At 40.0% G+C, this 117,836-nt stretch overlaps 1 protein-coding gene across 3 annotated transcripts; it reads left to right on the forward strand.

Moving 5' to 3' along the window:
* The first annotated feature begins 464 nt into the window (after positions 1-464).
* On the forward strand, positions 465-95,293 carry MTCL2 (microtubule crosslinking factor 2). 3 transcript variants are annotated; one of them, XM_060772372.2, is made up of 15 exons: positions 466-1,220; positions 32,538-32,762; positions 44,874-45,032; positions 55,824-55,886; positions 62,356-63,585; positions 65,953-66,126; positions 67,906-68,031; positions 69,180-69,410; positions 71,001-71,108; positions 71,941-72,108; positions 81,375-81,626; positions 83,058-83,123; positions 84,497-84,567; positions 86,117-87,557; positions 89,037-95,293. In XM_060772372.2, exons 1-15 carry the CDS (start codon positions 570-572, stop codon positions 89,184-89,186), a joined length of 5,115 nt encoding a protein of 1,704 aa, XP_060628355.2. In that variant the 5' UTR covers positions 466-569; the 3' UTR covers positions 89,187-95,293. The 3 variants fall into 3 exon arrangements, with proteins under 3 accessions (XP_067324243.1, XP_060628355.2, XP_067324242.1); XM_067468141.1 differs by having other exon boundaries at positions 65,956-66,126; XM_067468142.1 differs by lacking the exon at positions 65,953-66,126 and having other exon boundaries at positions 465-1,220.
* Positions 95,294-117,836: the final 22,543 nt, after the last annotated feature.

The raw sequence follows: 117,836 nt of genomic DNA on the forward strand, positions 1-117,836 counted from the left end.
AGGGGCCGACCAAGAGCAAGATGGATGGATGGCATCCTTGAAGTGACTGGACTGACCTTGAGGGAGCTGGGGGTGGTAACGGCCGACAGGGAGCTCTGGCGTAGGCTGGTCCATGAGGTCACGAAGAGTCGGAGACGACTGAACGAATGAACAACAACAAATGATGATGATCCTTGATGGTTGTTCTCCTGGGTGTCCCAAGAGCGCGCTCTGGGATGGGCGGGGGGGGGGAAGGAGCTGCAGGGGTGGCGCGCGCTCCCGCGCCTGCCCGCTCCTTTCTGGCGGGAGGGGGTCGCTGTTGCCTTGGGGATGATAGCCCGCGGACGCGCGCACGCGCGCGCCCACCCCTGCTGGCCCTTCTCTTCTCAATTCTCTCCGCCTTTTGTTTGCAGGGCGGGCGCGTCATTGGCGGGGCGGGGAGAGGGGCCGCGAGGAGGGCGGAGCCAGGGAGCGAGATAGAGAGAGAGGTCCTTCTCCTCCTCCTTCTTCTTCGTCGTCGCCTTGTTCGCGAGAGGAGCATCCTCGCCTTGCTCCTTCCTCTCCTCGGCGGCGGGCATGCAGTGAGAGCCATGGCCGCGGCGTCGCCTCCATCCGAGGCGGACCCCCCTCCTTCTCCCCCTCCCCCTCCGCCGGAGAAGAAGCGGCTGCAGCGGGCGCCCTCTCCGGCCCGGCCCAAGGAAATCCCCGGCTGGTCGCTGGCCAAGACCCGACGCGGCTCCCCGGCCGCCTTCTCCGCCAGGCTGGGCTCCGCGAGGAGGGCGTCGGGCTCCAAAGAAGGCCGCGGGGACAAGAAGGGCAGGGCGGTGGGAGCCGGGGCCGGGGCGTCTCCCTCGGGGGCGGCGCGGGGCGGCGGGAAGGCCAGGGCCAAAGGGAGGAGCCGCCTGGCCGCCGAGGGCGCCTCTCCCGTCGGGAAGGGGCCTCGCCCGCCTCCGCCGCCGCCCAGCCTCTCCGACAGCAGCAGCAGCAGCTCCGAAGGCTCGGAATGCAGCGGCTGCGAGGAGGCCAAGCTGCGCTCGCTGCTCAAAAGAGGAGGAGGAGGGAGCCCCGAGGCCCCTCCGCCCAGCGCCTCCCCGCCGCCCGAGGACTGCTCTTCCTCGCTGGCCAGCAGCCGGCTGCCCCTCAGCGCCTCGCTCGCCTTCTCCGACCTCACCGAGGAGATGCTCGACGCCGGCGCCGCCCGGGAGATGGAGGAGCTGCGCGCAGAGAACGACTACCTCAAGGTGGGATAGGGAGAGGGGTGTGTGTGTGTAGACCTTGGACTTCAACTCCCATCATTCCTAGCAGCCTCAGGCCCCTTCCTTTCCTTTTCCCCCTCAGCCACTTCAGCGTGTTAGAATGTTGAGGCTGGCCAATCAGAAACCATATGCAAATTAACAGGTCGAGATACCTCATGCATGGGCCAACTTGGGCCTTCTCTCCAGGTGTTTTGGACTTCAACTCCCACCATTCCTAACAGCCTCAGGCCCCTTCCTTTTCCCCCTCAGCCGCTTAAGCGGCTGAGGGGGAAAAGGAAGGGGCCTGAGGCTGTTAGGAATGGTGGGAGTTGAAGTCCAAAACACCAGGAGGTTTGAATTTGGCCCTTGCCTGCTGCAATTGACAAAATAGCACTTCAGCACCCCACTCCATCCTGTGGGTTTGACCAGCCAACCAATCTGTTTTGGAAGGTTTTCATGGCCAGAATCACTGGATTGCTGTGCATTTTCCAGGCTGTATGGCCCATCTTGGAGCCCCCCTGGTGGCACCGGGTTAAATCGCTGAGCTGCTGAACTTGCTTACCGAAAGATCACAGGTTTGAATCCAGGGAGCGTCGTGAGCTCGTGCTGTTAGGTCTAGCTTCTGCCAACCTAGTTAGGCCCAGCTTCTGCCAACCTAGTGCAAATATGAGTAGATCAATAGGTACCACTCTGGCGGGAAGGTAACGCCACTCCATGCTGTCATGCTGGCCACATGACTTTGGAGGTGCCGTCTCTTTGACTTAGAAATGGAGATGAGCACCAAACCCCAGAGTCTGACACGACTGTGCTTAATAATAATAATAATAATAGTAATAAAATTTATTTATACCCCACCATCTCCCTAATGGGGACTCGGGGTGGCTAATATGAGGCCGAGCCCAAAAATAATACAACGAAATAAGATACAAAACAAAAGAAAATGAAACATATTAAAATCCATAATGTAACAAAATAAAATAGATAGTGCAAAATTATAGATAGTGCAAAAATAGATAGTGCAAAAATAATAAAATCAATCACAAAGGGTGGGCCAAATGTGCAAGATAATGTTAAAAATGTTAAAACACTGGGTGAGATAGGAAATAGAAAAGTATCAGGGAAAAACTTTTACTATGGCCATCTTCCAGAAGCATTATCTCCTGGCATTTCGCCCACATCTGTGGCAAGCATCCTCAGAGGTTGATGGCTCTGTTGGAAACTAGGCAAATGAGGTTTATATATATATGTGTAATAATGTCCAGGGTGGGAAAAAGAACTCTTGCCTGTTAGAGGCAGGTGTGAATGTTGCAGTTGGCCACCTTGATTAGCATTCAATGGCCTTACAGCTTCTCAGCCTGTCTGGTTGCTGCCTGGGAGGATTCTTTGCTGGGAGGTGTGGACAAGTCTACATAGGGCCCACAAAACACAGCATTGCCCAAACACGAATCAAGGAACATGAAAGGCACTGCAGACTACTTCAACCAGAGAAGTCAGCCATAGCAGGACACCTGATGAACCAACCTGGACACAGCATATTATTAGAGAACACAGAAATGCTGGACCACTTTCACAACCACCATGCCAGACTACACAGAGAAGCCATTGAAATCCACAAGCATGTGGACAATTTCATCAGAAAGGAAGAAACTATGAAAATGAACAAAGTCTGGATACCAGTATTAAAAAAACCTCTAAAATCAGGACAGTAAATAAAGAGGAACACTCAAACAACAGGGGATTTACAGACAGGAAACAATCAGGGCCAGCTAATCACTTCCTAATAAAGGATTCCCCCGGGCAGCAATGAGCCGGGCTTTGAAGCTGCAAGGCCATTAAATGGCCAACTGCAACATTCACATTTGCCTCCAGCAGGCAAGAGTTCTTTCGCCCACCCTACTTCAGGACATTCCACAAGTATATACACCTCACTTGCCTAGTTTTCAACAGACCCTTCAACCTCTGAGGATGCCTGACACAGATGTGGGTGAAACGTCTGGAGAGAATGCTCCTGGAACATGGCCATACATCCTGGAAAGCTCACAGCAACCCAATCTGCCCGCTTCTTAACTAGCTTCTTTTTGAGAATGTCTCTGGGAATCTTGTCAAAGATCCAGTTAACCAGCCAAACCCAAAGGGTGCTTCCTGATGGAGCGGAGGAGCTGGAGGGCTCTCTCCTTGACCCAGTGCTATTCAATATCTTAATCAGTGATGTCGATAATGGAATAAAAGGCATGCTCATCATCATATCTGGAGATGACACCAAGTTAGGAGGGATCAGTTGTGTTGTTCCAAAGACTAGGCCACAGTGTGCAAGGAGGGAGATTCCACAGATGACAGGATCAGAATCCAAAATGACTTTATAGAACTGAACCAAAATTAGAACCACGAATTGGAACAGAAGAAATGAAATGCACAGATATAGGGTGGGAGAAACCTGGCTGGAAAACTGTACACATGAAAGGGGTTTAGGAGTCTTGGTAGACCACAAGCGGAACATGATTCAACCGTGTGATGTGGCAGCTAAAAAAACCCAATTTAATTCAGTAGTGTCCAGTTCTGGGCACCACAATTCAAGAGGGATATAGACAGGTTGTAATGGGTCCAATGAAGGGTGACCAAAATGATCAAACATTTGGAAGCCAAGCCTTGTGAGAAGTGTCTGAGGGAGCTGGGTATGTTTCATTTTGGGGAAGAGAAGGTTATGAAGGGACATGATAGTCATGTTTTAATATTTGAATAGATGTCATATTGAGGAGGGGACAAGCTTGTGTTGTTCCAAAGACAAGGCCACAGTGGACTCAAGAAAAGAGATTCTACCTAAATATTAGGAAGAACTTCCTGACAGTAAGAGCTGTTTGGCAGTGGAATATGTTGCCCAGGAGTGTGGTGGAGTCTCCTTCTCTGGAGGGTTTTAAACAGAGGCTAGGTAGCTATGTGACGGGTGCTTTGATTGTATATTCCTGCATGGTAGGAGGTTGGACTGGATAGCACTTGGGGTCTCTTCCAACTCTATGATTCTTTGAATCTGGGATGGAGACCTTTGTGGCAGCAAGTGGGGCGTTGATGCATTTCCACCAAAAAATAGTACTGCCTTCCGTCTGGTTTTTTGCAGCTCCAAGCAACAGGTTCTCTCTTGCCAACTCCCATTCTCTCTAGATTAAGCTCCAGGCTTCTTAGAATAATGGCTCTGGCACCTGGCTTGGGTGTGAACTCCCTCCAAAACAAGTCCCACGGGGTGAATTTTGAGTGCTTTATCCCCTTCTCCCATGTTGGCAAACAGATGTCTTTCAATCACCTAAAACATTGAGCTCAATTCTGTAGTAAATACAGCATTGTTAGCACTTGCCCTTCAGGAACACGTTACTCTGCATACAAAATTATCTTATTTCAGTTCTGCCCCAAGATATTTTGCTTCCTGAAGAAGAGCAAAATATTAATATTAAGACTAATAATTTGCTGTACCATTTGAATGTCAATCCCTGCTTCTGGCCATTTTGCTTGAGCACACTGTAAGGTTGGCACTGCCTCCCCTTTTCAAGAAATGCCCACAAAATCACATGGGTCAAATAAGTTGCATTCCTTACCAAGGACCTGTTGGCACTGAGAATTTTTGAGTGTTTTCTTGCAATAGATTCTACTGTTGTAACCAATGATATCTCCTTCATAACATCTTCAGGATTTTGGTCAGTTAACTCAGGGACTGCCTGTACACAGTTTATTTTTGATGACGACTGACCACTGTAATTATATGATTGTATTTTGCTGTTTTAATGTTTTAGTGTGATTTAGAATATGATGTTTTAATGACTGTTTGTAATATTGATGTTGGAAACCGGCCTGAGTCCCTCGAACGGAGGTGAGAAGACCAATATACAAAACTGATAAATAAATAAATAAATAAATAAATGAAACAATGTAAAAAAACCTCCCCACTTATAAGCCAGATACAGGTCTTAAATGGTAACAAGCCCAGTCCTCAGTGGTTGTTCAATTCCTAGAAACCTACATCAATAAAAACACATTTTATCATAAAATGCCAGTAATTCACATTCATTTGCTTTGTGGGAAACACAGGTGTCTTTAAGGAAGATTTCCTCCCTCGACCAGAATTGTGTCCTAGGAACAGATGCTCTGTAATATAGATTTCTTCTCTGTCCTAGGAACAAATGGGAAAGATCATATGTAAGGAGGTCTCGCATCACTAGAATACGCTCCTTGCATCACAGAGGCCAAGCATATAGAATCAGATACCACATAGTGACACAAGACCCTCTTTCTTTAGTATAGAAAACTGCCAGGGCATCGATGCTTCACATTCCCCAAGAAGATATCTGGTAACATTATAAATCCCCATGGAATACAGATCCCTCAGTGCCATCAGACAGATACATCGCAGCCAGAGATGGTATCTTCTTCTGTGAAATTGGAACCAATTCCTCTTCATCTCTGCATATATTCCAAATTCCTAGATACCAGAATAAAATTCTCAGGTGTTACCATCATGTTAAAGAACCTCAGGATTTTCCTATGTAATAAACAGTTCTATCTCCCAAGTCATCCAAGCATTTCAAGAAAGGGAGACACTAACCTTAATACCTTAATAAGCAAAACCTCTAGGGATGTTATAGACCCGCTCTTGGCAGGTTGCACATTGTTTTATCGCCTTAGGAGTCTGCTCCCCTGTGGTGTCTGTTATATTATTTAATGCCCTTCCTGATTGTACAAAGATTTTCTATAGTGTTGCTGCGTGAACACCTGGCACTAGCATGAAAAATCTGTGCAAAATATGGGGAGTTTGTAAAATAAATTGCTAGTTATGGCAAATGGAGGATGAAGCTGTACTGAAGTGGGGTGAAGGTGTAGTGCAATTTATATAGCAAGATTATCTGAGACTGAAATGCACATAATAGTGGTATATTTGTCCCAGATCTTTGATTTGTAAGATACTACAATTGACATGTGTGTATGAGTATTAATATTCTATGCCTAGGTCCCCAGATTTTTTCCTACTTCCCTTCAACCTGACTTTCTTTTGGTTTTAGAGTCCCAACTGGGCAAAACCTTTTTTGAAAAAGTGAGGAAGAGTGGACATTTGCAAGGGAAAGAAATTATTTATTTATTTATTTATTTACCATATTTATATACCGCCTTTCTCAACCTGAGGGTGACTCAGGGCAGTTTATAAATGGCACAATTCAATGCCCCCAATAACATAAAAGCAATTAAAATATTTAGCATAAATAACATCAGATAAAACAGTACAAACCAATAAAAACATAAACCCTCAGTGTCTGATTAATGCTTGGGGCATTGAAAGGGGGGTATTTTTAAGAGATAATTTATGGATGTCTTCTACAAGCACCCACTTTTTAACATGCTGAATCTTCCAGTTGCCCCTACCCTTGTTGCACTGTTTTCAATATACTGTGGCTGCAAAAACCATATTTCGACTACGGTATATATTCTTAAATAGTTTTACTTCTTGGACACTTCCCAGTTCTATATTAACATTTCCAACCTGGCAATCACTAAGACAATCTAGCACAGAGTTGCCTTTATCCTTGGCTATGAGAATTTTCAGTTTTTGGAGGTAATAAGCTTTTTTTGCAAGGTTTGATCTGGTCTCAGAAAGTTCCAGACATTTGAACTATGTATACTTTTGAGAGGGTTGGATATGTTTTACCTGTTTATCTGAACTCTTCCATAGATTAATGTGTTGTTCCTGGAACTGTACCAATCACTCTGATGTTCCTGGGTGTCCATAGGTAACTGAGACAGCGTAGTTAGATATCAACAGCAGCCACCCAATCTACATAACTACAGTATTCCTTGCCTAAAAAAACTATAGAATTCATGGAGTCATCATAAGTTGACAGGTGGCTTGAAGGTGTATGTAGACACAGTGTACATTTATTTATTTGATTTATCTCCCTCATTTCTCCTAAAACCGACACAGTATGACTCAAACAGAAGTAACTTGGAAAAAAAGGAACAGACAACAACACAGAGTATTGGGTGTTAAACACAAGTGCCTTGCTTTAAAAAAATCTATGAAATTAATCAGTTGACAGGTGACTTGAAGGTATACCACATATACACATATCATAATATTAAAACACAGTGGAATAAATTCGCATCAATAAAGGACAGTTAATCTCCTCAAAGATCCACCAGTGAAAGGACAACAGGGAAAGGGTGAAGGCTGTGAAACTACCTTGGGAGATAATTTCATAGCCAGCCTTTTCATTTTGAAAGTGCATGAAAACGTACCTATGTTCTTGAGGAAATCTTTCTATTGCGTATTTTCATTTTCTGAAATTCCTATATGGGTAGCCTTGCTGATTTAAACTCCTAAAGAGTGGTCTGAAGGAACCATTAGAGTACTGTTCTGGTGATGCAATAATATTCTTTGACAGGTATTCCTTTGGTTTCTGGAATAGGCTTGATTGGGATTCTGCTAGATTCAGTTGCTGCTTTGCTTCTTTTGCTAGTATGACTGAGTTGTGATTATGCTTTTATTTTAGAGGACAGTGTTGGCATGGCAACAGCAGTAGGTGTTTATTGAATGGCTGCTAACTCAGATGATGGATTAGGTTCCTAGCTGAAGCAGAGGTGCTTAGTGCCTCTGAGACATTTTTTTGCAGGATTGAAAACAGAGTATGTATGTATATTGCAGAAAGAAAGTCACTATAATAATCTAATGCATAAACTAGAATGTAGATGAGGATCTACTGGTGCATCTCTGCAGGATATCTGGAAATCTTTCTTGATTTCCAGTTGTTTAACAATAACAACCAGTAATAGTTTATTTTCAATCTGTTAAATTAGTATTTTGAAATTAAGAAAGTGGGAGCAGGGAAAGGGATTTTTGGATGAAACAACTGAGCTCAGTTGTGACACATTGGAAAAATTCTCTCAGCAAAGAAGATGCACTTCCATGTATTTTCAAAATGAAAAATTGGCTGTGGAGCTTCCTTTCAAGTGTGAGAAGTTCTTGGCCTGAGCGACATCCTGCTGTTCATTCTACTTGGTGTATAGCTGACTCCCCCAGCCACTGTTTTGTATTGACTGTAGAAGACGATCTAGTAAAAAAGCTCAAAGTAAATCCCAGAATTCCAAAGTCTATATGCTGTGTTTGTATTGTTCGTACTAGTTCTGTATACCAGGTCTTGGTCCCTATTCTGCCTGTAGGCATTCTGTACATTTAGAGAAATGTTGACTCCATAAAGATCAAACTTGCCCATTTTGCAGTGCAAACAATTTTTTTTCATGGCTTGAAACATGGAACACCCAGCTTTACTTTCTTCATTTTTAACATACTCCCTGTCCTAACTATTGTAAATATTTCAGTGCAAGGAGGAAAAAGAGTCAGGTCTCCCACAGAATGAGGCAACTTCATAGGGTGGCATGTTTGAAGGGTTGTGAGCCATGGCAGAAATCGAGGCTTTGATCTACCCCCTGCAGAGATGACACAATCCATGGACATCCTCACCTTGCCTTGAGGCTGGCCCTCTAACCTTTGTCCTCAATGGATTATCCTGGAGTTCAGGATTTTGAATAATATAATTCTGGTCATACTGAAATTACAGGTTTTGAGGGTGAACCCCTTACAATAATACTAGTTAGATCTGATTAGCTAGATGGGTGAACGTTTAGACTAAAGACTTCAACTGCTTATGCAGAGTTGGTTCATGCAACTCCAAATAATGTAGTTGGTTATTCCTCCCTCTCCTTTCCTTCTCATCGCTTACTAAAGGAAAATTGGCAAGAAATCAAGACTTTATTTAGACCGGCCCTTCTCAGTATTCTGATAGAAAACGGCTGCAGCAATTCAAAATTGCCATGGCAACATATCAACATTTTACACTAATCAGAAATATACAAGGACAGCTTTATTAAAAAATGAGCCATGATCCTGCCAGAGGTGAATGTGTTTATTGGTGCAATCCTTTATATTTCTACCAGGAGGTAAATTTCAAGGTACTTGGTAATAACTACCTTCTAATAACATTGTAGTCCTGTGGAATGGTGGTTGGAAACCTCCCCCGACCCATATATTTCTTTTGTTAGTATCTTAGCTCAGCCATTAACAATAAGAGGCTAGGTGAGGCCTAGGAAGCTACCCCATGGAATTCAATTTTGGTTTGCAGCCCAGGAAGCTGTTGATGGCAAACTTAGCTTGTATTTGGACTGTCATGCAAAAAGTCAAGCTATTTGTTGGCTTGTATTTGGACTGTCATGCAAAAAGTCAAACTGCGTTTGGAAAGTAAAATATTTATTTTTAAGAATTATATCCAGCATATTTTTGTTTGTTGCTGCTATTACTATAGCTAAGAATGTACTTCCTGAAATCCTTCCAGCATTGTTTCCCTCTCCATCGTTGCTACTCAAAAGTAAGGTTCATTTTGTTTAGTGGAGTATATTTCTCTGTGAGTATGGAATTATAATGCAAGTATCCTTGATGTAGCTGAAGAGATTTAAACATGTTCCTAATCTTCTCACCAACATTTTTTGGTTTTATTTATACTTCTGTCTTTCAAACTTGCCAGTTCCACATTTCTGATGTTTGTATCTTATGACAAAGGCAAATTTATCTTCCTGCTACTAATGTGTCTTCTTACTACTGTTTCTTCTTATTTATGGCCTTGGCTCTGGTCAATTTAAGTGAAATAGGGTCCCTCCTTGCAAAAAAAATCTAGTAATATCCTTGCTATCTAGGATGAGTAAGACACACTTTGCAAGAATTAATCTGTGGCATCGAAGCAGAAATATACAGCTTCTGCATACAGTAATGACATGATCACAATAGCTATACAAATATATTAGATTATAGAAGTGGAGTAATATAAATCCTTCATGTTAGGATTTAAATACGACAATACAAAATGTCATAATAATACTTTTGCTTTTTATGTTATCTCAAGAGATCAGGATGAACAAGCCATTGGATTTACTTTGAGCATGGGTCAGGAAGGCATGGATTTCTAAGTCAAGTAAGCTTGAACAGTCAACCATGGCACTGGAAGCTGACCTTATATTTGCTTCTTATTTTTGGCCTTACTTTTGTGCCTCTTTTGTACAAGATGAATCTAAGGCTCTCGTTTGTTACAGTTCTATATACAAATACTGTACAACCATGAACATTGGAAGAATGAAGCATAGCAAGTATTAACCTTTGTTTAGTTAATATCAAAAAAGCAGTCAGAAATGACTTGAAGGCACATATCAATCAAATACCTTACTTGTGTTAAGTGACTTGTTGTCCTTGTTTAGGGGAATAGATTTTCTAAGTCATTTAGGTAATTTTCCTTGCCTATGCTTTCTTGCATATACATAAACATATTGCTCCCTTAGAATTGTTCTGAACAGACTTTGAGAAAATATGGCAGATTATTTGATGAGTCTTGGATTGAAGGCAGAACTCTTGATTTGTAGGAGTGGTCCTGGATAGATCAGAACAAAAGTGGAGGCAGAGTCTGATATCCTCCAACAGGGTGAAAATCATGTAGGAAAATCTGTAAATGTTAATACACACTTGCTTTTTTATATAGTGACTTGTCTATTTTATTAGGCATCTGTGTATAAGAAATCGTGTATAAGAATAGCTTGAACCTAACAAATAAAAATTTCTGCAGACTCTAGTAGGAGGATAAATATGAATCAGCCAGTGTTGTTCTGTTGCCTGAGAAAATAATATTAAATATTTTATAGATATTGAAATATTTTATAGGCATGTCGAAAACGCATCTTCCCTTGTAAGAAATACATTCTCTCATCTTAATCTGTTGTCAGTTTGGGGGAGAGCAGTGGCATGAAAAGGAGTGTTGCTACTTTCTCATCCGGCATGTGTTCTTTGGGCACATCTCTATACTCTAAAGCAATGGTTCCCAACTTTTTGTTCTCCGGGTGTTTTGGACTTCAGCTCCCACCATTCCTTACAGCCCGCCCGTAAACAGGCTGGGATTTCTGGGAGTTAAAATCCAAAACATCTGGGGTACCAAAGATTGAGAACCACTTTTCTAAAGGTTCCAGATCCTGCCTGATCTTGGAAGCTAACCAGATTCAGCTCTGGTTAGTACTTGGATGGGAAACCACCAGTGAGTGCAAGATGTTGTAGACTAGCTTTCAGAGGAAGGAACTGCCCAAATCACTTTGGAGTATTATTTACTTACAAAAACCCTATGAAAGCCATGACATCCCAAGTCTGTAGGCAACTTGAAGATACATATATACACACAATGCACACACACACACACACAAAATCAGTATATCCTAGGAGTCAGTGTGGTTGTAGCCGCTCTTGTTTCACTGATTATGGGAAGAACCTACATTTTGTCAAAACTAGTACATTGTTCATGGTTAAACAAGGTTTACATCAAAAATTCAGATGATAACTGTGTGGACTGGATACATTGAAAGATTTTATAATGAAGGCTATGCTCAGCAGTGGACTCTCCTCTTGTTGTTTTGTTGTTTGCTCCTAGCCATGTATAGGCCAGCATGTTTGAGTCCATGTTAGTGAAATAGCATTGTGGTACTAAACAAAGGAAAGCCTGCTAGTAGAATTTTGCATTTCTTTTTAATTTATTTGCCAAGGCTAGTCTTGGTGTTGCTGCTTGACTTAATTAAGAAGGGTAAGTAACCTACCCCACAGTATGTGCTTTTTGTCCTCAATTTTGTGTTTTGGAAAAGCCCATGTTTTGTTATTGTAGGTGTAGCTAACGTTTCAAAACTCAAGGCATTCATTCCTTTGCCAGCTGGTAAGACTCTCCAGGTGGACAGAAATGCATTACTGTGCATCAGAAAGGAAAGTAAACAGAGTGAGGAATTTACTCATCTTTTTTTTTTAAAAAGGAAGAAAGCTCCAAGGAACCATTTGGTAAATTTATCTTTAAAATGGGGAAGGATCTGGAGACATTTTTAAACTTTCTTTTGAAGATTAACCTTCTCCTCCTGGCCCCCTTGCTTTTGATAAATCACCCTGTCACAGCTGACATATTATCTTGGGCTTATGAAATATTTCCAGAGGCCAAGTGCTTTACTTTTGCACTTGTTTTTACTAAGTGGAGAAATGTGAATGTAATCCTTGTAATTAAAAAAGAAAAGAAAAAGAACCTCTTATTTCAGACAGATCAGTAAAAGCCATTTGTCTTCACATTTTAGCACAGCTGCTCTCATTGAAAATTGTGTTTATCTGAAATAGCATTTTTCTTTCTGAGGAAGTATGTAGCACTTACAAGTTACAATAGCTTCTGATTGGAAGATGACTATAAATGTAATTTCCTCCTTGTTCTGCCTACTTTCTGGGAGTCTCCTAAGCTAAACATGCAAGTAACATCTTTACTGGATCCCTTGCTCTATAGTGCAAAATCCCACCACCTATGGCGAATAGGAGCTTTTCTGTGTTGTTCAGAAGGTGAACTGAACTTTCTTCTCCTCCTTATGTTGTATCAGCAAGTACCTTAAATCCAGATGTTTAACATTCTAAAAAATGTGAGCTCTTAGCATTTTGTGATGTATTTTTTCAATACCATGTTGCTAGTGAGTCTTCCTTTCTGGGCCTAAGAGGATTGAAGCATGCTCTCCAACTTTTCATAAATTAAAAAAAAAAAAACATGTGTGGCAAAGCAACATCAGGGTGTGTTCAGAGGTTAGTAACAGATGGTTCTGCGTTTTAAATTGTGTTATTTTATGTGTTGATAATGGTTGTTTTATAATTTTTGTGTGATACTGTTTTATACTCATGTATTGTTATGTTATATACTGCACTGCATTGTCTTGTAAGCTACTCCGATTCCTTTTTGGGAGATGTTGGAGGGATATAAATAAAGGTTGTTGTTGTTGCTGTTGTTAGTAGTAGTAGTAGTAATAGTAGTAGTAGCGGAAAGGAGAAAGAACACATCAGCTAGCAGCAGTTGCTTTTGTCTGAGTTACTGGGAAGGGAAAGATATTTTACATCTCTTCTTTACCCCCTGCTGGGTAAACTGAGTGCAAGTTATTTTTGCACATAGTACTCAATTTGCAGCAGTGGAAGTAAGCTAAGGATAAAGGGAGAAAGTGGAAGAAAGAGGGGAAAAAACTGATATTTAAAAAGCGACTGAAAAAATGGGACCAGCAGTGGATTATGGTAGGCCAGGGGTCCTCAAATGTTTTAAGCAGAGGGTTGGTTCATGCACCCTGAGAGTGTTGGGGGGCCGGACCATAGCTTGAAAAAAACAAACGAATTCCTATGCATACTGCACATATTTTATTTGTACTGCCAAAAAAAAAAAAAAAGAAGAAGAAGAAGAAAGAATACAGTATTTAAAATGAAGAACAATTTATGTATTGCCTTTTTGGGGGTGCCTTCAGCAGGAAGGGAAACCAATCAAAAGCAAACCACTCAAATACCCTACCTGCATGTCATAACCCCTGTTGTAGCAGCTCAACTGGCTCCCAGTCTATTACCGGGCAGTGCACAAGTGCTGATGATGACTTCTAAAACCCTAGAAAGTTCAGGTTATTTGGCCAACCGCATCCCCTTGTACAAACCTGCCCGGGCCCTGAGATCTTCAGGAGAGGCCCTTCTCTCGGTCCCATCTCCACCTCAGGCTCAATTGGTGGGAACGAGAGAAAGAGAGGGCTTTCTTGGTGGCTGCCCCTTAACTCTGGAAATCTTTTAATTTCCGAGGCAGTTGCTTGAATTTTGGTTCCCTCTGGGAAGAATGCCCGAAGTTGTCAGAAATGCCTGTCTTATGTGCCTGCTTTTGTATAATTGATTTCAGAACACAGTGCAGTGTTTGAAAGTAATGTGGAGGCTGTGCAGCTTATTGTCTCTGAACAGCTGTACTCATGAGGAAGAACAAGTTGCTTCATTTGGCTGTTGTGGTCAATATCCATGCTGGTGTTGATGAGTGTCTGATTTGTCCTTTCCTTTCTGGTCTCTCCTCAATTGGACGACCTGTTAGCCTTGCTGAATGCTAAGTTTCTATGCTTGGGAGCTTCTCTGCATTTAAGACCAGAGCAGCGTGCCTTGTCATCTCAGTGTGTGGGGAACAAGAGCTCTGAGTCCCTGTTCAGCAGAATGGAAAATGTGAGATGTGATATGGCAGCAGCTGCAGAGGGAGGTAAAGACAAAGAGTGAGTACTAGAGATTCCATTTGCTATAGAGGAGGAGAAATCTTCATGCCAATCAGATTTCAGAATAACACATATGCCATTGGTAATTGACAGATGGGATTTGGACTGGCCTTAGCCCAGGGGTTCCAACTGACCGTCTGCTCATCTTCCGATTCTGTCTTTTTCCGCCTACTGTGTCTCTTCCCGTACTCTTGCATTAATGTTGATCATCTCGTGGCTCACATCTTTTCCCCCATCCTCTGCTTGCTAAAAAGCAAAACTTGGCTACAGATGGTCTTTGCTTTTTTTCTTTTTCCTGAGTGTGTTACAAAAAAGCAATAGCAAATACTTGTCTGCAAATAGCCAATATTGTTTTTTTAATGGCAGTACTTATGCTTTTGCCCTCAAGAATATTATGACTTCTGAGCTTACAATTCACACTAGCTGTTATGTTTTTGCCATTTATTTTAATGAACATGACCAATCAGAGCCTGATAGATATGATAGGTGTAATAAAAGGTGTGGCCCTCTGCTCAAAAAGTGTGCCTATGATTTTTGTGGGAAAATGCATGCTGGAATTTACTGCAAGTTTGTACTATATGTCATCATGCAGATATCTGGACTTTAGTGATGCAGGTAATATACAGTATCTATTTGGTGTAAAATTTGCTGTGTGGATTATGCATGCTCCTAATGTAGCATGAAATGAAGGAAAAAAACATTTTTGAGATGCAGTATATCTGCATTAGTATTGCTTGAAAGCTCCTGATAGTTGAGCTGCAAATTTATATAGGAAAGTGTAAACCTGTGACTTTATTTCCTCCATTTCCTCTCTGCTGCTCTTAGTAACTTCTGAGCCATCTGCTGTTTCATTGGCAAGAAAAGGACAGGGCCAGTGTTTTGCATTGCAGGGCTTAGTGGTTTTCATTTTGCTTTATATTTTACAAGGTGGAAGATAGTATTTCTTTCACTCATTCTGGAAAGTATTGTTTGCAGCAATAATAGTTTACAATAAAAAATCTTGGTTTAAGCTTTCAATTATGGCAAGCCATATTTTCTGATTCTTTGTCTGCTTTCATTTCCTGTAACTGAAAGCTCCATATTTTAGGGGATTTTCACCTTGGAGGTGCAGAGGCTGTTGTAAGCATGGTTTGCCAACTCTGACATCACACTAAACCAGTGGTTCTCAACCTGTGGGTCCCCAGATGTTTTGGCCTTCAACTCGCAGAAATCCTAACAGCTGGTAAAATTGCTGGGATTTCTGGGAGTTGTAGGCCAGAACACCTGGGGATCCACAGGTTGGGAACCACTGCACTAAACCATAGCTGTGCTTCCTTAATTATGGCTTGGTATGTATGAATTGAATCTATGACCTAATTTATACGTATCTGAGTATAGTAAGCCAATATGAGCATACAACCTGCATTATCCACATGCTATCATGTCGCTTCTTGCTTCTTAGTAAGCCATAGCCCAACACTTCCTGAACCATACTTTCCATGAAATTTGAATTGAATCATAATTGCAAAAACAAGATCTTAAATTAACTATAAACCATAATGTAAGTTTCTGGCTTGTTTCAAGCATGATAATGTGTGAGTGCATGGTCATTATGTGTTACACCTGCTGATGGCAGAATGAGACACTTGCACGATTGGTAAGAAAGTTGCTTGTTATTCAGGTGCACCTTTCTGGTATCACAGACTCACCAGCAGTGGCCAGGCACTTGCATGGAGCTCCATGGTTGGCGAGCCAAGAGCCTCGGTGACAGCCTAGCATGGTCAATGTGGTTCTGGCTTTTCTGGGCAACAGTCCAGATTCAGCATGCATGTACTGGATCTGGGCCTGTCTGGGCTAGATTTACACTGGAGTAACCTGAGTAATATACACATAGCCTAAGAAAGCTAGTAGTAAAATTTCTGAGGTGGTAATAATCTATAGAAGTCCGGAATGAATTAATTATGAGAAAGGGACCTTTTTCTATTTACTGGAGACAGTTCATATTTTCTCTGCCCTATCCTTGATAATTCAGAGATTAAATATCCCAATTTTGGCCAACGAGAGATTTTTGCTGTTGATTTGATTTACATGCATTACCACTCTTCAGGGTTCTGTGCCAGGTTTTCTGAAAATTGAGGGCACATTAGTAATGCTCATAAATGCATACAAAGTTGAGGGCATTTTAGTAATGCTCATAAATGCATATAACTTTAATGTAAAAACTTGAAATGCAGTTGCATTAACATCAGAGCATTCTGTAATGGACTGTCTACTTCATCACATGCTTCACTTGTCATGATATATTTTGAATTATAGACACAAATAAAGTAAATCTGTTGAATTAGTGGGATTTACATAAGTGCTGACTTCAGTAGTTGATTTAGAGGATCTAATTGTTTGGGCTTCACAGCTGGGTTTAGGAACACTAGGTTCTAGAGCATCCATAACTAACAGGACCTCATGGCCCATTGTCATTTATAGTAATTCAATGTATACTAAGTCCCCTTCCGCACTGCCCAATAGCCCCTGATCTGATCCCAGATTATCTGTTTTAAACTGGATTATATGAGTCTCCACTACCACATAATCTGGGATAAGAAGATAATCTGAGATCAGAACCTGGGATATAGGAGCAATGTGGAAGAGGCCTAAGAAACCATCAATAGTGACCATTTAATGCAGTTTCAAACCAGCATTGAAGAAAGTGGTTTCACTGTGCCGATGAATAAATAGGAAATCCTGGAACTAGTTTAAACCCCGAATAGTGATAATTCTCAGAGGACTGATGCATATTAAGGGCTTTCTTTTGTGCAGTTTCTTAGGAGTTCCTTGCTTAGCTGCACCAGTTTTGAACTGCATTAACTGGTCACTGTAGATGGGGCCTAAGACAATCATAATTCTGAATCTGCATTTAATAATGCTTAGATTTGCCTCAATGAAATTAGTCAGACACACAGGTTGGTAATAACAATCTGAAGTAAGCATGACTAACTCTTTCAGTTAACTAAATGTAGAAATCAAGAGAAGATTTTTCACCAGTGAATAATGGGTGGAAGTGAGGTCTGATGAAATTAGAAAAGAATAATAGAGTTGGACGAGACCACAGAGTCCATCTAGTCCAACCCCTTGCCATGCAGGAAAAACATAATCAGAGTACCCCTGACAGATGGCCCTGTTTCTTGGGAGGGGGTTGTACTGGGCTCTTCCAACGCTGTAATTCTGTGATTTTACTCTATGATTCTGTGGCCATCCAGCCTCTGTTTAAAAGCATCCAAAGAAGTAGCTTCCACCACACTCCGAGGCGGAGAGTGCTGAATACCTCTTACAGTCAGGTGGAATCTCCTTTCTTATAACTTGAACCCATTGTTCAGAGTCCTAGTTTCCAGGGCAGCAGAAAACAAGCCTGCTCCCTCTTTCTTATGGCATCCTTTTACATATTTATACATGGCTTTCACCCTCCCCTGTTCCAATTCGTATCGCCCCCCCCCCCCCCAAATATTTGAGGGTAGACAATCCAAACTGACCCCCCTTCTCTTTCTCTCCATCTTGGATAACTTCCATTTTGGAAATTAAATATTGTTACCATAGCTTGATGTCCAATTGATTGTAAAAATTATATAAATAAAAATACAAGAAGCCAAAATACATTGTATATATTGAAATCTTTCTCCCTCCCCCCCCCCCCTCTCTCTGTGTGTATATGAAATTTACACTTGGAGGTGAACAGAGATTTTTTGCAAGAGAAGTAATGACTATTTAAATATATATAATGATTTGGATATTAGCAGAGAAGGCCACATGATTCGTGCTCCTTAGAAACCAAGCAAGCGGCCTTATTTTGAGTTGCATCATTGATCTCTCTCGCTAAGTGTTATCCATACTATCTTTCCTTAATTTGGTAATTTTCAGATGTGTTGTACTATATCTCTCATCTTGTGCTAATATGACTAAGAGCCAGTTCCATTTGTCATGTGGGCTAAGGATGATGGAAGATATAGTCTGGCATATCTGAAGGAAAAGATGGGAAAAGTCAGGTTGGCCTACACTGATTAGAAGTTCCTCATCACAGTTTCAGGTAAGGATAGAATTGGGGCTGTTTGAATGAAAAAGTATGTGCTTTGATACTATATTTACTCCTCCTGTTGATTTATTAGTCATAAAGTTGCATTCCAGCAGCTTCTGTTTTGGAAGGTGTCTGTTTTTGTTTGTTTGTTTGTTTTGGATGGGGAGGTTACATTAACTGACCTAGCCTGGAGATCCTGAAATTACTGTACCCATCAGGAGCCCCATTTAGGACTTCCCTGTGGAAATCTTTTCTTATTTTGTCCTGGTAAATTATAGCAGTGTTCCTTCTGTCAGTGTGTGGCTTGGAGTTAATTGAAAGCTGCTACTTTTGTTCCTTTTAATCTCAAAGGAAATGTTTTGCTGTTGTTCCCTGTTGCAGATTTTCATATTACTGTAAGAGATCATAAGGATACCAGTTAAGCTCTTGCTGTTTTCGGGTCAGATCAATGCAGCCTTTCAAATTTTATGCTTTTTAAAATGTGGCTTCTTTGAAATATCACCCATATAAAGAACAACTCTTATAAAACTCACAACAAAGAAATGCTTTTCAGATGTCTTACTAGTCGTATTAATGATGTATAATTTTCACTGACATTATGAAATAAAAATAGCCAACTTCTGTATGAATCCAGTTTGTTTTCATATTTTGGTGAAAAATAGCATCCACTTCGAACAGAGGGTAGAAGGTAACTCGTATCACTTTTACAGTATTTGTGATCTGTTGTGACCTTGAGTGGGAGACCATGGGGCACATAAGGGCTTCTGAGGGTGAAGATGCGAGCTACCAAGTGCAAAGTCAGTCCACTGGACCTCAGGTGGCTAAAGCAGTATTTTCCAAACTAGCCTTCAGCTCTCTGATCATTTTCAAATGTAGCTGCAGCTTCTGGGGATTGAAGTCCAAAATACTTGGAGGAATCACTGTAGGATGTTTAACCTTTATGTACTTACTCGCTTAGCCTCACTTGCTACCTCAGTCTCTATTCATGTCTTAAAGTGGGACAACTATAGTGTGAACAGGGCCTAGTGTTCTCTCTTTGGGACCCTCCAGGCTGTAGACACTGATAAAAATGCCAAATATACCCAAAAGCAACACCACTGAAATTGTGCAGATGTTTTCTGTTGGTTTTGAAGAAGCCAGCTTTTTAATGCTAAGTGGCCTCGAGTGGCATCAAAATCGCATTGGGGGTTGCATTTTGGCCATTCTTGCCTGGGAATCTGGACTGAAACATTTCACTCCCTCATTTCTCCATTAACTTATATCTGATGGGTACTTTCAGTGAGTGTAAAATTACTAATGTAGAGAGTAGAACTTGGAAAAGTTACTTTTTGGATTGTAATGCCCCAAATCCTCCAGCCACTAGTCATACTTGCTGGGAGATTCTGCAAGCCATTGTCAAACAAAGCAAAACAACAAAACACTTTCCCAAGTACTGTACTGGTAGGGAGATTTGGAAGAATCTGATCCAAAGAGAGCTGCCTGTTGCATTTAGATCTTACTGATGGCTCTCAAATAGGATCCCATTATCAGAACAGAGAATGCTGAGCTATATGTGCTCCGGTCACACCTAGCATGACAGTTTTTTTTTTAAAACCAAAGTTCTGGTGTGCATACTGAGCAACTGGTTATTCCAGTTCTATGAATAACTGTACAATTTGCCATGACCTAATTCATCTCCATCATCCCCTCTTTAGTATCTTGTGCAAATGTCATTTATTATGGCCCACTTATTTGTGAAAAAGCAAATGGCCTCTAGAGATCTACTGAGGGGAATTATAGAGAGCTGGGGTTGTAGACAGGTTGATGGATTTATTTTTGACATTTTGGAACACACTCTGATCCCCAGTCAATTTAATGCTGCTAGGAGGTTAATTCCTCCCAATGTGTCCTTCTAATGACCCCTTGGGAGCACATGCTGGGGCAAAGCTAACCTTGCGTAGAACGAATTAGAATTTTGGGTGGCTCTTCTGTGTACAGTACAGCTATTTCAGAATTGTAAGAAGCACACTAACATTGCCTATGGCAGTAGGATATAATGTGTTAAATACCTCTAGGGTGTGCATATGTACATAGATTATAACATGTGCAAAACCAATATGCCAGCTTCTGCCTAAGCCCTCATTCAAAGAAGGAAGACTTGCTATAAATATTTCTCAAATGACTAGCCAGCAGCGGTTAATAGCACTAAGGTTCTTGAATAACTTTGCTGCTCTGCGGGAGTCAGGGTGGGGAGTATTCCATAATCCCATTTAAGTATTAAATATTAGATACTAAAAATAAAACAGGGCCAATATTCAGTTATTCCAGAAATTTGGGGAGACATTCTTTGTGGCCAGGAGTCCCAGCATTAGGGCACAAACTTTCCAAATAAAAAAGCCTGAAGTATAGTCAGGTTTTTGCGTTTCCAGATTAAAGGACCTTAACTGTTAGAGTTGAGAAATTCTAAAATCCATATTAGGATGGTACCTTTTTAAGGGCATCTCAAAGATTAAATTATCTAATTTTGTTTCTGTTGACATTAAAACTCTATCTTGCTTTGTCAGTATAAAAAACTGTATTATATTTGTTTTTTATCTACTGAATAACTTGTATTTTTTGCCTGGGGAAAATAGTTTTAAGAAGCACCTGGATATCGTATTTTTCAAAATGTGTCTCTTCATCCCGGCAGTTACAGGGATAGTTCCAGGTGCAACTTAAAATGGTTACAACACCTGGTAGAACCCAAATTAGATGTCTTCAATCTTCTCCCTCACATACTCTATCTTAACTATGAAGATTTCAGAATAATATTACCCTTCCCCTCCTTTGCCTCACATTCCTTTTCAGTATTTTTTAATATCTAACCTGATAACATAATTGTTTGATCTTACTACAATATGATATCTGTATCTGTTCCAAGACCCCTTGTGCATACCTGAAACTGTGGATAGGAATGAACTATATTTAACTATACTTGAGCCAGAACTATACTATAGAATTGCACAGGTGGAGCTAGAGTGGCCCACAAACACTTTCGGGGGGCGGGGATATCTCCAGGGGATTTTTTTTGGAGCGTGAATAAGTGAAATTATGGATATTGAATCCCTGAATGAGAGGTAGGGGTTACAGTATCTTATAGACTATTTTCCCCATTTGCATTTTATTCTTGCAGAAATATTGCTCCTGTAATTTTTGGATTATTTTTGTGAGAGAAGGTTGGGAGAGATACCTGACAAAAATCCTTCAGGATCATGGCCAATCAAAATAGTCATATATTCACTGAGTTATACCTTTTGACTAGAAATGGCAATCAAAGCAAGTAACAATATCAAAATCCAAGTTAAAAAATAAACCAACTTGTAACATAAAATGGATCAATTAGAACACAACAAAAGAAGTAAACTCAACCAATCTATCCCTTTCAACAACAGAATATCTTACAAGAAAGGACCTGCTTGAATAAAAAGATATTTGACTGCTATCAGAAGAATAAAAGAGAGGAAGAGAGACTCACTTTCCTTACAAAGAGTTCTAGAGCCTGGGAATAGTAATTTCACTTCTCCACCAAAGATGCTTCCAACTGTGGTGGATTAAGGGGGCAGCTCTGAAATTCTTAATTCCTTGGACTAGTTTAGCATCTATAACAAACCTGGATATACAAATAAATGAGAGTTACATATTAAACTTCTAAAACCTGTGACCTACATTGCTTCTTCTTACAGTATGCCAAGACAAGTAATTAGAATACTGTATACATTTATAAATGAAATGAAAATGTGATTCAGTTTTTTTTTAATATTGGTAAAGTGCACTATGATTCCATAAAAGAAAAGAAAAAAGAGAGTTACAGAAATCAGTGCCAGGAAATTGATGCACCTATATGCTTGTAAATGTTTGCCCCTAGAAAAATATGTTTTAATGCTTTTTCAGTTTTAGACTTTGGAAGGCGAGAGTTCCTTAATTGGAATAACTTCTAGATTTTTAAATAGCTGAAGTTGCAGTCTTCTATCTATATTGGCATGATTAAATCCTATTGAGTGAGACTTAAGTCTGAGTATACATGTATAGGATTGCATTATGTCTATACTAGTGGTTCCCAACCTGTGGGTCTCCAGGTGTTTTGGCCTACAACTCCCAGAAATCCTAGCCAGTTTACCAGTTGTCAGGATTTCTGGGACTGGACAGCCAAACTATCTGGGGACCCACAGGTTGAGAACCACTGGTCTATACAGTATATTTGAAAGCGATTTTCCTGCTGCTTGGCAGGAGGTTGGACTGGATGGCCCACAAGGTCTCTTCCAACTCTATGATTCTATGAATGGTAATATGGTAATTAAAAACAGTCTAACTACCCATAAGTCCATGTTCCTCATCTGTATAGGTTTTTATATTTGAGATAGCCAGAACCCGAAGTGGGTCTAACCTTCTGACATATTTATTGGGAGTAAAACCTTACCATTAGGAATTGTGAATTGAAATTTGAGTTAAGTAGGAGGTATGGTTAGTTTTCTCCGTCCTAATACATTAGCAAAGAACATTAATATGTAGGCAATTAGTTATCGGCAGTAGTCACTCTATACAGATCATTTTGACATTGCTATGGCGTGTGATCATTGGCTTTTTATGCACATGCATCCTTCATGAGTAGCCAGATGATACTCTTCAAACCATGTCTTGTGCTACTTCCCATAATAGAAGCATAAGTCCATCATATGACATGGTTATTGATATCTTACTGCTGAAGTGACTATTATGTAAATACACAAACTCAAGTCTTTGTGGTGGATAGTCATTATTTGAATATATTACATATTTATGACTCATAGTGTATAATATTTGAATTATGACTACTCCCACTTTTTAATATGTCTTTATCCTTGAGATTGTAAGCTATGGTCGCTAGTCCGTCTGCCAGCCAAAGGACACTTATTAATAGAATCATTCTTGTTCGTCTGTATACCACCCTTAGTACTACAGGGGATTGAGGGACCCTTTAGAGTGGTTTAGGAAGGTGCAAGGAGGAGGAGAAGAAAAAGTCCCACTGCACAACGCTGAAGTCTGCTAGTGTGACAGTTAATGAAGCCAGTTCATTTTCAACGTTTTAGAGCTTAGAAAGTTTTTTTTATTATGATTCCCAGACTCATGGAGTTTCTTAATTGAGATAAAATCAGAATGTTTAGCTATCTTAGGCAACAATCTTATATCTGCTTAGATGAGAATAAACCCAATGAGATTTGCTTCTGGGGCAACATATATAGAATTGTATTGTGGTTGTGTTTAAAAAAAGATGAAACGGTAACTTTTCTAACCCCTGCAAATGGGCTATTTGCCCTCTTTATTGCTTTTCTACTAATTTTAACAACATTAACACCTACCTTGTGCAATCTTACTTACATCAACACATTGATGTGTGGAATTTGAGTTTATTAGCTGACTTTCCATTAGCTGATGGCTATCTTCATATCCAAATCCCAGTTTACAGGATGTGAAGGCATATAACCTCTACGTGAGCCAGGTTAATAACCTGTGTTCACACACATGTGGGGTGCATGGCCTGAGCAGACTTCCGGGTGACTTGGTCACATTCTCATTTCTTAATGGTGAGATGCTACTTTTTCAACAATAGTAATTATGTTTTAGTAATTGAAATGGCTCCGGATTATGGTTTTGAACTGTGGGGTTTTTAAACGTTGCTGCTAAGATGTTTTTAACTCCACATTTTTAATGTAATTTCTTATTTTAACTGACTGTTGTTTTATATGACATTGAATTGTTGCCTATCTGTGAGGCGGCCTTGAGTCCCCTTCAGGGTGAGAAGGGCGGGATATAAATGTGGTAAATAAATATATAAATAAATTTTGAAGGAGACAGTGTGGTATAGTGATTAGAGCATTGGGACTATGACTCTGAAGACAATGCTTCAAAGCCCCACTGAACCACAAAACCCACTGGATGACCTTGGGCAAGTCACACATTTTGAGCCTCAGAGGAAGCAAAGGCTGATGTATTCTTGCCAATAAAACTTTCTGACAGATTCGCTTTAGGGTTGACATAGGTAGGAAATAACTTGAAGGACACAACAACAACCATTTTGAAATAAACATTGTCCACACATATGCATTTTAAAGTTTCTTTTATTGGCAAACTTGTGTAATTGTTATTTAGCATTAAAATATTTGCTGATTTTCTTTTGTGAGGGAAGGACACAAGTAGCTATGTTGTACTTGTCTGAACTGGTCTAGCTTTTGACGCTAAGTTTTTCTGCCCAGGTTGAACTCTTGTAATAGTATTTGCTTCCTTTTTGTTGTTGTTGTTGCAGCTGTTAGAGTTGGGTTGTTCCACTCTTACCCCAGCTTCCTTTATAGAAATAAGCACCTGAGTGCAGTGCTTTGATGCTGACACTGTTAGGGTAATGGATTGACTTGCTCTGGTTCTTCCTTTTCTTTTCCTTTTTAATGGTTTCAGAATCTGCTTTGATATATGTATCCCCATAATGGTTCCTTTCAGAAGAGGATAAGCATCATTATTATAGGGGCTTTAATGATAGCCGCCAATTGAAACTTGATCAGTATGGCATTTTTGCTGAGATAGCCGTAGAACAGTAATACCAGCAGTCCCCAAGTTATGAACAAGATAGGTTCTGTAGGTTTCTTCTTAAATTGAATTTGTTTGTAAGTCAGAACAGGTACATTTTTATTATGTAACTTCATACACACACACACACACACACACTTATGCACTTTGGATAGCACAGAGAAGGGTTAACACCCCTGTGGTATTTGCTTTGCTGCCTGTGCCTCTGTTGAGAAGATTTCACCTCACTTTCAGTCCCTGTAAGAACTTGATTTTGAAAATGTTGGCTTGTTGTGGAAACAAGGACTGGTGATAAAGCTTCAGTGGAGACACCTTTTCCACATGATTAATCTTCCAGGAGTGAATTACCTTTCTGACAGGCAGATTTCTCTCAGTTCCTGTAGCCTTACTATGAGTAGTTTGAAGTTTGTGACTCACCTGTAATGGGCTCTGTACAACATATATATATATGCATTATATATGGATCTTTAAAAGTAGTAGTTGTTTCTCATGTCTTTTCTGACAATTAGCACATCTTAAGCTGTACTTCGACTTCTATCCTGGAATGCATTTTGGAAGAGGCTTTCAGTGAAACTCTAGACGGTTATCTAATTCAAGTCAAAAATGGGCTATCTGTCTCTCCCTATCACTTACTTCTGGTAAAGCTAGACTTGTATTTGAACTGCAGATGCAAAATTCAGATTTTCTTTTAACAGTTCCACATTCCTACACAGTGTGATCCAGCACATTCTGAAATTGTTGGGATATAACATGCGGAAAATGTTTTCCATGATATAGTGAGACAATACTATAATCCAGTTCTGCAGCTGATGTGCTTGCAGTATGGTTTCAGTGCGTGTGAGCCAATTTGTTAAAAAAGGATTAATTTCTTTTGCATGAGCTCACTCCATAAATTAAACGCATTGCTGCTACTAGGGAATTCCCAAGAGATTTTGCTATTTTTTGTAATTTAATTCGGATCAGAAGAGAGCAACATGAAGAAGCTGGCCCTGTGGCCTCAGTTCGCTGGGATGTAACAGAGAACTCCGAATCCTCTGGTGCCCTTGGAAATGATGCCTCATTTCATCATCGGATTTGACATGTTGACTGGGAGGCAGGCTTGCAAAGCCATTGTTTCTGTACTCTCTTTGCTCAATGGAAAGGCTTCCTAATGGATGCCATTCAGTGATTGGCTTTCCGCTGTGGATTGTAAGTAGATAAACCACTGATCCGTAAAAGACTAGAGGGAATCTACCTGCTCTCCCCTTCCAAATTCAAACGGACAAAAGCTTCCCAGAGGGAGCAGAGTATGTGACCAGCCAGCAGAGGAAGTGATTGAGGAAGCTTTGCTTTCTTGTAGGAGAGCCTCTGCCAGTGAAACAGAGAGCAACAGATGGCTAAACACTGGGATACTTGCAGCATTCCCTGTATTACTAGCAGTAGGCAAACTGACTGGAGATATCACAAATGGGGGCTTTTAAATCTTCCCTTGGGCTCCACTTCAGCTTCCTGAAAGTTCCATCTGGTGTTATTTTGTGACACCAGTATGTGGAAGTTATTCTGAATTTTCATTTCCTTTTGTTTACATGAGCCATCATCTTTGTTGCTCTGCCAACCAGCAAGTAGGTACTGTAGCTCCAGGTGACCTGATTGCATCAGTACTGCCAGGTACTGGTGAAGTCTGAAATAGAACAAGATATAGTGAACTCGGCCAAAGTTGATATATAGATATACTTACTGATAGAGAACATGTTTTCTCATGCACAGATATCAGTAAAATTAGAGAATTAACATCAACTGGTTTATACCTGTCTTCCAGCTCAACAACATAGTTGAATATACCCCCATCAGCAGTGGAATATAGTAACATCAGTAAGTCTACTACATTGTTGAGCTGGAAGACAGATATAATCATAGTTGGTAGTATTACCGATATTAGTGCATGATAAAACCATGTTCTCTATGAGTAGGTGTATTCATCAACTTTGGCTGCTTTTTGAAAGTGCTTCTCCTAAACTTTATTGTTCCATAGATAGTAGCTCCCATATAAAGCAAAACACTTATTTCTTGTTTTTAAATCGAAGTACTTCAGAAGATGCTTAGTTTGCCAATAAAGTACATGCTATTCAGTTTGAATTTAATCTATCTTAAAAATGGGCATAACTCTTTTGTGGTTTGACTTTCAAATTGTGTTCTGTGCATTCTTTTTGATTACTGTCTTTCTGCATGAAGTGCTTCTTTTTCTTCATAACCTAGTTATATATCCACTAGGAAGGAGATTCTCTACTGTGCCTACTCTAATCTTTTGCTTTCACTGTTTCTGCCATCACAGTGAGGAGAATCCTATCTCCACCCACAGTTTCCTCTTTATCTCCCAGTAAAATATTTATAGAAGAATATCTGTCTCAAACCACCCTCGCTCCAGGCTCTTTGTGCTCTGTGAGTTTCCTTCTGATATTAGTGTTATTCTTCCCGACTATCAAGCTTGTTTATGTTTCATTGACTGAGCCTAGTGAAGAAAAATGGTGTGTTGGTTTTTTAACTGGTTAAAAGATTCAGGCCTTTATTTAGGGTGTTGTTTTTTTTTGTAAATGGGATACAAATATTCGACTTACAAATTAGTCATAATTAAGAATGGGGGTGAGGCAACAGGAGGTGAGAGAAATGTTCCCCTAGGAAGGGAAATTCACTCCTGAAAGGGTTTTCATGAGGAAAAAGTGTCTCCACTGAAGCTTTATCTCCAATCCTTGTTTCCACCACAAGCCAGAATTTTCAAAATCCAATTATCACAGGACAGAAAGTGAGGTGAAATCTTCTAACAGGGGCAAAGACAGCAGAACAAATACCACAGAGGTGTTAACCCTTCCCTGTGCTCTCCAATGCTTCTGTGTGTGTTTGTGTATATGTGTGTGTGGAGTTACACTTAAAAATGTACCTGTTACCACTTACATACAAATTCAATTTAAGAACAAATCTAAAGAACGTTTCTTGTTTTTAACCTGGAGATTACCTGTACTGTGCTGGAATGACTGAAGGAAAGTAGTTTTTGAAGCTTAGTGGCATTTCATATTTTGGGGGCTAGCTTTAGTAGTTCTGACCATAGTCCAGTCTTATGGCCATTTCCTGAGGTTGAATGTGATGGCAAATTATGGGTGGCATTACAGAAAGATAAACCTCAGTGATGGGAATAATCCATGAGGATGGTTCTCCATATGCCTCACTGAAATGAATAGCAGTGGAAATTCTTGTGCTCTTACTCAGAACTTCCTGGTGGAATGTGATTTGTGTTAATTAGCAGGAAACTGGATATCATTGTGGCTTTCCGCCTTAGATCTCCCCACTTCTTAGTGCCAAACAAGTTTTAATCATTTGCTATACCATATTATATAGAGAAGAGCTCATGTCTTCAAGGGTGCTAACAGCATTGGATAGTACTGAATATAGAATTCTGGGTAGCAGAATTCCATTTAGGACAGGTGTGAAGGCTATGAAGGCCAAACTATACAACGTGGCATCTACAATAGAAGAGTAGAAAGCAATTGAGATTAGTCTGGTTTGAATGATGTGGCCTCTAGTCCATTCCTGAAGCAGGTTTTCCTAGTTCTATCTAGAGCAGGGTTTCATAAACCTTTTCAAGTTGCAAACCCATTTTATCTGTGAAATTTATATGTGTAAAATATGTATACAAATCAAACATTTACTGATAATAAATCATAAATTTATCTTAAATCAACTTGGTATTTTTAAAAAGCAATCTCTCTCCTCTTCCACACAAAGAATTCAAAGGAGAAAAGCCAGTGCCCTCACAGGCAGATATGTCAGTTAAGCTGTTGAGGAAGGGAGAAGTATGAAGCATAAATGGGACACCCGAGTCAGGAGGCAAACTGGATGAAAGAGGAGAGGAAGAATCTAGTCTACATACCACATCTCTCTCACTGTGACAAAGACCCAAAAGGATGGAGAGAAGAGGGAAAGAGAGACCTCACCAGACGCCCAAGATGGGAAGGAAATACCACCAGATTCCCAGATCTGTAGAAAAGCCTCATCTGTAGAAAAGCCTCATAAGATAGGGAGAGAGAAGACTTAAAAGATGGAAAGGAAGATATAGATACACAGACAGGAGGGATGCTCCTTCTGTCACACAGACCTCAAGGCTGGGGTCCCCAATAAAGCCCTCCTTCTCTCCTTTTTCCCTTCCCTTTTCTTTCTCCAAGGCAATCAGAGGCAACAAGATTCCAGGGCCAAAAAAAAGGATGCCTCTTCTCTCCCTCCCTCATCTCTTCTTTTGGCCCTGCCCTGCCAGAATTCTGTCACAACCCCAACATAAAGCTATGGCAACTCCATTTAGGGTCAGGACCCACAATTTAAGAAGCATCGATTTAGAGAAGCAGTGTGGCATAAAGAGCCAGTGTAGTATCGTGGGTTGAGTGTTGGATTAGAACTCTGTGTGGTAAGGATTCAGATCCCTTCTCAGCCATGGAAACTCAATGAGTAACGTTGGACAAGTCACACGCTTTTAATCTCAGAGGAGGGCAATCGCCGATCCCCTCTGAACAAATGCCAAGAAAACCCAGAATTGATTTGCTTTAAGGTCACCATAAGTTGGAAATGACTTGAAAGTGATCAAAAGTGTCACTGTACATGAAGATGTGAAGACCATGTTAGTTATGTTTATTTTAATAGAAATGGTTGGTTGCATTAATAATTGGAAATTAAGGTGATGAAACACAGGATAGTATCCTTTAACCCCTTCTGATATAGATGGAAAGAAGTAGCTCACAGATATGGTAGTGTGAACAGAGCCCATGAAAATATAGGCAAAAATCCAAGACTGGTTTAAGAAGATGCTTACTGAAGATGCTTGATTGCCACAAAGTTGTATTTCTTCAGTCATGGAAACCCAGTGAGATCTGCCCAGTGAATTATATAAACAAATTCAGTGAAACAAAAGAAAATGGCCATGTGCCAAGATATCAAGAGAGTCTCTCAAAGTATCCTGGAATGGGAGAGTGAACAGGGAAATCCTGTTTGTTCTTTAATCAGGGTTGTCTGGTGGCTTCCATGTAGAGCAGGGGGGTTTAATTCTCTTTTTCAAAATCTGAACTTTAAAGTTACTATACAAAGTGCTGGACTATGTCTCCCAAATAAATTGATCTTGGATAGCTCCTTAAAGCTACAGCCTAAAATCTAGAGAGGATTCACTGGCCCTTTGACATGGAAGTCATCAAGTACTATTAGCTTTTAATCTTTAAGCTGGTCTTTGGCAGAGAATTCTAAATGTTCCTCACTAAACAATGAAACTATGGGAAGTAAATTGTTATTTTAGTGGAGCATGAAAGAGTCTTAAACTTGCATTTTCTTTCCAGTTCACTGAAGGTTTGGTTCATTGGGACACAGAGCACTTACGAACTCCTCTGATTTGAGGAAGTCAGAATCCCAGAAAGAATATATGACCCATTTTGACATTGCTGCATTTATAACGACAGTTTCTGTTATAGCTCAGGGCGATAAAGCCCTTGCGGCTGGTGCTGTGTGGCTTTTATCTTTATATGCTGTGTTTTAACCTAGTTCTATACAATGGACTCGGTTAACCAGAACTTAAACAACCAGAACTCTCAAACAGCTGGCAAAAATAAAATAGAAGAAATAACATTTTAAATTTTAAAAACCCTGTTTTTATAATACACAAAAAAAGTAAAACTATGTTACACTCTGTTAAGTTTGACTGTACTTATTTTTAATTGTTGTATTTCAATATGAATATTAATTCAATACTGAGCTTATGGTATGGTATAGGTTGGGGTATAGTATTAGGCCTATTTTAATAGTAATTCTCAAGCAACCAGAAATTACATTTATTCACCATCTACCAATACCCACGAGTGCTGGTCAACCGACGGTTGACCAGTTGGTGTATTTGCTTCTGTCTACTAGGGCTAATGGACTGGCACTGGCAAACTAGTCTTATGTGATTTCAGAGTCTTACATAAAGGCTTTTCCACCCCATATTTTTCTCTGTACAACAGGAATGACCATACTTTTCAGCCCTGGAGGATGTATTAGAAGTGAACTGTGGAGGTTAGATGCTAGGACCCATGCTTTCCTGACATAGACTTGTAGCGGATAAGGTTCCATCACCTTTTGGAGACCCATGTAAAATGGGTAGCTGCTACATGAAGTTGTGCACCACTGTTGTGAATGAAGATTCTGTTTGCCAGAAGCTGTGTTCAGTTGTTATTTCTTGAATTCTTCAATGCTTGAGCTGAATAATGCTTTGCTTTTCCTCCTCCGTCATTTTTTTTTTTTTTAATATGAAAAGGAATGTGTCTGCAGAGGAGGGTATTATATATCTGAGCATAAATTCCAATATTTTGGGAGTTTTGCTTGTTTTTAGGCTTACCATGCAAATAGGAACATCTCCTTTTCAGATGCAATGCTTTCCATGTATGGAAAGTGATGGTGTGAGTGAAGGTGGTCAGAACCGAAGACCCTTCCCCACTTGCATGTTAAAGCAGACAAGATAAAAAATGAATGAATATACCACAAATACGGTTCTGAATATGTATTGCCATGTAGTAAGAGAGTTGCATTTGAAACCTTATAGGAATAGTGACAGTTGATTTTATTACAATGGTAATTATCAGTGTCTATAGAGGGTAATAGCTTTTTACCAGAAAACTAGATAATTTGTGGAATTATTTTGTCTTTAGCATGAATTACCCAGAGACAGAGGAAGAAATACATATGCGAAAATTTTGAAATCCTAATTCATTAATGTATGTATATATTGCCAGCTTTGTTGCTGAGAATGCATACAAACAGAAAAAAATACTGTAATAGTAAATATGTATTTATTTATACATATAGCAATATAGGTATGTCAGTTTGTTTTAAAACTATTAATAAATACAGAATCATGAATAAGAAATAATGGTATATCATTGTCACTTGTATGTTTAACACATAGGTAGAATGGATAGCCTCCTTTCCAGGTGGGCCTGGAAAGCTCAGGACCCCATGGTTTTTATTGTTCAAAAACGTTACATTTGCATATATATGAAATATATTAAATATTAGCTGGAATTAATTAAAATAAAATTCATTAAATATTATTAATTTTAATTAAATTATTATTCATCATTCATTAAATTCTTCCTCACTTAATATCAACAGCCCACTCATATTTACACTTAAAGAGATAAAGACACATGCAACTAAAAGGAACTCATTGAACTGATATTGACTATTCCATTGACCAGTACATCCAACATTTAGTAATTTGCAGCCAGATTTCAGCAGTTCATTAAAAGAAATTCTGAGGATAGCCAAAAAGAGTTGAATGTGTTTGTCGCATACAGCTTATGATTTGCTATTTGCCCCACCATGCTTGTAGGAATGTGTCCAAGAATATATTCTGGCCACATTGTATGGGAAAAAGAACTACATTTCTTTCAAACAATTTTGAACTTATTGAATGTTTAATAAACACATACACATACAAGCACTGGCCCCTTTCCTTCTAGATTTCATGTCATTTTTGACAGAGAGACAATATTCCTCACATGACAGTTATCCTGGCCATCTATTGAGAACTTTGTTGTCTTCCCCAGGATGAGATTGAAGAACTACGTGCTGAGATGCTGGAGATGAGAGACGTCTATATGGAGGAAGATGTCTACCAACTACAGGAACTCCGGCAGCAATTGGATCAGGCCAGTAAGACCTGCCGTATCTTGCAGTACCGTCTCCGCAAGGCAGAGCGACGCAGTCTCCGTGTGGCACAGACCGGCCAGGTGGACGGAGAGCTCATCCACAGTCTTGAACAAGATGTCAAGGTAAGCATGGGGTTACAAGGTCTTTTCCCTCTGTCGTATCATTCATATTCTAACGGGTATTTTAGACAATTTTGCCATGTTTTGCTTATTCCTGAGCTGTTCTAGACTTTCGAAGTGGCCCAGATGTCCACCATGGCCATCTAACACTGCTGTTTTATCTACAGCAATTGCTGTATTTTATTGTTTTTACCAAGGAGTATTGTGAATTTATGATGTTGTGTTAACTGTTTATTGTATATCTTTTGTTTTGTACTTGTAGTATTTTGCGTGCCACTCCTTGAGTATTCTGTGAGCCATCCTGAGTCCCTCTGGGAGATGGTTGTGGGATAGAAATAAAAGTTATTTTTATTATTATGATTATTATCATCATTTTTATTATTATTTGGAGGGGGTCAGTAGATCCTGGGACCTTCTATATAAATATTACTAACAACAACAACAACTTTATTTTTGTACTCTGCCTCCATCTCCCAGAAGGGACTCGGGGAGGCTTACATATGGCACAATGTGCCTAAAACAATGCATAAAATAAGCACACAATACAATAAAAGATAAAGTCAATGGTATATAAAATTGGTGGTCAGCAACCCACAGGTTAAGAAGCACTGGTACACAGGAACAAGGGAATAAGATAGTGCAAGTTGTCGCTCATAAACTAGGGCATGGGATGAAAGTGCACTGCTGTGTCATTAATTGTGGCCTATTGAGGCTAGACATTCTCAAAGGCTTGTCCAAACATCCAAGTCTTCAAAAAAGCATATGTGTTAAGAATTCAGGTTAATTTGTTTCCAGAAAGCACCACAAGACTTGGAATTTTTGCACAACAAATAATATATCTCTTCCCAGTCAAAAGCTGCAGCCGAACATCATCTGAGAATCATATATTCTATATCCTCATGCTAAGTGAAATCTTGGAAAATAAATAAATGGGAAGGGAAGGGTTTCTGTGTCTGACAAAGTACTTTGTCACTCAGATGAAGAGAAGCTGATTTTTAAAATTAAAAAGATAATAGCAAAAACTATTGAGTTGCATTCTGAGATTGATATTATTTGGTGTAGAAATTTTAAATTGATTTTTCTTGTTTGAAAGCATGGGTAACATACTAAGGATTTTTTTTTAGTTCAAACTTCTGTGTGAATGACCAGCAAGCAAGCAACTAGCTGTATTTTAAATGTGCTAGAAGAGTACATCTCCTGCAGCTCTTCATTCCTGCTTGTTTACTCTGGGATTTTGAACTGGCCAATCCTGTAGTTGCTAGGGGAAAGTTGTGTTTAAGTGGTGTCACATTGCATTTTCTTTTGCTGAGCTTTAGAGCAGTGCCTGCCCCTTCTCTTTGGAGAAGAGATCAAACATGATGGTTTCCATAGAATCATGTTACCATCATCAACACCATTGTGAGGTGTGGTTAGTTTGAAAAACAAGACCACCCAGAAGGTTTCATAGCTTCAGGTGAATTTGAATGTGGGTTTTTTTCCCCCAAACAAAATAGCATACTTTCAGTTTACAGCTTCTCTGCACAGGTGTTCCCACCCTGCTTCTGATTCTATTTTGTTCCTTATTCCAGCCAGCAGCCTTTTTCCATTGTATAGTTTTCAGGCTCCTGAAAGATGTACAGGGACAAGAAAAGATTTAGCTATAAGAATATGCTTTCTTGTCAGCTCAGTTTACAGTCATGACAACTAAGCAGCTGACCAAAGAGGCTGAGCCCCACCCTTGAGCTGCCTGCAGGCCTTAGCTAGTTCAGGATGATTGTAGAGGCCAGCTGGATGGCATATACTGCTCTAGTATGGCACTTTCTTGGCATTGCATACCAACAGAGCCTCATGGAGAACCCTGTCTCTTCTTGGATGCTTGTAAGGCTTGCTCTGTTGCCGTGGTCTCTTGGCTACAGCATCTTGAGCTAATGGTATAGATATTCAATAGGAGATGGAAACACAAGCTACTGGGGTATAAAAGGATACGGTAATACCGTAATGTGTTTGGCATGTCTGATGTGGCTGGCATGAGAGAAGAAAGTAGCAGGCCAATTAGAACTCTGTTGAGAAGTAGATTTGGCTTTTAACACCACGGTGATCTTTGGGGACTCCATTTCACATTATTACAAGCACAGGACAATTTTAATTTTAGCTGCTTGAACATTCTGCAAGGGTGGCTTTGATAAACATCCTGCATAAATAGTACCCTTGCTAGCCTTGATAATCTCTGCATGGTTTTGAATAGTCACTTTCTAATAAATCATGAGTTTGTAATTTCACCAAGAAGTTGCCATGTCTGTTGAGGTTTTGCATGAATCACCTAGTTGTGCATATATTAGATCTACTTGAGAGAAGATGGAAGTGAGCTGCCTTAACATGTCTTATTCTGGCCTTTTGTGTTCTGGATTCACAGTAAGAAAATGAAGATGGTTTCTTTGGAAGTGTGCGGTGTAAGAATTTGTTTATATCATAGCTCTACTAGGCTGACAACAAGAGACATACCACTCATTTTGTCAGCCCATGTGAATAAATGAACCAGTTTCTGTGGATAGCCCCTACCTGCAGCAGTTTAGTTAACCGAGAGAGAGAGAGAGAGAGAAAGCAAAATGCTACAAAATGTAGATCAGAGTTGGGGGGGAGTATGCCCTCTGGATATTTTAATCCAACAACTTCAACCAAACCTAGTCAGCATGACCATAAAGGATGCATGATAGCAATTATATTTCAACATTGTTTAGAGGGCTACATGTTTTCCATCCATGACATGGAGGTAGACTTCTATAGAAAGTCAGTGCAAGTGAAATGTGCAATTTCTGGTATAAAATCAACCATTAAACCATTATTTTCAAATACAGCAAGAGCCTCTTATCCATGAGGGATACATTCCTAGTTGGAACCCAATCCCCCCTTCCAAAATTTCATCCAGGCCCTCTCCAGCATGGGTAAATGAAACTGTGGATATGGGTTCCATGGTTATGGGGTTTTTCCAATACATACATGCATTGCCCACTACTGCTGATTGTTCCCTTTACTTGTAAATCCACGTATGACCAGACAGTGTACTTGAATTGGTCTCATCTCACTGATGGCCTCTTCGGGTACATTGCCATGCCACTCTTCTTTAGCTATAAATTGCTTTTGCTTTACTGCAGTGGAACGCTTAGCAAAACTTAAAGTTAAGCCAAGAGAAGCCATTGCACAAAGGGCTGACTCTTCTGCCAAGTGCCCCAGGCACCAAAAAATCAACTGATCCTGGAAATGAAGCAAGCCACAAGTGACTGAAGACAATTCCACCCAAGCTTCCAGCACTCTCTGCCTCTGTAATTAAGATGATGTGCTTGTGTGGTTGCTTAAGAGTAAATATAGTTGCTATTCACACCTGCTAGGATCCTGTAAAATGTGTTTTTTATTGTAACATTAAGTGGTATTGAGTCATAGAAACCTGTCTTCTTGTGCTTTTTTTGTTTGTTTGTTTGTGCAAAGTAGCACCACAATACCACTAAACCCCCACTGTTAATTTAGAAGTGTTGGCTTGTGAAAACTATCAGATCCATGTCTTATAGAGAAGGAGAACATGGGGAGTGGGAAAATCTTAATTAGGTCTATTTTTCCATAGGAGTGTGTAGAGTGGTTGTTCTCAGTCTGTGGGTCCCCATGTGTTTTGGCCTACAACTCCCAGAAATCTCACCCAGTTTACTAGTTATTAGGATTTCTGGGAGTTGAAGACCAAAACATCTGGGGACACACAGGTTGAGAACCACAAGTGTAGAGAAATATGGGAAGTTACCTTAAACTGATTCAGACCATTGTTCCATCTAGCTAGCCCAATACTGTTGACATTAGCATTGCTGGATTTCATGCAGAAGTTTTTTTTTTTTGGTTCTATCTAGAGATGTTTCCAATGGATGAGAGGTGTTTGCTATTCCAAACAAAGCAGAGTCTTATGGGGAGACTACCCACCCATACATGGTTTACAAATGGTACTACCTGGCCATTGTAAAGGCTTCAGTATCAGGCTGAAAGTTTTGGGTCCTCATTTCTAAAAGAAGCCCCAAAATGTGTTTCAGCAACCCCTGGGTATGTTTCTTGGCCATGTCTTTCAGGATTGGAGAAAAAAATAACAAAGTATCTTTTTTGCTTTATACAGTGTTTAATAGGAATGATGAAACATGTGTTTTCTTTTTCTTCTAGATTTGCTTGAAACTATGCGGAACTATACCTGGGAGCTATGTTAATTATCCTTTTGTTTTCATGTATATCATTTTTCAGGCTTCCTTTTATTAGTCCCTAATGGCTTGCCTTTCTGATGCTGTTATCATTATTATCGCCATCCCACCTATTTTTGTCATTTGGGACTCATTGTGGTTTACAACAGTAAAAATAAACATAGCTCAAGCGTCACCTCATAAATGTTAACCATGTAATTAAACAATCAAAATCAAAACCAATTAAACAATTAAAATCAAAACCAATTAAAAATATAGCAATAAAAAAGGGGAAAAGTCAATAGACAATATAGCACATTATGCAGGATTTCCTCTTCTGTAGTTAGTTTTCCTTATAATTCAAGTCTCTGTGTTGCAGCTTCACTGTTAAGAACTAAGAAGCTGGGCCCCCAGTGGCGCAGTGGGTTAAATCCTTGTGCCAGCAAGACTGAAGACCCGAAAGGTCGGAGGTTCGAATCCAGGGAGAGTGCAGATGAGCTCCCTGTCAGCTCCAGCTCCCCATGTGGGGACATGAGAGAAGCCTCCCACAAGGATGGTAAAACAGCAAAACATGCTGGGCAATGTTCTTGCAGATGGCCAATTCTCTCACACCAGAAGCGACTTTCAGTTTCTCAAGTCGCTCCTGACACACACACACACAAAACTAAGATGCTTGTCTGTAGGGAATTTTTCTATCCAGATGTACTAGATTACAGTTCCCATGTTTCAAGGATATACTCCCAGACCACAGTGGTTGGGAATGATAAGGTTTGTGTCCCAATACACCTGGAGGGCAAGCACTATTTTGGGGGAGCTGTTGTGGAGTCCAGTTGTACCCAAGCTGTAGACATCCTGAACTATAGTATATGCACAGCACTGGATTTACTTTTTAATTGGCAAATAATAAAAAGTTTCTAAAAAGTGGCATAAAAATAAAGGTTTCCACTTGATATTAAATCTAGTTGTGTCAGACTCTGGGAGATGGAGCTCATCTCCATTTCTAAGCCGAAGAGCCGGCATTGTCTATAGATGTATCCTAGGTCGTGTGGCCAGCATGACTGCATGGACTGGCGTTACCTTCCCGCCAAAGCGGTACCTATTTATCTACTCACATTTGCATATTTTTGAACTGGCAGGAGCTGGGCTAACAGCCAGGAGCTCATCCCGCTCCCTGGATTTGAACCACTGACTTTTTGGTCAGCAAGTTCAACAGCTCCATGGTTTAACCCATTGCACCACTAGGGAGCTTTAAAAAAGTAACATAAAAGACTATAAAATATAAACCATAACATTGGAAATTTTATTAATTCCAAAAGACATTACAAATATTAGAATTCTTGCAAAACGTATTACCACCCCAGCTACGCTACATCAAACTGAGATCATTAGATTCATTACAAATGTTACCGGTTTTGTTAGCCAGCATTAGTAGTATGCAGTGTGATATTATAGTAGGAATATGGGAGCAGGCTTTGATTAGAAGCAAGATTGGGGATATAAAATATGGTGCTTACTGTGTTCCCTCAACATCTTTGGAATTGCCCATATGGGCCATCACATGGATTATCTGTCTTCTGAGCTGGATGTGGTGTGATAGTTTCCATATGTTTGTCAGGCTGCATTTTTCTTCTCATACCCTAAAGCCACCAACAGCTGCCTCCTGATTGCTTTAGCATTCGCCAGGATAAAGTGATTCACTTGCTGGAACTGGGAAATAACTAGGGCTCCCCCCCCCCCCCCAATGGTGTTGGTAGAGCTTCAAGCACAGCTGATTCCATAATATCCGCTGTGGTGTTGTGCTAGCTAATTTACAGGTTCTTAAAATATTTTTATTAAGTAAATAATAACACAATCTGTGAATAGGTAATAGACAGCTATTGTATATATACATTGCAAATAATGAAACATTTCTATATTATCTGTCATCTCTTTTATGAAGTTATTTTTCTTTTCACTTCCCCCTCTTTCCCCTCTCTCCATCCTCCACCCCATATTGCTACCACATTTTCCTTTTCTTTCTTTATTTTTAACAATGAAGATGATTTTCTTAATCTTTGCACAATATCTATATTGGCTTCACTACTTTCTATCCATTCCATGTAGGTCACCCGTTTCTCTTTAATTTCTTTTGTTTTATCTTCCTTCATATCCTTATGAACTATACATGCTATAATGTGTGATTGGACTTGATCAAACAGGTAATTCTTCCAATTTTCCATATTTGATTTTTTTATTTCTTCACCATCATGCTATTACCGCCTTTCCTGCTAAAATCATTGCTCTGAATAAATCTTGGTTGCTAGCTAATTTACAGTTCACATAGTGAGGATGCAGCTGGGATTTGTATCAATAATTGCAAAAGATAAAGCATCGGCAACCTCTTCTCATGCGTCAATGTGTGTATATCTTCCATACTTTACAATAGCATCTTTACTTATTCAACCTGTTCTGTCAATCATAATTGCTTTGGTAACATGCTGGGTCCCTGCCCTTTGACCTTCACATCTGCTGTGGTGCAAAACCATTGCCAATGTATTGTCCCAAATACAACATACCACTACTACTACTACTATTACTAGTCATTATTGCTGTTATATTTATCTAAACCCCACTTTCCTCATAAATGAGACTAAAAGTAGAATTGAACACAGAATGGTTAAAAACAAATAATCAACATCACATAAACCACTGAAAACTGTTAAATTACAAAGCACCCTCTGGCTGAGTCTTAAAAATGTTCTTTAAAGGTCTGCCTGAATAAAAAGGTTTTAGCCTTCTGCTGGAAGACCAATGGAGGTTTGGACAAATTATTATGATCTCATTCTGTAAGTAAAAGTTCAGTGGTGCTCCTCTATCTTAGTAAATGTAGTAATATGACAAGGTAAGAAAAAGAGAGAGAAAGAAAAAGTCTATTTTCCTTCAATTTGCTAGGAAGCAGAACCATACCTTTAAAGTTGTTCCTCTGCCATATTTGTATTGTAGTAGAAAAAGTCATTTCTGAATAAATATAACAACAACAATGATAAATATATTTCTGACCTGCCAAGGAATGTACTATAATATCTTATTTATCACTTCTGCAATAGTCATAGTAATCCTTAAAATAAATTTAAAGATAAATGAGAATTATAATATCAATGCTAACAAGAATACCATCTCAAATATTATAATTTTGATTATTGGCTTGGGTATTTTACCCTTATTGCCTGCTTCTTCAGACTTCTATCATATTTGGACATTTGCTTATAAGTGCTCTTCAGTAGAATTTTCTTCCATTCATGACTCATGCCAAAGCATGCTACTATTAACAAATGTATCACAGAATGTCTACATTATAGGTCTAGTTTTGTTTGGATTCTGTAACAAAATGTGACTCCGGGGAACTAAAATATTGCATTCTGGTGCATCAGGGTTAAATCTGTATTATAATGTGGCTCAAATTTTGTTTGCATGAATTACTGGAACACAATATTTAAGACATGGTATAATACACTAATAACTCATGCTTGGTCATTTATACATCCTGATGTTAAAACCTTTTTAACTATTTCTGCAATAAACAGTTTATTAAACCATTAAACCCCAGTTGATTTAGAATGGTTGGGTTGTGAAATCTCCTAGATCTAGCTGTATTTATTAAACAATTGTTAATAGTTTGGCAATCAGTGATTTTTTTAATTCCTGTTCCTTGGGAAAAACTCTTGATGTATTTTGGTCATAAATGGACCCCTCCCCCCAGATTGAGCTTAGAGGAAGCCTGGTTTACGCTCAAAGGGATCAGGTACCAACTCTTAACTCAGAACAAAAATGTATTTGTTCTGTGTCATTATAGATACTTGTGCATTGTTTGTTTGTTTACCAACTCTTAACTCACCAACTTGAAGTAGTTAATCAGATGGAGAAGAAAGCTCTGTAAAAAGAAATAAAACAGCAAAAATATTTAATATGAAAAACTTGTAAGGTATGTACAATAAGAGAAATGGCATATTACATAGGGGAATAAAGCAAAAGAAACAGTAACAGTCAATTATAGGCTGTATTTGTGAGGCTAAGAAGGGTAAGGCCTGGTTAGTACTTGGATGGGAGAGCACCAATAAATAACAGGTAGTATAGTCTACATTTCAGGGGGGAAACCTGACATAACCACCTCTGAGCAATTACTATTTATTTATTTTATTTATTTACACTATTTCTATCCCGCCCATATCAGCCCGAAGGCAATTCAGGGCGGCATACAAAGTCGGCACAATTCGATGCCATATATGGCTAAAATTTTCCTGTTTGTTCCCTCCCTTCTCCCCCCCCCCCCCCCCCAATATGATAAAATGAAATGTCCTGGCTTTTTTTAGAGAGAGAGAAAGGGGGAATTATGGTAATTACATTTTTTCAATCTCTATTTTTTTTCCATAGGATGTGATAAAATAATACCCATGACTCCAGTTATCAAACAGAGCCATATTGTGAGCACATTATTACTAAAAAGGTCAAGCGCTGACTGCCCCCGGAGGCTAGAATTCATTCCTCTGATTTTGCTAAATGATGTTTTTGAGTTAATCAGCATTGTGGCATTACTTGCAGCTTCCTGTGTTTACATATGTTTTTGGAGATATCTGTGCTGTTAAAGGAAGGGACTTCCTCCAGGGTTCCAGACTTCACAGAACAAATTTTAAAATTGTACCATGCCTCAATTCTGACATTTTTATCTAGTCCTCTTAGTCCAAGTAAGATCCAGATGCCTGGAAGTTCAGTTCAAACTGCTCAGCATTCATTTAATTTCCTCCCATATAATTTGTGTGTTTTTATTGATTTTTTTTTTGCCAGTTGCCTTGGGTCTCATTCTGGGAGAAAGGCAGCATAAAAGTGAAATAAAGAAATGAATATTTAACAGTTGTCACATTAGCCTACTCTTTTTGTAGTAATTGGCTTCCAGATATACTGGACCACTGATGGTAAACCTTTTAGAGATGGAGTGCTCCAAACCGGGGTGGGGAGGTGGGGAGTGAGTGGAGAGTGAACAAGGGACAAATGGGTGAGTCAGCAGGGGCAGGTGGGTGAGTAGGGGGCAGGCAATGGTGCATGTACCAGGGGGAGGGCGCTGCATGCCACCAGAACTACATCATCTCCAGTCTAAATGACTGTTCATATTAGATTATCATGAGTCCATACAAGTCAAGGTTCTCAAAGGGAATTGCCGTAGAAGGTGACTTGAGTAGGTTTTCTGGCTATGCTTCAATTACACACTCCATATTGTGTTACAACTGAGCAGTGGTGAGAACCATTGTTTACTACTGAGAGTCCTCAGTCACACTAGAAAGTGCTTCTATTTACATGCCTGACTTGCCAAGTGACATTGCTTTTGGCCACCTTTCTCAGCTGGAAAACAGCTCAAAAATGCCTGATTGCATATTGGACAGGTTTAGATTGGTGATACAAGAACAAGACACTATATTTGCATGGGAACTAGTGTTTGAGAGACTGCAAAGGCCTTCACAAGCACTCCTTTGCCTCCCCTGTTCTATACCCTGTTACCAAGTTTTGTTAGAATTTTCTTTTCCTTTCACAACAAGGTGTGTTTTGTTATGCACCCAGTCATTGCTGTCAGAGCAGTGGCTATTGACACTAAAATCCGCTTTTGGGGCTGCTGATGTTAGCATCTGTGAACAGCATTTTGTCTAGGCTATTTTGTCTAGTACAATGATTCTGGAGACCAGAGTTTGAATCCCTGTTTGGGCACAGAAACCAACTGGGTTAACGTTGGACAATCGCATTTTTTGAGCCTCAGAAGAAGGTGATGGCAACCTCCCTTTGAACAACCCCCTTTAACCTTTGGTCCATATTCTTCCCTTTAATCAGAGGGTAATGTGGCACTGCCAGCTTTCATTCCCTTGCTTCTTTGCTTGTGGATTCTGAAAGAAATTATGGGAGGTGACCTTGACACAGCTTGATGCATTGATGAGAGAGATTTACATTTATATTTCCCATAATTCATGGTCAGAGTTCTTTTCTGAAGCATGCTGACACGCATATTTGAAAACTTCTGGTGCCACAGTAAGCATATCATGTATATGACACTTATTTTATCTCCCACAACCAGAACTGCTGATGTTTATAGCACTGTTGTAGACAGAGGATCTGTTCTGGAAAGGCTCTCATTTTCTTCTTAGGCTGTGCAGCAAAGCATAAAAGAATAATTCAGCAGAATACTGATGGGCACTTCGGTACTGCAGGGATGAGAGAACCAAGTGGAAGTACAAGTGATTTTTTCTCTCCATACTTTGGTTTATTGTGCAAATTTGGCAAGATACAAATATTAAGTGTAGGCACTGCTCATTTGTTCCCCTGTTGGTGATTTCCATGACCTTTTTCAGTATTATCTAGAAGCATGAGTTAAGAGTCAGCATGGTATTGTAGTTTGAATATTGGACCATGACTTTGGAGATCAAAGTTTGAATCCTCATTTGGGCACAGAAACCAACTGGGTTAACCTTGCGCAAGTCACATTATTTCAGTCTCAGAAGGTGATGGCAACCCCTCTCTGAACAAACCTCGCAAAGAAAACACTATATAGTTTCACCTTAATGCCACCATAAATTGGAAATGACTTGAAGACACGCAACAACAACAACATATGAACCACTTCTCCTACTCCATTCAGCATTTGCTTCTTATTAAAATGTGTAAGGCACTGTATATTCACAAGATTTTTCAGCCCTTCATAAAGAGAGAAAAACAGTTCTGTAATCATGGTAGAAGCGGGTTGGTAATGGTGGATAGAAAAGCTTCCATGGAACCTGTAGAATTTCTGTCTAGGTGCCTTTTCATATTTTAATCTTAAACCTGTCTGTATTAATTCAATGTCATTAATCCAGATATATTTTAGCCTTCCTTCTCTTGACCTCTGTGCTTTGTAAATTGTTAGGCCAGTGTTTCTCAACCTGTGGGTCCCCAGGTGTTTTGGCCTACAACTCCCAGAAATCCCAGCCAGTTTACCAGCTGTTAGGATTTCTGGGAGTTGAAGGCCAAAACATCTGGGGACCCACAGGTTGAGAACCCCTGTGTTAGGCTATGGGCAGAGGCAGTTTGTCTTCTTTAAAAATGGTTCTATTCTAACAATGGGGTGTAAATTAATTAAAGACTTGGGTTTAAAATCATACAAATGGAGTAAAGTTTGGTTAGTTACTGCACTGCATGCTCTAAAACAGCAGTGGGCACATGTTAGTATGTTTAACATGCTTTAAATTGACCTGTATATGTAAGAACCAACAACTATAGTGTTATGCTTTTGTATGAAGATTCACTGGGGAGATGTGTGCTTCGTGGAATAAGGGTGAAGGGTACTTCTGGGTACAAGGTCACCCAGGATTTTTTTTTTTTACTATCACAGCTAAGCTCTCGGGGTACTTTTTATATAAAACCCCCAACTTTTATTTGTTTCAGTAATCTAGTTTTGAGAAAGCTTGAAAGGGCTTTGGGGTTGCTCCTTTTCAGAGGTTCAAAGATAGGAACCCATGTTAATCTGTCACAGACAGCCATCAGTAGTAGATTATTGTGAAGCATTTGTTCACTTCTGTTTAAGATGTAAGTGTGTCCTATAAGTGCATATTGTGGAAGAAAATCTTTATAAATTAATACAGAGAATGCACAGCTCTTCAGATGATCTTTGACTGCAGTTCCCATGTGTTCTAGCCAGCAGAACTAGTGGTGATGGAAGAGAGGAGTTGCAGTCCAACAGTCTTTAAAGGCCACAAATTAGGAAAACTATCATTGTCCTAGTGCAAGTACTCAAGAAGTAGAGATATACCCTGGATCAAAACAATGAACCTAAAGGTGGTTGACTCTATATACTGCTGTTGTATCATGGTAATGAACTTGGCCATTATGCTTTTGGTTTGAGGGTGGATCTCCATGATATCCTTTGTTGTGTTTGCAGGTAGCAAAAGATGTCTCTGTACGACTCCATAATGAACTTGAGGCAGTGGAGAAAAAGCGAATTAAGCTGGAGGAGGAGAATGAGGACTTGCGCCAGCGACTCATTGAGAGCGAGTTGGCTAAGCAAGTTCTTCAGAATGAAATGGACAAGCTGAGGGAGGTAAGTGCCATGTTTTGGGGGTATTATTGTATTATTTTTTTGTTCTACTTCCTTTCACTATGTGTCTGTCTAGCAGTCCATCTGTTGAACTCATGTCCTGACTTCGTGTGAAAAAATAGCACCTAAAAGCAGTAAACAAATACAAGTAAAACATAAAAGCATGTTGAATCTCAGTTAAAAACATTTACAGATGTAACATACTTGGAGTCAGCACTTTTCCTGCAACACTCTGGAGTAATGGAATCAGATTAGTCTCATAAAAAGCATAGAGAAGGAGTAACATTTTCAATTTGTCTTAGGGAGCTTCATAATTGAAAGGTGGTGGCAACTTACGTGTTGCACATCTCGGTGTCAGCCACATAGACTACTCCCTCTGATATCCCAACAATCTGTTGTTTTGCCTAAATTCCTCAGACATGCCATCTCCATAGCTTCAAAGTTCAGTGAATACAAAAGATCACTTCATAAAGGATACATTTGGGAAACCATAACAGATGGTTATAAATTGAAAAACCAGAACATGATTTACATAGTTTAATGTGGATTATAGTTACTCATACAAATTTTGTTGATAAAGTAAGGTCTTGGATGGGTGGTGGAACTTTTTTTCATTTTTCCTGAAACTCATAACATTGCCACCCATCAGTCTTGACAGTGTGGCTTACCACTTTGCTTGATGTTGTTACTGAAGTTCTGAAAGTATATCAGAGGAACAGAAGATCTTGGGTACATGCCAAAAGAACTAAAGAAGAAACAAAGATGCAAGGCTTTCTACACTGTGCCACCAGATTGGCATCCGGATGCTGGCACAGAATAAAGACATGCATCTTTGGTTATTATATGGATTTTCCCTTCTTTTTGGACTTAATTCAGAATGCATACAAACAGGGAAATATAATAATCAATATAGCCCTTTTCTTGCTACATTTGTTCTGAAGCTATATTGTACCCTCTCTTTACATCTCATTATATGGAGCTTCTATGGAAAGAGCTTATGGCATGGATAGGCAAACAGTGGCTCAGTGCTTGCATGCAACCTGTGCCCTCCTCTCGTCAATTGTGCCCATTCATAAAACACAATCATAATGCAAACCTTTTATCTCACTCTCATTATCACACACAGACACATGTGTGCACACACTTCACTTGAGCATTCAGTTCCAACATGAGTCCTTTTGTCAAGCCTCATTACTTTGTGTGACTTTGAAGGTTATAGTGAGTGAGGTGGGGAAACTTAAACTTTCCTTCCCTGGCCTGTTCACTCTTGGCATGTGTTAGTTGGCAGGTGGACTGCAAGGGAATGAAGTTCTTGAGGTGAAAAAGAACTTGTGCCCATAATCTATGAGGAATGTTTTGTTCTTAAAATAAATATACGAGAGTTTCAGAATGATACTTATTAAATGTAAAACAATAGCAGTAAAACACAGTAAAACACAGTAATAGAGCTAATAAAATAGAGACTTGAAAGAAACAGCAAAAACAATTAAGCAAACCATGAGAGTCAGGAGAAGAGTAATTTAAACAACCTGTTAAATGGAATTTTTCTTCACTGCCAGTTGGAGTTTCCAAGGGCAGATATTCTATAATCTTGAAGTCACTACTGCAAAGGTCTTATTGCCTGTCTTAGGCAGCCAAACCTCTGAAGACAGGGGCTGTGGGCAAGAATTGAGATTGTGTGGGTACATTGATAGAGAAGTGGATCTTCTTTCAATATCCTGATCGTAGAGAGCAATATCTCTAGGAATGTATTCATTGGGTATTTGGAATTTCCTGAAAGCCGTTCCATTGTTTCTGGGGAAGCAATTGTAAACAGCTTCAAGAAAACAGAGCTATATGAGGTTGGCTAATTCTCCAAAATGAAAGAAGAAAGGGACATGTTAGTGTTGTGATCTAAGGCGGAGGGGCAATTGAGAGCTTCATCTCCATAGTATTGTTTTCACTCTGTTCTCTTTTGGCTTTTGCGCTTAAACGGTGAGAGGAATCTCCTTCGAAATACAATATAGATAACTTAGGAATATCCCAAATTCCTTTTGATAAATATCTTGCCATGGAAGTGGAGAAGATCTTATATAAAAATACTAAGAATTTTTTTATGTGTCATGTTCTCTAACTAATCTAAAGGTATAACATTCTTCTTGTGCTGTGATACCATCCAGGTCTATCACTTTAAAATATGTATAAACTAAAGGTACTAAAGAAGAATGGCAGAGGCCTGCTGAAGAAATGATGTTTATAAAGCATGCATGTTTGGCAGACCCCAAGCCTAGAGCAGGATATTCTAGGTGTTTCCAGCTACAGTGCACATAATCCCTTTGCTAGTGGCTATGATAGCTGGGCCTTCTGGAATGGAAATCCAGAAGTTTGGAATGTCTGAAGTCCCTATACTGGAGTTAGTAGATTTTTAAGGGAGAGAAGCATACTGGATTGCCAAAAAATGAGGCTACATGAATCGGTATCCAGTTGCAGACACAGCAAGAGTTTAGTGTCTGCAGCATGGAATTACCCTAGTTGGGACAGGGCCAGGCAGCCTTCGTTACCATTTTGATTGTTTCTGCATTTTAAAAAAAATCATGGACAGCTTTCCTAATCCAAGGCCTCTCCTATGAAATTAAACTGTTGCAGAGCAATGCTTCATTGCTATTTGGAACATGATTTCTGCACTGAATTTATTCTCGTAGCAGATAAAATGAATAGCTAAGAAAACTTTGCCTTGCCTTGCTGGTGAGCATGTTGGCCATGCCTTCTAGGTGATGCAAATTATTAGCTTCATTACTTTGGTATAGGGTTTTTTAGTGGCTAAAGTACAGTATTTATCTGGGACTTGGGAGAACCAAGTTTCAATCCTCAAAAAGAATGCAGATTCAGGTTCCACTCATAGAGGTCAATTTAAGCCAGGCCATATTACTCAGGATTTTTGTAGGCATAAGATAGAGATGAGTTGGGACATGAAATCATAGAGTTGGAAGAGACCACAAGGGCTCTACTTTGTGCTTGTTGCAGGAAAGGTGATGCATAACTATAAAAAAGAAACAAAATGCTGTGCAGGATACATGAGTTCTTTCTAAGAGCTTCCCTTTTCTCATTACAGATGGGTAGGAATTTTGCTGTTATTGATTTGAGTGCCCAGGAATTTCAGCAGACCTATGTTGCTAAATTCCTTCATATTTTCAAATCCACATCCATATTCCCAGTTGCGGCAAGTGAAAAGATTCAGTCATGCTGATGAATTGGGAGCTGGAACACCTTATAGAGTTCTGATTTCCCACCACGGAATTGCATATCCACTTGTGCAGTTTTATGGAAAAGTGTTCCTAATGTAAAATGAGTGTATATTCCAGCTGTGGTGTCAAATTAGAAAGCAAATTCTTGGGCACACAGCTTAGGATATTCAGCTTTCCCTGGCTGTGTTGGAAACAACTTGGAGCTTTCTCATTCATTATTGTACTCCAGGCATTGAGTCCTGCTTAGCCACACAACAAGCAGGACTAATGTGCATGAGATTGGTTTCTGAGAAGCCTCAGCACATGATCTGAATAGTTAATGAAAAGAAGTGCAGTGGCTGTCAGTGAATGATTGGGGTTGAAGGCAAAGAAGGATCCATTCTGTGGCTTACATGCCAAGCAGGCTTCACGTGATGTGTGTATACTGGGCTCTGAGCAATGAGTTTGCATATAGATGACTTGGATTCAGTATTTACAATTTACTTTTAATTTTTGTGTAGTGTTTTCAGCATGGATTGCCAGATCTACCTTCCTTCCTTTCCTTCCTCATTCCCCTTTCTTTCTTATCTGCTCCTATAAATACTGCATATTGTGAAAAATGAGAACAAAAATCTAAACAAAGATCTAGCTATTCTGTATCAAATTGCATAGCACCAATGTGCTATGAAAGCTTTCAAGTATTTCATAGCAATGCATGGCCAATCTCCCATCTTCCCACATTAGTTGCAATGCTCCCAGAATTATGCCAGGAAGAAATAAACTGCTCTGAGTCCCCTTCGGGGTGAGAGAGGGCAAGGTATAAAAATAGTAAGTAAGTAAGCAAGCAAGCAAGCAAGCAAATAAATAAATAAATAAATAAATAAAACTATTGATGAAAGGCAGAACAATCAAGGGAGAATCCCTGGGTCAAACAAACTGCTAAATTTCTTGTACTTCCTTAGAATTATACAAAGAAAAGAGAACTGTGAAGTAGATATCTTGCAGTATTTGAGTTAAATATTCTGTACCACATAGGCTGGGATGGTAAAGCTACAGAGGCTGTCAGCCAGAAGCTATGCTGCCATCTCTACCGACTATCCCTTTGCTTTCCAAAATACTTGGAGAAAATCCAGAACTTGGAAAAGTTATTTGTTTGGACAACCGCTTACCAAATTCCTCAGCTACTATTCCTGCTTTGAAAATATTTAAAAATAAAATTCCAGAATGCAAATCTTGATTTTGCCATTTTATTTAAGTGACATAATTTTACTATGCTATCATGCATAATGGGGCTTCAGCATACATGGATTTTGGAATCTACGGGGGTCCTGAAACCAAACCCCGGTGGATACCAAGCGCCACACACACACATGCGTGTGTGGAGGGGGAACCACGCTATAGACTCAATCCAGGACACTAACTAAATTTACAAGTTGAAGCAATTTCCTAAAGTTTTATGAAGCTGTTAAGTGCCTGGATGGAAGATGGTGAGATCTGATCTGTGTCATCTAAGACTCTTATCATATCAATGTAATAAATAATGTTGAGGGCATGCTCTGTGACATGTTTCTTGATACTCAGATATTCATCTGGTCTTGTGTTCATAACAAGGTTACAGTTAGGATTAGGGTGTGAGAAAACGAATACAAGTAGGCATGTTGTAGTGTGTATAGAGGTACTTGCAGAATGTTGGCATCGTTTAAGCAAATTATGCTACATGCATGGGACATAAAAAAATTATTCCACAGTCCCCAGAACTTCTAGTTAAAAGGATGATGGAAAGGCCTTCTCCTGTAACCTTGGAGAGTCACTGATTGTCAGGATAAATAGTATAGTGTTAGGTTCAATGACCTGACAGGCTACAAAATAGACAGAAGATTTGATCATCCAGACGTTGATGAATGGCTACTACCATCATGCCAATGTACTGGCCAAAATGTCTACAACAGATGAGATTTGCAGTTTAGCAACATTTTGCGAGGTATACGTTTCTCAGCACTGACACAGGAGTTTTATGTTCATACTAGCCATCCCCTGCCACGCGTTGCTGTGGCCCACATGGGGGTTCTGTATGGGAGGTTTGGCCGAATTCTATCATTAGTGGGGTTCAGAATGCTCTGTGATTGTAGGTGAACTATAAATCCCAGCAACTACAACTCCCAAATGTCAAGATTCTATTTTCCCCAAACTCCACCAGTGTTCACATTTGGGCATGTTGGGTATTCGTGTAGAGTTTGGTCCAGATCCATCATTGTTTCAGTCCACAGCGATCTCTGGATGTAGGTGAACTACAACTCCAAAACCAAAGGACACTGCCCACCAAATCCTTCCAGTATTTTCTGTTGGTCATGGGAGAACTGTGTGCCAAGTTTGGTTCAATTCCATCGTTGGTGGGGTTCAGAATGCTCTTTGATTGTAGGTGAACTATAAATCCCAGCAACTACAACTCCCAAATTACAAAATCAATTTTTGTTGAGTGAAGGACATACATTGGGTTGTTAGGTGTCTTGTGGCTAAATTTGGTGTCAATTCCTCCAGTGGTTCTTGAGTTATTTTAAACGAACATTACATTTTATTTATATAGATAATGTAGGGTAATGATTTTTGCTAGTTCTAATAGATGATTATCCATTTAAACTCAATTTCTTTCAACTGCAACATTAGTTTTTGTTCTATGAGAGAAAGATAGTTCCCAGGCTTGTTGGAAAATGATTATAATTTCTACGCAAAAACAGCCATAGAATTCAAGAAGTCTGTATTCAATAACATAACAGTTTATGTTTCTTTTAAAAAGTTAAGTAGTACCAATATTTGGGGATAACAGCCCATTAAACTCAGTTGGCAGCCCCTGGAAATTTCTCACCTTTCAGCAAACTTATTTATACCCTCTTCATTGGCAGGGATCCCAATTGTGGCAATGCCCTAGACTGCTCTAAAGAAGCAGTTAACTGCTGCATTTATGCAGTGTCTGGTGTGAAGTCGAGAGGAGCTGCATTTCTGTGAGATAGAGCCCCAAGAGGCCTTTCTAGTCTATTTTGCCTGTAGTGCAGCTTCAGGTATTTTTTACTTGTCCAATTAGTGCCTCTCAATAAGTAGATCCGTTGGCCTTTCCTGTTGCCTCTTAAAAGGCACACACCCACTCATGAGGCGGCCAAACAGTGGGAGGGCTCACGGTGATGGGGGGGGGGGCAGTTGCTCCTAAGGGGATTATGTGCTGATTATTCTCCAGCTGGAGAGGGCATCTCCCATAATTGGATAAGTATAGGAAAGGCCAATTAATTGTCACGCTCATGCCTGTTTGCACCTGTGACTTGGTTTGTCCTGCAGGGAGATGATTCGGAAGGACTTGTTTATGCTTGAGCTAGGAAGTGGGCCTGAAAATGATCTTATATTTGTATCTGGTGCTATCAACATGGTGGCAGTCAAATCTAATCACATTTGTTAGCATTCGCTATCAAATAAGAACAAATCAGAGCATTAAAACATATTAGAAACAGCAGGGCAGCAGAGCAGTAATAACCAACTCTGCTCCAGTTTATCTGATGCTGCTGGCAACCAATCAAGCAGCATACAGTAATCCTAATCATGGTACTAGCTGAAAGGATCGTGACCATAACCATTATATTGCCCTCTCCTCCATTTGATTGTATTGCCTTCCTTGTACCATCTTTCCCAATTAAAAGAGCTGGATATTTTTGAAAGCCACACATCATTTTGTGGCTCCTCCTTTGGATTAATAACATCTTTGTCAGAAAATGGATTTGGAGTTTATCTTGTGATCAGCACAAGCTATCTCTGTGTAAAGTATGTTGCCTGACATCAGTGTTGATGCATGTTGCTGGATGGAACGTCTCATTTATTTCCCCTTCTGACACCCCCAGACAAGTTTGAAAAGCCCTTTTTTTGTCTACACATTGCCTTCACTAAGTTCTTCTCAGTTTATGGATGCTAAGAACAAAGACGTATTATCTGTGATAACAAATAGTTTTTTAAAAATCCAAGCCATTGTGGAAGGAAAGCATCAGTTCTACAACCTGTTTTGTCGTCTTTGTACTTGCATGTCATATGATCACTGATTTCCATAGTTCAGAGAGCTATGGGTGGATGACATCTGAGATTTAGAGAACATCAAAGATGTGATTCTAACAATTAGAAATGGGTGTGCTCGTGTAAGTAAAACTTTATTTCTATGCTGCCCTATCTACCAGTGGGGACTTAGGGCTGTTCATAACATAAAAGGCAAATATTCTTGTCTTTTCTAATATTTCATCATGCCTGACCCACACATTCTACGTCTTTAGAGTAAATTTGAGGGGAATTTGTTGCTATTTAGGTTTTATTATAATTTAGTTGTTAGCACCCTTCACCATTAGCTCTGTCAGCTGGGACTGTTAGGATTTGCAGTCCATCAACATTTAGGATCACGCTTTCCCTTGCCCATCTGTTAGGGTGACAGATTTGGGATTCTTAGGTTTCTAGAATCTATGCCTCCATGATATAATTTCAGCCTCATCCTGCAATGATAAAATATAAAACTAGAGACATTTCTCGTGATGTTCAAAAAATGATTAATTTTATTAGCAACTGTTTAGTAATGTTTAGACTATAGGCCATTTGCATAAAAATGAATAAATGCAATCTAACAGTGCAACAATATAAAATGAAATTGTTTTGTTACTTTTTAAAAGATCATATCAATTTCAAGCTGCTAAGGCCTTCTTCAGGGGCTATTTAGAATTCAATAGTCCCTGCATCACAAAATCTTACACCATTTAGTGGACAAGTAAAAACGATCATCCAGTAAATGACTGGAGATTTCCTTGTTCAAAATGCTTGTACTTTGAGTCTTAACAGCCCCTGAAGAAAACCAAAAAATTTAAAAGGTATACTATACACAGAACAAAATGTGTTAGGCTTTTTTTGAGCATCTTGTTTTGATCATATTGAAGCATGTATGCTATTTCTTCAGTGGATTCCTTTGGATGCTCCTTAGTTTTTGCTTCTTTTGCAATAACAGAATATCCATAGCCCTGACGAGACTGCTAGAAAGAGTTGCAATACTTTGTTAGCTGGAAGTGCTAAAACACTATATATCACATTCTGTGCTGTTGAAGAAAGCTTCCTCATCTCCCCCCTAATACATTCAGCACACTAAGCTTCCACCAGATTTATACAACGGCACCACTTCAGGGCTACTTGATGTGTGTAGTGTTTCTGATGTTCTTTTTTTGGCTTTAGTGGTGAAGAGAGATGAAATGACTGGCCAACCCTACCATACCAGGGATCATTTACAGCTGCAGTGCAAACGTGTAGGATTTCTGCTGGAGCTGGGAACAAGCAGCCCATTTATGTTCCATATCATAACCCTCTGTCAGAATATAGCCTGCTTGCTTGCTGCCTGGGGTGTGCCAAGTTGCTACGAGAAGCTGTGGCTTTTGAAGAATAAGGTTTGTCCTTAATAGGAGTGGCCTGGATCTCTCTGAGCCTTGGCACAGGCGCCAGGCTCACATTTCACAGCTGCATTTCTTGGCTATGATGCTCTAGCACCAGCTTGTGAATGTTTTTGGCTTAGTTTATATGGAAAGAACAACATCCAAGGGGCATTGGTCTGACCCGTGTTACGAGTTATTGATGTGTATCTCTCTGCTTGGTTTACTAACCACTTTGTGGGAGTGTTGGTGGGGAAGACAGACTCCCTTTTCAGTGCTTCATTATAGGGAGCTCTTTAATAGCAGCTGGCTGTTTTCCAAATCTCATGCAGCAGAGAGGTGGAGGAAGGGGGGGGGCATAAATTGGGGGAGGAGAAACAAAGCTTTCACAAGCGTCAGAAATGAAGCCTAGTAAAGGCTTTTGCTTTACCCTGTCATAGAATCATCTGAGTTCATCAGATGAATTGAACTAGTCAGGATTACAACACACTTAGGGACTTGTTGTCTTAGACATGCTGGTTAGGAATGAGACTTGGAGAGAGCAATGTACTTATTTCTGCTCAGTGATTCCCCATGCTTTCAAGACTAATGTGGCATTCTTTGAACTGGAATATATGGCAGTGTGGACTCAGAGAACCCAGTATGAAGCAGAGATTGTGGGATTTTTTGTCTTGATATTCTGGGTTATGTGGCTGAATGGAAGGGCCCTTAGTTATTAAAGCAGCATTTTACTACAATTTTCATGGGCTAATTTATTTATTGCTGCAACTTGCAGAGAATCTTCAAAGGGTCTCTGCATTTACTTAGCTTCTTCCTTCTCTTCTCAGTTTCCATAGAGTCAGAGCTCACTCTACTTTACATCTTCTTGCTAGAGATGAAAATGCCTTATGCTCTCTTCCTTCATAAGTGAGAAGAAATAATCCCCTTGTTTCATGTTGCTCTCGGAATATTTTTAAATGTATTTGTTTTAGCGATTAGCTGTTTATGTCTTTCATTTTGATATTTAATTTTTATTTGATTAGCTCAATGTCATTATTATTTAGCATTATGCTTTATTGATTTAATGTTTTTGTATTTGTTGGGCATTGAATGTTTTCCTTTTTGTGTATAAACTGCCCTGAGTCCCCCTGGGGAGACAGGGCGGTCTATAAATAAAGTTTTATTATTATTTATTATAATATTATTAGCTGGAGTGGTCCCTCCTAGGGCTTGACAGCTGTGTAGGAAGAGGTTTTAGATAAGAGAACATAGCTGCCTTCCCCTCCAAGCAACTAACAAGATTCTGCTACAAGAGTCAAGATATTCTTTCAAACCATCATTTTAATGCACAAATCGTTGGGGAAGAAGAGACCCTAATCGTTATGGGGAACCCAGTGACTTGGAAAGATGAGGGTGTGATTGTCTGCTTGCATGAAATAATGCTCTGCCTTTGTCTGCCTTACAAAGATGGGTCATCTGTAAAGCTGCAGCTGAAGTGATTAAGATGTAATCTCTTTTTGGGTCCTTGCACTGAGTTATGTTTTTCTCTAGGATGAGAGCTCATCCTTTAGATGTGAACCTTTAGGCTGTGCCTGTATGACTAAGGAGTCATAAAGCAATCTGACTTGCTACAAAGAAATTGTAGCCTCTATTATGTGGCATCATATTTCTCCCCCAACTTCCATTATCTCTGTCTCTTTGTATATAAGGGTGCTGGAGTTCTTTTACTCCATGAATGTTAAGACAGTCTTCCTTATCTGTAGATCTGTGTTGGTTCCTATGCTAAATGGATCTGTTTGTTTGACTTCAAGATTTTATTTACTTGGAAATATTCCTTTTTTATTCACACAATATAGCTTATGTCCTTATTACACAAATTTTGCTTTTCCTACATCCTTGGCACTTGAGTGTGTGCAGTAATAATACACTTGTTTACCCTGAATGCTGGCCCATCCTCAAACTAGATTTGAATTAAGATCCATTATGATGTAGTACATGGTGGGTGATCATTTTGAGACAGCATTGTTCTGTTTTGCTCTTTCTGATAATATTTTTGCTGTTTTCCTACATTCTTTGCTTTCCTTCTCAATTCTTTTGAAACAGATGTTAATAATATTAATGATAGTAGTGATGGTGGCCATTGGCAGTCATTTTGCATTAATCCGTTTTCTCTTTGGTTTCAGAATTCTTTGAAGAAAAGAGGATCACGTTCCCTTGGAAAGGCAGACAAAAAGCCATCCACCCAGGTACCTGTACATTGAACTTGGCACACCTTGTCTGCACTTACGCTATTTCATTACATTTTGAGTGCGTGCTTGCACCTCTCTCTAGCCTCATGCCCTTCCAAACTTGAGTCTCTTTTATTTGCTTGATGTGTATGAGGCATGAGGTTGGAAAGAAGTTAGGAATCTATAAAATGACAGGAAGCCAACACTTTTTGGCAGTTGTCCACTTCCTACCTTTGAGAGAACAATTGCAGAACTCCTTATTCAGTTTCACGGATCCTCGGTCTCTGTTTTGGCCACTAGCTGTTCACTTCTACTTTTGATGCGGCAGCTGTGGTGCTCCAGCTCATTCAGTCCCACAGATCTTCAAATTTCTCTCTAACTTCACACACAACTCAAGTATCGAATGAATGAGATGCAAGGCTGGAGATAGACTGAGGTGGAAGTAGGCAGCTGGTCGCAGAGAGGGGGGGGGGGACTGAGGATATGAGAGACAATCAAGTAAGAGTGCTACCATTATGGCCTCAAAGGGGATGGTTCCATTTTTGGAGGTTTTCAGATTTCTGGAAAAGGGAGAATCACCTTGTATAGATTTGCCATCACTGATACCTTGTGCAGAGCACCGGCAATATGTGTTTAGCTTACAGACTGCCCTGCTGGTTTGAAAATCAAGTTGCTTAACCATGGATTTTGGGGCAGCGTTCAGAGTCTTAAGCTCAAGAATGTAGGCCTTGCAGGTCAATGAGACAGAAACATAACTTACAGGTTCAACCCTTAGTATCTATGGAATTATTTATTTATCGTGTCATCAGCAACCATTGTATTACAATTCTAACAGAGCAAAACAAACACAGAGATTAAAATGAAAAAGAAAAAAATGGAATTAAGACTCAGAAGTTTGTAATCTGAATCAGGAAGAATGAATACTAGTCAGAGGAGGCTTCATTGACCTTTGTGTCTTGCAACACCATGGGTGTATTTTCTGCCTTGAGTCCCACCTTTAAGGAAAAAGCAGGAAACAAATTAAATGAATTAACTGATTGGTGGGTTGATTGATTTGAGCCAGTAGGTAAAGTAGAACTTTCAAGTTATAAGGAGTAGAAGGTATGTGTGTGTTTGCTATGAAAATAACAACTTGAATGTATCTCCCTGATTAGATTTGTTCATGTTATTTTAACCTCAGCTTTGCAATGAGGAGCCAATGTCATCTGGTAAGAAAGTTATAAACAAAATGTTACCAGTGTGTATCAGAGAAGTGGCCTTATCCTGCAAATATTTAGGGTGAGAGGACCTAAAGGGAGGTTTTTTTTTGCAGGCAAACAGAACAGAGAGGTTGGCCTTATTTACCTTCCATAGATCAGAGCATTGAAAAGTTACTTTTTATGCTACAGTGACCAGAGAGGCCATGGGTATGCTGGTTAAGCAATTGCAGGAATTGTAGTCCAAAAAAATTGACTTTCCCTAGCTCTTCATGCTACTTTAGTTATTCATATTCAGGCAGGATGGTTTACTATAATACTTTACGCCCTGGGTTAACAATAACCAGCTGGCCTGTACAATTTGAAATATTCCAGCATGTAAGCACATTGGCCAATTGCAACTTTTGCCAATGAATCAACATACTTTTATTGTTTAAAAGAATTAAAGAGGAACCATTTGGATCAGTGATGCAAATGACTGAAGCTAAATGTTGAACCATACAGCAGTGAACTTTTTGGTTTGTTCTTTGTGCATTTCTTTTCTTTTTTAAAAAAAGAAAAGAAAGCTGCTGCCTGAATTAATAGAAAAATAGGCTGACAAAGTCTTTTAATGTTATGTGGTTTGACATTTGAATTTTACTGGATAAATTTTCTGCAGCACAATGACTGACCCTGAATAGCACTGGAATATCTGAAATACATTAACCTGATTTCTCCACAACAATGCCAAAGAGTATGATTAGAAAGAAGCAATGGTGCAAAGGAAATAGGTTGGTGGCAGGCAAAATGAAGACTGGAAAAAATTCCAATCCATTGCACTGTATTATCAATTTTTAACTGAGTGTATGTTCCCTTTCATGTCAGTGTTGAGACCAAAAGTGATCTTATATGTTGTACATAGCCATTCGTTTGATCAATAGTTAATTGAAATTATATAATTCTGTGAAATTGATGACACCTTCCTGATTTTGGCTTGACTGTAGCTTTGGTAATATCGTTCATAATTTGTTCAGAAATTTTCAGAATAGATAATTACATCTGCATCAGGCCCGTAGCCAGGATTTTGATTCGGGGGGGGGGGGGGGGCTGAGTCTGAGTAAAAGAGGGTCTACCCTAGCAAACCTTTTGTATCGTTACCCCAATACCGCCATGCATATGAGATATATTGAGCATGGTGATCAGAGCATGATATGAATAAACATAACAGTTTAAATAATGTACCAGTAAGGCCTTTTCGCAGACCACCATAAGAATTTCAGGGGGGGGGGGGCTGAAGCCCCCAAAGCCCCCCCCCCCCGGCTACATGCCTGATCTGCATCTTTGTAGCACAGAATATATTAACAGAATGGATTGAAGCATCAAAAGCTTTATTTTTGTAGCATACATAATAGAGAGATGCGACTCTTGAAAAAAACGTTTTTTTCAGACTTTTGTGTAGAAGTTTGGAAAGCTATTATTTGGACTCCATCTCCCACAGTTCTCTTGGGAGATGGAGTCCTGTCTGGGAATCCTTTGTGTTGTAGTTCAATATTTTATATATGGATTTGTCATATCCTTTTTTATTTCTCCAATTTTATGCAATGTTAGATGTTGCGAAAAGATAATGACCACAAGTCTGCACCCTTTTGACTCCACATCCTAGGAAGGGTTGTTAAATTTCTAACTCTTCATTTTCTCTCTCTCTATGTATAAATCTTTAATATTTACTCCTCAATGTCATTGCTAGTCCCAACTACACTTAATTCCGTGAGTGTATTCTAGTTGGGAATATAAAACACGTCCACATAAGGAATTTTGCTGTGTTTGAAGCAGCTTTTCTAAATCATCCATTCATTTTGAGAAGATACTGTCTGCTTACCTTGTTAGAGTTGAATTAGTTTATTCCCCACTGTTATGACAAAAGGATAAGAGGTACCAGGAGAATAGTGTGATCTGCATCAGTTTATTTTGACCTCCCAATTCCCACAACTCCTCCTAAAATTTCTTAGACTTCCTGTTTATCTATATTTGTCAGCTGTACTTCATTAATGAAAGGAATCTTAGCATGAAATTACAAGATCTCTTATTTTCTGTGTGAAGCTAGATGCTATCTCCATGATGGTTAGCTCTGGCCTAAATATAGTATAGTATATATTTATAGTATATATTTATATAGTATATAGTAAATATAGTATAGTATAGTATAGTATACTGGACTGACCTTGAAGGAGCTGGGGGTGGTGACGGCCGACAGGGAGCTCTGGCGTGGGCTGGTCCATGAGGTTACGAAGAGTCGGAGATGACTGAACGAATGAACAACTATATTTATGGTGGCGCAGTGGGTTAAACTGCTGAGCTGCTGAACTTGCTAACTGAAAGGTCAGTGGTTCGAATCCAAGGAGTAGGTTGAGCTCCAGCTGTTAGCCCAGTTCCTGCCAACCTAGTAGTTTGAAAACATGCAAATGTGAGTAGATCAGTAGGTACCACTTCTGCGGGAAGGTAACAATGCTCCATGCAGTCATGATGGCCACATGACCTAGGAGGTGTCTATGGACAATGCTGGCTCTTTGGCTTAGAAATGGAGATGAGCACTACCCCCCCCCCCCCCGAGTCTGACACAACTAGACTTAATGTCAAGGGGAAACTTTACCTTTATATTTAAACTCTCTCTGTAATTCTACTTTTCATTTTGAAAAATTTGGAATTTTGTTCATTTTTTAAACAAATATTACAAATTTGGGCAGCATTCAAATTAATAGATAATTACTGTTTCTGTTAATTGTGTTATTGCCATAATTGCTGTTTTGTTAACTGATGTTATTGTCTTTGTTGTTATGCCATCGAATTGTGCCTTGCTTTTGTAAGCTGCCCAGAGTCCCCTCCGGGGTGAGAAGGGCGGGGCAGAAGCAACCGAAATAAATAAATAAATAAATAAATAGACTGCCATAAATTGACATGTGACTGGGAGGTGTGCACACACACAGGGCAATCTAAAATTTCCTCAAGCAAATACAAGATTGAGATAAGATGCAGGTAATATACTTTTGTGGAATATTTACTCCCTATGGCTCCAGACAAAGAGGCCATATTTCTTCCTTAGTATTGTGATCACGCTATATCAATTTCTACATTTCTTGTATGTAATCATATAGGCAAAAGCTAAGGCTTCCACTACCCTTCCCAACTGGTCCATGGATAGTATGGTTGTAGTTTCAGTTTATATGATAGATTCCACAGTCATAAGACACTTCCTTATTTTTCCAGGGTTCATCAACATGAGGAATGTTGGAGGAATGTTTACAATTACTTACAGAGCTTGTCCAGTGCCTATTAGTAACAAATCCCTTGAGTTGAGTGTTTGCTCATTAACATACGTATAGTATATACATACTGTCTGTATGGTGGTAGGAGTCTGTAGAAAATCTTAGCTAGGCCAATATTGACCATATACATGATTCCCAGTATATATTTTGGAAAGGATTCTTCACTATCGTATTATACTACCTTCTCTTCCACATGCCCCAGTTAGAATTAAAGCATCAAGCTGAGGACCATAAGAACTACCCATGTTCATATCCTTATGTTCTCAGTATGAAGTTTTCCTTGAAGAGCACTCATTAATTTTTATCTCTTTCCCCTTCTCAGTCTGAAGTTTTCCTAAAATTATAAGTGTTTGAAAGATGCAGAAAATTTGAAAATCAGTCCCCATGAGCATCATGGGCTCTAAGCTGCTTTGCTATAGAGGCTTCCATTGAACCCTAGTGTCAAGGCTGTGCTTAAAATTCTAAGACGGTATGAATTTTCCATTTGCTTGCATTGAAGGATAACAGTCCCTGTCTTCTTCCCTTTGAAAGGATTGTGAGTTTCTGATTCTCCCTTTATGCTGTGCCTGAATCTGTGCAGTGGATTTTTGAAAGCATAATACAACAATGTAGGGCATTTTGGAGAGTTAATAATAGCTGCCTTTTTCAACTGTGGCTGATGCAATATCAGGCAAGGCCGTTGCAACTGAATGCTCTCACTTGTATTGGCCATCTGGAAAGGAGGTCCTGAGTGCCTGGTGGAGAACGTTTGCTTTCTCTCCTCTCGGGATGGGAATTGTCAGAGTTTTCTGTCCCTCGCTGAACTATGAAAACAGGAAATGAACTAATTTTATAAGCAACGGTCACTTTTTATGAGGTAATATTCCTTGAGGGGAAAAAATTCAAATCCCCATAGTGCCATTGAGAATTTAAGCAAAGATATTTCCAAAATGTATCGTATTTCCTAACGCTCTCTACAGTTTGGAGCGGCTGGTGTTGGGGAGGAGTTAGAAAGAGCAGACTTTCCTCTCTGTCCTCATTTTTTTGCCAGAAAGTGAACAGATCTAACAGTTAGCATTGTGTTTTAATCACAGTCCCCTGGCTCTTTTGGAATGAGCGGGAAAGTACTTGCAACTGTAAAAGCAGACTTATTGCTTTTCCATCATGCTCAGGAGGTTTTTTTTTATAAGCAACCATTTCCCTTTCTTCTTCATGTCTTGATTCTTGTGGCTTAGAAAGGTGACTTTGTTGGTCTGTATCGTGACTACTTCCATGCTAACCAGTGGATTTTAATGGCTGTATTCCAAAACATTGGAGTTAGCCACGGTTTCTTCAGGGTTTATTGAGGAGCAAATGTTACAAACAAAAAGACCCCCCTGAACAGGTCAGTTATGCACCCTCAAAGTAGTATGTTACTTCCAGTTTCCATGTATGCCCCCCACTGCCCTGGATCAAACTACATAATGTCAGAACAAATTAAAATGTGCATAAGAAATAAATGGAACAAACTGTTTGAAGGCCCCTCATTTTTATTTTTATCTTTCTGTCTTTTTTCCTCTATCTCTGTGAAAGACATCGTATAAACCCAGCATGCCAGGAAGAAGGCTCACTATTTTCATGTGTGAGTTCAACTTAAGCACTGACTTAAATACTCTACTGATACGTTCTTAGGGAGTTATATCACAGGTATATACACTGAACCTGGTTTCGATCTGTAAAATCTATCCATCAGATTTCAGCTGCTCAAATGAAGAGGCAGGATGACAATGCTCTGTGTCAGATAAAGGAGTGAATACTTGGAAGTAATAATGGGCAGCCGGTTCCTGTACTTGTTTTTTCTGTGTGATGTGGATGTCAGTGCAATACACTGTATATAGTTAGCATGTTTCAACCTTTGTAACTTTTACGAGATGTTAACAGTATTTTTTTCTTTTCTCTAAAAACAAAGAGTAGGTTCTCAAAAGTCCAATTTTTGTAATGCTTGTATTGTTTTTCTGGTCTTGATCCTAGGAGGACAGTGCAGATCTCAAGTGTCAATTGCATTTTGCAAAGGAAGAGTCTGCTCTGATGTGCAAGAAGCTGACAAAGTTAGCCAAAGAGAATGACAGTATGAAGGAAGAGCTGACAAAATATCATTCCTTGTATGGGGACCTGGAAAGCTCTCTCTCCATAGAAGAATTGGCTGATTCCCCACATTCCCGAGAAGCAGAGCTGAAAGTTCACTTAAAACTTGTAGAAGAAGAAGCCAACATTTTGAGTCGAAGGATAGTGGAGCTTGAGGTTGAAAACCGAGGGCTAAGAGCAGAGATGGATGACATGAAAGGGCAAGGAGACAAAGAACTTTTGGGCCAAGATGTCCAGTTTGCCTTTTCTATGACAAATTGTGGGGAATCTGGGGACAGTGTGGGCGAACTCAGGCGGCATTTGCAGTTTGTAGAGGAGGAGGCAGATCTGCTGAGGCGCTCACTGATGGAGTTAGAGGACCAGAACAAGCTCCTCATGAACGAGCTCAATAAGTACAAGTCAGACCATGACTTGGATATTACTTTATCTGAGGACAGCTGCTCAGTGATAAGTGAGACCTCACAGGAAGAACTGGCCACTGCCAAGGTCCAAATCAATGAGCTAAGTGGAAAGGTGAAAAAGTTGCAATATGAAAACCGTGTCCTGCTCTCTAACCTACAGCGCTGTGACCTTGCCTCTTGCCAGACCACACGGCCCATGTTGGAGACAGATGCTGAGGCAGGTGATTCTGCCCAGTGCATCCCAACTTCACTTTGGAGAGAGATGCCCATTGGAGGAGAGAATGATGCTAAGGAGAGAGTGCCTGGCAATGGGTTTAGCAAATCTCATGAAAGCAGCCCCATACGGTTTTACAGGTCTAAGGACTTTGAGACCCTCCTTGACATCAGGGACCAAGCTGCCCTTGTCAGCAAAGCCATTGATGTCCTGATATCAGATGCCAATGGCTTTACCTCTAGCCTCAAACTGTGCATGGACAACGATTGTGCAGAGCTAGTGCTGAACGAGGCCATGGATAATGAGAGCACCACTGATTCTAAGTTAATCAGTGCCATTTTGATGAGGCTTGGAGTTCTTCAGCAGGAGCTAAACACTTTTATGAGGAAGGTGGACTGTATTGGAGATTGCATGAAGGACCAGAAAGAATCTCAACCAAGCCACAGTTCCCAGGATTCCACAAAGGAAACTCTACGGAAAGGGCATGGCTCTGAAATCCAGGTGAGGTTTCCCTACACTCTTGAGAGTGATTCTCTACCAGTTATTATTGCTTTATTTGCCATACTGTTTTCTCCTGCTTTAACAGATTAGAACCTGACCCTGTTGATGTAACTTCCCTCTTCTGCCTCTTTAGAGTGAAATGACAAACTAACAACTGGCTCACTGCATGGAATTGAGGCCAAAGACAAGATAGGACTCTGGTTTAGTGGAGTGTGCATGAGTCAGGAGAGAAATTGCCTGGAAAATAATACTACATTTCAACTAATGAGGAAAATTTATATACACCTGTGATATATCGCAGGTGTAGTATAGAACACTGGAATGTCACAGGAACTTACTTTTTATACATGGGCTCTCACGTTTATTGTGGAAACCAACTCACAATGATGTTTCCAAGTCATTTTTATAGGTGGAGTGTATTGGCATGAAAGGCTCCCTTTTCTCATCACAAAAGTTTTCTAGGTGAACTAGATAGATCTGAAGATGTTTCTTTTGTTGGATGATGTTGGAAATGTTTCACTTGGGGTTCATTCAGGTTTACTTCTCTTCTGAAAAAAGTATCAGTCCTATTGTGAAAATATAAATGAGGTCCAAACTAGATACATATGGTTGAGCTTCCACCAACAAACTAGATAATGAATTAGATGTAGGATTTCCCATGAATTGTAAAAACTGTAGCTAGGATCCTTGAAGGTTTTGCAAAGTAGATGAGAAATGGTACTCTGGAAAAAGAATTATTTTAACTATTTGTTTTCATACGCAGTGTCAATCCTATCCACAGCTGTTTTGTTTCTGGGTTTTGTTGGGGGGGGGGGGGGTTAACTCTTTTAGGTTGTCAGAGAAAAGCATTTTATTTTGACCTAGGTGTTCCCCACATCTGGAGTGGTAGATTTGCATTATGGAAAGGAAATGGGTAAAAGTGTTATACACCTTTTCATAGAGCTTTCTTCATGGATCTTTTCTACAGCTTAGAAAAATCCTGGAATCCGCTCAGTGGACATGCTGACTTGGGAATTCTAGGAGTTATAGTCTAAAAAAAAAAAAACCAAAACTCTTCCATCTCTTGTCTCATTAATTTGAACTTGAATTGGTTGCAAAGGCTGCTATTTCTAACATGAAAATGATATTTTGATTTACACAAGGCAACAGATCAAGTAATACTAATAGCTAATAACTGAGGGGTGCTTGGAATGCAATATTCCTGCTTCTTGGCAGGGGCTTGGACTGGATGGCCCATGAGGTCTCCTCCAACTCTGTGATTGTATGATTCTATAACAGTAGTATAATTTAGCTGTAAACTCTGTTCCACTGAAAAGAATAGGGAGAAATACTTTTTAGGTAGGCTACAACTATTCCTGCAGATGCTGGATGTAGCACAAATGAAGATTTTCCAAATTGACTAAAGTATATGGAAGCAGGCATTATTTATTTCTTTACATTCATACAAGCAGTTTGTCTGCAAGAAAGTAAAAATGTTTATGGCTAAAAGGATATATGTGGAAGGATTAGCTATTTCTCCCTTCTGGTCAACTGTAAATTCGCACACGGTAATCCCTGCACTTGCGCAGGGCTTTTGAATTTTGTCTTAGTTTGCCTAGTTCAGCTGCTTTGGAGCATCATGCGGTAGCGGTTACCTTTCCTGGAGATTTACTGCTTTAGAGAGTGTACCCATGAGCAGGCGCTAGAAGATTGCCTCCGCAAACAATTGGTGTGTTTGGTATCTTGCCCAAACTGGTTACACATCCAGTAGTTTCCAGACTTTCCAACATGTCTTTTTTTATCGTGTCAGAAGCAACTTGAGAACATACTGCAAATCGCATCTGGTGTGAAAGAATTGGCCGTCTACAGAGACGTTGCCCAGGGGATGCCCGGATGGCTAACATGACTGTTGTGCAGGGAGGGAAAATCTAACTCAGAATGTGGGTGAAACCAGCATCCTACATGATTTGAGATCTAGCAGAGGCTTCATCTTTGAAGGAAAGGGATTCTGATTGGGTTGCAACCTCCTGAAGCACACTCCGATTTTTCAGAGTTCTATTTTTATGCATGCCCTGGCCCCGTCCTCAAACCCAACTAGCCCCAGTCCCACCCCTGGCACTGCATGGCACCATAACTGGTGTTTGCACATTTTTTCCCTCTTTCTCTTTCTCCCCTCCCTAAACAATCCAGCCCACGTGTCTGCTCATTTTGTGTCTCCTTTTGTTTTCCATGTTGTCTTCTGCCACGGTAGTGAAGCTCCTCTTCCTCTTCATCCTTTTTGTTGTCTTGTAGCTCTCTTTATTGTTCCTGAGACCCATAGTTTTGTTTGTTTTTTCTTTTCTTTTCTGCTCTTTTGGTTTGTTCTCATTAACTTGCCCATGCATGCAGCAGTCTGACTTTAGGGAGGCCCCGGATTGGGATGTTGGGGAGAGCAGGCCCTCCGATCTGTACCGCAGTAGCAACAGCAGCAACACCACCGTCATTGATGTAGATCCCAACGTGGAACTTGGCCGGAGCTACAAGTCGTATCAGCCAGATGAGAAGGACTCTTATGTGTCTGAGGTATGTTCTCATCATCATCCCAAAGCGAGAAAGTCAGGAAATCCCCATGAGACACAAAAAAGACAGCCTTTGTCTGGACCCTGCATCCACCTTGATACCTTCTGTCATATTCAAGCAGATGATTACAAGGTGTTGGATTTGAAGGGATACTTATATGAACCTTAGGAAAACTGCATCTTGTAAGTTGGTAGGTATGAATATAATTTGAAGTCAGGGTCCCTGAGTGCCACCGACTATTCCCCTCCCTTCCACCTCATTGATTTGCTGTTGAATTATCACTGCTATTTCCCTTTGGCCCACTTGTCTCACTGCAGCTGCTGCTGGTGCATGTCCAGATGAAGTACAAATACTCATTTAGTTTACATGTTTCTATATGAGATGTCTGTATGGCTACTGGAGACCTTGAAAAAATGTTTTGAAATCACACTTAACAATGTACTCTTATTTTAAAATAAAAAATGTCCAGATGAAGTACAAATACTCATTTAGTTTACATGTTTCTATATGAGATGGCTGTATGGCTACTGGAGACCTTGATAATTTTTTTTTGAAATCACACTTAACAATGTACTCTTGTTTTACAATTTTGATGAACAAAAGTAAAATAACACCAGGTTGTATTAACAATATATTTCTCAAAATGAAATTACATTGCTTGTTTATTGGGTTACGTATGTTCAGTGGCTATAAGGTCAAAACAACAATCAACAGCTTGTTATAATGTTTTTAGAATACCTTTATATGCCTTGCTCTTCTTTATATGTTAAAACATTTCACATATTTGTGCAACTCCCACAACCAAACAAATTGAATTCCTGTATGCTGGACATATACAGAAGGATACCTGAAAAGGAGTGTTAAAAACATAGGTTATGTTCAGCCTAAAATTGGCTGTGCTGGGATTCTGCAGATTTTGTCTTTGGTTATATATCTATCTAGACATCCAGCTCACATCAGGAACTAACAAGGGAAGTAAAGAATAGTGGGATGAGTGGGTATACAAGATAAGTGGCCAAAGCCTTTCAAGACAGGAGAAAGAAACAAAAACTGAGCAGGACAAAGCCAGAGGTGGGGAGGAACAACTAATCAAACATACGCACAAGGTGTCAGATCTGATCAGTTGATAACAGATATATGTACAACCAACTTATTTTTATAACGTAATACAATGGACCATAACAGAAATGTCCTTTTGGAGTACAATGGGCTGTACTTTACATATTGGCTGTAATCCTAAACTGCATGTGTATAAGATTCCCATACAGATGTTAATGTCCTTTGGGGGATTTGTAGGAGTTGGTATTTCCTTTCTTCCTCTGCAGTGCCAAATCCCCACCTGATTTACTGAACATTTAACACTTTGGGGCACAGGCAAGGTCGCAGAATCATCTTCCTGAAGCTTGATATGAAATGAAGTCTTAAAGGGCTTTGAGTTTCCTTGAACAACAACAACTACTACTACAACAAATGATGACATCAGTTCTGACCTCAGTAGATCTTAGTGTTGATGTCATCATTTCATGTTTGAGTACAGGGTCATAATCAGATGATTCTGCGATCCTTTTTACTCCTGATGAAGTAAGGAATGGCCTTGTGGATCAGGGTGAAAGGGGGTTCAGGTTCTGTTCAGTAAATTAAATGTGTTGGTGCATGGTTCAGCTTAGCTACAATGAGGTATGCAAGATTGCTGCCTTTGTCTTCTCCAGAAAGGCAAGGAAAGAGTAATATATATATGAGGATGCCCCCTTTGATGGTGCTGACTTTAAATTGTCCTTGCAGATCAAGGAGTTGCAACTGGTCCTTTCCGAGGCCAATGAGAGCTTGAGGGGGCAACAGGAACAGCTCTCCCAGGAGAGGCAACTGAGGAAAGAGGAAGCAGAAAACTTCACCCAGAAAATTTGCCAGGTCAGTGAAATTTGCCTAAGGCAACTCTCCAGGCTATGTGAGAGACAGGCAGGAAATGCATATGTGGACTTCAGTACAAGCCTTAGTCCCTACGACTGCTTCAGGCATTCACAACTGCAGCAATTTACAGAAACACAAAGCCCACTATACTGCCTTCTTTGGTTGCTAAGGAAGATTGTTTCTAGATGGTTCTCTTTTGTATTGCCCGTAGCTGGTACCTCTGTACTTCTGGTGTTGGGACCACATTACTCGTTATCCATTTGCAACAAGCATACTGCAATAACATGCCCAAATTACATACTTGGTTGGTAATTAGTGGTTTTATAATAGCCTAACGGAACTGATGGAATCAGTTGTGGACGCAGTTTTTTCCAAATAAAGATAGCCATTTTGGAAAACTTCTGTATGAGACTGACTGTAATTTCTTCCTTCCTCAAAGTTTATTTTGCTGCAATTTGCCTTTTGCTTAGAAATAGTATCAACAATAGGGTTTAACCGAAAGGACCTATGATTGTAGGAGCAATTAAGAATAACTTGGCTTTCCTAGCCTGTCTGATGAAATCCCAGGGCAATACATGTAGGCAGAATACAATAACTAAGGGCAGTTCTTTGAAGCTTTTAATCAAACCACTGAATGTTTTTGTCTTTGAGCATCTCATTGTCTAGCATTCAGCAATCAGGTGTGGTATGAAATACAACCTCCTGAGAGTTTCTGTCACATTTGTAAAAAGATAAAGAATCGAATTTCGAAATCCCTGATTGCAGAAAAAATGGCAAAATATGTATGGTGTCAAAGGAAAGAAATTTAATAAATCAGGCATGTGTGGGTATGGGGATAATGATGATGGCACTGTAGGCCAGAAGTCTTCTTTATGTCTTTTAATTGACACTCCTCCTACTGTACTGTGTTCACACACTCATGATACTTTCAGCCTTCTCTGTCATGGTCCTTATCAATGTAGTTAATTATTTCTTCAAACTGTATATCCCTTTAAAATAAATACTAGCCACAGGAAACTTAAGAAAATATGAATGCCTTGCATACCCAAAGGTTTCCTTGGTCCCTTACAATTTTGAGATTGTATTCATATAATGGGTTAATGGCTCTATTGTTACGTCATTCCACATGTGTCCTGGGCTTTTTTCAGCTGAAGGAAGATCACCAGAAAGCTCTCCTGAGGCGAGAATTTGAGCTGCAGAGTCTAAACCTTCAGAGGAGACTGGAGCAAAAGTTTTGGAGCCAGGAGAAAAATCTTCTGGTAAAAGAATCCCAGCAATTTAAGCAGAATTTCTTGCTCCTTTTCATGAAACTGAAATGGTTCCTGAAGCATTGGAGGCAGGGGAAGATCCTACAGAATGAAGGCAATGACTTCTTGGAGGTATGGCAAATGTTGAGTTTCAGCTTCCCTGCAAAGGACTCAGATATCCTACTGAATACTAAAACAGGCAACAAAGGCCTTTACCATGAGCCTGTATTTTTGTTTTTGTCAATAGCTTTGGTTGTGTTAAGATATGTTATAACTTCATGGTCTCCCAAGAACGGAGCTCTTGTCAACTCAAATTTGGCGATTGTCTCCTGACTTCTGTGTGTCCTTCACTGTTTGGAGGCAAGAGGTGATGTTTAGCCTACTCCAACATGTAAATGTTTTTCTTATAGTACGTCTTGTACATCTTAAAGATCACCCACACAATTCTTCATTTGAGGCTTAAGTCAACTTACTTTTAACTATCTAATGCAAATGTTGATTCCTGACATATACCTGAAGTCTGCATTGACTGAAATAATCATTATGTTTCTTCTATGATGATTTTTTTACTACAGTGACCACACACACAAATCACACACATGCATGCACATAACACAAGAGAGGCTTGAAAAGTCTTTTCAGTGCTACAGACAAATCTGTTTTAAAATAGATATGTAGTGAAATTTCTTTGTGTAGATGCCCTGAGTCCCCCTTTGGGGGTTGAGAAGGGCAGGGTACAAATGTTTGAAATAATAAATGTAGAGAAAGGTGCTTAAGAAAGTCTTCTGGAGTGCCACTTCTACCTGTTTTTTCAGCTGGTGAGCCCCATTCTTGAATGTATCTGTTTTAATCTCACTGCCATTAAGACAGCAGTGAGAAGTGGGATTTATTCATATGGATGAATAAATCAGTGGAACCCCTTTCCACTGTCAAGGGTAATGAATTCATTTCTCTTTAAAGTAGAGTGCACGAACTACAGTTGAAGACCTGGGAACAACAGCCTCTTTTATAATTCACAGCCTGATGTGAAATCCAAATGATGTTTCTGTCTGGGCACAAAAGTACAGAAAGGTACCAGGCACAGAAATTCAAAGAAGAGGGTGACAATGAAAGTAGCTGTAATGATGTGATACTGAGGCATCTGTATGAAGGTTCATGTTCTAGCATTGGGTTGGAATAATGTGGTCCTCCTTATGTTTGTTGGACTGCATCTCTCCAGAGTTCCTGATAGCATAGCTTATACTGAGGAATTCTGGGAGCTGCAGGCTAGCAATGTCTGGAGAGCCACATAATTCCTACACTTGTCTTAGAAGCTCATCTTGTGTTGTAATTCTCTCTTTTTATCAATTTTATCTTTTTATCAACTCTACTAGAACAGTGGTTCTCAACCTGTGGGTCTCTGGGTATTTTGGCCTACAACTCCCCAAAATCCCAGACAGTTTACCAGCTGTTAGGATTTCTGGGAGTTGAAGGCCAAAATATCTGAGGACCCACAGGTTGAGAACCACTGTACTAGAACAGTGGTTCTCACTCTTTTTCCAGATATATTGGAGGAACTATTGTAACTCCAATTGTTGGATACTCTGGAAGTTGAAGTCCAAAAATCAAGTGGGCCAGTGACTGAGAAACCACTGTAGTAGTCCATGTACACTTAAGTTATTTTTATGCATAAAATATGTGATTGCAGACACCTTACTACTACTGGTCTGTTGTTCCCTCCAGGTGAATAGCATGAAAGAACTCTACCTGCTGATTGAAGAAGAGGAGTTGAACCCCCAACAGCAAGCAGATAACAAGACATGTTCAAGAGATACCTGGTCTCAGAACACGGTAAGATAGAATGGATGAGCAATCAATAATGCCCAATAAATCAGTCAAAAGGAAATTAATCCTGCTGGTTTGGAATTTGAGCTGCTTTAATTTTTTGAACAGCAGTAAGAAAAGGAGGCTGAGTTTGGAAAATTTACGATTGCCATGTTGCCTACATGGTTCTGAGAACTGTAGTCCAAGATATAATTTTTCTGAGCTCAGAGTAAGTTTACCTTCTTTTGGGAGTTACCCAATATAACTACACCTGGATTTCTGAAACTGAGCTCTGTACTTAGCAGGATTGTTGAGGTTCATTTTTTCACAGCCACAAAGCCTTAAATAATCATGAAAGAAGTGCTTCGCTTGCATTTTTGTGCTGCTAACTCAACATCCTTTCTGTGTCACATGGGGCCTTTTCACCTGGGTTGCTTCTTTATGCTGGCCGCACCCAGCAAATAAGAGAGGGGTACCTTGTGATGGGAGGAGAGGGGCAAGAGTATCTATTTCTTTTCTCTCCGACTTGTTCATTAGAGTACATTTTGAGATCAGAGGGACAGTTTTGACTACTTTTTAAATTCACGCTTAAATGACTTGCTGTTCTTTATACTTTTACTTTATTTTACTTTGTTCCATTTTTGAATGGATTTTAGCTTGTGTATCCCCACACTTAGTTTGGTACAGTAATGATTAACACATTGGTTCTTAATGTTGTTAATTCAATGTACACAGTTCTTTAAAAAATTGTATTTGATATAGTTTATGAAAGGTGATAACAGTTGTCTACATTGTCCAAAATATTGTAGGCATAGGTGCATGGCTGTCATACATTTTTTCCCTTTTATGTCTCTTACAGCCCAATGAGTATATTAAGACTCTGTCAGATATGAAGGTGATCTTGAAGGAGCTGTGCACAGAGCTGCGGGAAGAAAGGAGAGGAATGAATGAGTTACAGCAGCAGTTTGCCAAGGCCAAAGCTACCTGGGAGATGGAGAGAACTGAACTTAAGTGTCTCATTACACAGGTTAGATATCCAAGAAACACTTTTTATTTTCACAAATCTCTGTATGTAGCTTACCTTCAAAGAAGTTGTCCACCAGATTCGGATGTTTTCATAACTAGGGCTGATCCTTCAGTTAACATTCTCCATTTCCTTTTGCATAGTTCAACTCATGATCTCAGAGTGAGGTTTGGAAGGCCATAGTTTCTCTGATTGGATGTAGTATCAAGCTGTGGCTTGCCTATCCAAGGAGGGTAGGAAATGAAGAGAGGAAGGGATGAGGAAGCATGAGTACACATGGAGCGCACAAACCTGTTCAGTGAGAAGGAAGCTATTGCAGAACATGTGGGTGGAGCCAGCAGGTCTAGGCCAATTCTCTCCTGTGTGATCCTAATTACCTGAAAAATTATACCTAAGCAGTGTGCATATATTGTCTGCTTCAGGCAGAAATACAGGAAACAGAAACTCGGGGATGCTCTCTATCTTTGTTATAGTGTAATACATGTATCTGAGTGACTCATAGAGGGTTACAGGGGCAGAAAATTGGCCTTCAATGCCACTGGAGTTATCCGCTTTAATGGAGGTTGTACAGGTAGTACACACGCAAGTTTGTCTAGAAATAGTTGTGGTACCCTGCTCTTTATTGTGTTTTCCTTCTCTTCTATCTCTTCCCATGTGTGTTACGTATCACACATTTAGCATGAAAAGCTCCTTGCCAGCCAACATAATACCAAGGATAACTTCATTTAGCACTCAGTCTTGGACTGTAGCTTCATGAAAATGCAGTAAACCCCAACCTCCCCTGTCTATGGTTATGCAGGAGCCTGCCTTGGAAATGGCTGAGTTACAGTGTTTGTGGCCAACAAAGAGCTCCCTTCAAAGGAGGCTGCACACCAGCCCCCGGGCTCTGATGATGCTTATGAGGAAACATCCAGCTTTATGGACAAAGAAGTGGCTGTAAAACCTGATCTTGGCCATTCACTTTTTATAAAGACCATCCCTGCATGCAAACTGATTCATAAGGAGGGATTGTTTACAGATCCTATGGCTTTTTAAAGGTTTTAAAAGGTTGCTTCTGCATATGAAAGGAATTTCTGAGTATTCACTTGCAGCATAGTCACCTGTTAATGTGTTTTGTTCTCTTTATTTACTTCTTTTGTTGAAGCAACAGTTGAGTCCACAATGTCTGCCGTGGGAGCTGCTGGGGATGCAAAAAGTCCCTGGTTCATGACTGACTGTTATTATATGAGTAAATGTTTGGGGTTTGAGGAGAGTGTGTGCAGGGCATTGCTTAAGAGTCCTAAGAAATATTTTCCACACCCCTCCTAAAACTCTGGAAAAATTAGCTTTTTTAAAATAATAGCTCTCAGAATCCCCAAACCAATATGGCAATTGGTTTCATTAGATAGATTCAAGAAACTGTAGTCCAAAGAAATATCTTTTTCCAAGGAATGTGTTAGTAAGAATGAAGGAGGAAGAATCTCTTGTTCTCTTTTCTGCCTTCCCTGCCCAAATTGTTTTTCATCTCTTGCATCCATCAGTTTTTCTTTGGATAAAAAAATAGGTAGAGTTTTCCTATTCTGATAGGATGATAGTAATCCATTTATCTTGGTATCCAATAACTTCTGTTCTGATATGTGTTGGAAGAGATACTGAAAACTTACTTTTACATCACAGAGTGCATGTTTTATTCATGTGTCTCTGCATTATTGGTGCCCAACACTTCTGTTTCAGACTGCTTTCATAGCAGTATTATGGGTTGCCCTGGAGGGTTTGAAGTAAAGGGAAGTGAGAAGTCTTTGTCTACATCCTGGCTGGTTTGTGGCTAAAATGAACAACAACAACATTACTCATGTTAAATAGTGAGTCATCCTCCCCCACTTTAATTTTCCTCACACAGAAGTAACTCAGGAAGATCTAAATTAACCTTGGTTTATGCAAATAACACTGTCAGTTTTGGCAGTCATATACACAAAATACTTCTAGCTCAGACTCTGGCCCCATAGTGTCATTCAGATCTCACTTGAACATTTTATCACATTTCAAGCATAGCATCAGAGACATCACATGAATTCCTCTCCAATAAATGAAATAAAGTTTTCAATTTCCCGTCTGTATTTATTTTAATTTATCAAAATATTTATATGCTGCTCTCTGACTAAATATTTCACCATGGTGTACAGTAAAACTAACTCAATTAATTGAAAACAGTGAAAACAATAAGAGCAATTTTAATAGGTTAAAACATATGAAACAATTTAACAAGTGAAAAAAATACAACCAATTCAAATTCAAATAATTTAAAATGGTTAATGGCTTAAAATGCCTTTGGAGAGTGACTGTTTATTCCATTTCTGTTTGTTCCATCTATAGTGTTGCCCCTATGATGTACTTTCCTTACCCCACTGAAAGCCTTACCCCACTGCTTATTTATTTATTTAAAACTTTTATATCCCGATCTTCTCTACCTCCGTAGAGGGACTCAGACCGGCTGACAGCAAGGATTCAATGCTAACACTAAACATCTAAAACATTATACATCGACAGTAAATTAACTAATACATTTAGGATACATTACATAAAAGCCGTTCGCCAATCATGCTTATCCTTTTTGGGCTCCTCTCAATTACATTTTTCTATTCCTACCTCATCCATTTGGCCTGCCAATTCTGTTCGACTTTATATTGTGTTAATTTGCTTTATTTATTTTATTTTGCTACTGTATGTATTTTATTCTGATGTAATTTTTTGCCTGCATTCTGAATTTTATTTTGCTGTTTGTATATTGTATCATGTTAGCCGCCCCGAGTCCCCTCCGGGGAGATGGTGGCGGGGTATAAATAAAGTTTATTATTATTAATAAGCATATACATGTGGGGATTTGTTAAAGAAAATAAGTCAGTTAGGCTGCAGAGACTTTAGTGAACAACTACATTTTCGCTTGATGCCAAAATAACAGTGATGTTGGTGCTGTTTGGGCCTCCAAGGCCAATGGTATTCCATTATTGGTGTGCCACCACAGAGAAAGCCTTGTTGGACTCCAATCCCTTGGCCATGTTGGCTGTATATGATAGAAGTTGTAGTCCAAAACAGTGGAATGACAAGCTGTTGTAGGTGCTAATGGAAAAACATTCAGGTCGCATGCACTGGCTTGAGGCAGTACGGCAGGTTTGTGAGAGTTCTGGACAACAGAGTTTCAGTGTACTTCTCTTTGTTGATAATTACAAGTAGATGTAAAACTTGACTTCCTTTGGAAAACTTTTCAGTCTCACTCTGTATATTCGGGAAAGCAATAGATGAACCACACTTTAAAGAAAGTTGCTGAAGTGAAAGGTGAGGTGAGGCCAGAGACTGAGAATTGAAAAGGGAGGGACAGCCTTTATTTTCAGAAAACAGCATTCATGGATCCAATATAAATAAATCAAAAGGTTTTTAGGTTGACACAACAAGGTGTGAAAAGGAAGAGCTCCAGCGGAGTAACATTGCCTTTCCCTTCCTGCAGCACATCTGCCTGTTGATGCTATTTGATTATTCTAGCATGTGGTTTTCCTTAGTAACTTTTGCAAATGTAGTGTAACCTCCAGATATGTTGGAATATAAAGCCTGTGCCCATGTTCTTCACTGGGGATTGTAAGAGCTATAGACAATGTAGGATGCTTTAAAAGATAATATTGCACCTTAGAATGTTAAAATAACAGAAGAAAAATGTTTAAAACAGAATAATAGCAGTAAAATGACAACAGAAACAAAATAAAGGAAGAGTAAGAGCATAATTTAAAATAACAGAAGCAACATTAGTAAAATATGAATGGAACAGCAAAATATAAAATGGTCTGATTTAAAATTTGGGAGAACGGTAATCTTTTAACTCCATGTCTAAAAGTTGCAAAGATATAGATCATCAATTCTGTATTCCTGAGCAGAGCATAATACAGGGACTGGAGCCACTACTGAGGTGTCTCCACTGTTTCTCTTGTCACTATCCATCTCATCTCAGAAGGCAAGGAGCAGCCAGCTAAGAGACTCCAATGAAGTATTTCCAAGACTTCTTTGTAACAATCCTTACAATGAGTTTTCTCAGATAGAATTCGAAGTGACCCCCTTTTGTTGGCTTTTAGTTCCCTTTCCCAGCCTATTCAGAGATTTCATCAAGATGATTGATCCTGCAAGACTCCATAGTGATGGTTCAGCCCTGTATTGATGATCCGTTTTGTTAGGTGGGCAAAAGCTATTCCATTGTCATAGAAATGTCAAATGGTGTCTGTTCTCTGGGGGCTTTCCTGAAGAGCAATGCATACACTTGACCCCATGTTATTTTCTAGTATTGATTCCTCTTTTCTATAAATATTCCTCTTATAGCCAGCCAAGTGTTCAGTACCTCATGAAGAATCCTGGTGCAGTTTTTGAGCCATTAGTATTTCAGCCTAGATTACTGACATAAGCAGACCCTTAATAGCAGCAACGGAAACTGCATTTTATTGATTCACCACCACTATCTTCTATTTTGCCTCAGATGAAAGGAAAGATATGCAGCATTGTGTTACACCTGGGATCTCTAGGGAAATGTTGGGAAGCCAGTAATAGGCATTTTGTCCTTGTTCAGGGTTATAGGGATAAATAATGATATCTTGGTTTAAACTGCCATAGAGAAATGTACCTGGCTGCCTCATGGTTTGCACCATTGGGAGATGCTGAACCTGCCCTGAACCAGACTAAATAATGTGAGCATGATGTATATCTTCTAGCTGAGAATAGGAATTACATTTGTTTTACCTTCTGAAGTAAATGTGAATCTCATTTGAAGAGTCAACCAATTTGTGATTCATAAGCATAGTCCGCCAGATAAAATTAAGATACAACTCACTAGAACCACAGTATAAAAGCATTTGAAATAACCGCAGCAATCAAAATCTTAAAGAATAATGGGCATCTGGTCAATTAAAATTATATACTTCTTTATTTTGACTCTCCCTGATCCTGTTTTCTCATTACACTTACAATGGTAATCCTGTGGCAGTCAAGAGATAGTTACCAAGTTGAGGCATACTGTGCTGCATTTTGTATGTTATGAATGCTGAAATTGCGTGATTTTAAATCATTGGTTTTAAAGGTTTTATTGTGTTTTGATGCTTATGTTTTTATTATGTGTATTTTTGGCATTAATTGTTGGCTATATATGTAAGCTGCCTTGAGTGTCTCCCTATGGAGTTGAGAAAGATGGGGTATAAATAGAGTAAATAAATAAACACTAAAATGTGAAAGTGATGGGAGAAGCGGTTTCCTTGAGCAGGAATTTCCTTCTCAACGTTTTCTTGTAATTGAAGTTGCCAATTAGGCTTTTATTTGCAAGCTTATTTCATGTTACAGTACATGAGTTGCTTATTTGCATTAACAGATATTAACTTACATCAGAAATTATTCACATTTCTGAAAAATTGAGAAGCAACCCCCCCCCCCTCCATTATAATGGTTATATAGAAATCTGGCATTCTAAATTCAAAACTCTGTCAAATTGTGTCTTCTGAAGATGTCAGCCACAGATGCTGGCAAAACGTCAGGAGAAAATGCTGCTAGAACACGGCCCCCGTGTCAGCTAGCATTTTTAGCTGTTCACACAAATAGGCAGTGATGTAGATTGACAGATAAGCTTCTGTTAACAAGAAGAAATGAAATTACTGGTGCATGTTTTAAGTAAACACTGAATCTATTGTAGTAATTGTCATGGGCATGTTCAAATGGCAATAGGATTTAAGCATTAATATTGCTATGTTAGTTTGTGGCCTTCTTCCAGTCTGCTGTGTCAGATACTTCATTTTATACTAGCATTTGCTAGTACACATTATAGGGCAGGAATTGGGCTGTGTAATGTTCATGGTGGATTCTTCAGGCTTGTGTGTGTATATGTGCCTTCAAGTTGCCTGTCTACTCATGGTGACTCCATGAATTTCATAGGGCAAGGAGTACTCAGAGATGGTTTTGCTAGTTCCTACTTCTGAGATATAGCCTACAGTATCTGGCATTCATTGGCAACTCCCATCCTAGTACAAACCAAATCTGACCCTGTTTATCTTTCAAGATCAGACAGGATCTCGTGTCTTTAGGCTGCTACCTGGATGAGATCATAGATAGCATGATAGTGCTTTTGTCAAATTATCAGTTCAGAGGTTACTGTTCAGTTAGTTTTCCTCCCCTGATCTGGGTTCTTCAGTGTACCGTTGACTGAATCAGGGAGAAAGGGGGATAGAATTCCAGAATTATTAGTCCCTTGCCATCGTAATAATCTCTCACATGATTTATAGAATTAGATGGGAGTTTAGGCCTGATTTCAAGGGCTGTGTCAAGTTTACAACAATAAAGTCTCAACAAATAGCCCATTTGCTGGTACTTTCCTCTGGAGATGCCGTTGTTAGATCTTCCATGGATCCCCCTAGATGCCCATTATCTAGTTACTCACCCAGAATGGCATCTGTACTGATCTGCTGTTATGCATAAATGCAGCAAACATGTCCCAATTATTATCTGATTAGAATAATCATTTCCTCTTCAGCTGTCTGAACTGTCAGGTGCCAGGGGGCCTGGGAATAGGGACTTCTGGAATTAGCTCACTATTCTCTGGAGCTCTTGCAAGAATGTGATGCTTTTTCTTACTTGAAGCCTTTGTTTAACTTGATTTTGTCCTTAGACAACTAACCTCTCCCTCACTGTAGTTGCACAAGTAGGCCACAAAGAAAGAGACTTCGGCTAATTCTTCATTTTTAAATTGCGTATGCTATTGTGCTTTCCCAATCTCTGAATCGGCAATGCTCAAGAATGTTACCCCCAAGGGGTCTTCTTGCTCTTAACGCTAATCTTTCCAGACAGCAAATTAAGCAAAAGATTTCCTTGACATTAGCATGTAGTTTAGCCTCTTACTAGCCTCTCTTAAGCAGTTGTGGCAGAAGCTGCTGTCTCACTTTTAATCCACTATCTGCAAAGAGGACTTTTGTGTACTCTGGATGACCATAATTCTTGGTTTTGTTTTTGTAATTCTTGGTTTTATATTTGTAAATTGATACTTTATGAGAATCATGATTGTGAGGCTCTGCCTGCCTAAAAGAAAATCAAGTTGAATTCCTGACCTCATTCTTCCTGGGATTTTAGGTCAAATATTATTATTATTATTATTATTATTATTATTATTATTATTATTATTATTATTATTGTGGTATTTACTTATACCTCTCTTTATCTCACCAAAGGGGACTCAAAGCAGCTTGGCATAAAAGCATTAGTATACAATTTAAAATATACAAATATTTTAAACAATAAAAAAGAATTAGACACAAACAGCACTAAAAAAATTCACAGTTAAAATCCATCAAAGCATATTCACAATTAAAAACCAAAGCTTAGAAAAGTTACTTTTTGAACTATAGATCCCAGAATTCCCCAGCCACCAGGTTTGTTCATCTAATTTGGAGATCTCTATTGTTATTTCTTATGGTGCAGTCTTGTGCAAGTCATAACAGCCCCTAGGCCCCCCCTTTTGAATCTGTTTATAATTGGAAAGTCTCAGATAAGCTGTTGGATCTGTTCAGATTTGCAAGTGAATGTTGTTGCAACAACAATATCCCATTCATACCAGGGTGATTTACTTGGTAATTTCTTATAAGGATTGTATGAATTTTGAGTTGCTCAGTTGTTCTGACTTCTTCCCTCACAGTAATCTACATAATTTCACACTTGATATTTCTTCTTCCTGTTTTTCACTCATTAGATGTTTATCATCATAGATCAAACCTATTTTCAGACCATGATGAGCATTACATGCTTTAGAAACATGTTATCAGTGGGAGGTGAGAGAGGTGATAATTGTTATCCTGGAAACTGTTACAAACAGATAAACAAAAACTCTTAATTTATTGCTTTCAGGAACATCTAGCATCAGTTGTATTTTTTATTTATTTATTTATTATTTATTTATTTGATGCATTTATTAACCGCCATTCTCAGCCCTTTAGGGCGACTCATGGCGGTGTACACACATATAAAAGACAATTTACAAAGAGGCAATTACAACAACATATAAACTACATAACAATTACAAAAACTACACTAAAAATCCGCTTCGTCTCATAGTGGAATCATAACCAATCTCATATTCCTTGTTCCATTCCAGTCATCTTTACCACATTGTTATAGCACTTAATTAAATGCCTTCTCGAACAGCCATGTCTTGAGGCTTTTTCGGAAGGACATGAGGGAGGGCGCCTGTCTGATGTCTGCAGGGAGAGTGGACCACATCTACCAGAATTCCATAGTCAGTACTACTTTTGTAATCCCAAAAAGTAACTTTTTAATGCTGTGCCTGGCATTATATCTATTTATTATTATATTTATTTATTTAAAACTTTTATATCCCTATCTTCTCTACCTCCGTAGAGGGACTCAGATCGGCTAACAGCAAGAATTCAATGTTAATGGTAAAAACCTGTTAAAACATCATACAGTTAAAAATACATATAAGATAAAATGCATATAAACCATTCGCCAAGATAAAATCATGTCCAACTCAATCCGCACATTGTGGTCAATAACTTTAGTCAATTACCGGTCTCAGCCATCACTCTGCAAATGCCTCGTTCCACAACCATAATTTTACTAGCTTCCTAAAGGTCAGGAAGGAGGGGGCAGACCTAACCTCATTTGGAAGACAGTTCCATAGCCGGGGGGGGGGGGGGATACCACAGAAAAGGCCCTGTCTTTCATCCTCACCAGATGCGACTGCGAAAGTGATGGGACCGAGAGCAGGGCCTATCCGGAATATCTTAACGCTCTTGATGGTTCATAGGGGAGAATATGTTCAGACAGGTAAATTTCCAGAGATGTATTCCAGCTAGTCCAGTGGAAATATCCCCTAGATGATGTTCTTTATTCTCACAGCACCTCTCAAAGGCATGAAGCAAATAACAATTTGTTTTGATGTAGGTTTGGGTTTAATATATTTATGCATAGAGGAAAGATAATTTTGTGTGCATATGCCTTCAAGTTGCCTGTCAACTTAAGGCAGCCTCATGGACTTCATAGGATTGTCTTTGGTAAGAAATATTCAGAAGTGGTTTTGCCAGTTCCTCCCTCTGAAATATAACCTACAGCACCTGCTGTTCCTTGGCTGTCTACGTTGTTCTTTGTACTATTTCTTCTACTCTGAGGCAGGGCAAAATGTGGTCTACAGGTCATATGTGAGCTGCCAGACCCTAGAGTGTTTTGATTTGCTTTTCTTCATATTGTTACTCTCTTTGTTTTCACAGCTGGAATCCAAGACTGGGAAAAGCCTGACAGAGCGTGCACCCTCTGACTGGAAATCAGCTCTGAAGAGGGAGCGAGAGGAGCATCAACATCTCCTGGCTGAGTCATACAGTGCTGTTATGGACTTGACCAAGCAGCTGCAGATTAGTGAGAAGAACTGGGACCAGGAGAAGCTGGAGCTCCTGAGCCATTTTAAGGATGAACAGCAGCAAATGGAGCAACAAGTGCGGGAACTGCAGAACAAAATCAACCAGGTTGGAACTGAGTGTGCATCTTGTGTGTTATATATACGAAGATGTACTGTACTGATGTGTTGCATCGTGAGTGTCAACAGAGATAGTTAGATAGACAGACCTACTTAGCCACCATGGTGATGTGGTTGCCAGAGTACTAGGCTGAGGCTGAAGAGTTTGAATCTCTACTGTTCAATAGTTGTCTTTCTCTGAGTTATCTGCTTTCCAGGATTGTTTTGAGGAGGAACAAAACCGTGCTCCTTTGAGGAAGGGCATGATAAAACAAGTGACCAATAAGCACATGCATAGAGTGAGGCATATGTAACCTGTAGACCCCAGGTTGGCAATGTGCAGCATTCTTGATGTTGAACTTCAGTTCCTGTGAGCCTTAGCCAAAATAGCCATTAGCCATTGGTGAGGAGTCCCAATTCAACATCTGAGGAAGTCTGTTTTCCCTGCCCGTGCCATAGACCTTAATGTTCCTAGTAAGCTGGGGAATGCAGCTCACAGAATCGCAATCAGCATATTGATTGGTCATGCTGGTTGGTAGATTCAGGGAGATATAATTCAAAAATGAGTTTTTCCACGCTTTGATTAATACATACAATACATGAAGTAAAGGGGTACACTTGGCCATGTGTGTGCTTTGTAGCAGCACTTTTGATGACTGTGTGAAGGGGACCTTTTGCACACATACTTTCTGTAAGTGGAAACAGTGAGCCAGTTAGGATCTTCTATACTTGTAATCCCTCTTCACACAGCCACTTAAAGGATCGTTGTCACAGGTGCTGGGCTACACAGGACAACTCAACAACCTCCTTCACACATGCTTTCATTAAATAAGAGAATTCAGGTGAATCTGAACAGTGAAATATAGACATAGATGTTCCATGAAAAAAGAACCAAAGCAGAAAAGTTGAAATGCTGCAAAAAAATTGCACCCAAATTCCAACTAATGTACACATGACAGTATGTATTGTTTATCTCAGTAGACTATATGTGAGGCATCTAAATTAAATGAGACCCTCCATCACAGCAATCCCACCCTCTGTAGGTTTTCCATGTTTGCCAATGGCTGGGTAGAGCCATTTGCCTTCTGGTAGCACACTAAACATACTTCTTTGCCAGCCGCTAATGTTCTATTGATGCACCCTCAACCTGACCCTCAGTCACAATAGATCCAAATCTAGATATCTGCCCCTAAGCTCATTTTTGTACTACAGATTGATTTTTGAATAATATAACTGCCAGAAATAAATAGGTCCTGTAAGGGACAACCAATAATCACCTGGTATTGCCATGTCAGTGGGAGGTCCCTGGAGGCAACTGAACTTCGCAATGTTTCAGAAAGTTTTTTTTTCTGTTTCAATGACACTCTGAGGACAAATATACTCTTTCATGTAGGCCTATTTCACTTGAATTTTGTTTTTATATTCTGCTTTCTGGCTGCAGAAGGGAACTGACCGATGGGCTCTGAAAAACTCTGAAATGGAGAAGCACAGCAGTAACTGGAAAGAGGTAAACTTAAAGAATTGGACCTTATCTAAAATGGCTAATCAGTTTAGATTAAGATGATCAGTGTTGGGACTGAAATAAGGGTGGGTGGATGGAAATTATAGAATTATTATGGGAACAAACATAAGACAATGGCTACCTGCAGTGCTTGTGACATTTGACTTGGTGCTGTTGGACCCAGAATTTAGACAGACCTTGTTCCAGATTCAGAAAGGTGTGTCCTTAATGAGAGTTACTAATCTGAGGCAAGAAAATTAATTCCTTCAGAGGCAGATGTCATCCTGGATGCCTCTAAAATGTCTGGCAAGGAGAAACAAGATAGGGCTTTTTTGGTCTTGACGGGAATGGTTTTAAAAACTGCAGGGAATTAAAACAAATTCAACTCTGTATTGTCAAAGGTTTTCATGGCAATCACTGGATTGTTGTAGGTTTTTCGGGTTGTATGGTCATGTTGTAGAAGCATTCTCTCCTGACATTTTGCCTGCATCTGTGGCAAGCATCCTCCGGGGTTGTGAGGTTCAACTCTGTCTCCAGCTTTTCAACTCTGTCTACGGCTTTTCTGGGAAGTGCAGTGCCTGTTGAATGTATCTGAAATTAAAGGCACAAAGCTTTTGTCAAGAAAATGCTGAACATGCAGCTATTTTGAGTCTTTTTTTTTTTACTGAAAATGTAGTTGGCGCTAGATCCAACTGGGCCCTTTTCTCATGATGCAGATAGGTAGCATGTTTATATGTGTACAGATTGGGACCAAAGCTAAAGGTCAAACTAGAGTGGTCCCATAACATGGAGTTACAGAGAAAACAACAGGGATTGAAACCCCAGTATGGCCCAAACACAGAAGAGATAGGTTCTTTGTCTCTTCTGTGCCTGGTCCATACTAGCGCTTCAGTTCCTGCTTTTTTCTCTGTAACTGCTTGTTATGGGACCATTTAGTTTGACCTTGAGAAAAGTTGAATTCCATAGCTAAAAGATAAGGCATTCCAAATGGATGGACCCTACAATAGTGGTGAGGAACCTATGGCATTGAGTTTTACCATTGATTGGGCTCACTGGGGCTAATAGGAATTGAAATTCAGCCACATCTGGAAGATCACATGTTCTTTTCCCTGTAGTATTTACTGATATCCTCACTTTCAACAAGTATGGTATGCTCTTGGATTGAGCTAAAGTATCTTACCTTTCTGTCCTTTATGATGACCATGAGAGTAAAAAGCAGGAATTGAATTCTTTGTTTTATATTTACAATTCTTTTAAACATTTAGACAAAGAATTCACATGTGAAGGTGACATTCCCGTTTCTTTATCTGAGATGTTTAGATCTGTCACAGTGTTGCAAGGCACAACTGATGATAAAGGCCTCTCTGATGTTCTTTCAGACTCTCAATGAGAAAATCACTGACAAAGAAACTGTTTCCGAAATTGACATGAAAGCAAGTAACTTAAAAAGGTGAGATGTGTGTAGAACTGCTTGCAAAGTATACTGACCAGTTCATACCTTTTCTGTTCCTCTCCAAAAGAGATTAAAATAGTCAGTAGGCATCTCTGCCTGCATGACTTTGGATAGAAGTACATCCAGGCCCTGAAATGTCGCAGCAGTGACTTCATCTGTTCATGCATCTAGTTGGCTGTACCTGAAATCACAGAGAATTTTCAATCAACTTTATAACTGACTGAAAAATTCATCACTTACTTACCTATTTACTTCATAAAATAGATTTCTCTGGGCAATTTAAAAGAGTGGCAGAGAAATAATACGTAATACAAGAAAAACATTGAAATACAATATACTGACAAAGCATAAAATATGGATACAAAAATCAAAACAATTGGGTGGAAGGACCACATGTCAGTGCAGGGAGCAGCTTGATAAACTTTGAGTAAGGAAAATACATGTAGTCTTCTCTTGGTTAAGCATTCTAGAATTATAAGGCCATGACTGAAGAAGCCCTTTCTGTTGTTGCCATCCTCATGAAACCTAGAATGAGAGGTCACTTGAAGAAAGGTTCTCTTATATGAAGATAGGTACATATGAGAAGATAGTGGATTATTCTCATGTATGTCAAATTATATGGTTTTTCATCCAAACCTCAGTCTCCAGTGACTACAACTCCACATTCACATCAACAATTAACATATAATGATTTTCTTAGTCAAATAGATTGCATATTCAGTAGCATATTAAAGTGTAAGCTACCTGTATTCCTTAGACAGATGATGCTACAGGGACTGTAATTTGCATCCTCTTGATTAAATGTGGAAAAATGTTTTCTTTTTAGCACTGCTGTCTTTCAAGCATCAATTATTTAATTTAACCGGTAGTCTTCATTGTGTCCCATGTAATTGATATTTAGGGCAGCTCTAAAAATGGTAATGGATTCATCCAATCTGACTCTGAACAAAAGAGTACCCAATAAACGGCAAATTGAAATGTTTCCTTAAACCTATTTGGGTGTATAGGGGACACCACTTCTCCTTTGGAATTCTTCAGCAGACTGAGACTGAGGATTTGGGATGTTGTACCCCATAAAAATGTTGCACTCTTGTAATCCATGTAATACATCTTGCTCCATATAAACAGATTCATTAACATTATTGGGATTCTCTGCATTCTGTATATGTGTGCAGTGCACATATTATAGTTACTGTCAGCTTTGTTTTATCGAAACATATATTCTTTTTATCTTACCAAATACCAAATTTTCTGTTGAAGAAGCAAAGTCCTGGCATGTGTCTACTTATTAACTGAGGTATACTCATAATGTCAAGGACTACTGAAACAGTCCCGACAAATTCTGTACATTTTGACATTCTTCAAGATGCGCCATATTTTCCCTACTTTCCCAGGCATCTTAGCAGATGAATTTGAAAATGATTTTGCCTGTACAGACAAGCAGGAAAGTAGATATAACCCAGCAAAGGGAGAAATTCTACTTAAAAAGGCAATAAGCCATCTCCAATAGTATGTGCTGTGCTCACTATCTTCTCTTTCTATCCAGGACAAAGTCAGTTTCCTCAATGTCTGAATTTGAAAGCTTGCTTGAGTGTTCTCCTTATCTTCCTGGCAAAACCAGTCCTGACAATGCTCGCAGCAAAAAGGGGCCTACAGCTACCCAGGTGTTGCCTGACACATTGAAGGACTCTACAGGACTCACTTCTCAAAACGGTGCCTATGTGAATAGTGAGCGACCTTCTTCTGAGACCTTGAACACAGAGAAGATTGATGTCTCAGTATGTGACTACACTCGGACAAGCAGCTTCTCTTTGCAGGACCAGACCCAGAAGCATATACAGAGGAGCCATACAGCCCCAGATAAGACTGGGATCCGAATATACTATAGTCCCCCAGTGGTACGCAGACTGGAGCCACCCTTGGTCCACAATAGAGAGGGGAAGATCATGGTTGAGCCTGGTTTCCTGTTCACAATGGCCAAGCCTAAGGAAGAGTCAAATAGCTCAGAGAGCATATACAGCCAGTGGCTTTGCAATTTTTCCAAACAGCGTCGAGAGCAGCTGGACAATGATACTGTGAGTGAGAAAGTGGTGCCCCCTGTCCCCAGATTTCCGCCATCCTTGCATGACCTTGAAATCTCTGGCAACATGAGTGACGACATGAAGGAGATCACCAACTGTGTCCGGCAAGCTATCCGCTCCAGCTCTCTGGAGAGAAAGATTAAGAGCACTTCTAGCCAGACAGTGGGATTAACTAGTGTTGGTACACAGACTATCCAGACGGTTAGCATTGGTTTGCAGACAGATATGCCCAGAGGCAGCATCCACAGCAGCAAGAGCTGGTCCCCAAGAAGCTCTTCCCTAATGTCTGTGCGCAGCAAGCAGATCTCAACATCTTTAGACAAAGTCCACTCTAGGATCGAACGGCCTTGTTGCTCCCCTAAGTATGGTTCGCCCAAACTCCAAAGAAGATCATCTTCTAAGTTGGACAACTCCAAGGACCGAAGTCTTTGGAACCTCCATCAGAGTAAGCAAAATGGGTCTGCCTGGGCTCGGTCCACCACAACCAGAGACAGTCCAGTTCTCAGCAACATCAATGATGGTCTGTCCAGCTTATTCAATGTAGTAGAACATTCTGGGAGTACTGAATCCATTTGGAAGCCAGGATGTCAGGAAACCAAAACGAAGCCAGAGGCTCCTAAATATGGAATCGTCCAAGAGTTTTTCCGGAATGTGTGTGGCAGAACTCAAAGCCCCACATTGACTCCCGAGAAGAAAGACCTGGTTATTGTAGAAAACAGCAGCAAGAAACCAGATCATTCCTCCACAGCTGTGCTCCAGCAGTTTGAAAGCACCTCTAAGCTCCTGGACAAAAAACCTTTGAAGCAGAGCTGCAGTGAGGAACCAAAGCTGTCCATCCCAAGCCAAGGTGGCAAGGACAGAGCCTTAAAAGAGCCAGATGTCATCTCTACTACTATTGCCAATGAGGTAATATTGGCTTGTTTCAAGCCCTTAGAAATAGATGGTTCTCAGTTTGTAACCTTCTTTGACCATCTATTAGTTGAGTTTGTATGTAAGTCAGAACAGGTACATTTTTAAAGCTTTGGATAAACTAGGGAAGGGTTAACACCCCTGTGGTGTTGGTTTTGCTGTCTGTGTCCCTGTTCAGAAAATTTCATGTCACTTTCTGTCACTAAGATAGTTGGACTTAAAAAAAATGGATCTGTGATAAAGCTTTAGTTGAGACACCTTTTCCCCATGATACCTGTTTCACGAGTGAATTTTCCTAATGGTAGATTTCTCTCGCTACCTGTTGTCTTACCCCTATTTGTAACTATGAGTCATTTGTAAGTCAGATGTTTGTAACTCAGGGATTGCCTATATATCCTTTATTAATATCATAGGGCTTCTGGGCAGTTTGCTGCCCATTGAAATAATAAAAAATTAGTATAATAATAAATTGAAATAATAAAATAATTCAAACATTCTAAAAGCATTAAACAATTTTTACAATTTCAAAAATTAAAGTGAACTATCTTCCAAGCTTTGGCTGTTTGAAAGGCCAGAGGCCAAAATGTTTAAAAACTCCACTGTGCCTACTGCCTACCATAGCTTTTTGAAGAACATCCAAATATGTTTAGTACTCAAATTTGGCAGGATGAGAAATATCCTGTTCTCACTGTACAGGGCTAAAGGAGTTATTGAAAATAGAAACCATGCGCTTTACAGTGTGTTATTAATAGAAAAAAGTAATATTGACTTCAGGAATTGTTCCTGCTTCTTTTTGGAGCTTTAGCAGTAAAATTGCAGAAAGATTGTAAAGATCTCCTTGATGAATTATAAACTAAAATCTCACATTCAGAGCATTAAAATAATGTTGAAGATGATACCAGCGTAGTCTGAATTGCCTCCATAGTAGTTACTTGCTTGTGTAGTGCATTTTAGTTGATCAGAATGCTCTAATTACATTGTCTTGTCATGTAAGGCTGCTACTATAACTTTATTTTGGATTTGTGGCTAGGTCAGAGAAAGAGTAAGTAGTGTGCCTTAAGGCAAGGGGTTTGCTCCTTAGGAGAAACGTTAGTGTTTATTTTCTTAGCCAGAACACTGCCACTCCCCTTCCAAATGCAAGTTACACCCCTCTGATGCAAGTCGGATGGAAGAGAAAGCTGGGTCCTTGAGTGAGTGAGAGGTGGCTGCACTTAACCGCTGTCCATGAACAGCTGATATGTTTGCAGGAATCTTCCCAAACAATAGAGGCCAGGAAGGCAGGAGGATGCAGCTGGACCAGTGGAGAAGCATAGCAGTGAGTAGGCACCCCATGCTGCCTAAGCTATTACTATACTGTTATTGACCAGTTACGTCACCTTGGTAGTGTTGTTTGTTCTGTTGTTCACACCCTGCATAACCACATAGTCAGACCACAAATTCTCCATTGACCTTTTCTTTATCTTGCTATCTTTATAGGACATTGCCTGTGACTGCAGCTCCCAGTCACTGACCTCCTGCTTTGCTCGGCCATCACGATCCACCGTCCGCCACTCCCCTTCCAAATGCAAGTTACACCCGTCTGATGCCAGTCGGATGGAAGAGAAAGCCGGGTCCTCGAGTGAGTGAGAGGTGGCTGCACTTAACCGTGGTCCTGGTGGAAGAGCAACTCTGCCCTGGAGCCTCCAGTCCCTTCAGCACCTCAAGGACTGGCCCCGTCTGAGCCCATCCCAGCTGGGGGGCTCTGCTCTTAGATACTCAGAGCAGTAACATGCAGCAGCCCTGGTCTTATCTTAGCTCAGCAAGGATAGCTGCCACACAGAAGCTGTGCTGTGTAGCCAGGGGACAGAATGGGAGTCTTGTTGTGGAGGTGTGGTTTCTTTTCACTAGAAACCTTTCTGTCCCTTTGCCCACCTTCCATGGGAACATAATCTCCAAGAGCTGCCAGAGTCTAGTGAAGTGGTCTGTGCTGTTTTCATGGCATTGGGTGTGTGCGCGCGCATATGTGTGAGTGAGTGTTTTCCAATATGAGGAGGTTCATCTCTCCTTTCTAACAAGCATTATAGAGGCATTAGGGAGTGCAATGACATTGCTTGGCCATGCCTTCCTGCCTTGGTCCGAGGGAAAGAGAAACACCAGGGAACATTAAAAACCACAGAAGAACAGCTTTACTCAATGATCTCCCACTCCCTGGTGAGGCATTCACACTGTTGTACATAGGGAGGGAGGGGGAAAAGATTGGGGTGGGAGGGTGTTATCAAATCTTTGGTAAGAAAGTGTCACCATAACATGGGCTCCCTAGACTGTACAAGTCATCTGGAATAGACTGATTTTCGTTAACCATGTTTGCATGGGCAGCATTCCTCTGATGTGTCCTCTCTGCTCTGTGCTTACATACTGCCTCACTGAATCGGCCTGTGGGGGTGATATTGGCTATAGTGTTAGCTCTTGATAAAACAAGGTCATTATATTGTACTAGAATTTCTACCTCTCTTCTGCAGGAGACAACAGCAGTGCTTGTGTGGCCTGAGTTATCTTCTTATCCACTTGCACCAATCTTCCCATTGTTACCAAAAGGCATAAATAGGGCACTTTTTAGGGCACTAATGTCATCTCCATAGTTTGGAACCATTGATGTTTTGTTGTAAAAAGCCAGGGTACTGTTGTCAGGGAGTTCATGGAGCAGAAATGCAAATTCCTTCATGTCGCTGAACTTAGTTTCATTTTCACTTCTCCCTGGCTCTTAAACAACATAGCTGTGCTTAAGGAGAGTTACATCTGGGTTTTTTTTTTTTTAAATAGGAACCTCAGAAATACAATGACCAACACATATCTGAATAACAAGGATTATTTTCAGGGGGAGATGGCTACATGAACAAGCACAGGTCCAGAACTTTGAAAAACCTCTTATTAAAATTCCTAGCCACCATAGTCAGTATCTCTGGAGTAAAAATATCAGGGAGACATTGAATAGGTAGAAGAGGTATAACTGACTAGTATTGAACATTCCATGTTCCTGGGAAATTGGTCTACCAACTCCACATCTCAGGGCAGTGTTTCTCCAATGTCATGCTCACCCGTTGCAGCTTGTGCTCAGTTAGTTCCAGTGAGTCAACACAGTTGCAGCGCAAGGTTATCTATTGAGTTGGTGATTCCTCAGCTTCCAGTCATGCAAAAAAGATCTGTCTATTCATTGAATCTCCTCCTTTGCCAAGGGATTTAGGGAGTTCCCATCAGTTCTAACCAGCATAACCAATAGGAATGATATGAGCTGTAGGAAACATTGTCCACCCCTAGTTTAGGGAATAATTGTATGGGAAGAGTGGGAAGTCATTTGCTTACATCAGCATCATACACTGCCTGTTGTGTATATTTTCACCATTAGGTAAATCGCAAGCCAAACTAAAGACAAGATGTTTTCTTTGGAATTGAATTTAACTCTGATTACAGGAGCCCCCCCCCCCCCCCCCGCCCCATGCTTACCAGGCTATCTAGCATCTGTTAGATACTAGAAAGCCCACCAACCTCCAAGGCAGTCTATTCAACTGTTGAACAGTTCTTAATCAAGAAATTCTGCCTAATGTTTAGGTGGAATCTCTTTTCTTGCAACTTAAATCCATTGGTCCATGTTGTGTCCCTGAACTACATAAAACAAACTTGCTTCATCTTCTCCATAATATTTCTCCAGGTATTTAAAGCTGACTGTTATCTTCCCCTCTCAGTCTTCTCCAAGCTTAACATTCTAAGCTCCCTAAGGCATTCCTCAGAGGGTTTAGTTTTGTGACTTTTTATCATGTATTGCCCTTCAGCTTGTCAATATCTTTCCTAACTTCTAATGTCCAGAACTGGACATAGTATTTGAGGTGAAGTCTGACCATCACAGAACGGAATAGTACTACTACTTCCCTTAGCCTGGGAGTTTTGCATTGCTGGCTCATACCGTTCACTCATGTTTAATTTATGGTCTACCCCAAAAATATTCTCACCTGTGTTATTAAGCCAGGTTTTTTTTTTCGTGTCAGGAGTTACTTGAGAAACTGCAAGTCGCTTCTGGTGTGAGAGAATTGGCCGTCTGCAAGGATGTTGCCCAGGAGAGGCCTGGATGTTTTTTTTTTTAGGTTTAACCATCTTTGTGGGAGGCTTCTCTCATGTCCCCGCATGGGAAGCTGGAGCTGACAGAGGGAGCTCATTTGCACTCTCCCTGTATTCGAACGTCCAACCTGTCGGTCTTCAGTCCTGCCAGCACAAGGGTTTATCCCACTGTGCCACCAGGGGCTCCTGTATTAAGCCATTAAGCCAGGTGTCACCGATCTGATGTTTGTGCATCGAATTTTCCCTACTACAATTATGTCTGTTGAAATTAGACTTGTTAAATTTGTTCCAGCAATCTGTTAAAGTTCTTCTGAATTTTGATTCTTCCTTTGGGGTATTAGGTACCTCATCTAATTTCACAACATCTACAGATTTGATAGGCATGCCCTCTACTCCGTTAATTTGGAATAATTTGAATCTAATTTATCCTGATCATTGAAATCACAGTAAAAGTTTGAAATAAATATGGAGCCAGAATTTTTCAAATTTATATATTGCTGCATTGAACAGTTTTCTTCTTGACCTTCTGGAACCTCTGTGAATTCTATCTGAATTAAGTATTAGTCAGTAGAGTCAAATAATTCAGGGGTTTCCAGTTCAGTCAATTATCAAAATAATTTATATTGTGGCAATCAAAATGTCTGAAGTGTCCTATTTTTGAAACTTCCAACAAAAAACTATCATTTTTTTTCTTGCAAACTATGTGACATTCTTAGAGTTGAAAAGAGCATAGAATCAAAAAAGAAACCTACATTCTCCAGCAAGCTAAGCTGAACTTTACAACATGAATTTTGTACCATGCTAAATATATTTGCTTATTTTGCAAATATATTATGTTTTTTGGTCATGGTGGGGGGCACAGAATGACAAGACACTTGAAGTATTCTTCTCTGTTCTTGTTATCTTGCCATTTCATACAAGGGAGATCATTTAGGAAGACTTGCAGCTTTGTATGTACTGTATTTCTTCAAAAAATAATCCATCCCATCCTTAGTTATGTAAGCAAATATGCATAGAGTTGCAGCTGAAGGGAGATAGAAAAAGACATAGGGAAATCTTAGTTTCATGCCCGTAGCATTTCTAGCCAAGAATTCTCTGACCTGAATTAAAAATAAGACAAGCAAATTGGGTCAAAAGATATTCTCACCCTGCCTACTTTAGCTTGTTTATGATTAGGTATATTTATATTCTGCCTTTCTTCCAGTGAGTTGAAGGCAGCATATATGGTTGCCCTCCCTACTCCTCTTCTCACCACAGCTCTGTGAGGTAGGTCAAAGTGGCCCAGAGTTACAAAGGGAGTCTCAAATGGCTTTCAGATATTTTTAAAGAAAGATTTCTGGGAAACGTCCATCCCCCCGCCCCCGCCAAGCTTAGCTTTTGTAAGGCACTTGAAACAATTCTACAAAACAAAAACTTCACAACAGAATATCAAGCCTTCTCCTTTTCCTTGGAATCTTCAGAATGTATTAGCCACGCATGGGGTTGAGATGAAGCCTTGTGATTGCTAATTGAAAACATCTCTCTCTCTTTATGCAGTCAGAGGCTATCTTGAGACCAAGAAGTAGGCTAATCAATCTAAATTTAGATCCTTGATCTCTGTCAGAGGAGTTTCCTGAAATACTGAAACTCTAAATTTGAAAGTAGGGAGGCAGGTACCGGAGATAAAAATACTGCCAAGATTATGGGATTGCAGGTATAGTGCAGCTGTCCTTTCATGACAGTCTATGGCTATATGCTCAATTAATTTGCACAAAATGGGAGCTGCAAAATCTTATGAACAAAAAGTGCCCATTGCCTTCTGATTGTCATCAATAAAATCAATTCTGCTGGATATGGGTAGCTAATGCCAAATAAACATGTTTTGTTTAATGGAGGCGAGCAAGAGATGACAGCATCATATTTCTAGGATTTTGTTAAGAGTCATTTCCTTCATTACTTTCATTGCATTCAGTTGGGGAAGCCCACAGGCCTTCCACATCTGTGATTCAATTGCAGAGAATTGGAAACCTGGGTATTATTCCTCCTGCAGGCACGCATTCTTAAAGAGAAATAACCGACTATTCATGATGGGCTGGAAATCAAAACCAGAATAATGTACAACCAATGGGAAACAGTAGGGAGCTGCAGCAAGCACATTGGCAAACCACAATCTAAGGTTGCTGTGGGGTTATTGGGATTCAGCATTCAGGGTAATAGACTCACATGATACTCCGTACGGCCTGCTTAGCTTTAATCCCAGTGAACTTCTACATCTTGTCCTCAAGTAACTGAGCTGTTTCATTTTGGCCGGCCAGCAAAATCTGTCCAAATATCACACCTGTGGCCTTGTACTCGGTCAATACCCACTGTGTGAGTGTTTCAGTTGCCACTAGCAAATAAGTGGTTTGTAGCAACTAGGCTGTACTGTCTCCACCAAGCGCCTTACTTTGCCAGGGAAACAGAGATACTTTCAGCCCAGCCGTTTTTCCTGTTGTCTGCCATGTACAGAGTCAGGTTGAGGCTGGGCTTGCTCTCACTGGAAGAACAGAATGCAAAACAGATCCTGGCAGCGTTTATTGGTCCCCAGCTCAGGGCTGGACAGCTTTTCTGGGTCAGCCCCTTTCTATTTCTTGCACGGGCTTAGGGTGGGCAGGGATTGGGGATAAACATGCTTGCTAACTTTTGATGTAAATACTTCCTTTTGGGATGGTTTTTAGCATTTTCATTGGGAACTTTTTTTAAAGAGTCTTCTATGTTTCGGATTGTGTGTGTTTTGTTTTTCATTGTTACAAATGCCTTTTAATTATTTGTATATTCTTACTGTTTGTCTTACTCTGTAAATAACTTATGTTGGATATTTCTGAGAATGGAGTTTATGGGACATTTTGTGATTAACACATAGCAGCACTGTGCCTCTAGCAAGTATCCTGCACCATCCTCCTTGCCAGCAATGCTCCAATCATTGATGGGTCTCAGTCTGCAAAGCAAGTGGGCTTTGTGACTGAGCATATAGTGAGATGTGAACTGCGCGAATTCTACAACTTTTTCATAGAATGCTTTGGAAGATCACACTCTGAACAAATACTAGGCTGTGATGAGCATTTTCCCCACAAGGCTGGCCATTCTAAACAAAATTAAATATCAACATGAGCTAATTCAACTGTTAAGCTTTCCACCTACACAAAAGGCTCTAAGTCAGTCATGACCTATTTTCTGTTTCCCTAGTCTATAAGGAAGGCTTCCTGTCTCTTAAGGTGCTAATCTTTCTTCATTCCTGTGCATCCCATGTAGGTTTCAGCCTACAACTTCCTTTTATCACACAAGAGAGTACTGTAAAATCCAACATCGCATTCATACAACTTCTGTGCATAGTTTGTTCAGTTCCTGCTGAAGTCAACCTGTCCAACATCCACTCCTTATTCTCATAATTCTGGCAAGAATATATCTGGGGACAGGGGCTGATGGTAAGGAGTCCCAAATACTTGTTTCAAACTAAGGTGTGTGTAACAAAACCACAGTGGATTTATTCTTACAAAAAGGAACATCTACAAGGTGGAATTTTGAGCATGGAAGAGACGTGAGAGATACTTAGTCCTTTTTGTATCAGATGACATCCCCTGATGTACGGTGGGGTATAAATATTTTAATAAATACTTTCTAGCTCATCACTGCTTTCTGGATTTCCTCAGTGGTGGGGTGGGGGTACTAGATGCATATTTGCAAGGATTGAAACATACATTGAAACATCTTGCCAGGGTAGCTGTGTTGTATGTTTTCAGTGGACCTGCTGAGACTAAAGGTTATGAGATCAGCATCATTACACACATTTGTACTCAACACTTTTGGCATAAGAAAAGGGATCATGGGATTGTCTATCAGAGGTCCACATGTGCAATTCTGCCTTTTTTAAATTCTAGAGAATCACCATTTATTTCTGATCTGGTCTAATTCTCCTACTATGCCTTGGCTACCTTCTCACTCACCTCGTAGAAAGGGTCTGAAACCTATCTCATCTGAGAATGAAATTTAATAGACTCAATACACAATAGTTCTTTGCCTCAATATAGTGGATTGACTACTGACTTAGATATGAAAGGGAATTAGAAAAATTAATGGAATATTAGAGAATATTGGCCATGGCAGCTAAATGAAATCATGTTTACAAGTCTTTTCCTCAAAATCCCAGGGATGAAGAAGATAGTAGTAAGAGAAAACTGTTATTTTTATAACCAGCTGATGGTCTTCTCAGGTCCCTTCTACTCTGCCAAATAATTCAGGTTGTCAAAGCAGAAAATCCATGTTATCTGATTTGAACTGGATTATTTTAGCCTACACTAAAATTCAAAGTAGATAATGTGGATTTTATTCACTGGTGTAGAAGGGGTCTCAGTAACCTCAATCAAGCTGCCCTAAATAAATATTAAACCTCTTATTCTTAAATATCAAAAAGAAATACAGTTTTAGTGGGTCCTTTCTGTTGCAATAAGTAATCTTCCCCCTTTACCTAATATCATCATCTTCACACAAACATACAGCTTCCCATCTGAAATGCAGAAAATTCTAGAATGTGTAAAAGTTTATTTTTCAGGATTACACCCCTCAGAACAGAATCCCTAATTGGCAACGTGGGCTTGATTACTCTGGAAATGGTAGATATCTTTGCCATCTCAGAAATGAATTTATGTAAGTGTATACATTAGGCATCTTTCACAAGTATGAAAGATATTGATATGATAGCATTACAGACATCAGTCTTCCCTCGCCCCGCTACATTCTAATCAAATTGGTTTTGGAGATGTATGAAGTGCTGCAAGATAAGCCAAACTAGTGTGAAATGCTGCAGATGGATGACTGTTCAAACATGATGATAGTTTTAATACTATATACATGAGCAGCAGCAAGCCTCGGGCAGAATGTGTGGCAAAGCAGCCATTTTTTGTTGATTCAGGAATTGGTCAATTTGATAGGGCCATCTTTCCCTGCTGATCTTCAGTGTTGGAACTTACATAATATTTCCATTCCTTTAGGCTGTTGACATTGGGCCCTGGCCCTTTCCTCTCCACATACCTGTGTTATTTGGCATAATACCTTATATAGCTCTTGCGAGTCAATGGTACCCTAGGCTTTCTGCCTCCTGTTGGTAGTACTTGGAGCTCACAGCTGTTGGGCTTTCATAGGGAAACCACCCCCTTCCTTTTAATCACAGAGAGCCAAATGAGAACAGGTGCTTACACTTCCCTTCCAAATTTTGAGTTACACCCATCTGCCAAAATATTAGCAAGGAGTCTATCATTCTCAGAAGAGAAGGAATTCTGTGGTTTCATATGGGAGCAGACTCATGTTACATTTCTCCAACATAATATATTGGGCATTGGAATCCCAGCTCTTCATATATTAAGCTTTTATTTCACATGTGCCTTTGAGTTGGCTGTTTTACTTACCCAGTTTTAATGTATTACTTTCTTCCCTCCACATCCTCCCAAACTGGTCCAGGAACAACAGCTTCCCATGCTTCATCATTACCTTCTTGTCATTCCGTTGCCCCTTTCCCACACATCTTTTGCTTTTCCTCTTTTATTCTGCCTTTTGTTTGTTCTTGAGCATTCATATATTTTCCTGATCTCCAACTAAAGTTCTTGGTATTACATGTATGGTTCTAAATAAGGCCCACATACTCTTGGTGTGCCCTTCTGCTTGCTACTTCTAGCATGACCTGCATTGTCCTTTTTCTACCCTCATGAAAGTCTGTGCTATTGGCTAATGTTCCCATGTGAGATTATTTGCTTTGGGGTGTCATTGTCTCCTTTTGAGCTTTGTGGTTCCCTTGGTTACTTTGCATGCTCAGAGAGTAATTGTGCTGCCCCATCTCCTTCAAATATTTCTTCATCTCTTCCTTGTTCCTAGTTATTTCTTTTGTCCTTTGCTGAACTTTGCATATTATTTATGTTTGCTTGACTTTCTGTTCTAACTGGTTTTCTCACTTCATATTTATCTTCAATCCAATCCAGTGATGCTCTGGATTGGCACCATGCTCTCTAATCCTTCATTGTCACTCTATTGCTCTTCTATTTATCTGAGTTCTTTCTGAAAATATTCTCAGTCCTTTCTCACATATCCCCATATTTCTCCTTTTCTTTCTTCTTGAGTCACCCATCTTGTTCACGCCACATGACTCGCCACATGACTCATGTATAACTTCACAACATCTCCTGTTCACTTCCTCATGTGGCACCTTCTTCCATGCATTTGAAGCGTTTATTATTTGGTCTTTGTTTACTTCTTTGCTTTCCCATTGGCCTGGCTTCATCTTTACTGCCATCATTCCATATTGCTTCCAATATTTCTTTCAACCTATACTAGTCACCTTGTTCAGATTTTCATTGTTTGCTTTATTCTCTTCTCGAGCCATTAGGAGAGGTGGGTAACAGTTATCGTCATCATCATCTAATTACTGCTACTCTGATGCTGGTAACTTTGCTTCTTCACTTCCATGAATAGTGATCACATAAAGAAGAACTACATAGTCTTCCAGATGTGTGCATACCTCCTTGACCTTTTTGGATCAGGTCATTTCCCCATTATTACAGAGCTAATGCTGGCTCTCTAAAACTGTAATGACAGTCATTTTCCCCATCCATTTCAAAAGAGACCTCTGGTTAGTACTGCATGTTCTTCCCCTTTCTTCCACCTCCATCACTATTATCTACTTCTCTATCTTTCCTCATATCCTCGCCATTAACCAATGTAACCCTTGGTTGAAGTAAGTAATATGGCTCTCTAATGACATTTAACAGTAAGGTTGTTTGATGTTAATCCATATTTAGTCACATCTTGTTCTGTGGACCCGCTTGAGGGGGAAGCATTTATTATACATCTCCCATGTACAAAGGAACGTGTTGTTAATATTTTGCACCACTGTTCAAGGGTCCTTTGTCCATATTCTTCATGTAGGAGGCAGGCATTCATTTCTCCCTGAACAGCCACGTTCTTATAATCAGAGTTAACAGATAAGGCTGATAAATGAGTACAAAACTAGGCTGTGTGTGCATATGTGCATAACCAAGTACCAAATACATGCATACCCTATCAAGTGTGAAGAGTGTGTACATGAAAAAATTGATGTGTATGCCTTTGCACATACACGCTGATATAGTGCCAATATTTCCTGGTTGCTTTTTCAAGTATTTTTTTTTTAAAGAGAGGTGAAATCAGAGACATTTAATTACACAGTTCAGGAAACAATGGGGTTGTCTGTGCTGTAAGAATAGACTGCAGATGATCCTAGCATTTTCTTTGTAAACAGCAGCCGGACCTCCTGCTATATTTTTGATGCTTCCAAGATATTCGTGCTTTGTGCCTTTCCATGCTTTTATATGGCTTTGAGCACAGATACTTCTTCATGAAAAGTGGAGTAAGGCATAGTGTCTTGATGCTAATTACTCCCTCTGTTGAGCCATGGAGAAACTGGAAAACAGTCTATACATGATCATATTCCTGAACTTTGTATTCCAAACATTTAAATTGTTCCTCCTAAGGGTTGCACATCCCCCTGATTTTGCTTTGAGAGTCCGAGAACATGGCAGCCATATGGTCAGTGAAAGCCTTCCCATGTCAAGAGATTTATAAATATTCACGATGGATTGGAGCATCTCTTACATTGTAATGGCAAGAGGATTTGTGGGGAGGGGTTGTTTTTCCCCTCAGGTCATTTGTCTGAAATGTTTTGTCTGGTCAATTACTTTGGGATAGCTCACTAAGTGAAAAGACAAATGCTACTAATTGTAGAAGCCACTCAGTGCCCCCAAACTGGATTTGTTTTTGGTTTTTAACTCCAAATTCTCAAACACTTGTATATTGTATTTGGATTTTTTACACTGAATTGTTGTAGATTAAAAATGAGAATCTAAAATCTGTTGAGTCATTTAAAAATTATTAAAAAAAATAACTGTCTCCACTTTGTCATTTGAAGCTACAACCATCATACTATTGTGTTAATTAATCTTCCACTGTTGTAAATGTCTCATAGAACCTGAAGGGTTTTATCAGTTCATGCGTGAAACCAAGATAGGGAATATCATTAGCTTTCTGACCTGTATGGAGTCCATTAGTAAATTATCCATTGAAAAGTACAACCTTGGAACAAAACAACTAATCTCAATGTACCAGAAAGTCACACATCTGAAGACCTTAGGTGCCAATTGGTTGCTATAGGTGTTATTGTTTACATCAGTGGTTCCCAATCTTTTTTTGAACAGGGACTACTCTCCAACATCAGTACCAAAAGGGTTATGAATCAGTTTTTGGTCCACTTTAGATTCAGTTTGGGGTGCTGATTGAGAAAAGGGCACTGGATAGACCACATCAGCTATAGTTTCTGATACAGAACATATGTCATGGTCAGGGACAGGGAAGGAGTAGTGGGTAGCCCAAAAGGAGCGGAAATAAAAACAAATAAAGTGAAAGTAGGCTTGAGGATCAGATTTTCGCGGCCCACTGGTGATCTGCGGCCCACAGTACCACTGGCTTATATAGAGAAGTCTTGCTTATTTATCATTGGATCAATATTTATTTGTATCTGCTATAACGTGTATTTGATTATCAGATGAGCATCATAATCATATGCCCATCACAGGCATTTTAGTGTTATCTGCACACTTGTTTTTCTGGGGTGGTGGCCTCAATTGCCTCTGGCCCTGATAGAAGTTTAGTCTCTGTACTATACTAAAAATCCAGAAAGCACGTTTAGTTTTGCTTGATGGCATATGTTCTATCTACTATCTTGCCCTGGATGAGGACTGTAGCTTTGTACTGAGCATTCCTTTATAGTGTGTCTCCAGGAAAGCAATTTATGAATAACACCTGTACCCTGCAGTATATTGACAAAGAGATCTGCAATTTGGTCCTGACATTCAGCCAGTATTCAAGCAGCCAGCATGCAAGAGAACAACACAAAAAGAGAACACAAAAAAAAGGTGCAGGGAGGAGGCAGAAAGGAAGGGATGGGTAGGCGTTTTTTAGGTCTTTAGCATCCTCACATAAATGGGCCAGGCGACAGTGATTATTAGTAGTAGGCATGAGGACACCGCCCCACCAATTCAATCTGACTTGCCTGCCCAGTGGGAGGGAGAGCAATTTTAAACGCTACTACTCTGCTACTACTCTGCAGGGATTCCGGGCTCTCCCTCTTGCCTCTTTCCGTTTCTCCTTCACTCCTGTTTCCATAGAAGCCACTAAATCTGTTTCCATGGAGATGATGGTGATTGTTTTGAGTTCAGCGCAATGAAAACAAATGGGGAGAATCGACACAATTGAAAAGGCTCTGTATGGTAAGCCTGCAGCAAAGGAGAAATAATCCAAAGAGGGGTTTAGGGAGGGCCAGCCTAGGCTGGACAGCAGAAAGAGCAGCAAGACAGAAGGAAGGATATTAAGGGAATCTTTCTGCTCACCAGCTTGCCTTGCTATACTTTCATGGGGGAGATGGGGTATCTAGGAGATCTATGTGGCTTTAATGCAGCATGTTGGAGGAAAAAAGTAATTGCAAGGCTGTACAAGCCATCTGGTTTAGACTCACAGCAAACAACAACATGATACAGTGTGAACAATTCCTGACATGACCCTGCTGGTGGCAAATGGGGTCAATGTCACTACAGCAAAAAGTGCCCTTTGGTTTGATATTCAGACGCTTTTGATGGGAGGGAGCTGATACAGCACACAAATTACAGGTTCAGTTTGTTAATGTGTCAGGTTTTGTACCCAGGGGAAATGTTTGTGGCAGATCCCTCAGGATCCAGGTAAAGGTTTACCCCTGACATTTTTTTTGTCATGTCAGGAGCGACTTGAGAAACTGCAAGTTGCTTCTGGTGTGAGAGAATTGGCCGTCTGCAAGGACGTTGCCCAGGGGACGCCTGGATTATTTGATGTTTTTATCATCCTTGTGGGATGCTTTTCTCATGTCCCCGCATGAGGAGCTGGAGTTGATAGAGAGAGCTCATCCGCCTCTCCCCGGATTCGAACCTGCGAACCTGTCGGTCTTCAGTCCTGCCGGCAGGGTTTAACCCACTGCGCCACCGGGGGCTCCTTCCCCTGACATTAAGTCCAGTCGTGTCTGACTCTTGGGGGGGGGGGGTGTCATCTTCATTTCTAAGCCAAAGAGCCAGCGCTATCTGTAGACACCTCCAAGTCATGTGGCTGGCAAGACTGCATGGTGTGCTGTTATCTTTCTGACAGAGTGCTACCTATTGCTCTACTCACATTTGCATATTTTCAAACTGGTAGGTTGGCAGAAGCTGGGGCTAACAGCAATAGCTCACGCCGGTCCCCAGACTTGAACCTGCGACCTTTCGGTCAACAAGTTCAGCAGCTCAGTGGTTTAACCCACTGCATCACCAGGTGATCCAATATATCTCAAATTAGTCAGAAGGAATCCATAACAAGATTTATACTCTGCTAGAGGTGAGAAGGGGCATTTTAGATGGAGTGATCAAGACCCTAGTTGCGGAAGTATTATTCCTTTGAAGTATTGTAAGCCACTCCTTACCTGAACAGGCTTCCATAGTGGCATATCGAAGACTATTTATTAACAAAGACAGTCTCCTTGTGCTGGCTTAAAATCTGAAAGACATGATAAAAAAGATAAACGGATGAGTAGGAAGAAGACAAGCCAAACAACTCCGCAATTCTTAGGTTTTTATTGTGAAATTAATCTTACAGTGACCAATTCTTGCTGTATGCCTTCAAGTCATTTTGAATTTCGGGAGACCTTAAGGTAAACCTACTATAGGTGTTACCCTTGCTTTCCTCTGACGCTGAGAGAATGCAACCTGCCCAAGGCCACCCAGTGGATTTCCATGGTTGAGTGGGGACTTGAACCCTGGTTTCAAGAGTCACAGCCCAATGCTCAAGCCACTCCACTATACTCAAGCTCCCTGAGAGCACAGGCAGTGAATAAAACTTGAAATGTGACCTTGAAAGTATAATGAAACCTCCAAAATGAAAGAAAATGATGTTGAAAAGGGTGAGTCATACTATATAAATAACTTGCAAAGCAAAATGGAGATGTGAGTCTGAACCGTCTTGTTTGGGGCAGATACAGTGAAAAATGTTTCCTTTGCTCACAGCAAACATATAATTTGGACTGTTGGGCAAATGCGGAAGCTGCAATTTTGCATCACATTACAAATCTGTGTATTTCGGAGCGGGAAGCTTCCTGTCCACGGTGAAAATATCCTTGTTGTAAACAAGGAAACACACAAAATAAATAAACTGGTGGTATACAAAGTATTTAATATCAGCTATATCAGCTTCAATGTGCTAGAAAACCACAAATATGTATAAAGGTCACTATTCACTAAATTGCCACTTTATTTCTTAGAAGTTTCCTATGTCACCTAAGGAACTAGATATACTATTGTTCCACATAAAACATGTTCAGCCAGAAATAGAAAAAATTAAGTCACAAATGCTGCTCAACGAACACGCTAATTCATGTTTATATTGCTGAATTTTGGACACCCACTGCAATAAAGGCTGCATAGAAAGCAGATCTATAGCTATATATTGCCCTCTGGTGTCCTTAACTACAAACAACCTTATTCCAAGCAAGTGTTGCAGAATGCACAGAAACTAGGGCTGATCGTTATTCAGTTCAATTTTGTATCATCATAATGAAGAATTCAAAAGGTCATGTGGCCATCATAATTTTTAGTGGTTTTAGCAAAAGGCTCATTTTGATTCAGCATTGTGTTTTTTTATATTTATCGTATCAGGAGCGAACCAAGGGTGCAGTTGTGATGTGTTTGAGAAAATGCGAAGTTTAAAAACTTGGCATTATATTAAATGTTCTTTGACCAATAGCTGGCCATTTGGAGTGCTTCTGGTGTTGCTATAAGAAGGTCCTCCATTGTGCACGTGGCAGGACTCAGGCTGCATTGTAATAGGTGATCTGTGGTTTGTTCTTCTCCACATTCGCATGTCATGGACTCCACTTTGTGGCCCCATTTCTTAAGGTTGGCTCTGCATCTCATGGTGCCAGAGCACAGTGCCTTCCAAGCTGCCCAGTCTCCTGTGTTCCCAGGAGGGAGTCTCCCATCTGGTATCAGCCATGGCTTGAGGTTACGGGGTTTTGCCTGCCACTTTTGAACTCTTGCTTGCTGAGGTGTTCCTGCAAGTGTCTCCGTAGATCATATACAACTTTTTCTTGATTTAAGGCATTGGAATGCTGGCTGATATCTGAACAGGGGATGGGCCGGAGATGTCACTGCCTTGGTCCTTTCATTATTGGTTGCTACTTCCCAGCGGATGTCAGGTGGTGCAATACTGGCAAAACAGTGTAATTTATTTATTTATTTACACTATTTCTATCCCACCCATATCAGCCTGAAGGTGACTCAGGGCGGCATAATTTCTCCAGTGATGTAGGGTGCAGACTTTAAGAGCCACATCCACTGTTTTAGCATGGGTGGGATGTGTTCCACACTGGGCATGCATACTCAGCAGCAGAGTAGCAAAGCGCAAGGGCAGATGTCTTCACTAGCAAAGCGTTGAATTGAAATGGCAGCTGTAAAATCACTGTAGCCTCACAGGAAGTCAGTTGTTTGCAGCAACAACCAACCGTATAGCAAATGGGTGCAGCTTTGGGGTCAAATAAAATCATTGCCTCACCTTCAAAAAAGAATTATGCCCCCTCCCATGAAATTTTAATTCAGTCCTTTGATTTCTGGCAACTTTAAACTACTTTTGACTATTTAGAAATATAGCTGTCTAAAGAAAAGAAACAGGTGAAATTACCAAGGAAATGTTACCATAAAAGCTAAAAATATAAAGTATGAACAATTTTCAACATTTAATTTTGCAAGTTCAGGTCAATATTCACCATCCCAAACAGTTGGTAGAAATCGCAAGAGCCATCCAGTCCAATTCCATTCTGTCATGCAGGAACACGTGATCAAATCCCTCCCAAGAGATGGCCATTAAGCCTCTGCTTATAAAGCTCCAAAAGAAGGAGACTCCACTGTCCTCTGAGGCACTATATTCCAATGTGGAACAGTTCTTATCATCAGGAAATTCTTCCTAATGTTTGGATGAAATCTTTTTTCCTGCATTTGAATCCATTGCCCTATGTCCAGAGCATCAGAAAACAAGCTTGCTTCTCCTCAACGTGACATCCTTTCAGATTTTTAAACATGGCTATCAGTCCCCTCTCAGCCTTTTTTTCTCCAAGAGAAATAGACACAGCTCCCTAGGCAACTCCTCATAGGGCTTGGCTTCCACATCTTCGATCATTTTGGTCACAAGAGCTGCCACCACAATTATTCCATCCAGAAATTTTTGAAAGGCCAAGAGTGGGACTGTGGTGGAGACAGTGATTCAAAGAGCTCCCCATGCTTGCATTTATCCAATATGTGTATATGTACGAGGGTTGAATGAAAAGTAATGCCTCCACCTTTGTAACTCAACAGATGGCAGTACTGGTATGCGGCAGGTGCTGGCTTGTTTAGTAGACTCTTCTCTACAGTTCCATTTTGGCAGGAAGCCTTAGCATTGAGCTGTTGTGTTGTTAAAAGTGCGAAGTATGGAACCTTGCGCAGACAGTCGGTCAATGCAACTTAAGCAATGGGCAGTCATTGAATTCTTGGCAGCAGAAGTTGTCACCCCAAAGGAGATTCATCAGAGAATGTAAGCTGTTTATGGTGATTGTGTTGATGTGAGTATTGCACGTCGTTGGGTGCGTACGTTTAAAGATGTTGAGGTGGGAACATCTGACTTGTGTGACAAACAAAGAGTTGGACGTTCTGTGACAGCAACCACCAAGTTTCACAAGCAAAAGGTTGACAGATTGATTCAGGACAATCGTCGTATCACTCAGAGAGAAATTTCATGCATAATCAGCATTTCACAAGAACATGTGGGTCACATTATTGCTTTGCTTGGCTATCAGAAGATCTGTGCACGATGGGTTGTGGAAACAGGGTGTCGACTTCTTCCATGACGGCTTTAGAAAACTTGTTCATTGTTGGCAGGAATGTACTCAATTGTCTGGTGATTATGTCGAAAAGAGAATAGTGGTAGTTAAAGCACACATTCTAAGGATTATTTCTATGTTTGATTTATTAAAATATTCCCATCCAAACCCAAGTAACGAAGGTGGAGGCATTACTTTTAATTCAACCCTCATACATGTCTTCAACTTGTCCATCAACTTATGGTGACCCCCATGAATTTCACTCAGAAGTGGTTTATTCAGTTTCTGCCTCTGAGATACAGCTGACAGCATGGTTTTCCATCCAAGTATCAGTCAGGGTAGCTTCCAAAATCAGGCATGATCTGGTGCCTTTCAGGTACTTAGGCTGTGAGTCAGTGTGCTGGGATGGTTTTGAGGATAGGGCTCTGGAAAACCAAGGACTCTGGAAAACCAAGGGGGTTTCTTTGGCTGGCTTTGGGCAAGACAGACTTTCTTGCTCCCTGAGGAAGTCAGTGACACCCTCCCTAAACAAATTTTGCCAAGAAAAGCCAGTTGCAAGTTCATCTTAGGGTCAGCATAATTTGGAAATAAGTTGAGGACACACAACAACAGCAATTTACAGCATTGTACTCTACATCACATATTTTGCCTTCCTGCACGACCTGTGTTTCTCCAATAGAGGGCAGTGTGGCATGTTTTTTCTGCTGGTCAGAATCCGAAACCTATGCCTTTCAAATACCTTCCTTCTGTAAAGGTAAAGGTAAAGGTAGTCCCCTGACATTAAGTCCAGTCATGTCTGACTCTGGGGTATGGTGCTCATCTCAATTTCTAAGCCGAAGAGCCAGCGTTGTCCGTAGACACCTCCAAGGTCATGTGGCCGGCATGACTGCATGGAGCGCCGTTCCTTCTGTACAGCTGTGGAAAACCTTTCTAATCATAGAGTTCATGTTTTGGAGGCTTATGTGGTGCTAGGTTCTCTCTCTCTCTATTTTTCAGTCTCCCAATTCAGGTTTTCATTATAACGAACAAAGAATCTGGCAGCTGCTTCTAGGTAAGTGGTTCCTAATAGTTTAAATAATTGCTCTTCCCATTGCATTTTCTACACTATCAGCAAAGGCCAGAAAAGCAATAAGGTGCCTTTAAAAAAACCATAGCATTTTAAGGATTCTTTTTCACTTTCCATTCAACCTAGGGGTAAGCAACATCTTGGCCTCCAAATAGCTCTCCCATAAATACCTGGGCAAGTCTAATGAGAGTTGTACACTCACAACATCTGGAAATCCATGAATTATCAGCACCTGCACACATATTGGAATCCTTTTTTTATATATAAAAAAGTTGGAAAACCCACCAAAAGCTCAATTAAAACAAAGAGAGTGAATAAATAGGGTCCAAGATTGGAGGCAAACAATAGACTTCCAACTATCAGATTTATGGATCAGAGGATTAGAGGAGTGTTATTAAGTGTGGGTATATTAGTGTTATCTAAGGGAGATGTCTAACAAAGAGTAAAAATCATAGATTGTGCTGTCGCACGCTGGGCCTGTGCATAAGACTGTAGACAGGACATAAATTCTGTGTGCCCAATGGGACACCGGGGCTGCCTCAGATTAAAGGCCTTTGGATTTCCTTAAAACAAAGTCTTTAGATTGCTTAAAGGTTCAACAAAGTTCTTTATTGATGAAAACAAACAGGTACTTTAAAGCTTTCTTAACAGTCTATAGGCTCTTTCAATCTTGTCCACAGGGAACAGGCACTATCTTCTTAACTGTAACTAATGGGGAAATCCTTAACTTCTAATCTGGGCAGTCTGTCTTTGCCTCTGTTGGTGTGGAGCCCATATTGCTTCTGGCTTCCGTGAGAGACCCTTACCAAGCAGAGCTTTGTAGACTTCCAGGGAAAAAGGAGTTCAGGTTTCGGTGATGGCTGGCTGACGTCCCTCAGCAAAGGAGCTGTAAGGCTGTATGATCCTTGGCCAAGCTGTGGGGCTGTATCTCCCCGGCCAAGCTGAGGGCTGTATAACCCTGGCCAAGCTGTAGAAGACGAAGCTTTCTACAGGAGCTCTTGGTATTATGTCCTGCATGAAAGGCTTCTCTGTGTGGACTGAACCAAAAAGGCTCCTATTCCCTCCAAAAACCCAAAGGAGGCGGGACCAGGGAACCTAACTATAATTGACAGGTGGCTTGCCCTATGATTGCAGCCAAAAGAAGCCACCTATCTGCAGAGTCCCTGAAACTTAAGACTATAACAAATATTAAATGCAAAGCAAACAAAATTGGAGCCCCTGGTGCAGTTATACATGCACATAGATCATGAGTATGAAGTTCCAGCAGTTGTGTGTCTAATATGTGTTTCTCAGTGTAGGTGTGTTTTACATTAGTGTGACTGCAAGGTTTAATTGTGTTAGATTTAATAATAATAATAATAATAATCTTTATTTATACCCTGCCACCATCTCCCTGATGCGGACTTGGAGTGGCTTACATGAGGCCAAGCCCAAACAACAAATTACAACAGAGTAAAATCAAAAACGCAAACAGAAAACGCGAACAATAAACAACAACATCATAATAATTACATAAAACATGTGAATAGAACACAATATAAAAATACAATAAGCACAAACACAATGACAAGATTTAGAAGTTTTAGTTTTAGATATTGTGGATAATTGCATCTTTGTATTTTTTTATTCTTTCTAAAAAAAATGCATTCATACCTATACTATATAGAGCAAGCATGGCAAACTTTGTCCCTCCAGGTGTTTTGGACTTCAACTCCCAGAATTCCTACCAACCACAATTTGTCAGTCTCGAGGTAGAGACACTGTAATCCATTTGTATATTCTCCTTACTTTTTTCCTGACCATCCAGCCCCCTGCCTGCCATTGGAGAGCAAAAATCTGCATAGGAAGTGGAGAAAGCTCTCTGATTGGCTGTCAGGTGCTGCGGCCTCTCCACATGGAGGGAATCTTCCCAGCTGCTTGTGATGTCAGAGACGGCTCTGCCAATCAGCACAAAGCTGGCCCCAGCTAGCCATGTGCACAAAAGACAAAAGACTAAACTGTATAAAATGTGTGATTTATTTTTACAATGCATGTCAGCTTCTTTGAGGGGTTTACCACTGGCTGTCATCCTTTCTAGCCGGATTGAATAAATTACCTCAGTGGTTTCTGCTTCAACTGGTGAGACTTCTTTGATTGGGGAACATTGGGTTTTAGCTTTAGGTCTCACCAGGCATGGACTCTGCAGCCCAATGTCGGATCTTGCTATCTCTGTGTTGGATCTCACTATTGTGAACTGCCCTAAATTGCTCAGTATCATAACTTGAAGGCATGCAATCACAACAACCATCTCAGCCAATTCTGTTGGAGGGGTGTAAATGTAAATAAACAGAAGCTTTACCACAGTTTCTGCGCCAAAATATACCCTGCAGTATAATAAAGAATAACTCGGGCTTGTGTAACAAATAACAATACCTTTCAAAAGATCAAACAGGGCAACAATATATACAGCAGTCTTTCTGAATGCACAGAGAACAGTCCTTTCAAAAAGTCTTTAAAATATGCTTCATACCTTAGAAATGATCAGGCTTCAGAGAGTTGGCGGCCATTTCCTTCTTGGCTGTTTCCAGCCAGCGCTCTCTTCACTCTCCAAAGTGGCAGTTAAAACCATTTGTCTCAGCAGCAAGCCAGTGACAGCAGCCAATCAGAACTCTGGCTCCTGGTATGCTCAGCCAATCCACTGCCGACATATGTCTTTCCAGTCAACCCACCACATCATGGTGTCTTTTCCCAAATCCCCAAAAATTCTAAGGTAAAGCAGCATACAGCAAGCCCTTGCCCCATCTTATATTCATCCTCTGTGGCAGAAAACAAATTTCTACTTGAAAAGATGGTGGCCTTAAACACTGCAAATCTATTATAATGATAACACAATGAGCAGAAAGTATAATATGATAGCAAGAGGCAGCTGTTAGGACTTTTGGCTTTGTCCTCTGAGGAAGGCTCAGGTTTCAGGAGAAATAATTATTCCAAGAGTCCTCCTGGGGAAAGTGATGGCTCAGTCAAAATGGCTCAGTCAAAAAACCACAGTGGGTCTGGAAACCGCATTTTTCTCTCTTGGAGCTGTCAGGTGCCATGTAAAGTGGCAAAAGCCCCAATGTTTTTGAAAAAAGAATGTGACTAGACACCCACTTCTCAATTTAAAAATCTCTCAGTACTTTTAAAGTAAGTAGTGCAGGACCGCCTACAACCTATTTGTTCGGTGACATACTGATACTATTTGGCAGAGAAGGCTAAAGACCTTGTAAAACTACAGCTCCCAGAATTCTGTTGCATTGAACCATGTCAGTTAAAGTGATGTCAAATTGTTCTCACTCAACTGAGTTCACTACAACTTGCTTCAAATTTTCTCATATGTTTCTCTTGGTGTAGAACGTATAAGTGGAAACATACAGAAAACACAATGGAATCCCATCTCTTTCATTGAACTAACCTTGACAGTGTCCTTTTATCTTCACTGTCCAAGAATTGAATTTGATACTATTTCAGAGAGGCTCAGATTGACCTTTCAGGACTGTCCAACTTTGGATGCATGTCAAGCATTTGCCGATGTCAGTCTGAATTTCTTCTAGTTCCTTTGATTCTTTATTCTTCTGCTCACTCAAATGTATGCCGCACTTTTCTTATGGCCTCTGGTTCAAAGAAAAAAACATCTCACCATGTAAGTTTTTAGTTTGCAGAAGCCACATAGGCTCTCCCAGCCCCAGGGCAGCTCTTTCGCTTCTGTTAAAAACTCAAAGGGCATCCAGAGGTGTCCTATTTGCTAGTGCCCACCAGCCATGTCAACACTGAGTGGAGCGATGCAATCAACCTCATGTCAGTTAAAATGACTGTTGATGTCTAGATATAAAACTAAGTTGTCTACCATAAACATAAAAACCAAACTGGTTTTTTAAGGGAGGCATTTTGCAAGGAAAACATGAATTGTATGTTTTACTTTAGAATTAGTACAAAGTGTTTGCTGATTTGTACCCCATTTTTTACTTTAAGGGAATCAGTAAGGCATCATTTTCCAAATGTTCAGTATAGCCCTGTTTTGTGCAAGTTGTGTCACTTAACGTTAGATAGTAGAGGGAAAATTGGGTTAGCTGGGTTCATACTGTTCATACTGCTCCCCCCCCCCCCCCGCCATCTCCCAAAGCCTCTGTTTTATTATGAGAAGTCCACTACAGATAATTATACTAATTAGTTTTAAACAAAGGATACCAAAATAATTGGATTATATTTGCCTAGCCAATTAGTCAGTTACCTAACCCACTCTTTCTTTCTGTTTACCTTGGGAAAAGCATAGATACCTATAACATTTGAGTATTCCTTCCCTGACTGGATAAGTGTCCTCATTCCATTTCACTCCAAGATAATTTTGTACATAATATTTTTTAATTTGTTCATGAAACAAGGTTTGTGTACATTGAATCATCAGAAAATAAGGATGTTTTTAACTTAGCAATGCACATGCATGATTTTGGATTTTGGATTATTTTGGAGTTTGGAATTTTGAATAAAGGACATTCAACCTGTACATGCTGTATACTTTTGCAGCAGATTCGGCACCTTAAAATTCAGTGAATGCATGTATACATGAATACATTAGCATAGTCCTCATATAGTCTCAGAGACATAATTTTAATCTGTATTATTAATAGCTCAGAAGCCCTCTCTCCCCATTTGCTCATTACAATTTGGAAAATGTGCAAAATTAATAGTGAGTTATTAAAAAGAGGAATATTCAGCACTGTATGTTCAGATTCTGTGCATTATCACCAAGAACATGTAACCCTTGTAATACTGCTTCTTCTATCAGATATCTGAGGATGAACAGAATAAGTGAAAGAAAGGAAGACAAAAAGAAAGGTAAATTTACAGCCTAGAGCAAATTGACTAAGATTATAAAGTACAGGCCCAAATAAGACTACCAAGAAGAGATCCTAGATGGATACAATGCTGAGGATTAATTTTTTTTAATTAAACACACTCAAAAATAATATTTTATACTATACAAAACACACATATGGAACAATACAAAGTGTCTGCAAAGTAATTTTGCACATTAACTACAAAATAATACTAAAAAAAGACAAAACAGATATTTAAAAAGAACAGGGCTTAACTTTCAACGTCCCAAGTGATGGTAATACTTGTTCTCTTATCCAACTTAATGTTTGCATTCTTCTAATGCAAACATTCTTGCCTTATTATTTATCCTCTAAACTAGATGTGGTACGCTTACTTCTATTGATAACAACATATTCTATTCTTCAGACTCTGTTACTTACTCCAATAATCTCTTAAGTATGCAACAAAACCTTGCCAGTTTTAATAAAAATTATCATCTGTGCTGAGGATTTTTATAAGGGTTTGAATATTTTCTTCTTCTTCTCAGCTCCTCTTCTCTGATTTTCTTCAGCGTACCTGCTCACCGGTTACAAAAAGCATATTAGTGGTCATTTCCACAGAGTGTAATAAAATACTTTGTGTCTGTTTGGTCCTCAATTGCCCTGACCCCTCTATGAGCCATGTGGAATAAAGATGCTTGGACCATGTCCTGTGCGTGATCAGAGCAAGACAGTTCTGGCAGAGTGAAAACTTCTCTTAGTTTCCTGACATCCCCTTCCCTCCACACTGCAATATCACCTCTCTCTCCTTCCAACTGTTGAAAGGAGTCTACATGCCATTTGAGTCACTCTCCAGTTGGCAAGTGAGTGGTTCAGATATAACTTCCTTGCTGTTTAATTTACCTACTTAGTATTTGGTACATTTCTTTCTCATTTTTCCTCCAGCCTGCTTGAGGTGCACACATAGGTTTCTTTCACACTATTAAGCGGATCCGTCTAAGAGGTAGAGATTGGCCTAAGGTCACCTAAGCTGCAGTTACACTATAGAATTAATGCATTTTTGCTATCCCTACAGTGGGTTTGATGTCCGACGTGTTTCCCAATCAGCTGCAACGAAATGCTCACACACAGGATCGAAGGCAAGAAGGATCTTTAGTTCAGCTTTGTTCAAAGTGGATGTGAGCGGCAAAAGTTCTCCCAGATGTGACATCCTTGCATCAACAGTTAGACATTTTATAGACATTGGCATTCATTGAAAGTCTTGGGGAATGACAATGAAACATCTCTGTGTAGTCTGACATGGTAGTTGTTAGAGTGCTGCAGCATTTCTGCAGGAGTCTACTGTATACCATGCAGCTGTGGACAAGTCTACAAAGGGACCACCAAACGCAGCATTGCCCAAACACGAATCAAGGAAACATGAAAGGCACTGCAGACTACTTCAACTAGAGAAGTCAACCACAGCAGAGCACCTGATGAACCAACCTGGACATAGCATATTATTTGAGATCACAGTAATGCTGGACCATGCTAACAACTACCATGCCAGACTACAAAGAGAAGTCATTGAAATCCACAGGCACGTGGACAATTTCAACAGAAAGGGAGAAACCATGAAAATGAACAAAATCTGGCTACCAGTATTAAAAAACTCTAAAATCATAACAGTAAATAAAAAACAACACTCAGAAACAGTGGAATTCCAGACAAGAGACAATCAGGGCCCAGCTAATCACCTCCCAACAAAGGATTCCCCCAGGCCTTGAAACTGCTAGGACATTAAATGTTAATCAAGAAGTCAGATATTGAAACTGCTAGGCTATTAAATGCTAATTGAGGTGGCCAATTGAAACATGCACACCTACCTCAAACAGGCAAGAGTTCTTTCTCCACCCTGGACATTCCACAGATATATAAACCCAATTTTCCTAGTTTCCAACAGATCTCACACCCTCTGAGGATGCCTGCCATAAATGCAGGTGAAATGTCAGGAGAGAATGTTTCTGAAACATGGCCATACAGCCCGGAAAACTCACAATAACCCAGTGATTCCGGCCATGAAAGACTTTGACAATGTTTGGACAAATGTTTCAGAATTCCTTCCATTTTCTACCATGCTATTTTAAACTATCCACATAATAATAGCTGCAAATGCAATCACATGGTTAATAGTTCTCTTCTCTGTAGTTTATACTGCTCAGTGAAGTATTGTTCACTTTGCATAAAGATGGCCTGGTATTTTACCTATTAATAGCTTTAGAAAGTGTTGACTAATGGGCATGGCACTGAAGAAGAGTAGAGAAAGGGAGATTTAAAGGAAGCCAGGATAAAATTCTTTTGACAGATGCAAGCATTCTGCTCTTTGTGCCAAAAATGATGAGGTGACTGGATCTTGCCCCACTGGCCAGTATTACAGTCCAATGTGAACCTGGCCTTGACTTCTGGGTAACTGATGCCAAACGTTCCACTATGAAAAGAGATGAAAAAATCCAGCCTAAGTGGCATGATTGGGAATTCCCATCCTAAAAGGAATCATGCTGTTCCTGAATGACCGGTCAGAGGACACTGACCGTGGGGCTACCTAAGATAAAAGGCTCCATGAGTAGACACTGAGAAGTATTTTAGGCAGATATGTTGTAATGTACATGAAGAAACAGGAATTTCAGCAGGTGCAGCTTGCCATGAGAACTGGAGCTCCTGAAATTCCCCGTCCCACATATATTAAACATATAGCTCTGTTCTCTCATTTCCTTGGCCTTCCTTAGTTGCATTTTGAACTCACTGAAACCAGTGCGAATAACCTGTAGTGATTTTAGTCCCACTTATTTCATTGGGGACCAAGTGTACTTGATTTGGGTACCATGCCCCCCCCCCCAATATATATATATTGTACCACTTATTTTATATACTACGCTTGTGGTGCCTTGTAAGCCTCCCTGAATTCCCTTTAAGAGATGGTGGTGGGCTATTTATTATTATTATTATTATTATTATTATTATTATTATTATTACTGTTACTGTATATCATTGAAAGACTGACACTGTTTTTACTTAACATAAGGTTTTGTGAACTGCAAGGCCCTATCCACCTTCCACCGGGACCTAAAGACCTGGTGGTGCCAGCAGGCCTTTGGAAGTGATTAGCCCCAGAGCCTATGCTACTTTGTGGTACTAGCCCTGGCTCAGCCCCCTGATAGCTGTCCAGCGGGCCTTGGAAATAAGTAGCCTCAGGCCCTGCCCTGGCCATCAGTTAGGACCCTGCTCTGCACTTTACCCACTCCTCCAGTCGTATGTTACTTCATTGCACTAGCCTGGCCCAACACTCTCATAGTGACTAGGCCCACTCTGAAATTTTGGACATTGGTAGTCCAAATTTGCCCAATGGAATAGTATTGGAACTGGCTTTTAAATGTATATGACTTGTTTTAATAGTATTATGTTTATGTTTTATAATGGTTATTCTGTATGTTTTTGTGGGAATTTATTTATTTATTTACAATATTTCTACCTCGCCTTTCTTGAACCCGAAGGTGACTCAAGGCGGCTTTACAACATAGGCAGCTATTCGATGCCATTAAATGAATGTAAAGATTGCAATAAACATTTAAAACAGAATTATAAAATACATACATTAAAACTTTTAAAAAACATACAAAACCACTACCTTCACTATTAACCTCATCATCTAGAAACATAGTCTAATCCATTACAGTATTCGATTTCACATAGTTCCATTTATTGCACTAGGTTCCTAAAAGCTTGTTCAAAAAGCCATGTTTTCACTTTTCTGCGGAAGGTCAGGAGGGAAGAGGCTGATTTAATATTTCTAGGGAGGGAGTTCCACAGCCGAGGGGCCACCACTGAGAAGCCCCTTTCTCTCATTCCCGCCAGTTGCGCCTGAGAAGAAGATGGGACCGAGAGCAGGTTTCCCCAGATGATCTTAAACTCCTACATGGTTCATAGGAAGAGATACGTTCGGACAGGTAAGCTGAGCCGGAACCGTTTAGGGCTTTAAAGGCTATAGCCAGCACTTTGAATTGTGCTCGGTAGCAAACCGGCATCCAGTGGAGCTGGCGTAATGAAGTTGCATGCTCCTTGAACGCCGTTCTAGTGAGCAATTGACTGCCACCCGTTGGACCATTTGAAGCTTCCGAACAGTCTTCAAAGGCAGCCCCACGTAGAGTGAGTTGCAGTAGTCTATACAGGATGTAACTGAATGTTTTGCCTGTTGAAAACCACCCTGAGCCCCCTCAGGGAGATAGGGCGGTATACAAATAAAGTTTATTTATTATTATTTTTATTCTTAGGCTCCATTTACACAGCCATACAATCCAGCTTCTGATCTCATATTATCTGCTTTGAACTGGATTATATGGCACTGTAGACTCATATAATCCAGTTTAAAGCAGATAATCTGGGATCAGATACCTTCAAGCTATGTGTATAAACCAGGCATGGGCCAACTTGGGCCCGCCAGGTATTTTGGATTTCAACTCCCACCATTCCTAACAGCCTCGGGCCCTTTCCCTCCTTCCTTGGGAGGGAAAGGAAAAGGAAGAGGCCCGAGGCTGTTTGGAATGGTGGGAGTTGAAGTCCAAAATATCTGGCGGGCCCAAGTTGGCCCATGCCTGGTATAAACTGTCTATGAAACATAAATGAATTTCATGTTCAGACTTGGGTCCCATCTCCAAGGTATCTCATTATGCAAATATATGCAAATATAGGTATCCCTGAATTCAAAACACTTCTGGTCCTGGGCATTCCAGATAAAAGATCCTTGAGCTGCGTTGTGTATATGTGGTTATGTGAATAAGGTATATAGGAGACATAAACGCGTTTCATGTTTAGACTTGGGTCCCATATCCAAGAGCAATCATTATGTATATGAATTTATTCCAATTTCCTTCTAGCCCCAAGCATTTCAGATAAGTAACACGTGATTTGCATTGTGCATATAAACTATCTTCAGGCTATTTGTTTAAGGTTTATAAGAAACATTAATGAGTTTCATGTTTAGACTTGGGACTCATCTTCCAGATTTCTCTCTCATGTATATGCAATTAGCACAGATCTGAAATCCAAATACGTCTTGTCCCAAGCATTTCGGATAAAGGATCCTTGACTTGTATTGCATATAAACTTACTTTCAGGCTGTATGTATAAGGTATTTTGGCAACATCCACAAATTTCGTGTTTCAGCTTGGATCCCTTCTCCAAAGCCTCTCTCCCTCTCTCTATGGGTGCATCTACACTGTAAAATTAATGCAGTTTGATGCCACTTTAAACACAATGGAATGCAATGGAATCATGGGAGTTGTAGTTTTCCAGGGTATTTATCCTTCTCTGCCAAAGAGTGCTGGTACCTCACCAAACTACAAATTCCATGATTCCACAGCACTGAGCCATAGCAGGTAAAGTAGTGCTGAACTGCATTAATTCTAACAGTGTAGATGCACCATTGAACTGCCATGGTTCAATGCTATGCAATCCTAGGAGTTGTATCTTCATGAGGCCACAGCACTCTTGTAACAGAGAAGGCCAAAGACGTTGTAAAACTACAACACCCATGATGCCATAACATTGAGCCATGGAAGTTCAAGGTATCAAATTTATTTATTTATTTATTTATTTATCGCATTTCTATCCTGTCCTTCTCAACCCCCGAAGGGGGGCTCAGGACGGCTTACAATGGGCCCCATTCCAAAACCATTACATAACAAATTACAAAATTAAAACCACAAGTAGACATAAAAGCATAATTAACAATACATAAGCCATTGTTAAAACAGTAAAACTGTCTCATCAGCCATATCGTCCTTTCAGTCACATTCCCTTAAAGTGCTGCTTTCATCTATTGTCCAAAAGCCTGGTCCCAAATGGCACTCAATCTGCAAAGAGAAGTGTGTCCTCTCTCTCCCCCTCTCTCTGTGGAGTTAGAGGCAAAAATTGCTTTTTCTGAGGTAAAAAAGCCCTTTTCTGAGGAAAAAGTGGCCTTTTCTGAGATAAGAAAGACCTATCTGAGCCGAATGTGGCCGTTTCTGAGATAAAAAAGGCTTTTCTGAGCCAAAAGTGGCCTTTTCTGAGGTTAAAAAAAGGCCTTTGCTGAGGTAAGAAAGGTTTTTCTAAAGCAAAGTGGCCTTTTCTGAGGTTAAAAAATATTTTTTCTGAGGCAAAGTGGCCTTTTCTGAGGTAAAAAAGGCTTTTCTGAGGTAGAAAAAGGCCTATCTGAGCTGAATGTCGCCTTTTCTGAAGTAAAAAAAAGGCTTTTCTGAGCCAAAAGTGGCCTTTCTGAAGTTAAAAAGGCCTTTTCTGAGGTAGAAAAGATTTTCTAAAGCAAAGTGGCCTTTTTT

This window comes from Anolis sagrei, chromosome 4 (assembly GCF_037176765.1).
Source record: "Anolis sagrei isolate rAnoSag1 chromosome 4, rAnoSag1.mat, whole genome shotgun sequence".
Classification (NCBI taxonomy): domain Eukaryota; kingdom Metazoa; phylum Chordata; class Lepidosauria; order Squamata; family Dactyloidae; genus Anolis; species Anolis sagrei.

Coding starts and splice junctions, on each gene's coding strand:
- MTCL2 (XM_060772372.2), top strand. CDS start 570: ATGGCCGCGGCGTCGCCTCCATCCGAGGCGGACCCCCCTCCTTCTCCC. Junction 68,032..69,179: donor TCACCCAGAAAATTTGCCAG/GTCAGTGAAATT, acceptor GGCTTTTTTCAG/CTGAAGGAAGATCACCAGAA. Junction 71,109..71,940: donor ATACCTGGTCTCAGAACACG/GTAAGATAGAAT, acceptor TGTCTCTTACAG/CCCAATGAGTATATTAAGAC.